The 144,179-nt window shown below is 38.2% G+C and overlaps 1 protein-coding gene across 4 annotated transcripts; it reads left to right on the forward strand.

Annotated features, from left to right (window-relative positions):
* The first annotated feature begins 18,250 nt into the window (after positions 1 to 18,250).
* On the forward strand, positions 18,251 to 117,535 carry ZDHHC15 (zinc finger DHHC-type palmitoyltransferase 15). 4 transcript variants are annotated; one of them, XR_011565409.1, is made up of 13 exons: positions 18,257 to 18,783; positions 40,198 to 40,224; positions 59,446 to 59,540; positions 65,794 to 65,914; positions 75,361 to 75,430; positions 77,156 to 77,188; positions 77,901 to 78,021; positions 82,807 to 82,939; positions 84,761 to 84,887; positions 87,053 to 87,156; positions 94,239 to 94,317; positions 99,126 to 99,176; positions 113,163 to 117,535. XR_011565409.1 is itself a non-coding variant. In XM_070784973.1 (12 exons), exons 1-11 carry the CDS (start codon positions 18,648 to 18,650, stop codon positions 94,283 to 94,285), a joined length of 1,014 nt encoding a protein of 337 aa, XP_070641074.1. In that variant the 5' UTR covers positions 18,259 to 18,647; the 3' UTR covers positions 94,286 to 94,317; positions 113,163 to 117,535. The 4 variants fall into 4 exon arrangements, 3 of the variants coding, with proteins under 3 accessions (XP_070641072.1, XP_070641074.1, XP_070641075.1); XM_070784973.1 differs by lacking the exon at positions 99,126 to 99,176 and having other exon boundaries at positions 18,259 to 18,783; XM_070784971.1 differs by lacking the exons at positions 94,239 to 94,317; positions 99,126 to 99,176 and having other exon boundaries at positions 18,251 to 18,783.
* The last annotated feature ends 26,644 nt before the right edge of the window (positions 117,536 to 144,179 follow it).

The raw sequence follows: 144,179 nt of genomic DNA on the forward strand, positions 1-144,179 counted from the left end.
GATAGTAAAGACTCTGGCTGCAATGCACTAAACCTGGGTTCAATCCCTGAGGCAGGAAGATCACCTGAAGAAGGAGATGGCAGCCCACTATAGTCTTCTTTCTGGGAGAATTCCAGGAACAGAGGCACTTCACAGGCTACAGTCCATGGGGTCACAAAGAGTCAGACATGACTGCACCACTAAATCAGAGAAAAACAAATATATGATATTGCTTATATGTGGAATATAAAAAGGGTAGAAATGAACTCATCTACAAATCAGATATAGATTTATAGATACAGAAAACAAACATATGGTTATCAGGGTATCAGTGGGGGAGGAATAAATTAGGAGATTGGAACTGACATACACACATTACTATTAATATATATAAAATAGATAACTAATGAGGATCTGCTCTACAGCACAGGGAACTCTACTCAGTACTCGGTATTGTCCTATATGGGAAAATATCTAAAAACAAGTAGATATATGTATATGTATAACTGATTCACTTTGCTGTATCCCTGAAACACAACATTATAAATCAACTGTACTCCAATAAAAATTTTTAAAAGAGAAATTGTGGTATGTGTGTGCACACAATGGAATTCTACTCAGCCATAAAAAGAACGAAATTTTGCCATTTGCAACAATATGGATAGACTTGGAGGGCAGAATGCTAAATGAATAAGTCCGACAGAGGCAAATACTATATGTTGTAACTTACATGTATAACCTTAAAAATAAGTGAATAAATATAACCAAAGAGAAACAGATTTACAGGTATAGAGAACAAACTAGTGGTTACCAGAGGGCAATGGAAGAAGTGTGGCGAGATATAGGTAGGGGGTTAAGAGGTACAAACTACTATGTATATGATAAATAAACTACAAGAATATATTGTATGGCACAGGGAATATAGTCGATATTTTATTTAAAAAAACAAATGAACCAAGCAGAAATCCTGAAGCTGAGTAATACAATGACAAAATCTGGAAAATTCAATACACAGCTTTAACAACAAACTCAGTTATGCAGAAGTAATAACCAGGGAGGGATTTCCAGGTGGCTCAGTGGTAATGGAACTGCCTGTATATATGTAATTTGGAAAGATAGTAACAATGATCCTATATGCAAAGCAGCAAAAGAGACACAGATGTAAAGAACAGACTATTGGACTATGTAGGAGAAGGCAAGGGTGGGATGATTTGAGAGAATAGCATTGAAACATGTATATTACCATATGTAAAATAGAAGACCAGGGTAAGTTCGATGCATGAAGCAGGGCACTCAAAGTCAGTGCTCTGAGACAACCCAGAGGGATGGGGTGGGGAAGGAAGTGGGAGGGGGTTCAGGATGGGGGACATATGTGCACCCATGGCTGATTCATGTCAATGTATGGCTAAAACCATCACAATATTATAAAGTAATTATCCTCCAATTAAAATAAACTAATTAACTAAAAATGTTACTGCCAATTTATATGCCATTTATGATTACATTATAGTCAGCATTAATACATATATTAAAAATGAGAAAGGTAGGCCTCATTTCTGCCCCAGTCTAGTGTCTGAAATGTAAGGCTACTTTCTAATTCTCAAATTTATACTATACTGTTGTGCAGAAAAGGAAATGTTCATCAATTATTTATGTAAAGGCCAGATGTGGAGCTTTCCTGCATGCTTTAGACACAACAGAAAACTCCTTTTAGAAAATAACTGAGAGTCAGTCTTGCTTGGCTTGAAAATCCTTGTTTTTAATGGTAAATCATAAATGGCATATAAACAAGCAGTGGTATTTTATTTTAAGCTAAATACAAAAGGCGATTTGACAGTCATTTAATACAAGACTTATTTGCTACTGTCTTTTTTTACTAAATTGCCATCTACACTACTTTTTCAATGCATTGTGTACAATTTTTAGTTTCAATTTTCTTTGTGAGCCATAGGAATGTAAAGCACTAGATATTACATCTTCAGCCACCCACATTCTGACTTTGGCCATAGCTCCATGGTTAATAGGAAAATGTTGTTGTTGTCTTTGTCATTCTTTATGAAACTACTTGCCTCATTCATCAGCTCCCAATTGAACACATTTTCTTTTTCATAAAAGCAATAAAAGTGAGCACTCAACGTGACACCTTATGGGATTCAAAGAAGAAGGAGAGAATGAGAAAGGGACAGATAACTCAGTCAAAGAAATAATGGCTGAATATTTCCAAAATCTTGGGATGGATATGTATATCCAGACTCATGTGATCAAATATTCCCAAGCAACATCCAACTAAAGATTTCCCAAAGGCACATGATAATCATAAAAATCTAAGACAAAGAGTATTTTGAAGCAGCAAGAGAAATACAGTGTGTGACATACAGAGCAACCCCATAAAACTATCAGTGGATTTCTCTGCAAAATTCTTGCAGGATAGGAAGAAGTCAAATGGTATTTTCAAAATACTAAAAGGAAAATATGCTAACTAGGAATACTATTCCATGAAAAGCTTTCATTTAAAAATGAAGTAAAGATAACTGCACTCCCATAAAAACTAGAGCTGAGGGAGACCATTACTATTAGATTTCACTCATGAGAAATGATAAAGGGAGTTCTTTAACTTGAAAGGAACCTAAGAAACAATATGCAAACATATGAAAATGCCAAACAGTAGTAAAGGTAAATATATAGTCAGTTCAGAACACTCTAATATAGTAATGGTGGTATATAAATCACTGAACTCTAGAGTAAAATTTAACAGGCAAAAGTAATAAAGATAACTGCAGCTATAATAATTTGTTAATGGATACATAATATAAGAAGAAGTGAAAGGTCATATCAGTAGCATAAAATATGGGAGAAGTATAAATATATCATATTTTTTCAAATGACTGACATTAAGTTCTTATTAGTTTAAAGCAGAAACTTCAACTATGTCTTTTGTAAGCTTCACAGTAAAAAAATAAAAACCTCTACTGCATGCACAAATGATAAAGAAACCAATGTATACATGGGAATAATTAATGAATAAAAATGGAAGATAATAAGTGAGGAAAAAAGAACAAACTAAAAAAAATTCATAAAATAATGAACAAATTGGCAATAATAAATACTTAATCTGTCAATAATTACTTTAAATGTAATGTATTAAGTTCTTCAATCAGAAGTCATAGAACGGCTGAATGGATTTAAAAAAACAAACAAACAAACAAACAAGATCTAACAACATCTGTTGGATCATTGAAAAAGCAAAAGAGTTCCAAAAAGACATCTACTTCTGCTTTATTGAGTACACCTAAGCCTTTGACTGTGTAGATCACAACAAACTGTGGAAAATTCTTCAAGAGATGGGAATACCAGACCACCTTACCTGCCTCCCTGGCAAACCGAATGCAGGTCAAGAAGCAACAGCTAGAACTGGACATGGAACAATAGACTGATTCCAAATCAGGAAAGGAGTACATCAAGGCTGTATATTCTCACCCTGCTTATTTAACTTACATGCAGAGTACATCCTGCAAAATGCCAGGCTGGATAAAGCACAAACTGGAGTCAAGATTCCCAGGAGAAATACCAATAACATCAGATAGGCAGATGATATCACCCTTATGGCAGAAAGTGAAGAGGAACTAAAGAGCCTCTTGATGAAAGTGAAAGAGGAGAGTGAAAAAGTTGGTTTAAAACTCAACATTCGGAAAACAAAGATCATGGATAGCCTCTGGTCCCATCACTTCATGGCAAATAGATGGGGAAATAATGGAAACAGTGACAGACTTTATTTTTGGGGGCTCCAAAATCACTGCTGCCATGATTTTGCTGCCATAATTTCATGGTGACTGCAGCCATGAAATTAAAAGACACTTTCTCCTTGGAAGAAAACCTATTAACAACCCAGACAACATATTAAAAAGCAGAAACATTACTTTGCCAACAAAGGTCCATCTAGTCAAAGCTATGGTTTTTCCAGTAGTCATGTATGGATGTGAGAGTTGGACTATAAAGAAAGCTGAGTACCAAAGAATTGATGCTTTTGAATTGTGGTGTTGGAGAAGACTCTTGAGAGTCCCTTGGACTACAAGGATATCAAACCAGTCAATCCTAAAGGAAATCAGTCCTGAATATTCATTGGAAGTACTGATGATGAAGCTGAAGCTCCAATACTTTGGCCACTTGATGTGAAGAACTGATTTACTGGAAAAGACCCTGATGCTGGGAAGATTGAAGGCAGGAGGAGAAGGAGATGACAGAAGATACGATGGTTGGATGGCATCACTGACTCGATGGACATGAGTTTGAGCAAGCTCTGGGAGTTGGTGATGGACAGGGAAGCCTGGCGTGCTGCAGTCCATCGAATCACAAAGAATTGAACACAATAGAGCGACTGAACTGAACTGAACTGAACTGAACAATATAGAGCCTATAAGAAATTCACATAAGATTTAAGGGCACCCACTGACTGCAAATGAAGGGATAGAAAAAGATATTATGTGTAAATAGTAACCAAAAGGAAGTAGTAGTGGGTATCCTTAAAAGAGAGAAAATAGACTTTCATTCAACATCTGTCACAATAGACAAAGAAGGTCACTATATAATGATAATGTAGTCCATTCATCAAGAGGATATAGCAATTATAAATATAAATACAGTCAACATTGGAGCACTTAATATATATAGGAATTATTAAGCAAACTGGATGAGAAATAGAAAACAATATAATAATGGCAAGGACTTCAATAATCCACCTCAGGAAATTTGAACAAACTAAGACCACAGTTAGCAAAAGGAAGAAATTAATGAAAATTAGAACAGAGGCATCCCTGATGGCTCAGTGGTAAAGAAATCTGCCTGCAATGCAGGAGACACAGAGGACGTGGGTTTGATCCCTGGGTGAGGAAGATCCCCTAGAGGAGGAAATGGCAATCCACTTCAGTATTCTTCCCTGAAAAACCCCACAAACAGAGGAGCCTGGTGGCCTACAGTCTAAAGAATTGCAAAGAGTTGGGCGTGACTGAGCTAGCCTGTAATGCCAATGCAGAACAGAAATAGAGACCTAGAACACAAAAATCACAATTAGCTGTTGAACAACCATGAGCAGAGGATGCTGGAACCTATCAAAAAAAAAAAAAAAAGGATAACCTATGTCCAAAGACAAAGAAGATGCTGCAATGAGATGGGAGGAGGGCCATTAACAATAAAATCAATAAAATCAAATTCCATACCCACTGGGTGGGCAACCCACAAATTGGAGAACAATAATATCAGAGGAGTTCTCCCACTATTGTGAAGGTTTTGAGCCCCATGTCAGGTTTCCCAGCCTGGGGATCTGCCAAAGGGACTGGGAATCCCCAGGGAATCTGACTTTGAAGGTCAGTGGGATTTAATAACATGACTTCCACAGGACTGGGGAAACAGAGACTACACCTTTGGAGGGCACAAACAAAATCTTATGTGTTCCAAGCCCAGGGGAAAGGAGCAGTGACCCCATAGAAGACTGAATGAGACCTACCTGCTAGTGTTGGAGGGTCTCCCATGGAGGTGTCGGTCAGTAGAGGCTTGTCATGGGGAAGGGGGCACTGGCAGTAGCAGTCCTGGAAGGGGCTCCTTGGCATAAGTCCTGTTAGAGTCACCATTAACCCTACCATAGAGCCCGTAGACCCCAGGACTGGGTAGCCTCAGGTCAAACAACTAACAGAGAGGGAGTGCAACCCCAACCATCAGCATATAATTAAATTATATCTTTACTTACCAAGACCCTGTCCATAAGAGCAAGACCCAGTTTTTCCCACCACCAGTACTTCCTATCAGGAAGCTTATACAAGCCTCTTAGTCTCATCCACCAGTGTGCAGACAGAAGCAGCAAGAAAAACCAGAATTCCACATTGGCTAAAAGAAAACCACATAAAAAGTTAATCAGGATGAAAAAGAGAGGATTATGTCCTAGATGAAGGGACAAGATAAAACTCCAGGAAAACAACTAAATGAAGTGGAGATATGCACCCTTCCAGAAAAAGAATTCAGAATAATTAGTGAAGATGATCCAGGATCTGGGAAACAGAATGAAGATGCAAGAGATGTTTACCAAAGATGTAGAAGAATTAAAGAATAAGCAGAGATGAACAGTACACTAGAAAGATTCAATAGCAGAATAACCGAGGAAGAACAGATAAGTGACCTGGAGGACAGACCAGTGGGAATCACTGCTGCAGAATAGAATATAGAAAGAAGAATGAAAAAAATGAAGACAGCCTAAGAGACTTCTGGGAAAACACACCAACATTCACATTACAGGGGTCCCAGAAGAAGAGAAAGAGAAAGGACCCAAGAAAATATTAGAAGAGATAATAGCTGAAACTTCCCTAGCATAGGAAAGGAAATAGTTAACCAGTTCAGGAAGTGCAGAGAATTCCTAGCAGGATAAACCCGAGGAACACACCGAGACACATAGTAATCAAAATGATGAAAATTAGAAACAAAGATTAAATATTAAAAGCAACAAGAAAAAAATGACAAATAACATACAAGGGAACTCCCATCAGGTTATCAACTGATTTCTCAAACAGAAGCTCTACAAGTCAGAAGGGAATTGAACCATATATTTAAAGTGATGAAAGGGAAGAAACTACAACCAGGAATACTCTACCCAGCAAGATTCTCATTCAGATTTGATGGAGAAATCAAAAGCTTTCTAAACAAGCAAAAGTTAAGAGAATTCATCATCACCAAACCAGTTTTACAACAAATGCTAACGGAACTTCTCTAGGCAGGAAACAGAAGACAAGGAAAAGACCTACACAAAATAAACCCAAAACAATTAGAAAATGGTATTGCAGGCAGACGCTTTACCGTCTGAGCCACCAGGGAAGCCCAATAGGATCATACATATTGCTAAGTACCTTAAATGTAAATGAATTAAAAGCATCAACCAAAAGACATAGACTGGCTGGGCAGATGAAAACTTGTGCATGTATGCACTTCCAGTTACCATGTCACTCTATTTAACCCCCCAGAATGTATGCAATTCTTTTATATTGTTAGATTAATCATGCTTCCATTTACTTGTCTGGTTATTGATTGTGAAAACTGATAAACATATTTTATTACTGTGATTATGTAACTATTTCTCACTTAATACCATAGCATCATGATGGGTCAACAGAAAAATAATAGAATTCTGTACTGCCAAAACATTTAAGAGAAAAACCTATAATCATTTTTTATTTATTTTTTTGTATATGAGCTCATTTTATTTTTTTTACACCTCCTCCTCTTTTATTTTTTTTAATTTAATTTAATTTTATTTTTTAACTTTACAATATTGTATTGGTTTTGCCATATATCAAAATGAATCCGCCACAGGTACACATGTGTTCCCCACCCTGAACCCTCCTCCCACCTCCCTCCCCCTACCATCCCTCTGGGTCATCCCAGTGCACCAGCCCCAAGCATCCAGTATCGTGCATCGAACCTAGACTGGTGACTCGTTTCATATATGATATTATACATGTTTCAATGCCATTCTCCCAAATCATCCCACCCTCTCCCTCTCCCACAGAGTCCAAAAGACTGTTCTATATATCAGTGTCTCTTTTGCTGTCTCATATACAGGGTTATTGTTACTATCTTTCTAAATTCCATATATATGCGTTAGTATACTATATTGGTGTTTTTCTTTCTGGCTTACTTCACTCTGTATAGTAGGCTCCAGTTTCATCCACCTCATTAGAACTGACTCAAATGCATTCTTTTTAATGGCTGAGTAATGCTCCATTGTATATATGTACCACAGCTTTCTTATCCATTCATCTGCTGATGGACATCTAGGTTGCTTCCATGTCCTGGCTATTATAAACAGTGCTGCGATGAACATTGGGGTACATGTGTCTCTTTCAATTCTGGTTTCCTCAGTGTGTATGCCCAGCAGTGGGATTGACAAATGGGACCTAATTAAACTTAAAAGCTCTGCACAACAAAGGAAACTATAAGCAAGGTGAAAAGACAGCTTTCAGAATGGGAGAAAATAATAGCAAATGAAGCAACTGACAAACAGCTAATCTCAAAAATATACAAGCAACTCCTGCAGCTCAATTCCAGAAAAATAAATGACCCAATCAAAAAATGGGCCAAAGAACTAAATAGACATTTCTCCAAAGAAGACATACAGATGGCTAACAAACACATGAAAAGATGCTCAACATCACTCATTATCAGAGAAATGCACATCAAAACCACTATGAGGTACCATTTCACGCCAGTCAGAATGGCTGCAATCCAAAAGTCTACAAGCAATAAATGCTGGAGAGGGTGTAGAGAAAAGGGAACCCTCTTACACTGTTGGCGGGAATGCAAACTAGTACAGCCACTATGGATAACAGTGTGGAGATTCCTTAAAAAACTGGGAATAGAACTGCCTTATGATCCAGTAATCATTTTTTATATCCAGATGCATATCAGAATTACCATTGAATATTTTGAAAAATATAAACACCTACGTATTGCTTTTTTTCCTCCAAAGCTCCAGATGTATTTATAATGAACAGTGATGTATAAAAACAACTGGACTATATGATGATCATTTATTTATATCTAGTTTATCTCACATTTACTGTTTCATATTCAGTTCTCCCATTTCATTTAATGTTTTCCAAGTTCTCTCTTTTTCTTCTGATATTCTTTCTCAAACTTTGATCAAGTGTCAGTCAGTTCAGTTCAGTCTCTCAGTTGTGTCCGACTCTTTGTGACGCCACAGACTGCAGCAGGTCAGGCCTCCCTGTCCATCACCAACTCCTGGAGTCCACCCAAACTCATGTCCATTGAGTCGGTGATGCCATCCAACCATCTCACCCTCTGTCGTCCCCTTCTCCTCCTGCCCTCAATCTTTCCCAGCATCAGGGTCTTTTCAAATGAGTGAGCTCTTTGCATCAGGTGGCCAAAGTATTAGAATTTCAGCTTCAACATCAGTCCTTCCAATGAACACCCAGGACTGATCTCCTTTAGGATGGACTGGTTGAATCTCCTTGCAGTCCAAGGGACTCTCAAGAGTCTTCTCCAACACCACAGTTCAAAAGCATCAATTCTTCGGTGCTCAGCTTTCTTTATAGTCCAACTCTCACATCCATACATGACTACTGGAAAAACTATAGCCTTGACTAGACGGACCTCTGCTGGCAAAGTAATGTCTCTGTTTTTTAATGTGCTGTCTAGGTTGGTCATAACTTTCCTTCCAAAGTGTAAGCATCTTTTAATTTCATGGCTGCAATCACCATCCACAGTGATTTTGGAGCCCAGAAAAATAAAGTCTGACACTGTTTCCACTGTTTCCCCATCTATTTGCCATGAAGTGATGGGACTGGAGGCCATGATCTTTGTTTTCTGAATGTTGAGCTTTAAGCCAACTTTTTCACTCTCCTCTTTCATCAAGAGGCTCTTTAGTTCGTCTTCACTTTCTGCCATAAGGGTGGTGTCATCTGCATATCTGAGGTTATTGATATTTCTCCCGGCAATCTTGATTCCAGTTTGTGCTTCCTCCAGCCCAGCATTTCTCATGATGTACTCTGCATATAAGTTAAATAAGCAGGGTGACAATATACAGTCTTGACTTACTCCTTTTCCTATTTGGAACCAGTCTGTTGTTCCATGTCCAGTTCTAACTGTTGCTTCCTGATCTGCATATAGGTTTCTCAAGAGGCAGGTCAGGTGGTCTGGTATTCCCATCTCTTTCAGAAGTTTCCACAGTGAAAACTTTTGTATATGTATATACAGTATGTATAAAATAATATACATTTTAGAAAACTTATGACTTCTTGCCCAGCTAAAAAGTATGACATTTTGAATCCATTTGTTTGACTTAGTATGAATAGAATGCTAGATTTCTAATTTATATTCACTCAAAATTTTGATACAGTTCCATGTATTTTGGCATCTAGTATTACTGTTGAGAGTCTAGAAAGTTTATTAAATTAGTGCTTTAAAAATTTTTGAATGAGACTTAAAAACTTCTAATCCAATTCTGAGACTTAAAAACCTCTAATCCAATTCTAATCCTATAAATACTATGCTTTAAAAAAAAAACAGGAAATTAACATGTGATACAATATTATTAAAAATGACAGAATGATTTCAGTTGGTTTCCAAGGCAAGCCACACAACATCACAGTAATCCAAGTCTATGCCGCAACCAATGATGCCAAAGAAGCTAAAAATGACTGCTTCTTTGAAGACCTATAAGACGTTCTAGAACTAACACCAAAAATGTGTTTTTTATCAAAGAGGATTGGGATGCAAAAGTAGGAAGTCAAGAGATATTTGAAGTAACAAGTTTGGCCTTGGAGAAAAAAATGAAGCAGAGTAAAAGCTAACAGTTTTGTCAAGAGAACACACTGGTCATAGCAAACACCCTCTTCCAACAACCCAAGAGACAACTCTACATATGGATATCACCAGATTGTCAATACCAAAATCAGATTGATTATATTCTTTGCAGCCGCATATGGAGAAGCTCTACACAGTCAGCAAAAACAAGATATGGAGCTGACTGTGGCTCACATCATGAGCTCCTTATTTCAAAATTCTGACTTAAATGGAAGAAAGAAGGGAAAACAACTAAGTATGACCTAAATCAAATCCCTTATGATTATACAGTGGAGGTGATGAATGTTAAAAAATTCAAGGGATAGATCTGGTAGACAGAGAGCATGGAGAACTATGGGCGAAAGTTCATAACATTGTATAGGAGGCAGTGAACAAAATCATCCCAAAGAAAAAGAAATGCAAGAAGGCAATGTAGTTTTCTGAGGAGATTTTACAAACAGCTGAGGAAAGAAGAGAAGTGAAAAGCAAGGGAGAAAGGGAAAGATATATCCAACTGAATGCAGAGTTCCAGAGAATAGCAAGGAGAGATAAGAAGGCCTTGTTAAATGAACAATGCAAATAAACAGAGGAAAATAAAAAATGGGAAAGACAAGAGATCTCTTCAAGAAAACTGGAGATATCAAGGGAACATGTCATGCAAAGATGGGCATGATAAAGTACAAAAATAGTAAGGACCTAACAAAAGCAGAAAAGGTTAAGAAGAGGTGGCAAGAATACACAGAAGAACTACACAAAAAGGTCTTAATGACCTGAACAACCATGATGGTGTGATCACTCACCTAGAGCCAGACATCCTGGAGTGTGAAGTCAAGTGGGCCTTAGGAAGCATTACTATGAACAAAGCTAGTGAAAGTGATAGAATGCCAGCTGAGCTATTTCAAATCCTAAAAGATGCTGCTGCTAAAGTGCTGCACTCAGTATGTCAGAAAATTTGGAAAACTCAGCACTGGTCACAGGACTGGAAAAGGTCAGTTTTCATTCCAATCTCAAAGAAGGGCAATGCCAAAGAATGTTCAAACTACTATTAAATTGCACTCATTTCACATGCTATTTATAGTAAGGTTATGCTCTAAATTCTTCAAGCTAGGCTTCAGACAGTATATGAGGCTGTATACTGTCACCCTGTTTATTTAACTTATATGCAGAGTATATCATGTAAAATGCCAGACTGGATGAAGCACAAGCAGAATCAAAATTTCTAGAAGAAAAATCAACAACCTCAGATATGCAGATGATACCACTCTAATGGCACAAAGTGAAGAGGAATGAAAGAGCCTCTTGACGAAGGCAAAGAGGAAAGTGAAAAGGCTGATTTGAAACTCAACCTTCAAAAAACTAAGATCATGGCATCTGGTCCCATCAATTCATGGCAAACAGAATGAGAGAAAAGTAGAAGTGACAGATTTTATTTTCTTAGGCTCCAAAATCACTGCAGATGGTGACTGCAGTCCTGAAATTAAATGACACTTGCTCCTTGGAAGGAAAGCAATGACAAACCTAGACAGCATACTAAAAACCAGAGATATCACTTTACTGACAAAAGTCCGTATAGTCAAATCTATGGTTTTTCCAGTAGTCGTGTTCAGATGTGACAGTTGAACTATAAGGAAAGTTGAGCATTGAAGAATTGATGCTTTCAAATTGTGGTGCTGGAGAAGACTCTTGAGAGTCCCTTGGACTGCAAGGAGATCATACCAGTCATTCCTAAAGAAAATCAACCCCAAGTATTCATTGGAAGGACTGATGCTGAAGCTGAAGCTCCAATACTTTGGCCACATGATGGGAAGAACCAACTCATTGGAAAAGACCCTGATGCTGGGGAAGATTGAAGGCAGGAGGAGAAGGGGATGACAGAGAATGAGATGGTTGGATGGCATCACCGACTCAATGGACATGAATTTGAAAACTCTGGGGGATGGTGAAGGACAGAGAAGCCTAGCATGCTGCAGTCCATGGGGTTGCAAAGAATTGGACATGACTTAGCAGCTGAACAACAACAGTATTATTAACTAAAATAGAGGTTTCATTCAAATTTCACAACATTTTATGATAGTGTCCACTATTTGTTTTCATACCTTATTCAAGACTCCACATTGTATTTAATTTAATTGCACTGAGCAGCTTTGGCTACATGCAAGAAATTCTGGTAAATTCTCTTTTCATTTTTCTTCTGTTACAAATATCTTCTAATGTTCCTTGTTGTGGCTTCTTTGATAAACCCATCATTTAAAAGTGGACATTTAATTTCCACATACATAGGATTTTTAAAGTAAAAAGAAAAGTCACAGCCCAAACCAGTGTTTTAAAGAAAAGAAATAGAGACTGGAAAGACAATAGAAAAGATCAAGGAAACTAAGTGTTGTGTTTTTGAAATGACAAAGAAAATTGAAAACTTTTGCTATGCTGACTATGAAAGAAAGACAAATAAAATTTTAAATAGAAGACATTTCAACTGATTTGTTGTTGTTCAGTCACTAAGTTGTGTCTGACTCTTTGCAATACCAAGAAATAAAAAGTTCATAAAAGACTTTAATAAACAATGAAATGCCAACAAATTGAATTATCTAGAAAAATAGATAAATTCCTAGAAATATATAACCTACTCAGACTAAACCATGAAGAAATAGACAATCTGACCTGACCAATAATGAGTTAGAATTTTGATTCAGTAATCAAAAATCTCCCAAAAATAAAAGTCCAGGGCCAGGTGGTTTCACTGGTGAATTCCAACAGACATTTTAAAAAGAATTATTTCTACTCCTTCTCAAACTCTTTCAAAAAATTGAACAGAAGGAAACACCTCCAAACCATTTTACAAAACCAACATTACCCTGAAACCATAGCCAAACAAGGATACTTAAATAAGGAAAACAATAGGACTACATCCCTGATGAACAAAAGTCCTTAACAGATTACTAGCAAACCAAATTCAATAGCACATGAAAAGGATCTTATACCATGATCAAATGAAATTTATCCCTGGGATGCAAGAATGGTTCAACATATGCAATTAATAAATGTGACACATCATATTAACAGAATGAAGAATAAAAATCATATGGCCATCTCAATAGAAACAGAAAAAGTATTTGACAAAATTCACCATACTTTCATTATTAAAAACTCAACAAATTAGGTATAGAAAAATGTCCCTCAACTTAATAAAGGTCATTATATATGACAAGCCCACACCTAACATCATACTCAATGGTGAAAATCTGAAAGCATTTTCTTTAAGATAAGAAACAAGACAATCATGCCCACTCTCACCACTTCTACTCAACATAGACTGAAGTCCTATCTATAGAGAGTAAAATAAATAAAGAATAAATGAATAAATAAAAGCATCCAAGCCAGAAAGTAAGAAGTAAAATTGTCTGTTGGCAGATGACGAGTTGATCTTATATTTAGAAAACCCTAAAGACTCCACCAAAAACCTGCAAGATCTAATAAATGATTTTGGTGAAACTTCAGGATGCAAACTTATAAAAAATCAGTTCTATCTTTATATTCTTACAGCAAACTACCTGAAAGAGAAACTAAGAAAACAATTCCTTTCACAGCAGCCTGAAAAAAAAAACCTAGGAATTAATTTAACTGAAGAGATGAAAAAAAGTTTGCATACAAAACTTTAGGACATTGGTGAAAGAAACTAAAGAAGATACAATTAAATAGAAAGATATCCTATGGTCATGGATTAGAAAAATTAATATTGTTAAAATGTGCATACTACCCAATGTGATCGGCAGAGTCAATGCAATCTCTGTCAAAATGAGTGATATTTTTCATAAAAATAGAAAAAACTATTGCAACATATATGCTGGTGGTGGTGGTTTAGTCACATCCAACTCTTAGCAACCCCATGGGCTGTAGTTGCCAGGCTCCTCTGTTCATGCGATTTCCCAGGCAAGAATACTGGAGGGGATTGCCATTTCCTTCTCCAGGGGATCTTGCTGGCCCAGGGATTGAACCTGAGTCTCCTGATTGGTAGGCAGATTTTTAACCACTGAGTCACCTGGGAATCCCTGCAAAATGTATATGGAACCACAAAGGATTGAATAGCCAAAGCAATCCTGAGCAAGAAGAACAAAGCTGGAGGCATCATGTTTCTTGATTTTAAACTCTATTAAAAACTATTGCAGTCAAAACAGTGTGGTACTGGCATAAGAGGAGATATATAGTCCAATGGAACTGATGAGAGTCTAGAAATAAAGCCACATATAAGCCGTCTATTAATTTTTAACAAGAGTGAATATACAATGGGGAAATGATAGTCTCTTTAATCAATAGTTCTGGAAAATTTGGACATCTACATGCAAAAGAAACTGAACAATTATCTTACATCATACACAAAAATCAATTCAAAATGCATTGAAGACTTAAACCCAAAACTGTAAAACTCCTAGAAGAAAACAGAGGGAAAACACTCCTTGACATTAGTCTTTGCAATTATCTTCTGGATATGACACCAAAAGCAAATACAACAAAAGCAAAAACAAATGTGTGGAATTATATCAGACTAAAAAGCTTTTGCACAGCACACAATCCACAAAATTAAACAGCAACCCACAGAATGGGGAAAATATTTGCAAATCAAATTTCTGATAAGAAGTTCTCCATAATATATAAGGAACTTATACAGTTAAATAGCATAAAATAAACAATTTGATTTGAAAATGGACAAAGTACTACCTAAATAGTCATTTTTCTGAGGATGACATACAGATGCCAAAAGGTATGTGAAAGGTGCTCAATATAACTAATTATTGGGGAAATGCAAGTCCAAACCACAACGACATATCACCTGTTAAATGATTATCATCAAAGAGACAAGAGGTAACCACTGTTTGTGCACTGTTGGTGGAACTGTAAACTGGCTCAGCCACTATGGAGAACCCTATGGAGGTTACTCAAAAAATTAAACATAGAACAACCACATGTTCCAGCAATCCCACTTCTGGGTATATATCCACAGGAAGTGAAAAAGGTTACTGAGAAAACATATATTTTCCCATGTTTATTTCAGCATTATTCACAATTGCTGCTGCTAAGTCACTTCAGTTGTGTCCGACTCTGTGCGACCCCATAGATGGCAGCCCACCAGGCTCCCCCGTCCCTGAGATTCTCCAGGCAAGAACACTGGAGTGGGTTGCCATTTCCTACTCCAATACATGAAAGTGAAAAAATAAAGTGAAGTCGCTCAGTCATGTCCGACTCCTAGCGACCCCATGGACTGCAGCCCACCTGGCCGCTCCGTCCATGGGATTTTCCAGGCAAGAGTACTGGAGTGGGTTGCCATTGCCTTCTCCATCAAAATTGCTAGTATACATATAAAATACTATTGAGTCATGAGAAAAAAGAAAATTCTGCCATTTTCAAAAATATGGATGCACTTTGAGGACATTATGCTAAATGAGATGTCATAAAGAGAAAGACATATACTGTATATTTCTTACATGTGAAATTTAAAAAAACATACTGTTACCAGGAGCTGTGGGGATTGGGGTGGGAAAATGAGGCAGAAGTTGTTTAAATGTACATATTTGCATTATGTGGTGTGGTACAGATGTTAGCTAAGGGTACAATAGCAATAGTACTGCCAATCAACATGATGTACACCTTAAATTACACAATGTTTATTGTATGTCAAATATACTCAATAAAAAATAATTGTCAAAAATGGTAACTGTGTGAGGTGATGGATGTGTTAATTAGCTTGATTATGGCAATCATTTCACAATGTATATGTATATCAAATCATCATATATATATGTGTGTGTGTGTGTGTATGTGTGTGTGTGTGCAGTCAACATATGTGATCTTAGCTCCCCAACCAGGATCAAACCTGTAGTGGAAGCAGCATGTCTTAACCACTGGACCACCAGGGAAGTTCCTATACTTTTATCTGTCAGTTTTATCTCAAAAAGATGGAAAAATATTTGAAAATCTACGTCAGAACCTTAGGGCACAAGTCTTATCAGGCTATTAAAAAATAAATATTTTAATTGAAATGAGCTGCATTTCATTACATCATTTATTTAGTAGTATTAACTATGAATGTAACAATCTGAAAAGAAACAACAAAGTTCTTATCAGTTCAGGAAATTTGCTGCACATGTAACTATGAATAAGAACAGAGAGCAACATGAGTCTTAGCAAAATTATTAATTTCTTCATGTCACAGATCTTCATAAATCTTTGAACCTGCCTGGGTGCTCAGTTGTGTCTAACTCTTTGCGAGCTCATGGACTGCAGTCCACCAGGTTCCTCTGTTCATGGGATTTTTCAGGCAAGAAAACTGGATTGGGTTGCCATTTCTTCCTCTAGGGGATCTTCCCAACCCAGGGATGGAACCCGGGTCTCCTACGTCTCCTGCATTGGCAGGTGGGTTCTATACCATTGAATTACTTGGGAATCTTTGAACAGCAGGTATTTATCAAATTTATCATATCTATAAATGTACAAAAGCTTGCTATACTTCTTATTGTACTTATGTCATTGAACACCTATTGCTGTGATGAGAACATGAGCTTCTTGGAGACAGGCCCCCTTTTGTCATTCTTTTTATCACCCCACTCCAGTACTCTTGCCTGGAAAATCCCATGGATGGAGGAGCCTGGTGGGCTGCAGTCCATGGGGTCGTGAAGAGTCGGACATGACTGAGCGACTTGACTTTCACTTTTCACTTTCATGCATTGGAGAAGGAAATGGCAACCCACTCCAGTGCTCTTGCCTGGAGAATCCAAGGGATGGGGGGAGCCTGGTGGGCTGCCATCTATGGGGTCGCACAGAGTCGGACAGGACTGAAGTGACTTAGCAGTAGCAGCAACCTAACACAAAGCAACCACTCTGCAAACACTTGTTGAAATAATTGATGTGTATTTCCAGGCTGTTCCCCTCTACAAAATTCTGCCGGTTGTTTTACAAAAATACACTTTTGATAATGTCATTTTCATTGTCCCAAAACTTTTAATGATTATTCAATTCATTGTCCCCAAACCTTTAATGGTTGTTCATAACCTGCTTTACAGGATTATGTCCACATACCCTGGCAGGGTGTACTCTACTCACGACTTGTATTCCCAGTCTCATTCCTGACCTCTCCTCTTCACATACTCTCTCCTCAAGCTGTGCTGACTGTTTCTTGAACACGTTTGTATTTTCATTACTCTCCAGTGTCCAGTGTCTAGTGTTAATCGCTCAGTCCTGTTCAACTCTTTGTGACCCCATGGACTGTGGCCTCCCAGGCTCCTCTGTCCATGGAATTCTCCAGGCAAGAATACTTGATTAGGTTTCCATTTTCTTCTCCAGGTGATCTTCCTGACCCAGGGATCGAACACGTGTCTCCCCCACTGCAGGCAGAGGCTTTAAGATCTGAGCTACCAGGGAAGCCCGGGACTCTCTGCCTTTACAAATGCTGTTTCCTCTGTCTGAAAAGTCCTTCCCCTCCCTTTTGTTAGGCAAACTCTTATTTATTACTGAAGCCCAGCTTAAATATCACTACCTTGTAGTTTTCTCTCACCTCTCACAGAATTGACATCTCTCCCATTTTTTTTCTGTACCAATATGTTTATTTATTCTTAAAATAAATGGACTAAGTTGACTCGGGGGGGAGGGAACTAGAGAAAGAAGGAGGGAGCTTCCTGTTAATGGACTTACCCAAGCAGCAACTGCGGCGCTACGTGTTAAGCATATTGTTCAAGCAGCAGTGGGAGTATGGGGCTGGATGATCTTTAAGTCATTAGATGCTACCGTTCGTATATTTCACACTGCGTGTCTTTGTGCTCGAGTGTGTCAGACAATAGTGTGTGTGTGTGTGTGTGTGTGTGTGTGTGCGTGTGCGTGTGTGTGGCGTTGGGAGGGAGGGGACAAAGAAACAGAAAAAGATCAGAGCGGAGATGAGATGAGGGGAACGCAGTGCAGTAAGAGCAGATGGGCGGACCTAAATTTCTTCTGCTTAAGAGTTTTGCAGAGGTCTAGCCCTGCATCAAGTGCTGTGGCAAGGGGTGGGAGAGGGGGAAAGAGGAGGGACTGCACTCTCCACTCCCTCTGAGCGTGCCCAGCCTCGCCAGCCTGACGGATCATCTTCCGCTCCAACACCGCCTGTTCCTCCTCGCCGTGACTCATGCCTATTGTGTGTGGTGCACTCTGGCCTGCAGCCCCACAGGTGGTATCGACTAGGGGAGATTGTTCCCGCCAGGCTAGGCAGTGGAGCGCCGCACAGCGCGTCTTCCCGCCTCTCAGCCGCTGCCCAGCAATTCCGACCCAGCGCCAGCAGGCCTGCTCGGTCGATCTTCGAGCCTAAGATGCGGCGGGGCTGGAAGATGGCTCTGTCCGGGGGGCTACGGTGCTGCCGCCGTGTACTTTCCTGGGTGCCAGTGCTCGTTATCGTCCTCGTCGTGCTCTGGTCCTACTATGCCTACGTCTTTGAACTCTGCCTGGGTAAGTCGAGCTGGCACCTAAGGTGGGGAAATTATGCTTCAGCATAACCGTCTGCCCTACCCTTCACACTGGTGTCCCCTGTGTTCTTAGCCCTCACACTGCGGTTTTCCTTAAGCTCCCTGGAGATCTCTTGATCTCCAACCTATGGCTTCCCATAGTATTTCTTGCACCCTCCCACGAGTGTCCCACCATGTCGCTATCGTCTCCTAGCCAGGGTTTCTTACATTACTTCCTGGCCATACCCACAAGAATTTCCTCCCCACCCCCCCACTGGGGTCCCCTTTTCTCAAACAGGACAACCACTTGTGCCTTGTGCTCTGGTTCTAGGGGCTGTCATCCTACCGAGTTGAGTAAACAACGTACCCTGTATACTTAAACTGGCCATTTACACTATGAGTCCCTCCAATTCACCCAACTAAGAGCCCCATATTTTCCAATTTCTTCCTATTAGGAACCCCCAAATATTTCCTGTACTCCCTTACTAGCTCTCCCTTATCTAACACTGGGATTCCTCCTTTTCCAGTGATCCTCTCAAGCCAGCTGAAGTGCATTTTCTGCCACTTGGGACCCCACAGTACACCTTGTTCTATCCCACTGTAGTCTCCCCTTTTCACAAAGTAATGTGCCTTCCATTCCTCTTTCCCTGTGGGACTAAACTAAAAGTTCGATTAGTTTCCCTTCCATTCCCCATTTTCTGATCTTCTCTAATGGAATGGGAATCCTACAATACATCCCATCCTTTCTGCTCATACAAGAAGCCCTGATTTTGTCACACTGGAGCTCCCCTTAGTCTCCTGCCTGCCTGCTTTGAGGTACATTCACTCCTTCCCATTCATGGCCCCACATTATTTTCTGACACCTCATACTAGTCACCCTGCTTTTTATCACACTATGGTACTGCTTTGTCCACTCTCTTCTCACACTAGGGTATCCTGTTTACCCTCCTACAAGGGTTTCCCTGGTGGCTCAGACAGTAAAGAATATGCCTGCAATGCAGGAGGGTAGGGTTCGATCCCTGGGTGGGAAAGATCCCCTGGAGAAGGGAATAGCTACCCACTCCAATATATTTGCCTGGAGGATCCCATGTACAGAGAAGCCTGGTGGGCTACAGTCCATGGGGTTGCAAAAAGTCAGACACAACTGAGCGACTAACATTTTCAATTTCAAGGGTTCCCACAATATCCCCTGTACACCTTCCAAAGGCCATTAGTTTTCTATATGATGATCTCCTCTTGCTATCTTTTCTGAAATATACCCCCCACCTCCTGCAGTCTTCTTCCACTGTTAGCCCCACATTTTGCCATCCTCTTCCTCTGGGGTTTCTTATTATTTTCACTTACTTTCTTCTAGGATTACACTTGTCCCTTGTCTTCTCAAACTAGGGAAACACCATACTTTCCTTCAGGGGTTTCTAATATTTCCTCTCCTAACAATGGGGGGCTCATTTCTTGTCCCCTCTCATTAGACCATACTTTTATAAATCTAGGGTCTCCTGTTACACCCAGTCCTATAACACCAGGGAACATTTCATCCCCTCCAGTCTATAAAACAGTTCCCACAGTATATCTCACGCTCTCAAACTCAGAATTCCACAGTATTTACAGATGCAAATCCCAAGACTCTATCCCACTTGGATTAACCTCAGTCCCCTATAGTGTTATCAATTCACAATGGAGTCTTCATAGTATATCCTCGCAAAAGAACCTCTGCTTTTCTCATGGTGAGATTTCTCTTTGCCTCTCACATTGAAGAATCCCCATCTCTTCTCAAAGGAAGTTCCACTAATCTTGTCACTTCAGTATAGAATCCCACTTCTAACATTCTTAAAATTGTGTCCTATAATGTTCCCTATTCATTCAATGTGAGGTCCCAGTATATTTCCGTTCCCTCACATTAGGACTCCTATTTGTCTCTTTGGACATCCCCTCACTTTCAAATCCTTCCAAGACTCCTATATTTCTTTATATCAGATTCTTCTCCTCTTAAAAATTATGGTTGAGGTCCTGCTTTTTCTAACCCTAGGACCTGACTCCACTTATAATTTCTGTTTCTTACATATTTGACAAAGCAATAGTCTACTCCAGGTAGACTGGGATTAACTAGGGAGACAGAAGATAGCTATATTTTCTAATATAGAAGTTTCTTATAGATTCTGTGCATCAGAGTTTGAATTTTCCTGGTCCATTTCTTAGATTTACTAAGGAAAATACAGAAAGGTTATTACAAATTCAATTAGTTGCCTTCATAAATACAAATTTAGGCTGTATTTCTTTTTTTAATCACATTCTGATATGCAGGTGTATTAAATGGGCTGTACAATGACTGGGAAGTTTTTCTATTCCCAGAGCTCACCACTTTCTTCTTTTGAATGATTGATTGAAGGGTTAAAAGTTCAGCTCTGTTATTGTTGCTCCTAGGATCAATGCCATATTGTAAATATATCAGACATATTTTGGAGTTTTTCAGTACTGACCTACATGAGCTTTGCCAAGCAATTATTTTAAAAATTAATAATGGCTAACACTTACATAGTGCTTGATCTGTGCCAGGCAATGTTCTAAGTACTGTAGATATATGAACATTTTAATATATTAACTTATTTAATACTAACACTAACCATACAAAGCAGATATCATTACTATCCCCATTGTGCAGATGTGCAAAATGATGTAAAGACCAAATTAATAATTAGCTTTCTACAAGTTCTTATTAAGTTATATAATAGTAAAAGCTGAAAAGAAGCTTATTTATTTTGTTTATTTAACATATTTGCAGGGCATTTACTACATTCTAGGCACTGTTTGCAATGGCACTCCACTCCAGTACTCTTGCCTGGAAAATCCCATGGGTGGAGGAGCCTGGTGGGCTGCAGTCCATGGGGTCGCTAAGAGTTGGACACGACTAAGCGACTTCACTTTCACTTTTCACTTTCATGTATTGGAGAAGGAAATGGCAACTCACTCCCGTGTTCTTGCCTGGAGAATCCCAGGGATGGGGGAGCCTGGTGGGCTGCTGTCTATGGGGTCACACAGAGTCGGACACGACTGAAGTGACTTAGCAGCAGCAGCAGGCACTGTTTTAAGTGACTACACACACACAAACATACACAGACACACAAACTTAATCCTTATAACAACCTTATGAGGCAAGCATTATCATTATATCCGTTTTGAAGATAAGAAAACTGAGGCACAGACACATTGTGAAACTTGTCTAAAGTCATGGACCTAGTAAATGTCCAAGCTTGGATGGCAACCCAGGCAGTATAGCTCCTCAGTCCATGCTTTAACCTCCACAGTATCTTATTTAACTCCATCTACTTTCAACCAATACAGAGGTCTAAACTTGTGACTCACAGGCCATATGTAGCCTACAGATGTGTTTCATTTGGCCTGCACAGTATTTTCCTAACATTTTGCGTCAGATACCATTATTTAAAAACTAGAAAGGTAAGATAGCTTTTATTTCCAATTCTGGCTCCACCAATCCATCCTGTCATTCCCCCCTCCCTTTAATAAGTCTTTTATTTTTTAATTTAATTTTTAATTGGAGGAAAATTGCTTTACAATGTTGTGATGGTTTCTGCTGTACAAAAATGCAAATCAGCCATAATTATACATATATCATCTCCCTCTTGAGTCTCCCTTCCTTACCCCATCCTACCCCTCTAGATCACTACAGAGCACCAGGCTGGGCTCCCTGTGTTATGTAGAAACTTCCCACTAGCTATCTGTTTTACACATTATAGTGTATGTATACCAGTGCTACTTTCTCCGTTCTTCCCACTTTCCTTCCCCCACTGTGTTCACAAGTTCTTTCTCTATGTCTGCGTCTCCATTCCTTCCCTGCAAGTAGGTTCATCAATACCATTTTTCTAGGTTCCATATATATGCTTGAATATATGATACTTATTTTTCTGTTTCAGACTTACACTCTGTATAACAGGCTCTAGATTCATCCACCTTACTAGGACTGACTCAAATTCATTCTTATTTATGGCTGAGTAATATTCCACATCCTCACCAAAACTTATTTTCCTTTTTAAATTATAGCCATCAGAGTGGCTATGAAGTAGTATCTTATGTGATTTTGGTTTGCATATCCCTGATGACTAATGAAATAGATTATCTTTTCATGTATTTGTTGGCCATCTGTACATCTTCTTTAAAGAAATATCTATTTAAGTCCTTTGCACATTTTTAACTGGGTTATTTATCTTTTTGTTTTTGAATTATAAGATTTCCTTATGTATTTTGAATATTCAACCCTTATCAGAAAATGATTTGCAGATACTTTCTCCCATTCAGTGTGTTATCTTTTCACTTTCTTGATAGTATAATTTGATATCTGCTCAGTTGCTCAGTCGTATCTGACTCTGCGACCTCATGGACTGTAGCCCACCAGGTTCCTCTGTCCATGGCATTGTCCCAGCAAGAAACCTGGAGTGGGTTGCCATTTCCTCCTCCAGGGGATCTTCCTGACCCAGGGATCAAACCCACGTCTCCAGCGTCTCCTACATTGGCAGGTGGATTCTTTACCACTGAGCTACCTGGGAAGCCTGTCATTTGATACATAAAATCTTTAATTTTGATAAAGTTCAACTTACCTATATTTTTACTTGTTGCCTGCTTTTTGGTATCATATCTAAGCACCCATTGATAAATGCAAGGCCATAAAGATTTACCAATGTATTTTCTTCTAAAAGATTTTTATAGTTTTTACTTTTTATTAAATATGATTAGATCTTTGGCCAATTTTGAGTTAATTTTTGTACATGGAGTGAGGGAGGAATCCAGATTCATTCTTTTTCATGTGGCTATGAAGATGTCCCAGCATCATTTATAGAAGAGACTATTCTTATGCCATTGAATAGCCTTGACATGATTGTCAAAAACCAATTGATCATAGAGGTATGGATTTATTTCTGTACTCTTAATTCTGTCCCACTGATTTGTTTGTCGATTCCTCTGTCAGTACCACATTTGCTTTGATGACTGCATCTTTGTTTTAAATTTTGATGTCAAGAGTGTGAGTCCTCCAAATTTCTTTTTTTGGGCATTTTATTTTTTTTTAATTTATTTATTTTAATTGGAGGCTAATTACTTTACAGTATTGTGGTGGTTTTGTCATACAATGACATGAATCAGCCATGAGTGTACATGTGTTCCCCATCCTGAACCCTCCTCCTACCTTCATCCCCATCACATCCCTCTGGGTCATCCCAGTGCACCAGCCCTGAGCACCCTGTCTCATGCATCAAACCTGGACTGTTTCATGATATGATATGTTTCACATATGATAATATACATGTTTCAGTGCTATTTTCTCAAATCATCCCACCCTCACCTTCTCTCACAGAGTCCAAAAGACTGTTCTATATACCTGTGTCCCTTTTGCTGGGTCGCATATAGGGTTATCATTACCATCTTTCTAAATTCCATGTATCAGTTCAGTTCAGTCACTCAGTCGTGCCTGACTCTTTGCGACCCCATGAATCACAGCATGCCAGGCCTCCCTGTCCATTACCAACTCCCGGAGTTCACTCAAATTCATGTCCATCGAGTCGGTGATGCCATCCAGCCATCTCATCCTCTGTCGTCTCCTTCTCCTCTGGCCCCCAGTCCTTCCCAGCATCAGGGTCTTTTCCAATGAGTCAATTCTTCCAATGAGGTGGCCAAAGTATTGGAGTTTCAGAATCAGCATCAGTCCTTCCAATGAACACCTGGGACTGATCTCCTTTAGGATGGACTGGTTGGATCTCCTTGCAGTCCTAGGGACTCTCAAGAGTCTTCTCCAACACCACAATTCAAAAGCATCAATTCTTTGGCACTCAGCTTTCTTCACAGTCCAACTCTCATATCCATACATGACCACTGGAAAAATCATAGCCTTGACTAGATGGACCTTTGTTGGCAAAGTAATATCTCTGCTTTTCAATATGCTATCTAGGTTGGTCATAACTTTCCTTCCAAGGAGTAAGCATCTTTTGATTTCATGGCTGCAATCACCATCTGCAGTGATTTTGGAGCCCCCCAAAATAAAGTCTGACACTATTTCCACTGTTTCCCCATCTATTTCCCATGAAGTGATGGGACCGGAGGCCATGATCTTAGTTTTCTGAATGTTGAGCTGTAAGCCAACTTTTTTACTCTCCTCTTTCACTTTCATCGAGAGGCTTTTTAGTTCCTCTTCACTTTCTGCCATAAGGGTGGTGTCATCTGCATATCTGAGGTTATTGATGTTTCTCCCGGCAATCTTGATTCTAGCTGGTGCTTCTTCCAGCCCAGTGTTTCTTATGATGTACTCCACATAGAAGTTAAAGAAGCAGGGTGACAATATACAGCCTTGATGTACTCCTTTTCCTATTTTGAACCAGTCTGTTGTTCCATGTCCAGTTCTAACTGTTGCTTCCTGACCTGCATATAGGTTTCTCAAGAGGCAGGTCAGGTGGTCTGGTATTCCCATCTCTTTCAGAAATTTCCACAGGTTCTTGTGATCCACACAGTCAAAGGCTTTGGCATAGTCAATAAAACAGAAATAGATGTTTTTCTGGAACTCTCTTGCTTTTTCCATGATCCAGCAGATATTGGCAATTTGATCTCTGGTTCCTTTGCTGTTTTTCTTTCTGGCTTACTTCACTCTGTATAGTAGGCTCCAGTTTCATCCACCTCATTAGAACTGATTCAAATGTATTCTTTTTAATGGCTGAGTAATATTTCACTGTGTATATGTACCACAGCTTTCTTATCCATTCATCTGCTGATAGACATCTAGGTTGCTTCCATGTCCTGGATATTATAAACAGTGCTGCGATGAACATTGGGGTACATGTGTCTCTTTCAATTCTGGTTTCCTCAGTGTGTATGCCCAGCAGTGGGATTGCTGGGTCATATGGCAGTTCTATTTTAATTCTTTTACACATAGGTGACTGATTTTCCCAAAACCACTAATTGAAGAGACTGTTCTCCATTGTATATTTTTGCCTCCTTTGTCAAAGATAAGGTGCCCATAGGTGTGTGAATTTATTTTCAGGCTTTCTATCTTATTCCATTGGTCTATATTTCTTTTTTCTGCCAGTATCATACTGTCTTTTTTTATTTTAAATTTATTTTTTTAATTGAAGGATAATTGTTGTACAGAATTGTGTTGGTTTTTGCCAAACATCAACATGAATCAGCCATAGTTCAAGACCCCTCCGTCTTGAACTTGCCTCATATCTCCCTCCCCATCCCACCCCTAGGCTGTTGCAGAGCCCTGGTTTGAGTTTCCTGAGTCATACAGCAAATTCCCATTTGCTATCTATTTTACATATGTTAATGTAAGTTTCCATGTTACTCTCTCCATACATCCTACCCTCTCCTTCCACCCCCAACTCCCACCATGCCCATAAGTCTGTTGTCTATGTTGGGTTCTCCATTGATGCCCTGCAAATAATTTCATCAGTATTTTCTTTCTAGATTCCGTATATATGCATTACTATATGACATTTGTTTTTCTCTATCTGACATACTTCACTCTGTGTAATAGGCTCTAGGTTCATCCACCTCAAGAACTGACTCAAATACATTCCTTCTTATGGCTGAGTAATATTCCATTGTATATAAGTACCTGAACTTCTTTTCCATTCATCTGTTGATGGACTTCTAGGTTGCTTCCATGTTCCAGCTATTGTAAATAGTGCTGCAAAGGTACATGTGTCTTTTCCCATTTTGATTTCCTCAGGGTATATGCCTAGTAGTGGGACTGCTGGGTCTTATGGTGGTTTTATTCCTAGTTTTTTTTTTAAGGAGTCTCCATACTGTCGTCCATAGTGGCTGTATCAATTTACATTCCCACCAACAGTGCAAGAGGGTTCCCTTTTCTCCACATCCTTTCCAACATTTACTGATTGTAGACTTTTTGATGATGGTCATTCTGAACAATGTGAGGTGATACCTCATTGTATTTTTCATTTGCATTTCTCTAATAATTAACAATGTTGAGTATCTTTTCATGTGTTTGTTAGTCACCTGTACTTCTTCTTTGCAGAAATGTCTATTTAGGTCTTTTCTCCACTTTGATTCGGTGGTTTGTTTTCCTTATATTGACTTGTATAGCTGCTTGTGTATTTTGGAAATTAATGCTTTGTCAGTTGTTTCATTTCCTATTATTTTCTCTGATTGTGAAGGTTGTCTTTTCATGTTTATAGTTTCTTTTCCTGTGCAAAAGCTTTTAAGTTTAATTAGGTCTTACTTGTTTATTTTTATTTTTATTTCTATTACTCTAGGGGGTGAATCATAGAGGATCTTGCTGTGGTTTATGTCTTATTTTGTTCTGTCTATGTTTTCCTCTAGAGTTTTATAGTTTCTGGTCTTACATTTAGGTCTTTAATCCATTTTGAGTTTATCATTGTGTGTGGTGTTAGGAAGTCTTCTAATTTCATTCTTTTACATGTAGCTGTCCAGTTTTGCCAGCACCACTTATTAAAGAGACTCTTTTTGCCCCATTGTATATTCTAACCTCCTTTGACAAAAATAAGGTACCCATAAGTACATGGGTTTATCTCTGGTTTCTCTATCTTGTTCCATTGGTCTATATTTCTGTTTTTTGTATTTGTACCATACTATCTTGATGACTGTAGATTTGTAGTATAGTCTGAAGTCAGGAAGGGTGATTCCTCCATTTCCATTCTTCTTTCTCAAGATTGCTTTCACTATTCAAATTTTTTTGTGTTTCCATGCAAATTTTGAAATTATTTATTTTAGATATGTGAAGAACACCATTGGTAGTTTGATAGGAAATGCATTGAATCTATAGATTGCTTTGAATAGTATAATCATTTTCATAATATTGATTCTTCCAATCAAAGAACATGCTATATCTCTCTATATGTTGGTGTTGTCCTTAATCTCTTTCATCAATATCTTATAGTTTTGTGCATACAGGTCTTTTGTCTATTTCGGTAAAATTATTCCTAAGTATTTTCTTGTTTTTGTTGCAATGGTGAATGGGATTGTTTCTTTAATTTCTCTTTCTGATTTTTCTTTTTTAGTGTATATGAATGCAAAGGATTTCTGTGTATTAATTTTATATCCTGTGACTTTACTATATTCATTGATTAGCACTAGTAATCTTCTGGTGGCATCTTTAGGGGTTTCTATGTAAAGAATCATGTAATCTTCAAATAGAGTTTTATTTCTTCTTTTGCAATATGGATTCCTTTTATTTCCTTTTCTGATTGTTGTGGCTAGGACTTCCAAAACTATGGTCAATAATAGTGGTGAGAGTGGGCTCCCTTATTTTGTTCCTGATTTTTAGAGGAAATGCTTTCTTTTTTTCACCATCGTGAATAATGTTTACTGTGGGTTTATTGTATATGGCCTTTATTATGTTGAGGTATGTTCCTTCTATGCTTACTTTCTGGAGAGTTTTTTTTTTTTTTTATCATAAATGGGTGTTGAATTTTGTCAAAAGCTTCCTCTGCATCTATTGAGTTGATCATATCTTTCAATTTGTTAATATGGTATATCACATTGATTATTTGTGTATAATAAAGAATGTTTGCACCACTGGGATAAAGCCCATTTGATCATGATGTATGATCTTTTTAATGTGTTACTAGATTGTATTTGCTAAGATTTTGTTGAGGATTTTTACGTCTGTATTCATCAGTGATTGTTTTTGCTCAGTCATGTCTGACTCGTTGTGACCCCATGGACTGCAGCATGCCAGGCATCCCTGTCCTTCAGCGTCTCCCAGGGCTTGCTCAAACTCATGTCCATTGAGATGGTGATGCCATCCAACCATCACATCCTCTGTCGTCCCCTTCTCCTCCTGCCTTCAATCTCTCCCAGCATCTGGGTCTTTTCCAAGAGTCAGATCTTTGCATCAGGTGGCCAGGTCCTGGAGCTTCAGCTTCAGCATCAGTCCTTGCAATGAATATTCAGGACTGATTTCCTTTAGGATTGACTGGTTTGATCTTGTAGTCCAAGGGACTCTCAAGAGTCTTCTCTAACACCACAGTTCAAAAGCATCAGTTCTTCAGCACTCAGCCTTCTTTATGGTCCAAATCTCAGATCCATACATGACTAATGAAAAAACCATATCTTTGAATATGTGGACCTTTGTTGACCAAGTAATGTCTCTTTTTATATATGCTATCTATGTTTGTCATAGCTTTTCCATGGAGCAAGCGTCTTTTAATTTCATGGCTGCTGTCAACATATGCACTGATTTTGGAACCCAAGAAAACAAAGTCTATAACTGTTTCCATTGTTTCCCCTCTATTTTCCATGAAGTAATGGGATCGGATGCCATGATCTTCATTTTTTGCATGTTGAGTTTTAAGCAAGCTTTTTTACTCTCCTCTTTCACTTTCATCAAGAGGCTCTTTAGTTCTTCTTCACTTTCTGCCATAAAGGCAGTGTCCTCCTTATATCTGAGGTTATTGATATTTCTCCTAGCAATCTTGATTCCAACTTGTGCTTCATCCAGCCTGGCATTTCACATGATGTATTCTGCATATAAGTTAAATAAGCAGGGTGACAATATACAGCCTTGATGTACTCATTTTCAAATTTGGAACTAATCCTTTGTTCTATGTTCGGTTCTGTTGCTTCTTGACTTGCATACAGGTTTTTCAGGTAGGTAAGATGCTCTGGTATTCCCATCTCTTTAAGAATTTTCCACAGTTTATTTTGATCTGCATGGTCAGAGTCTTTAGCGTTGTCAATGAAGCAGAAGTAGATGTTTTTCTGGAATTCTCTTGCTTTTTCTGTGATCCAACGAATATTGGCAATGTGATCTCTGGTTCCTCTGCCTTTTCTAAATCCAGCTTGAACATCTGGAAGTTCTTGGTTCCCATACTATTGAAGCCTAACTTTGAGAATTTTGAGCATTACTTTGCTAGTGTGTGAAATGAGTGCAACTGTGTGGTAGTTTGAACATTCTTTGGCATTGCTTTTCTTTGAGATTGGAACAAAACTGATCTTTTCCAGTTCTGGCCCACTGCTGAATTTTCCAATTTTGTTAGTATATTGACTGCAGCACTTTAACAGCATCATCTTTTAGAATTTGAAATAGCTCAGCTGGAATTCTGTCACCTCCACTAGCTTTCATCATAGTGATACTTCCTAAAGCCTACTTGACTTCGCACACTAGGATGTCTGGCTGTTGGTAAGTGATCACATCATCATTTTTATATGGGTCATTAACATCTTTTTTGTATGGTTCTTTTTATTCTTTGAGGTTCCCTTGTGGGTCAGCCAGTAAAGAATCTGCCTGCAATGCTGGAGACCTGGGTTCGATCCCTGGGTTGGGAAAATACCCTGGAGAAGGGAAAGGCTACCCACTAGAGTTTCTGGCCTGGAGAATTCCATGGACTGTCTAGTCCATGGGATCGCAAAGAGTTCGACATGACTGAGCAACTTTCACTTTTTTCTTTGTATTCTTGCCACGTCTTCTTAATATCTTCTGCTTCTGTTAGGTCCATACCATTTGTGTCCTTTATTGTGCCCATCTTTGCATGAAATGTTCCCTTGGTATCTCTAATTTTCTTCAAGTGATCTCTAGTCTTTCCCATTCTATTGTTTTCCTCTATTTCTTTGCATTTTTTACTTAGGAAGGCCTTCTCATCTCTCCCTGCTGTTCTTTGGAACTCTCCATTCAGATGGGTATATCTTTCCTTATCTCCTTTGCCTTTCACTTCTTTTCTCAGCTATTTGTAAGGCCTCCTCAGACAACCATTTTGCCTTTTTGCATTTCTTTTTCTTGGAAATGGTTCTGATCACTGTCTCCTGTACAGTGTTTTGAACCTCCATCCATATTTCTTCAGAAACTGTCTATCAGTTCTAGTCCCTTGAATCTAGCTGTCCCTTTATTGTATGTGTGTGTGTGTGTTAGTCACTTATTCGTGTCCTAGTCTTTGCAACGCTATGGACTGTAGCCCTCTAGCCTCCTCTGTCCATGGGATTCTCCAGGCAATAATACTGGAGTGGGTTGCCATTTCCTTCTCCAGGTGATCTTCCTGATCCAGGGATCAAACCTGGATCTCTTGAATTTCAGGCAGATTCTTTACCATCTGAGCTATAGGGAAGTCCCCTTTACTGTATATCATAAGGAATTTGATTTAGGTGATACCTGAATGGCCTAGTGGTTTTCCCTAGTTTTTTCAATTCAAGTCTGAATTTTGCAATAAGAAGTTCATGATCTGAGCCACAGTCAGCTCTCAATCTTGTTTTTGCTGACTGTATCGAACTACTCCATCTCGGGCTGCAAAGAATATAATCAGTCTGATTTTGGTATTGACCATCTGATGATGCCCATGTGTAGAGTCTTCTCTTGTGTTGTTGGAAGAGGGTGTTTGCTATGACCAGTGCATTCTTTTGGCAAAACGCTATTAGCCTTTTCCTTCCTTCATTTTGTACTCAAAGGCCAAAGCTGCCTGTTACTCCAGTTATCTCTTGACTTTGTACTTTTGCATTCCAGTCCCCTATGATGAAAATGACAGTCTTTTTGGGTGTTAATTCTAGAAGGTCTTGTAGGTCTTCATATAACCATTTAACTTCAGCTTCTTTGGCATTAGTGGTTGGGGCATAGACTTGGATTACTGTGATATTGAATGGTTTGCCTTGGAAACTAACTAAGATCATTCTGTTGTTTTTGATATTGCACCCAAGTTATGCATTTTGGACTCCTGTTTACTATGAGAGCTACTCCATTTCTTCTAAAGCATTCTTTCCCCAAAGTAGTAGGTATAATGGTCATGAATTAAATTTGCTCATTCCAGTCCATTTTAGTTCACTGATTCCTAAAATGTCGATGTTCGCTCTTGCCATCTCCTGTTTGACCACTTCCAACTTACTTTGATTCATGGACCTAACATTCCAGATTCCTATGCAGTATTATTCTTACAGCATCAGACGTTACTTTCACCACCAGACACATCCACACCTGGACATTTTTACCACTTTGGCTCAGCCTCTTCATTCCTTCTGAAGCTATTTCTTCACTCTTCTCTAGTAGCATATTGGGTACCTACTGACCTGGGAGTTCATCTTTCAGTGTCATACTTTTTTGCATTTTCATACTGTTCATAGAGTTCTCAAGGGAAAAACACTGAAGTGGTTTGTCATAAAGATGTTAAGATGGTGGAGTAGAAGGACATGTGTTCAGCTTCTCCTGTGAAAACTCCAAAATTGAAACTAGCTGGTGAACAACCATCGATAGAAGAATGTTGGATCCCAGCTAAAAAGGATACCCCGCATCCAAGGGCAAAGGAGAAGCCACATCATCTATGATATTGACATGTAATTTTCTTTTTTGTGGTATCTTTGTCTGGTTTTTGTATCAGGGTAATGGTGGCCTCATATAATGAATTTGGGTGTTTTTCTTCCTCTGTAGTTTGCTGGAAGAATTTGAGTAAAGTAGATGTTAGCTTTCCTATAAGCTTTTGGTAGAATTCACCTGTGAAGCCATTTGGCACTGGGTTTTTATTTGTTCAGAGATGTTTTATTACAGTTTCACTTCTGTGTTTGTGATTGGTCTGGTTATATTTTCTGTTTCTTCCTGGTTCAGGTTTGGAAGGTTATAGTTTTCTAAGAAATTGTCCATTTATTCCAGGTTGTCCATTTTCAGATCAGATCAGATCTGATCAGTCGCTTAGTCGTGTCTGACTCTTTGCAACCCCATGAATCGCAGCACACCAGGCCTCCCTGTCCATCACCAACTCCCGGAGTTCACCGAGACTCACGTCCATCGAGTCAGTGATGCCATCCAGCCATCTCATCCTCTGTCGTCCCCTTCTCCTGCTGCCCCCAGGCCCTCCCAGCATCAGAGTCTTTTCCAACAAGTCAACTCTTCGCATGAGGTGGCCAAAGTACTGGAGTTTCAGCTTTAGCATCATTCCCTCCAAAGAAATCCCAGGGCTAATCTCCTTCAGAATGGACTGGTTGGATCTCCTTGCAGTCCAAGGGACTCTCAAGAGTCTTCTCCAACACCACAGTTCAAAAGCATCAATTCTTTGGTGCTCAGCCTTCTTCACAGTCCAACTCTCACATCCATACATGACCACAGGAAAAACCATAGCCTTGACTAGACGAACCTTTGTTGGCAAAGTAATGTCTCTGCTTTTGAATATGCTATCTAGGTTGGTCATAACTTTCCTTCCAAGGAGTAAGTGGCTTTTAATTTCATGGCTGCAGTCACCATCTGCAGTGATTTTGGAACCCAGAAAAATAAAGTCTGACACTGTTTCCCCATCTATTTCCCATGAAATGGTGGGACCGGATGCCATGATCTTCATTTTCTGAATGTTGAGCTTCAAGCCAACTTTTTCACTCTCCACTTTCACTTTCATCAAGAGGCTTTTGAGTTCCTTTTCACTTTCTGCCATAAGGGTGGTGTCATCTGCATATCTGAGGTTACTGATATTTCTCCTGGCAATCTTGATTCCAGTTTGTGTTTCTTCCAGTCCAGTGTTTCTCATGATGTACTCTGCATATAAGTTAAATAAGCAGGGTGACAATATACAGCCTTGACGAACTCCTTTTCCTATTTGGAACCAGTCTGTTGTTCCATGTCCAGTTCTAACTGTTGCTTCCTGACCTGCATATAGGTTTCTCAAGAGGCAGATCAGGTGGTCTGGTATTCCCATCTCTTTCAGAATTTTCCCCAGTTTCTTGTGATCCACACAGTCAAAGGCTTTGGCATAGTCAAAAAAGCAGAAATAGATGTTTTTCTGGAACTCTCTTGCTTTTTCCATGATCCAGCGGATGTTGGCAGTTTGATCTCTGGTTCCTCTGCCTTTTCTAAAACCAGCTTGAACATCAGGAAGTTCACGGTTCACATATTGCTGAAGCCTGGCTTGGAGAATTTTGAGCATTACTTTACTAGCGTGTGAGATGAGTGCAGTTGTACGGTAGTTTGAGCATTCTTTGGCATTGCCTTTCTTCTGGATTGGAATGAAAACTGACCTTTTCCAGTCCTGTGGCCACTGCTGAGTTTTCCAAATTTGCTGGCATATTGAGTGCAGCACTTTCACAGCATCATCTTTCAGGATTTGCAATAGCTCAACTGGAATTCCATCATTTTATTTACTTATAATTGTTCATAGTGGTGTCTTATAATCCTTTGTGTATCTGTGTTGTCCATTGTAACTTCTCCTTTGGCATTTCTAATTTTATTGGTTTAAGTCTTCTCCCTTTTTTCTTGATAAGTCTTAGCTAATGGTTTGTCAGTTTTGTTTTAGTTTTATTAATCTTTGCTATTATCTCCTTTGATTCTTTTTCATTTATTTTTTTCTAAGATTTTTATAATTTCTTTTCACTTACTAACTTTGGGATGATTTTTTTTTTCTGTTTGTAGTTGCTTTAGGTGTAAAGTTAGGTTGTTTTTTTGGTTTTTTTTTTTGATGCCTCTCTTGTTTCTCGAGGTAGGCTTGCATTGCTATAAGCTTCCAACTTAGCATTGATTTACTACATTCCATTGGTCTTGAGTTGTCATTTGTTTCTAGGGATATTTTTCTTCAGTGATCTGTTGGTTATTCAGAAGCTTGTTGTTTAGCCTCCATGTGTTTGTGTTTCTGTAGTCATTTTCTCAGTAGTTCATATCTAATCTTACAGTGCTGTGGTCAGAGAAGATACTTGAAGTAATTTCAATTTTTAAAAATTTAAAGTTTGGTTTTTGGCCCAAGATATAATCTATCCTGGAGAATATTCCATATGCACTGTTTTCAGATGAAATACCATGTAGGTATCAATTAGGTCCAACTGGTCCAATGTATCATTTAAAGCCTGTGTTTCCTTATTAATTTTTTGCCTGAATGATCTGTCCATTGGTGTGAGTGAGGTATTAAAGTCCTGCAATATTACTGTGTTACTGTCAGCATCCCCTTTAATAGTTATTAGTATTTGCCTTATGTATTGAGGTGCTCCTATTTTGGGTTTTTAATTTGGTCTCTCAGTTGTGTCCAACTCTTTGTGACACCATGGACTACAGCAAATTTGCCATGAAGTGATAGGACTGGATGCCATGATCTTAGTTGTCTGAATGTTGAGTTTTAAGCCAGCTTTTTTACTCTCCTCTTTCATCTTCATCAAGAGGCTCTTTAGTTCCTCTTCACTTTCTGCCATAAGGGTAGTGTCATTTGCATATCTGAGGTTATTGATATTTCTCCTGGCAATCTTGATTCCAGCTTATGCCTCATCCAGCCTGGCATTTCACATGATGTACCCTGCATATAAGTTAAATAAGCAGGGTGACAATATACAGCCTTGACGTACTCCTTTCCCAATTTGGAGCCAGTCTGTTGTTCCATGTCCAGTTCTGAATGTTGCTTCTTGACCTGCATACAGGTTTCACAGGAGGCAATACAAATATTTATAGTTGTTATATCTTCTTGAGCTGATCCCTTGATCATTATGCAGTGTCCTTCTTTGTGTCTTACAAATATCTTTTTTTTAAAGTCTATTTAATCTAAGATAAGTATTGCTACTCCCGCTTTATTTTGATTTCTACTTGTAGCAGTTCCTTTTTCCAGGCTCTCATTTTCGGTCTGCATTTATTCCTAGGTCTGAGGTGGGTTTCTTGGAGACAGTATGTATAGGGGAGGGGTCTTCTTTTTGTATGCATTCATTCAATCTGTATCTTTTGGTTGGAGAATTTATCCCATTTACGTTTAAGGTAAATTTTGGTATATATGATCCTGTTACCATTTACTTTACTTTTTTGGGTTTGTTTTTGTAGGCCTTTCCTTTTTGTGTTTCCTGTCTATAGAAGTTCCTTCAGTATTTGTTGAGGAGCTCAATTTGTTGTGGTGCTGAATTCAGTTCACTTTTGCTTGTCTGTAAAACTTTTGATTTCATCTTCAAATCTGAATGAGATCCCTGCTGGATAGAGTAATCTTGGTTGTAGCTTTTTCCCTTTCATTACTTTAAGTATATCCTACCATTCCCTTCTGGAGAAGGCAATGGCAACCCACTCCAGTACTCTTGGCTGAAAATCCCATGGACAGAGGAGCCTGGTAGGCTGCAGTCCATGGGGTCTCGAAGAGTCGGACACCACTGAGTGACTTCACTTTCACTCTTGACTTTCATGCATTGGAGAAGGAAATGGCAACCCACTCCAGTGTTCTTGCCTGGAGAATCCCAGGGATGGCGGAGCCTGGCGGGCTGCCATCTGTGGGGTCGCACAGAGTCGGACATGACTGAAGCGACTTAGTAGTAGTAGTAATAGTAGTAGTAGTACCATTCCCTTCTGGCCTGTAGGGTTTCTGTTGAAAGATTTGCTATTTGCCTTCTAGGTATCTCCCTGTATGCCTGTATGTTATTTGTTGCTTTTCCCTTTCTACTTTTAATATTTGTTCTTTCTGTTTGATTTTTGTTGGTTTGATTAATATCTGTTGTGTTTCTCTGTGTGTTTATCCTTTTTGGGAGGCTCTGGGCTTCCTGGACTTGGGTGGCTATTTCTTTTCCTATTTTAGGGAAATTTTCAACTATAATCTCCTCAAATATTTTCTCATGGACTTTATTTTGTCTTCTTCTAGGAACCCTATGATTTGAATGTTATATTTAATGTTGTCCCATAGGTCTCTGAGACTGTCCTCATTACTTTTTATTCTTTTTTCATCATTCAAATTTTCATATTCATGTTCTGTTTCAGTTATTTCAGTCATTCTCTCTTACAGCTTACTTATCCGTTTTCTGCCTCAGTTACTCTACTGTTGGTTCCTTCTAGTGCACTTTTAATCTTAGTTATTGCACTGTTCATTGTTGATTGTATGTTCTTTAATTCTTCGGTGTCTTTGATGAACATTTCTTACGTCTTCTCGATCTGTGCCTATAGTCTATTTATCCATACCTCCATGTTGTTTTCAAGATTTTGAATCATCTTTATTATCATTACTCTGAATTCTTTTTCAGGTAGATTGCCTATTTCATCTTCATTTGTTCCATCTTATAAGTTTTTACTATGTTCTTTCTGCTGGATATTTCTCTGTCTTTTCCTTTTTTATAAATTTACTGGGTTTGGAGTCTCCTTTCTTCAAGCTGGAAGGTTGTAGTTCCTCTTAATTGTGGATTCTGCCTCCCCTGGATGGGGATGGACCAGTGCCTTGTGACAGTTTCCTGGTTGGGGGGATTTGTGCCTGTGTTCTGCTGGATGGAGCCAGACCTTGTCTCTCTGAAGGGCAGTGCCAGGTCCAGTAGTGAGATTTGGGGTGCCTATGTGTTTGGTGATGGACAGGGAGGCCTGGCGTGCTGCAGTCCCTGGGGTTGCAAAGAGTCGGACACAACTGAGCAACTGAACTAAACTGATGTGTTTGGTATGGCTTTGGTCAGACTATCTACTAATGTGCAGGTTGTGCACCTATGTAGCTGAAGGACTGGAATGTGGCATTTGGCACTGGATCTTGCTGGCTTTTTGGTGGGGCTTGCCCTTAGTGTTGAGATGGAGGCCTTTGAGAGGGCTCTCACCTATTAATCTTCCATGGAGTTAGTAGTTTCTGGTGGTCCACAGTTTTTAAGTTGAGTCTCCCACCTCTGGGATTCGGGCCTGAACCTTGACTGTAGCATCAATATTTCACAGGCCACACAGCACAGAAGACAAAAAATCCCTAGAATAATGGTGAAATAACTCTCAAAAGCCGAGATTCACACAGTTATATAGAGAAGGAGAGAAAGATAAAGGAGAAAGAAAAGTTAAAAAGAAGAGTCAAAAAAGAGAACAATCAAGCCAATAATCAAACCCCAAATGAAAATAGATATTAAAAATTATTAACAGACTTTCAAAGATACAAAATCAAAAACAAAAGATAAAAAAACTAAAAATCAAAAGCATGGGAAAAATTAGACTCAAAAAATACAATATCAAAAAGAAATATCTAAAACAAAAATTGAAAATTTGGAATTTGTTTTAAAAATAAGATATTTTAATAAAAATAAAAAGTAGGTAATAAGAAATAAAAATTAAAGGAGTAATAAAGAACCACATTAGGACAGTATGAGAGAAGAAAAAAAGAAAAAGGGGAAAAGAGGAGGGGAAATATATAGAGAGTGGTAGTCATGGCAAATAAAATGGGGGAGAGTGGAAACAATGAAAGGTTTTATTTTGTTGGCTCCAAAATCACTGCAGGTGATTATTGCAGCCATGAAATTAAAAGACTCTTGCTCCTTGGAAGAAAAGCTATACAAACCTACACAGCATATTTAAAAAAGAAAGACATCACTTGCCAACAAAGTTGCATCTAGTCAAAGCTATGGTTTTTCCAGTAGTTACGTACAGATGTGAGAGTTGGACCATAAAGAAGGCTGAGTGCCAAAGAATTGTGGTGCTGGAGTATACTCTTGAGAATCCCTTGGACTATAAGATCAAACCATTCAATGCTAAAGGAAATCAGCCCTGAATATCCATTGGAAGGACTGATGCTGAAGCTGAAGCTCCAATACTTTGGCCACCTGATATGAGGAACCTTTTCAGCGGCAAAGACCCTGATGCTGGAAAAGATTGAAGGCAAAAGGAGAAGAGAGCAGCAGAGGATGAGATGATTAGATAGCATCAGTGACTCAATGGACATGAATTTGATCAAACTCCAGGAGACGATGAAGGACTGGGGAACCTGGTGTGCTGCAGTCCAGGGGGTTGTGGAGAATCAGACACGACTTAGCGACAGAATGACAACAAAAGTGAGAAGAATGTCCAAGTAGTTTCTCCATTTTCCGGCTCCAGGTGATTTGCCTACTCAGAGAGTTCTCCAGTATATCAAGAAAGTATCTCTCTGGACATGTTGTGGGCAGTGCAGGGTCTGCTCATACTCAGGTCTTATCTTGCTCCCATTTGTACTTACTCTCAAAGCAGACAATTGACCCTAAATTCCAGTCTCAGGCTAAATGCTGGAATTTAAACTGCTGCAGCTGTCACTTCTGAAATGCTTTTGGCTTCTTTCCTTTGCTCATGCAGCCCCTGGTGTTCTGCTTTGGTTTTGGTCCCACCTTTGTTTTTAAGTCTCTCTCCCATGTTTGTTCACTGCCCAGGTGTGAGGGTGTGAAAGTAGCCCCTTATTCGGGGTCACTTGCTCAGTTGTGCTGAGGAGAGGGGTGTGTGGGGAGTGCTCATTGTGGCTGGGCAATGTGGAGGGTTGAAATAGTCTGAGGTGGGCTATGCTTTTCCCCAGGGGAGTTAGTCCAGGTTTGTGGAACACTTGGCAGAGCTGAGTCGCTCAGGCTTCCAAGAAGACATGGGTGGCAACCTGCAGCTGCTCATTGCTTGGCAGTAGTTGTGATCTCTGGGACTGAGATTATAGTGGTCCCTTGCCTTCCACCACTGGCACCATGCCTGCCTCTCTGCCTCTGGGGCCACAGACCACAGCTGGATCACACCTCTTCAGAATTCGCTTGGATGGGGTCCCTTGTTCTGTGAGCGTGTGGAATCAGAGGGCGGTGTTAGAGTCTACCTGTGGGAATGATCCTTTTTTCCTCTGGCAGACCCAAAGTTTTTCTGGTCTACCTCTACTGTGTGGCCTCAGCCCTCTCAGAGTATCTTCATGGCAGTCAGCTCTGGCCCTGTCTCTGAGGCCTCATCCCCAAAGCCTAGGCCTCTGCACCTAGCCCCGATTCACGGCAAGTGGACACAACTGTGTGAGCCACTTCTCAGTTGGGAAGTGCTGTTGGGCTTAATCTCTGTGGTGAATTTTCTCTGTTTTTGCCTCAGAGCACCTGTCTTCCTGTGATGCACTCTCCTCTGAGTTCTGAAGCTTCCCCTTGACCCCACATGTGAGGCGATTTCTTAGTGTGTGGAAACCTCCCCTCCTTTAGAACTCCCCCGGGGTGCAGGTCCCTGTCCCAAAATCCTCTGTCTCCCTTTTAGTCTCTATCTTTTGCCCTACCTCACTGCAGTGAGATTTGTTTTCCTTTCTGGATGTCTGGGATCCTCTGCCAGCATTCAGAAGGTGTTCTATGGGATTTGTTCTACATGCAAGTGATTTTTTTATATATTTGTGGGAGAGGGGTTCTCCCTGTCCTATTCCTCCACCATCTTGAAGGTCCCCTCTGTGACTGACTTTTTGCGACCCCATGGACTCTAGCCCACCATGCTCCTCTGTCCATGGGATTTTCCAGGCAAGCATACTGGAGTGGATTGCCATTTCCTTCTCCAGGGGATCTTCCTGACCCAAGGATTGAACCCGTGTCTCCTGCATTGGCAGGCAGATTCTTTACCACTGAGTCACCAGGGAAGCCCATAGAAATTCTCACTCAAGGTTTAAGATGAAGGAAGATAGCAAAGGATAGAATTTAATCACCCTTGCCTTCCTTTATGTTAGCAGGCTGATGGTTTCCTAAAGTATCATTGACTAAATTACTAAAACTGATGCTATGGAAAAACAGATAAGAAAAATAATGTTTCTAAATATCACTAATCTTGATCTTCTCTCTCTTTTCACAGTGACTGTTTTGAGCCCAGCAGAAAAAGGTAAGTGGGTATTATAAGTTGTTTTTGTCAGGACTATATCCCTCTTTCTGTCTAAAAGTGAATTACATTAAGCCTATAAATTGAGCAACTTTCCCAGGAATACACTGAAGTTAGTGGAAAGTTTAAGATGATGTCTTTTAGGAAGATTGCCCAGAGATAAAGCAGAACATATTTTCAGTAGCTCCTCTGGAAAAAATATATGGAGTTTGTTTAAATAAGGTTTTTTTTTTTAGAAAGGTAATAGTATACTATAAAAATAAAAGTTTATAAAGGACTAAATTTTTTTAATTTAAAAATAATAATAAAAATATGTCTAGGTATTTCTCTGGAGCTTTTGTGGGCAGTGTTGATGGGGTCAGTTCACTGTCAGATAGTCCTTTGTTCCAGCTTATACTTGCTCTCGAAGTCTACAGTTGCCCCTCAAATGCAGTCTCAGCTTAACTGCAGAGTTTTAATCTGTTGCAACTGTCACTTCTGGGGGAGTTCCCCCTTCTTTCCTTTGCTTCATTTGGTCTCCTCTGTTTGCAAGTCTCTTCAGTGTCTAATTTCCACCCTGACATGAGGAGGCGAAAGTGGCCACTTACTCGAGCTCACTTGCTCAGCTGTGCTTTGGAGAGGGAAAGACACTGAAAAAAAAAAAAAAATACTGCTGGCATGTGTGGGGAGTGCTCACAGTGGATAGATCACACTGGGTTGCCACAGCCCAAGGTGGCATGTACTTCCCAGGTCCAAGCTTCTCACGCTCTCAGGTGTGCCATGAGGACACAGTCCCAGATGAGCCATGCATCTTGTGCACTTCCCAGATCCAAGCCTCTCAGGCTCCAGGTGCACCACAAGGGCACAGTCTCAGGTATGCCGTGTGTCTTGTGCACCTCCCAAGTCTAAGCTGCTCAGGCTCTCAGTTGCGCTGCGAACACACGGTCCCAGGTGGGCCATTCATCTCATCAGGGGAGCTGGTCCCAAGATCTAACACTCCTAGCCAATATAAACCATCCAGGATTCCAGGAAGATGTGATTAGTGACTGGCAGCCAGCTCACAGCTTGGCAGGAGATGCAGTCTCTGGGGCCCAGATTGCAGTGGCCCATTGCCTTCTACCTCTCTGCCTTCAAGGAGAGAGGGCATAAATGGCAGCCAACTTGCTCACTAGAGTGTGATCCTTTGCTCTGTGAGCATGCCAGGGGTCACAGTGCTGTGTTAGAGCCTTCCCATGGGAAAGGTCCTTTTTTTCTTTTTTCTCCTTTGTTTCTCTGACGTTCCCATGGTTTAGGTTGCTATGTCACATTAGTCTCCTCAGAGTGTCCTCAGGGCATTCACCCCAGTCTTTACCCTAAGGACTGACAATCTGGCTCATGCCTCTGCACCAGCCCCCACTGGCTTTGGCCAAAGGCAAGCATGTGAGCCACTTCTTGGCTAATAATTGCTGTTCATTGTGAAATCTGTGGTGATTTTCAGTTATGCTGCCCTCTGAGATTCCAAAGCTCCCCACTGACCCCACCTCTGAGAGGGTTTTCTATTGTGTGGAAACTTCTCCTCCTTCATGACTCCCTCCCCAGGATGGGTCTCCATCCCTAAATCTTTTGTCTCTCTTTTCATCTTTATCTTTTTTCCTACCTCATTTTGAAGAGATTGTCTTTCTGGGGTATCTGGGTTCAGAAGTTGTTTTGTGGAAGTTACTCCATAGGCAGATGATCTTTTGATGTATTGGTTGGGGAGAGAGTGTTCTCCCCATCCTATTCCTCCACCATCTTGGGACTACCCGCGAATAGTTCTTAAGGTCAGAGATTTTCTATATACATATATGAAATATTTATAAATAAATGTCATTTTCCACAATAGCCTTTCAAGAGAAGTGGGTGGGGGCTTAGTTGATGCTCTACCATAATAGTAATAATGACAATAATATTGTTATTATAACTGGAAACTACAATTTATTGTGCAGGGTACCTTGCTAAGTATTGTATGTGTGTATAGTCTTTCAATATTTACATCAACACAATGATATAGACATTCTTATGACATTTTATTGAGAAGAAAACTGAAGTTTAGAGAAGTTAAGTAACTTATCCCAGGTCATCTAGCTAGTAAGTGGTAAGATTCAAACCCAGAACTGCCTGACATTAAAGTCCATGCTATTAAGCAAATCTATACCTGTTCTTTTACTTCTCAATCTACAACTTTCTGATTTGCTTAGTTGACCTCCTTACTCAGAAACTTGATGCTCAAATGGTCATTTTTCTAGTGTCCAAAGTAGTATACTTTCATTTTTTGTATGTTATCAATGAACTCAGCTACACCCGTGTAGTCATTTGTAAGCCCAACTCAGTTCAAAACCTTTCTGGTATCATCAATCCAGTCGCCAGAATTTGAATTCTTTAGGAAACTGTTACCACAATTTATGATTGTTAATGTCCCTCTTACTCTAGAATTTTGTAATTCTCAAGCACTTCTCCACTGGTAGCTCTTATATTCATCAATACACCAAAGAATAAGATTAGATTTTGCTTCTTTATTCTGCAGTGGGGCATAATGGGACAAAGCACAGGATTTAGAGACAGAGGATCTGGGTTGAAGTTCCAGTTCTATCATTTACTAGCTCTATGACTTTTGGTAAGTAACTCAACTTCTCTGACCGCAATTTCTTTAAAATAAGTCTAGTTTAATAACATCTTACAGATTTATTATTTTAAGCTAGCAAGAGCAAAAGTATACGGACATAAAATATGCAGTATTAAACTGCTTTGTAAATGTGAAGTATTAACAATTTGAGTTCTAACATTTTTTATATGTCAGGATTCTGAAGACAGTAGAACCCATAAACTAAAATTAGATTCAATTGTAACCAGAAGTTTGAAAATTAGACTTGAAGATAACTTTCTGAACATTAGGGCAGTTTAATAAGAGATGCCATAAAACGTATTCAGAAAGTATTAAACACCAAACTATCTGGCATGAATCAGTGAGCCTTCCCTAGAAGCAGACCAATAGGTCTAATAACTATCTGAGATTATTTCTAACCCTGTAACTCTGTGACTTGTTTAGTGCAAAGAAATGGAAACAATAGAGTGGGAAAGACTAGAGACCTCACCGAGAAAATTAGAGATACCAAGGGAAAATTTCATGGAAAGATGAGCACAATAAAGGACAGATATGGTATGGACCTAACAGAAGCAGAAGATTTTTTTTTTTTTTTTTTTTAGGTTTTTGAATGTTGAGTTGTTTTTTTTTTTTTTTTTAACTTTACAATATTGTATTAGTTTTGCCAGATATCAAAATGAATCCACCACAGGTATACCTGTGTTCCCCATCCTGAACCCTCCTCCCTCCTCCCTCCCCATACCCTCCCTCTGGGTCGTCCCAGTGCACCAGCCCCAAGCATCCAGCATCATGCATCAAACCTGGACTGGCGACTCGTTTCATACATGATATTATACATGTTTCAATGCCATTCTCCCAAATCTCCCCACCCTCTCCCTCTCCCACAGAGTCCAAAAGACTGATCTATACATCAGTGTCTCTTTTGCTGTCTCGTACACAGGGTTATTGTTACCATCTTTCTAAATTCCATATATATGTGTTAGTATACTATATTGGTGTTTTTCTTTCTGGCTTACTTCACTCTGTATAATAGGTTCCAGTTTCATCCATCTCATTAGAACTGATTCAAATGTATTCTTTTTAATGGCTGAGTAATACTCCATTGTGTATATGTACCACAGCTTTCTTATCCATTCATCTGCTGATGGGCATCTAGGTTGCTTCCATGTCCTGGCTATTATAAACAGTGCTGCGATGAACATTGGGGTACACGTGTCTCTTTCCCTTCTGGTTTCCTCAGTGTGTATGCCCAGCAGTGGGATTGCTGGATCATAAGGCAGTTCTATTTCCAGTTTTTTAAGGAATCTCCACACTGTTCTCCATAGTGGCTGTACTAGTTTGCATTCCCACCAACAGTGTAAGAGTGTTCCCTTTTCTCCACACCCTCTCCAGCATTTATTGCTTGTAGACTTTTGGATTGCAGCCATTCTGACTGGCGTGAAATGGTACCTCACTGTGGTTTTGATTTGCATTTCTCTGATAATGAGTGATGTTGAGCATCTTTTCATGTGTTTGTTAGCCATCTGTATGTCTTCTTTGGAGAAATGTCTATTTAGTTCTTTGGCCCATTTTTTGATTGGGTCATTTATTTTTCTGGAGTTGAGCTGTAGGAGTTGCTTGTATATTTTTGAGATTAGTTGTTTGTCAGTTGCTTCATTTGCTATTATTTTCTCCCATTCTGAAGGCTGCCTTTTCACCTTGCTAATAGTTTCCTTTGTTGTGCAGAAGCTTTTAAATTTAATTAGGTCCCATTTGTTTATTTTTGCTTTTATTTCCAATATTCTGGGAGGTGGGTCATAGGGGATCCTGCTGTGATGTATGTCGGAGAGTGTTTTGCCTATGTTCTCCTCTAGGACTTTTATAGTTTCTGGTCTTACGTTGAGATCTTTAATCCATTTTGAGTTTATTTTTGTGTATGGTGTTAGAAAGTGTTCTTTGAAAGGATAAATAAAATTGACAAACCATTAGCCAGACTCATCAAGAAACAAAGGGAGAAAAATCAAATCAATAAAATTAGAAATGAAAATGGAGAGATCACAACAGACAACACAGAAATACAAAGGATCATAAGAGACTACTATGAACAATTATATGCCAATAAAATGGACAATGTGGAAGAAATGGACAAATTCTTAGAAAAGTAAAACCTTCCAAAACTGGACCAGGAAGAAATAGAAAATCTTAACAGACCCATCACAAGCACGGAAATTGAAACTGTAATCAAAAATCTTCCAGAAAACAAAAGCCCAGGTCCAGATGGCTTCACAGCTGAATTCTACCAAAAATTTAGAGAAGAGCTGACACCTATCCTGCTCAAACTCAGAGGAAGGTAAACTTCCAAACTCATTCTATGAGGCCACCATCACCCTAATACCAAAACCTGACAAAGATGCCACAAAAAAAAAGAAAACTACAGGCCAATATCACTGATGAACATAGATGCAAAAATCCTTAACAAAATTCTAGCAATCAGAATCCAACAACACATTAAAAAGATCATACACCATGACCAAGTGGGCTTTATCCCAGGGATGCAAGGACTCTTCAATATCCGCAAATCAATCAATGTAATACACCACATTAACAAATTGAAAAATAAAAACCATATGATTATATCAATAGATGCAGAGAAAGCCTTTGACAAAATTCAACATCCATTTATGATAAGAACTCTCCAGAAAGCAGGAATAGAAGGAACATACCTCAACATAATAAAAGCTATATATGACAAACCCACAGCAAACATTATCCTCAATGGTGAAAAATTGAAAGCATTTCCTCTAAAGTCAGGAACAAGACAAGGGTGCCCACTTTCACCATTACTATTCAACATAGTTTTGGAAGTTTTGGCCACAACAATCAGAGCAGAAAAAGAAATAAAAGGAATCCAAATTGGAAAAGAAGAAGTAAAACTCTCACTATTTGCAGATGACATGATCCTCTACATAGAAAATCCTAAAGACTCCACCAGAAAATTACTAGAACTAATCAATGATTATAGTAAAGTTTCAGGATATAAAATCAACACACAGAAATCCCTTGCATTCCTATACACTAATAATGAGAAAACAGAAAGAGAAATTAAGGAAACAATTCCATTCACCATTGCAACGGAAAGAATAAAATACTTAGGAATATATCTACCTAAAGAAACTAAAGACCTATGTATAGAAAAACTATAAAACACTGGTGAAAGAAATCAAAGAGGACACTAATAGATGGAGAAATATACCATGTTCATGGATTGGAAGAATCAATATAGTGAAAATGAGTATACTACCCAAAGCAATTTATAGATTCAATGCAATCCCTATCAAGCTACACACGGTATTCTTCACAGAGCTAGAACAAATAATTTCACAATTTGTATGGAAATACAAAAAACCTCGAATAGCCAAAGCTATCTTGAGAAAGAAGAATGGAACTGGAGGAATCAACCTACCTGACTTCAGGCTCTATTACAAAGCCACAGTTATCAAGACAGTATGGTACTGGCACAAAGACAGAAATATTGATCAATGGAACAAAATAGAAAGCCCAGAGATAAATCCACGCACATATGGACACCTTATCTTTGACAAAGGAGGCAAGACTATACAATGGATTAAAGACAATCTCTTCAACAAGTGGTGCTGGGAAAACTGGTCAACCACTTGTAAAAGAATGAAACTAGAACACTTTCTAACACCATACAGAAGCAGAAGATATTAAGAAGAAGTGGGAAGAATACACAGAAGAACTATGCAAAAAAGATCTTCATGACCCAGATAATCACAATGGTGTAATCACTCACCTAGAGCCAGACATCCTGGAATGTGAAGTCAAGTGGGCCTTAGGAAGCATCACCACGAACAAAGCTAATGGAAGTGATGGAATTCCAGTTGAGCTATTTCAAATCCTGAAAGATGATGCTGTGAAAGTGCTGCACTCAATATGCCAGCAAATTTGGAAAACTCAGCATTGGCCACAGGACTGGAAAAGGTCAGTTTTCATTCCAATCCCAAAGAAAGACAATGCCAAAGAATGCTCACACTACCACACAATTGCACTCATCTCACACGCTAGTAAAGTAATGCTCAAAATTCTCCAAGCCAGGCTTCAGCAATACGTGAACCAGGAATTTCCAGATGTCAAGCTGGATTTAGAAAATAGAGGAACCAGAGATCAAATTGCCAATATCTGCTGGATCATCGAAAAAGCAAGAGAATTCCAGAAAACATCTATTTCTGCTTTATTGACTATGCCAAAGCCTTTGACTGTGTGGATCACAAGAAACTGGGGAAAATTCTGAGAGATGGGAATACCAGACCACCTGACCTGCCTCTTGAGAAACCTGTATGCAGGTCAGGAAGCAACAGTTAGAACTGGACATGGAACAACAGACTGGTTCCAAATAGGAAAAGGAGTACGTCAAGGCTGTATATTGTCACCCTGCTTATGTAACTTATATGCAGAGTACATCATGAGAAATGCCAGGCTGGAGGAAGCACAGCTGGAATCAAGATTGCTGGGAGAAATATCAATAACCTCAGATATGCAGATGACATCACCCTTGTGGCAGAAAGTGAAGAGGAACTAAAGAGCCTCTTGATGAAAGTGAAAGAGGACAGTGAAAAAGTTGGCTTAAAGCTCAACATTCAGAAAACTAAGATCATGGCATCCAGTCCTATCGCTTCATGGCATATAGATGGGGAAACAGTAGAAACAATGTGAGACTTTATTTTGGGGGACTCCAAAATCACTGTGGATGGTGATTGTAGCCATGAAATTAAAAGGCACTTACTCCTTGGAAGGAAAGTTATGACCAACCTAAACAGCATGTTAAAAGCAGAGACATTACTTTGCTGACAAAGGTCCATCTGGTCAAGGCTATGGTTTTTCCAGTAGTCCTGTATGAATGTGAGAGTTGGACTATAAAGAAAGCTGAGCTCTGAAGAATTGATGCTTTTAAACTGTAGTGATGGAGGACTCTTGAGAGTCCCTTGGACTGCAAGGAGATTCAACCAGTCCATCTTAAAGGAGATCTGTCCTGGGTGTTCATTGGAAAGACTGATGCTGAAGCTGAAACTCCAATACATTGGCCACGTGATTGAAGAACTGACTCATTTGAAAAGACCCTGATGCTGGGACAGATTGAAGGTGGGAGGAGAAGGGGATGACAGAGGATGAGATGGTTGGATGACATCACCAACTCAATGGACATGAGTTTGAGTAGACTCCAGGAGTTGGTGATGGACAGGGAGGCCTGGCGTGCTGCATTCCATGAGTTCTCAAAGAGTCAGGCACGACTGAGCAACTCAACTGAACTGATTAAATTAGAATACAGAATAACATACGACTGCCAGTAGGAACATTATTTAGCATAAACAAAACATATATAAGCAGCAAAGATATGAAAGCCTCAAATCATGTAACCTTTTATTCATTATTCAGAACTTAAGAAAACCTAGTCAGACATAGTACAAGTTTTTCCATTTCTTATCTGCTTAATGGTGCCCCTACTGGGTGAAGAGTGTCCCTCCAGAATTCATGTCCACCCAAAGTCTGTGGATGTGAATTTATTTTAAAATAGTGTCTTTGCAGGTGAAATCAAGATGAGGTCACAGTGGTTTAGGGTGGACCCTATGGCTGGTGTCCTTATAAGAAGAGAAAATTTTGAATACACAGACACAGAAGGAAGATGACCATGTGAAAACAGAAGCAGAGATTAGAGTTGTGTCACCACAAAGGAACACCAAAGACTGCCAGGAGTGGCCAGAAGCTGGGAAGAGGCAAGGAAGGATCCTCCCCAGGAGCCTTCAGAGGGAACTAGACCTTAATGTCAGACTTCTTGTCTCCTGAACTATAAGAAAATAAATTTCTGTTGTTTCAAGTCACCCAGTTTGTGATAATTTGTTATGATAGCCCTAGGAAACTAATATAGTTTCTGATAAAATTTCAATCTCTAATGTACTATTAAGTAGCAAACTAGCAGACTTTGGTGTCAGATGTACCAGGGATCAAATCTTGACTTTGCCACTTACTATATATATGACCTTGGGGAACTTAACCTAAATTTCACTTTCTTCTTCCATAAAATGAGAATAACAATACCTACCTTTCATGGTTATTTGGAGCACCAAAGGAGATGTTGTATATAAGTCTCTTGGCATAGTGCATGGCATATGTTAAGTACAAAATAAGTAACAGTAGATACTATTGTTATTAACATTGGAAAAAACCTAAAAGATCTTTCTTCTGAGAAAAATAGTATATTTCAGTACTATTATTCCTACTACTGCCCTTATAAATATTTTATCAAATGATTCTAGTGCACAGAAAGGACTAAAGCTCAGATCATCTGAACCACAGTCCAGATACTATACATTATGTCATCCTTGATTATACAGAACTCCAAAATTCTTTTAAGACATGAGTCCATATGTTCTTTCATACACTGTACTAGAAAGAAGAATAATAATGTATTTTGCTTTCATAAGAGTATTTTGCATGGATAATCTCATTCAGCATCATGCTATCTATATTTTGAAAATCTAGAGTAGAAAGTCGTGCTCCTCTACCACTGAAGTGAGGCTATGGGATGAGCCTCAGGTTAAAAATTTGGTAGACTCCAAGGATTAGTGAGGCTAAGGGATGAATTTAGGAATGAGATTAGGCACAATCTATAAGGCAATCCATATGTAATCAAGAGTAATGTGTTGACCACAGTGGTGCATCTCCAAAAAGGGCTATCAATCAGTTTAAGCAAACATTTAACTCATTATGTGAGAATTAATTTGTATTTTGAATGTTTTGCATGCTAAATTCTCTAGTTTCTCATTTAAAGTTAAAAATGATTATAATTATTTACATTTTTAGAAATAGATGCAATTCTAAATAATAGAACTGTTATGGGCTTAATTGTGTTCCTTCAAAATTCATATGCTGAAATCCTAACCCCGAGTAACTTAGAATGTGACTGTATTTCAAGGTAGAATCTTTAAAGAAGTAATTAAGTAAAAATGAGGTAGCTAGGGTGGGCTTTAACCAATATGACTGCTGTCCTTATAAAAACAAAGGAGATTAGGAGAAAGACACACACAGTGGGAAGACCATGTGAAGAGACAGGAAGATCACCATTTACTAACCAGGAGAAGAGGCCTCAGAAGAAACCAACCTTGTTTCCTTTTTTTAAAAAAAATTACATTGTAGTTGGTTCATAATATTATATTAGTGTCAGATACAATAGTGATTCAAAATTTTTATAGATTATACTCAATCTCTGTCTTGTACAATACATCCTTGTTGCTTATTTATTTCATACATAGTAGTTTGTACCTCTTTATCCCCTACCCCTCCTTGCTCCTCCCCACTTCTCTCTCCCACTGGTAATCACTAGACTGTTCTCTACACCTGTGAGTTTGTTTCTTTTTTACTATAATCACTAGTTTGTTTTATTTCCTAGATTCTACATGTAAGTGATAACATACAGTATTTGTCTTCCTCTGTCTGACTTACTTCACTAAGCATGATACCCTCCAAGCCCATCCCTGTTGTTGCAAAAGGCAAAATTTCATTCTTTTTATGGCTGAGTAGTATACCATTGTATATATATATATATATATATGTATATATGTATATTGTGTGTGTGTGTGTGTGTATTTGTTCTTCTGTTGATGGATACTTAGGTTGTTCCCATATGAACATTGGAGTGCATGTATCTTTTCAAATTAGTGATTTTGTTTTCTGTCGATATATACCCAGGAAGTAAAATTGCTAGGTCATGTGATAGTTCTAGTTTTAGTTTCTTTGAGAAACCTCCATTCTGTTTTCCATAGTAGATGCACCAATTCACATTCCTACAAACAGTGTATGAAGGTTCCCTTTTTCCCACATCCTTGCCAACATTTATTATTTGTGTTCGTTTTGATGATAGCCATTCTGATAGTTGTGAAGTGACATCTCATTGTGGTTTTGATTTTCATTTCTCTAATGATTAGCAATGTTGAACAGCTTTTCATGTACCTGTTGACCACCTGTATGTCTTCTTTGGAAAAAATGAATATTTAAGTCTTCTGCCCATTTTTTTTACTTGGCTGTTTTTTTTTTTTTTTTTAATGTTGAATTGTATTAGCTATTTACATATTTTGGATATTAACCCTTTATCATTTGCAAATATGTTCTCCCATTTGGTAGGTTGTCTTTTCATTTAGTTAGTGATTTCATTTGCTCTGCAGAAGCTTATAATTTAAATTAGTTCCCATTTGTTTGTTTTTGCTTTTGTTTTCTTTGCCTTAGGAGACAGATCCAAAAAATATTACTATGATTTATGTCAGAGTGTTCTGCCTACATTCTCTTCTAGGATTTTTATGGTTTCTAGTCTTACATTTAGGTCTTTAATCCATTTTGAGTTTATTTTTGTATATGATGTGAGAAAATGATCTAATTTCATTCTTTTAGATGTTTTTGCCTCCTTTGTTATAAATTAATTGATTGTAACTGCATGGGTATAACACACTGTTTTATATTTATTATTGTAAAATTACTTTATAAGGAGGATTTGGGGACCAGACAAAAGCTCTCTTTATGCACTAACCCACTTCTAAAAGAATATTATGTTGATTTTAATATTAATGTAATTATGATAATTACATATAATATAATAATATCAATATACTGACTTACATTAATATAATTTTGTTACAAAAATAATGTTTATTGAAAATTCAAGCTATAAAAAATATATAAGAAAAAGGTCTTCCTCACATTGACTCCACCCCATCAATGTCTATTCACAGTTAACTAGTATATTTGATTGGATTTATATCTTCTAGATCTTTCTCTGTGTATTTACATACAAACAAATGATTATGGATTTCTATAATTTATATAGGATTGGTTGATTTTTAATCTGGATGATACTGTGCATATTGTCCTATGATTTAGTTTTTTTCACTTAATAATATATCATAGGTGTCCTTCAATATTAGTATATACAAACATATTTAATTTTTTAATGACCTCAAGGTATTCCGTGGTGTTGATATGCTATAATTTATTTAATAATTTCTCAAGGATGAACTTAACAAAACTTTATTTTCTCAATTATAAAAGTAATAGAATCTCATAAAATGAAAACAGTGTAGAAGGGAATAAAGAAGTGGAAGTCCTTTAGTCACTGCAGAGGTTAAGGATGAAACAAAATCTGATAATTTTTTTTAATTAACTTATTTTTTGTTAAAGGATAATTGCTTTATAGAATTCTGTTGTTTTCTGTCAAACATCAACATGAATCAGCCATAGGTATACATATATCCCCTCCCTTTTGAACCTCCCTCCTATCTCCCTCCCCACCCCACCCCTCCAGGCTGACACAGAGCCACTGTTTCAGTTCCTGAGCCATACAGCACATTCTCATTGGCTATCTATTTTACATATGGTAATTTAAGTTTCCACGTTACTCTTTCCATACATTTCACCCTCTCCTCCCCTCTCCCCGTGCCCATAAGTCTATTCTCTATGTCTATTTCTCCATTGTTTCCCTGTAAATAAATTCTTCAGTACCATTTTTATAGATTTCATATGTATGCATTAGAATATGATATTTATCTTTCTCTTTCTGACTCACATCACTCTGTATAATAGGTTCTAGGTTCATCCACCTCATTAGAACTGGCTCAACTGTGTTCCTTTTTATGGCTGAGTAATATTCCATTGTGTATATATGTACCACAACTTTATCCATTCATCTGTCGATGGACATCTAGGTTGCTTCCAGGTTCTAGCTATTGTAAATAGTGCTGCAGTGAACAATGGGATACATGTGTCTTTTTCAATTTTGGTTTCCTCAGGGTAAATGCCTAGGAGTGGGATTGCTGGGTCATATAGTACTTTTCTTCCTAGTTTTTTAAGAAATCTCCATACCATCTTCCATAGTGGCTGTATCAATTTACATTCCCACCAACAGTGCAAGAGTGTTCCCTTTTCTCCACACTCTCTCCAACATTTATTGTTTGTAGATTTTTTGATGATGGCCATTCTGACTGGTGTGAGGTATATCTCATTGTAGCTTTGATTTCCCTTTCTTGAATAATGAGCAATGTTGAGTATCTTTTCATGTGTTTGTTAGCCATATGTTTGTTTTCTTTGGACAAATGTCTGTTTAGGTCTTTTTCCCATGTTTTGATTAGGTTGTCTTTTTCTGGTATTGAATTGTATGAGCTCCTTGTATATTTTGGAAATTAATCCTTTGTCAGTAGTTTCATTTGCTATTATTTTCTCCCATTCTGAGGGTTGTCTTTTCACCTTGCTTACAGTTTCCTTTGCTGTGCAAAAGCTTTTAAGTTTAATCAGGTCTTACTTGTTTACTTTTGTTTTTATTTCCATTACTCTAGGAGGTGGGTCATAGAGGATCTTGCTTTGATTTATGTCATCGAGTGTTCTGCCTATGTTTTCCTCTAAGAGTTTTATAGTTTCTGGTCTTACATTTAGGTCTTTAATCCATTTTGAGTTTATCTTTATGTAAAGTGTTAGGAAGTCTTCTAATTTCATTCTCTTACATGTAGCTGTCCAGTTTTCCCAGCACCATTTATTGAAGAGGCTGTCTTTGCCCCATTGTATATTCTTGCCTTCTTTGTCAAAACTAAGGTACCCATAGGTGCACAGGTTTATTTCTGGGCTTTCTATCTTGTTCCATTGGTCTATATTTCTGTTGGTGTGCCCATACCATACTGTCTTGATGGCCGTAGCTTTGTAGTATAATCTTAAGTCAGGAAGGTTTGTTCCTCCAGCTCCATTCTTTATCAAGACTGCTTTGGCTATTTGGAGTCTTCTGTGTTTCCATATGAATTGTGAATTTTTTTTCTAGTTCTGTGAAAAATGCCATTGGTAATTTGATAGGGATTGCATTGAATCTGTAGATTGCATTTGGTAGTATAGTCATTTTCACAATATTGATTCTTCCTATCCAGGAACATGGAATATCTCTCCCATCTGTTTATGACATCCTTGATTTCTTTCATTAGTGTCTTGTAATTTTCTGTGTACAGTTCTTCTGTCTCCTTAGGTAGGACCCTTGTCTTTTTCCTCATCTTAGGAGGAATGCTTTCAGTTTTTCACCACAGAGAATAATGTTTGCTGTAGGCTTATCATATATGGCATTTACTATGTTGAGGTAGATTCCTTTCATGCACATTTTCTCAAGAGTTTTCATTGTGAATAGGTGCTGAATTTTGTCAAAGGATTTTTTCAGCATCTATTGAGATTATCATATGGTATTTATCTTTCAATTTGTTCATGCAGTGTATCACATTGATTGATTTTCATATATGGAAGAATCCTTGCATCCCTGGAATAAACCCAACTTGATCATGGTTTTATGAGCTTTTTGATGTGTTGCTGGCTTCTGTTTGCTAAAATTTTGTTAAGGATTTTTGCATCTATGTTCATCAGTGATATTGACCTGTAGTTTTCTTTTTTTGTTTTGTCTTTGTCTGGTTTTGGTATCAGGGTGATGGTGGCCTCGTAGAATGAGTTTGGAAGTGTTCCTTCCTCTGCAAGTTTTTGAAAGAGTTTTAGAAGGATAGGCATTAGCTCTTCTCTAAATGCTTGATAGAATTCTCCCGTGAAGCCACCTAGTCTTGGGCTTGTTTTTCGGAAGATTTTTTTTTTTTATCACAGCTTCAATTTCAGTGCTTGTAATTGGGTCACTCATAATTTCTATTTCTTCCTGTTTCAGTCTTGGAAGATTGAACTTTGCTAAGAATCTGTCCATTTCTTCCAGGTGAATCTGGAAGAAATTGAACTTTTCTAAGAATCTGTCCATTTTATTGCCATATAGGTGTTCATAATAGTCTCTTATAATCCTTTGTATTTCTGCATTGTATGTTGTAACTTCTCCTTTATCATTTATAATTTTGTTGATTTGATTTTTCTCTCTTTTTCTTGATGAGTCTGGCTAAAGGTTTATCAATTTTGTTTATCTTCTCAAAGAACCAGCTTTTGGTTTTATTAATCTTTACTATTGTTTCTTTCTTTTTCATTTATTTCTGCTTGGATCTTTATGATTTCTTTCATTCTACTAATTTTTGTGGGTTTTTTGGTTCTTCTTTTTCCAGTTGTTTTAGGAGTAAAGTTAGGTTGTCTATTTGATGTTTTTCTTGTTTCTTGAGGTAGGATTGTATTGCTATAAACTTCCCTCTTAGAACTGCTTTCACGGCATCCCATAGGTTTTGAGTTGTTGGGTTTTCATTGTCATTTGTGTCTAGAAATTTTTTGATTTCCATTTTGATTTCTTTAGTAGCCTGTTGGTTATTTAGAAATGTGTTGTATAATCTCCATATGTTTGTGTTTCTTACAGTTTTTTTCTTGCAATTGATATCTAATCTTATAGCATTGTGGTTGGAGAAGATGCTTAATACGATTTCAATTTTCTTAAATTTACTGAGGTTTGATTTGTGACCCAGGATGTGGTCTATCCTGGAGAATGTTCCATGTGCACTTGAGAAGAAGGTGTATTCTTCTGCATTTGGATGGAATGTCCTGAAGATATCAATGAGATCCATCTCATCTAATGTACCATTTAATACTTGTGTTTCCTTATTAATGTTCTGTTTTGATGATTTGTCCTTTGGTGTGAGTGGGGCGTTAAAGTCTCCTACTATTATTGTGTTACTGTCAGTTTCTCCTTTTATGTCTGTTAGTGTTTGTCTTATGTATTGAGGTGCTCCTATGTTGGGTGCATAGGTATTTACAATTGTTATGTCTTCCTCTTGGATTGATCTGTTGATCGTTATGTAGTAGCCTTCCTTATCTTGTAATCTTCTTTATTTTAAGCTCTATTTTGTCTGATATGAGGATTGCTATTCCAGCTTTCTCTTGCTTCCCATTTGCATGGAATATATTTTTCCATCCTCTCACTTTCAGTCTATATGTGTCCTGAGGTCTGAAGTGGGTTTCTTGTAAACAGGATATTTATGGGTCTTATTTTTGTATCCCTTCAGCTAGTCTGTGTCTTTTGGTTGGAGCATTTAATCCATTTCTATTTAAAGTAATTATTGATATATGTGTTCCTATTGTCATTTTCTTAATTGTTTGGGGTTGATTTTGTAGATCTTTTTTCTTCCTTTGTATTTCTGGGCTATATAAGTCCCTTTAACATTTGTTGTAAAGCTGGTTTTGTGGTACTGAATCCTCTTAACTTTTGCTTGTCTGAAAAGCTGTTTATTTCTCCATCAATGTTGAATGAAATCCTTGCCAGGTACAGTAACCTTGGTTGTAGATTTTTCCCTTTCAGTACTTTAAATATATCCTGCCATTCCCCTGTGGCCTGCAGAGTTTCTGCTGAAAGATCAGCTGTTAAACGTATGGGGTTTCCCTTATATGTCACTTGTTTCTCCCTTGCTGCTTTTAATATTCTTTCTTTGTGTTTAGTCTTCATAGTTTGATTAGTATGTGTCTTGGCATTGTTTCTCCTTGGATTTATCCTGTATGGGACTCTTTGTGCCTCTTGGACTTGATTATTTCCTTTTCCATGTTGGGGAAATTATCAACTATAGTATCTTCAAAAATTTTCTCATACCCTTTCTTTTTCTCTTCTTTTTCTGGGACCCCTGTTATTCAAATGTTGATGCATTTGATATTGTCCCAGAGGTCTCTGAGACCGTCCTCAGTTCTTTTCATTCTTTTTACTCTATTCTGCTCTTCAGTAGTTATTTCCACCATTTTATCTTCCAGCTCACTGATTCATTCTTTTGCTTTAGGTATTCTGCTGTTGATTCCTTCTAGAGTATTTTTAATTTCAGTGATTGTGTTGTTTGTTTCTGTATGTTTATTCTTTAATTCTTCTAGGTCTTTGTTAATTGATTCTTGCATTTTCTCCATTTTGTTTTCAGGATTTTTGATCATCTTTACTGTCATTATTTCTGAATTATTTTTCAGGGAGTTTGCCTATTTCCTCTTCATTTATTTGGACTTCTATGTTTCTAGTTTGTTCCTTCATTTGTGTAGTTTCTCTGACTTTAAATTTTTTTTTTCTTTTTTTTTTTTAGCATAGTGTGTTTGAGGTCTCCTTTTCCCAGGTTTCAAGGTTGAATTCTTTCTTCCTTTTGGTTTCTGCCCTCCTAAGTTTGGTCCAGTGGTTTGTGTAAGCTTCAATTAGGGTGATATTTGTGCTGAGCTTTTGTTTGTTTTTCCTCTCATGGGCAAACTGAGTGAGGTGGTTATCCTGTCTGCTGATGATTACGTTTGTATTTTTGTTTTGTTTGTTGTTTAGATGAGGCGTCCTGCACAGGGTGCTACTGGTGGTTGGGTGATGCCAGATCTTGTATTCAGTGGTTTCCTTTGTGTGAGTTCTCACTATTTGACATTCCTCTGCAATGGCAACCCACTCCAGTACTCTTGCCTGGAAAATCCCATGGACGGAGGAGCCTGGTAGGCTGCAGTCCATGGGGTCGTGAAGAGTCGGATACGACTGAGCGACTTCACTTTCACTTTTCACTTTCATGCATTGGAGAAGGAAATGGCAACCCACTCCAGTGTTCTTGCCTGGAGAATCCCAGGGACGGGGGAGCCTGGTGGGCTGCCATCTATGGGGTCGCACAGAGTCGGACACAACTGAAGCAACTTAGCAGCAGCAGCAGCAGCAGCAGGGTTAGTTCTCTGGTTGTCTAGTGTCTAGGAGTCAGTGCTCCCTTTCCAGCGACTCAGGGCTTGATCTCTCTCCAAAGACCAGCCTAGGTTGAATCTACCAAGAGGAATTTCACCAGAAATGAAAGGGCCTTAACTTGAGTTCCAAATTTCAGTGCACAAGAACACAATGGAGGTCTCTGATTCAGTGGAAACTGTTTCTTGAGGGATTCCCTCCTTTTCTGTATGGAGGCTTTTTTTGCGAAGAGGTGTCTTTCAGGAAAGTTCTGTTAAATCTTAATCCATGTCGCTTTTTAAAAGGAAAATAAGGAAGCTCACTCTCTCAAGTTGTACTAAGTGGAATGCTCTCCAACTCATAGCAAGTGAAATAGAAGTAGAATGCAAAACAGTGCTATTTGTTTTAAAAAGCCCATAGTTTTGGTGCCTTTATGTTCATAAAACCTGATAGGATGAAGAATAAAGTCATGACAGTATGACATTTGTTGCTTCCAGGGAGGGAATCTGGATGGCTAAAGGACAAGGATAGAAGGGAGACTTTTCACTGTGTACTATTTTCAACCTTTTGAATGTATTACCTTTCAAAATACAATGAAAAAATTTTATTATAACAAAAATTACATATGTGTATTGTATTTGTACATATATATATATATAGACATGAAAATAGAGGATCTGGAAAGATACACATCAAACACAAAATAAGTATTTTACTTTAGGAGGGAGAGGGAGGAGGTTATATATGTGTGTGTGGTGGACATTTGCTTTCTATTGCTTGAATTTGAAATGATATTTCATAATTACACAAAACAAGCCATTAAAAAGATCCTACCACAGGGCTGAGAGCACTGTGCCAGCTTTTTTCCATTCTATTATAAATATGTGAGAGAATCGGCCCTATTAACTTGGTCTCGAGTCACATCATTCCCTTGAGTCTTCCTCATAGATTGAAGTAATAAAACTTTATCATACAAGGATTCACAATGAAACAGTAAAATGACATTTAGTCTCAAAATGGCTCTGGAGAATACTGAATGTTCCTGTATCAGAAAAGCTATCTAGGAGACAAAGAGTATAAAAAGAGATGGGGAGCCACAGATGTCTCAAAACTACATCTCACATTTCAAAAGTGTGTAGTCGCTGGGGCAACTGAAGAGAAAAACTTGTGATTTAGAGTCAGAAGCCCTGTGTTTAAGACCTGGCTACTCTGTATAGTGGAGGCCACCCAGGTGGCACTCCTGGTAAGAACCCACCTGCCAATGCAAGAGACGTAAGAGACGCTGGTTCGATCCTTGGATCTGGAAGATCCCCTGGAGGAGGGCATGGGAACCCACTCCAGTATTATCGCCTGGAGAATCCCATGAACTGAGGAGCCTAGAGGGCTACAGTCCATAGGGTCGCAAAGAGTCAGACATGACTGAAATGACTTAGCACACATGCACATTGTATAGTAGCTGTGTGACTTTGGATAATCGACTACCCTGATAGTTGATCAACTGTCCTTATTGCTTATCTACTTATTACTTATCTCATTGCTTATCTACTTATTACTTATCTCATTGCTTATCTACTTATTACTTATCTCACAAATGTGTTGAAAAAATAAAATTAGATAACATTATGAAAGCACATTGTAAACTCTATAGCACTGTGTGAATACTATCATTATTATCTTTTAGTATGCTTAGTGGCAGAGAGAATGACAATCGGCAACAGTAGCTCCCCCTCACATTATCATAAGGGACATTTCCCCTTTATTCCCAGGATCATGTGGCAACTTTTAAAATATGCAACTCCCAGAAAGTCTCTGATTCCAAATTTGGCATTATAAATTGTTTCTGTCACTGTGTGGGGAAAAGGTAAAAATTAACCTTTCATAATAATACTAGAAAATACTTGGTAATAGGAAAACAGAGATTTTTTGTTGAGCTTTACATCTTTCTGAACTCAGAAATGGGTGAAAATATAACATAAATGCTGATTTTTTTTCCCTTAAATTTCAGTTATCTACCTCATATTCTACCATGCTATCTTTGTGTTCTTTACCTGGACCTACTGGAAGTCTATTTTTACACTCCCACAACAGCCAAACCAAAAGGTAAGAATACTGGTTACTTCATAAAAACTGAAGACAAAGGAAAGTAGAAATGCCAATAAGGCAAGAAGAGGGCAAAAAGAGGAGCAAATAACCTTCCATTACAAAAGAAAGATTCAAGGTAATCTTTAAAAAGGACTTGGAGTGATAAATGTAAGTTAAAATTAACATAGTCTATTGAAGGAGGAAACTACTACCTGCATTGTTGAGATAATGAGCGAAACAAGGAATCACTTGGATTCTGAGGACTCATCTAGTTGAATTCTATGAAACTGTAATAATTTAGAACTCAGTGAGACAATGAGAAAAATTACAATAGTTAAATTGATCATTTTCAAACTGTGTTCCCTTGAATGAAAGTGTTTCATGCAATATTTGGGAGGGTACATGAAAAATTACTAATCATATCAGGTACTTATAACATGTGATTACTGTAACATGGATTAGTTTCCAAAGTAGGAAATCAAACAACGGAAGAAATTTCAACAGCCTCCTAACATTAGGAAAAGTACTGATTTTAGTTTTCCCACTTAAAATTGTACACATACAAAATAAAATTAAACACAGAGAAAGACAAATATCATATGATATCTCGTATGTGGAATCTTAAGTTTTTTAAATGATACCAAAGAACTTATTTATAAAACAGAAACAAACTTACAGATATCAAAAACAAACTTATGGTTGCCAAAGGGGAAACATTGTGGAGATGGATAAATCAGGAGCTTGGGATGAACATACACACGTGACTACACACAAGATAGATAACCAGCAAGGACCTACTGTATAGCACAGGGAACTATACTCAATATTCTATGATAACCTGTTCGCCTGTATGAGAAAAGAATCCAAAAAAATGTAAATATATATATATATATATGTGTGTGTGTGTGTGTGTGTGTATATATATATATATATGCATAACCAAGCCTTCCCTGATGGCTCAGATGGTAAAGCATCTGCCTGCAATGTGGGAGACCTGGGTTCAATCCCTGGGTCGGGAAGATCCCCTGGAGAAGGAAATGGCAACCCAATCCAGTATTCTTGCCTGGAAAATCCCATGGATGGAGAAGCCTGGTAGGCCACAGTCCATGGGGTCGCCAAGAGTCAGACACGACTGAGCAACTTCACATGCATAACCAAATCACGTTGCTGTATGCCAGAAATTAATACAACATTGTAAATGAATTCTGTTCCAATAAATTTTTATAAAACACAAAGTAAGGTAGTAATGCAAGAATTGAGGAACATGAGACATTACACATATAGAAAGTAGAAAATGGCAAAAGTTTTTTATGAGTAATGATTTGAAATATGTTTACTTAAATATAAATATTTCATTAAAAGGCAGATATTTGCATAATAGATAAATATTATTATCTATCTGGATTTCTTTGGAAGGAATGATGCTAAAGGTGAAACTCCAGTACTTTGGCCACCTCATGCGAAGAGTTGACTCATTGGAAAAGACTCTGATGCTGGGAGGGATTGGGGGCAGGAGGAGAAGGGGACGGCAGAGGATGAGATGGCTGGATGGCATCACTGACTCTATGGACGTGAGTCTGGGTGAACTCCAGGAGTTGGTGATGGACAGGGAGGCCTGGCATGCTGCAATTCATGGGGTCGTAAAGAGTTGGACAGGACTGAGCGACTGAACTGAACTGAACTGAACTGATGCTGTCTATAAGTGGCTCACTTTAGAACCAAAGACGTAAATAGGTTGAAAATGAAAGGAAGAAAAAAGAAGAAAAAGATTTGACTGAGTGATGTCAGAAAGATGGCAGAGTAGAAGATACCAGCCTCTATCCACTCCCCACAAAAAAACAGCTGACAGCTATACATAAATGAAAATATCCCTTGGAGGGCTCAAGTGTCTAATTTTAGAACCTGAAGCAACACAGTGGAACAAAAAAATGGAGAATAACCACACATAAAAGATTGCTGGGGAAATCAGCATGGATGATGATAATCAGCATGGATTTAGCTAATCACTGCAAATGTCTAACATTTAAGGCCACATGTTCATCATTTTTCGGAGAAGGCAAAAAGAAGACCCCCCCCCCCCAATACATAACCCCTGGAGAAGGAAATGGTAACCCACTCAATACTCTTGCCTGGAAAATCCCATGGATGGAGGAGCCTGGTAGGCTGCAGTCCATGGGGTCGCTAAGAGTCGGTTACAACTGAGCGACTTCACTTTCACTTTTCACTTTCATGCACTGGAGAAGGAAATAGCAACCCACTCCAGTGTTCTTGCCTGGAGAATCTCAGGGACAGGGGAGCCTGGTGGGCTGCCGTCTATGGGGTCACACAGAGTCGGACATAACTGAAATGACTTAGCAGTAACAGTTCATCATTTTTAATTGGAAAAAATAAAAAGTGAATATTTTGGCATATGTTTTGCTTAGGTCAGTCAGTTCAGTCGCTCATCGTGTCTGACTCTTTGCGACCCCATGAATTGCAGCACGCCAGGCCTCCCTGTCCATGACCATCTCCTGGAGTTCACTCAAACTCACGTCCATCGAGTCAGTGATGCCATCCAGCCATCTCATCCTCTGTCGTCCCCTTCTCCTCCTGCCCCCAATTCCTCCCAGCATCAGAGTCTTTTCCAATGAGTCAACTCTTCACATGAGGTAGCCAAAGTACTGGAGTTTCAGCTTTAGCATCATTCCTTCCAAAGAACATCCAGGACTGATCTCCTTTAGAATGGACTGGCTGGATCTCCTTGCAGTCTAAGGGATTCTCAAGAGTCTTCTCCAACACCACAGAGATAATGCCAAAGTTTCCCAAAGTGGTTGCATAATCTACACTCCCATATAAAAAAGGTGAATCATTTGGGCCTATTTGATAGCCATAATATTAATTTCTCTAATACCAAATACAGAGGATGAGATGTCTGGATAGCATCACCAACTCGATGGACATGAGTTTGGGTGAACTCCGGAAGTTGGTGATGGACAGGGAGGCCTGGCGTGCTACAATTCATGGGGTTGCAAAGAGTCGGATGTGACTGAGAGACTGAACTGAACTGAATACCAAATACATCCTGATTTATCACCAGTTGTCCTACTTAAAACACATTTGCTGGCTCATTGCATTCTAATCATTAAAAACATTTGCTTAGTGCCAGAAATAGGACATCCAGGCATGACATCTTATTCTAAACCAAAGCCTACTTGTTGTACAACCACAAGGTTTCATCACATACAAGCTGTAACAATATTGTCTCTGCTTTTCAAGCTGGAACAGTATAAGACGACAAAGTTACAGTCCCAAGAACATCCCTCAAGGTGTTACTTTTAATTATCCACATTAGCAAGAATTGTTTAAAACTTTATACTTTTAAATCAGCTATACTTCAATAAAAAGATAAAAATAAATTAAAAAATAAAACTTTACACTTTCCAATTAATATAATTTTTTCTTATAAGAAAACAAAATTGCCATTTGTTTTTATATTAAATTTGCGTTATTTAGTTAACATTTTATAATATTGATCTACAGACTTCTGGCTGCAAAATGTCTTAATGTGTGTGTCTGTAAGGTTCATCGCAGAATCCTTGGCTACCTGGGCCTCCACCTGTTAAATGCCTGTAGTGCACTATGTTTATTGTGATAGCCAAAAATTCCCCTACGCATTTCCACATACTCACAGGCAGCCAGTCTACTTTAGAATAACATGATACCATAAAAATGTACCACAGGTATGGTTCTTAAAATAGTGTTTGACTTTATACCTTTGTAGTTTTTAAAGTTAGATACATTAAGTTATCTTAAATATTTTATTAATTTATTTGTTTTACTATTTTATTGATGTATAAATACATACTCTTTCCAAGAACTAAGCTGTAAAATGTATGGTTTCATAAATTTTACCTACATTTACACCCATATAATCACTATCCATGTTAAGATTTTGAATGTTTCTAACACCTCAGAAATCTCCTTCATATCCTTTCCAAATCAATTTCCTCTCAGAGATAACCACCATGGATTAATTTTGCCTATTCTTGAACCTCACACAAAAAAAGAATCATAGTATATACTGTTGTGTGTAAGCCTTTCACTCAGGGTAATGTTTTCCAGATTCATTCATACTGATGCATGTTTCAGTTGTTCATTCCCTTTTACTGTTATTAGTTATTCTCTTTTATCACAATTTATTTATCAATTCACCAATTAAGGGACACTTGTTTCCATTTTTTCTGTTATGAATAAAGCTGCTATGAATGATCTTATACCTGTCTTTTGGAATACACACAAACATAAACACGCACACACACTCATTTCTCTTAGGTATATAACTGGGAATGGAATTCCTGAGTCATAGAGCTGGCATATATTTAGCCTACATAGATAATGTTAAACAGTTTTCCAAAGTGGTTGCATAACTCTACATTCCCACCAGGATTTTCTGATCCTCAAAATGCACCATAAAGGAAGTAAAGGGGAAAGCCACAGAATTTTACAAAACGTTCAACAAAGGACTAGTATCCAAAATATATAAATTACTCAAATCATTACAATACAAATCAATAATTTAAAAAGACATGTAACCCAATTACTTCTAATGGACAAAAGGTTTGAATAGGCATTTCACAGGTAGATACCCAAATGGGCGATAAACTCAAAACGGTGCTGAATGTCATTAGTAGTCAAAGGAGTGCAAATTAAGATCACAGTAACATTATTACATGCTGTCTAGGATAGTTAAAAGTTTAAAGATTGGCAATATCAAATATTTGAATGATTTAAGAAATTTTACTTGTAAAAGAGACATTTAGTTACTGGTTATTTATTACCCAGCAATCTTACACCAATCTTGTGAAGTAAGTATTATTTCATGTATCTTACAGACGAAGAAACTTAGGTTGAAACTGTCTGATTTTCCAAAGTGATTTTTGAACTATTAAATGGCAGAGATGAAGTTAAAACCCAGAAAATCTGATCACAGGTCTTTTTCTTTTTCACCTCTGCTATAGTTTGGCCCAAACAGAAGAAAACTTACAGGTCTGTATTACTTTGGAAAATCATTGCCCTTTTTTTTTGGCAAGATTAGCAAAGTGTGGGACAAACATGGCAACAAGCTCCATACCAGACTAAAAACTTCTGAAATAGTGAAAATATCCAATTATCTATTCATTTGCAAAATTAGAATACACAACGTTGCAAGTAGTCTCATCCAACTTCTCCAAGAGGACACCTATGAAGAATACTCACAACTTAATAAAAAGCATAGTTTATCATCAACAGGATCCTGGCAGCAAGGTTCAGTTTGGTTCAGTTCAGTCGCTCAGTCATGTCTGACTCTGTGACCCCATGAATCGCAGCATGCCAGGCCTCCCTGTCCATCACCAACTCCCGAAGTTCACTCAAACTCACGTCCATCGAGTTGGTGATGCCATCCAGCCATCGTCGTCCCCTTTTCCTCCTGCCCCCAATCCCTCCCAGCATCAGGGTCTTTTCCAAAGAGTTAACCCTTCGCATGAGGTGGCCAAAGTACTGGAGTTTCAGCTTTAGCATCATTCCTTCCAAAGAACACCCGGGGCTGATCTTCTTTAGAATGGACTGGTTGAATCTCCTTGCAGTCCAAGGGACTCTCAAGAGTCTTCTCCAACACCACAGTTCAAAAGCATCAATTCTTCGGCGCTCAGCCTTCTTCACAGTCCAACTCTCACATCCATACATGACCACTGGAAAAACCATAGCCTTGACTAGACGGACCTTTGTTGACAAAGTAATGTCTCTGCTTTTGAACATGCTCTCTAGGTTGGTCATAACTTTCCTTCCAAGGAGTAAGCGTCTTTTAATTTCATGGCTGCAGTCACCATCTGCAGTGATTTTGGAGCCCAAAAAATAAAGTCTGACACTGTTGGCAGCAAGGTATCACTTATTAACATGCAACATCATATTATGGTATAGTGGAGTGGAAATGGCATAAGTCTTGGTGAATTGGTTTGGGTCTTAGTTTTGCTGCTTTTACTAGTTGTGTTGAGTATGACCATAGACAAGATACTTAGATTTTATTTTCTTAGGTTATAAAACAGTATTACCTATCACATAGAGTTATGAATATTGAGATAAAAGCCAGATAAGATAAATGAGATAATTATCCAGAGAAAGTTATAAGCCAAATTGGTACCTGAATATCAAAGGGTAGGTAACAAATATTTTCATCTAAATAGATGTTGTTGTTGTCTTTAATCTTTTCTGTGAACCTTGGAAAGTAAGTCTTGCCTCTCACTTTTCCTTGCAGTTCCACTTGTCCTATACAGACAAGGAGCGCTATGAAAATGAAGAGAGACCTGAGGTCCAGAAGCAGATGCTTGTTGATATGGCCAAGAAGCTACCAGTTTACACAAGAACTGGGAGTGGAGGTCAGTTCATCCAAAGTCATTTAGGGAGGCAGATCTACAAGGATCTCAGAAAGAGATCCTCAGTCTAGCCCACTTTTCCCTTCTTTCTTCTGAGAAACACCATGGAGTTTTTTTTCTCAACACAGTATAAAAAATGTCAAATATTTATGGAATAATTATCTTATAAACATCTGTATACCCACCACTGGAGTCTACCACTAACATTTAACTATATCGCTTTATTGTGTATCTGTCTACAAATCCATTCCTCTATCCATCATCCATCAGGCAATCTTTGTAAAAAAAATTTTATTGAAGTATAGTTGATTTACAATTTTGTGTTAGTTTCTGATGTATAGCAAAGTGATTCAGTTAAACATATACAAATGTATATATTTTCTTTTTCATATTCTTTTCCATTACAGTTTATTACAGGACACTAAATACAGTTATCTATGCTATACAGTAGGTCCTTATTGTTTATTTTATATATAGTAGTTTGTATCTGCTAATCCCAAACCTCTAATTTATCTATTCCCCACAACGTTTCCCTTTGGTAATCATAAATTTGTTTTCTATGACTGTGAGTCTGTTTCTGTTTGTAAACAAATTATTTGTATTTTATTTCAGATTCCACACGTGTGATATCATATGGTATTTGTCTTTGTCTGACTTCATTTAGTATGATCATCTCTAGGTCCATCCATGTTGCTGCAAATGGCATTATTTCATTCCTTTTTATGTCTGACTAGTATTACATTGTGTGCCACAACTTCTTTGATCGTTTGTCTATTGATGGACATTTAGGGTGCTTCCATGTCTTGGCTATTGTAAATAGTATTGCAATGAACATTGGGGTATATGTATCTTTTTGAGGTATGGTTTTCTCCAGATATGTGCCCAGGAGTGGGATTGCTGGGTCATACGGTAGTTCTATTTTTAGTTTCTTAAGGAACCTCCAACTGCTCTTCATAGTGGCCATATGAATTTACATTCCCACAGACAGAGTAGGAGGGCTCCCTTTTCTCCATATGCATCCTCTCCAGCATTTGTTATTTGTAGACTTTTAAATGATGGCAAGCCATCTTATTTTTTAAATATTTATTTATGGCTATTCTGGGTCTTCATTCCTGAATGCAGGCTTTCTCTAGTTGCAGGGAGTGGGGGCCACTCTTCCTGGTATTGCATGGGCTGCTTATTGCAGTGCCTTCTCTTGTTGAGGAGTGCAAGCTTCAGTAGTAGTGACGCATGGGCTTAGTTGCTCTTCAGCATGTGGGATCTTCCTGGACTAGGGATCAAATCCATGTCGCCTGCATTGGCAGGTGTATTCTTAACCACTGGACCACAACAGAAATCCCATCTTATTTTTTGATGCATTCCAAAGTACCCAGTTCAGTTCAGTGGCTCAGTCGTGTCCGACTCTTTGTGACCCCATGAGTTGCAGCACGCCAGGCCTCCCTGTCCATCACCATCTCCTGGAGTTCACTCAAACTCACATCCATTGAGTCGGTGATGCCATCCAGCCATCTCATCCTCTGTCGTCCCCTTCTCCTCTGGCCCCCAATCCCTCCCAGCATCAGAGTCTTTTCCAATGAGTCAACTCTTCCCATGAGGTGGCCAAAGTACTGGAGTTTCAGCTTTAGCATCATTCCTTCCAAAGAATACCCAGGGCTGATCTTTAGAATGGACAGGTTGGATCTCTTTGCAGTCCAAGGGACTCTCAAGAGTCTTCTCCAACACCACAGTTGAAAAGCAAAAGCATCAATTCTTTGGTGCACAGCTTTCTTCACAGTCCAACTCTCACATCCATATACATGACCACTGGAAAAACCATAGCCTTGACTACACGGACCTTTGTTGACAAGGTAATGTCTCTGCTTTTGACTATGTTACCTAGGTTCGTCACAACTTCCTTCCAAGGAGTAAGCGTCTTTTAATTTCATGGCTGCAGTCACCATCTGCAGTGACTTTGGAGCCCAAACAAAGTCTGACACTGTTTCCACTGTTTCCCCATCTATTTCCCATGAAGTGATGGGACCAGATGCCATGATCTTCATCTTCTGAATGTTGAGCTTTAAGCCAACTTTTTCACTCTCCTCTTTCACTTTCATCAAGAGGCTTTTTAGTTCCTCTTCACTTTCTGCCATAAGGGTGGTGTCATCTGCATATCTGAGGTTATTGATATTTCTCCTGGCAATCTTGATTCCAGCCTGTGCTTCTTCCAGCCCAGTGTCTCTCATGATGTACTCTGCATATAAGTTAAATAAGCAGGGTGACAATATACAGCCTTGACGTACTCCTTTTCCTATTTGGGACCAGTCTGTTGTTTCATGTCCAGTTCTAACTGTTGCTTCCTGACATGCATATAGGTTTCTCAAGAGGCAGGTCAGGTGGTCTGGTATTCCCATCTCTTGAAGAATTTTCCACAGTTTTTTGTGATCCACACAGTCAAAGGCTTTGGCAAAGTCAAAGCAGAAATAGATATTTTTCTGGAATTCTCTTGCTTTTCTGATGATCCATCGGATGTTGGCAATTTGATCTCTGCTTCCTCTGCCTTTTCTAAAACCAGCTTGAACATCTGGAAGTTCACGATTCACGTATTGCTAAAGCCTGGCTTGGAGAATTTTGAGCATTACTAGCGTGTGAGATGAGTGCAATTGTGCGGTAGTTTGAGCATTCTTTGGCATTGCCTTTCTTTGGGATTGGAATGAAAACTGACCTTTTCCAGTCCTGTGGCCACTGCTGAGTTTTCCAAATTTGCTGGCATATTGAGTGCAGCAATTTCACAGCATCATCTTTCAGGATTTGAAATAGTTCAACTGGAATTCCATCACCTCCACTAGCTTTGTTCGTGATGCTTTCTAAGGCCTACTTGACTTCACATTCCAGGATGTCTGGCTCTAGGTGAGTAATCATACCATCATGATTTTCTTGGTCATAAAGATCTTTTTTGTACAGTTCTTCTGTGTATTCTTGCCACTTCTTCTTAATATCTTCTGCTTCTGTTAGGTCCATACCATTTGTGTCCTTTATCAAGCCCATCTTTGCATGAAATGTTCCCTTGGTATCTCTAATTTTCTTGAAGAGATCTCTAGTCTTTCCCATTCTGTTGTTTTCCTCTATTTCTTTGCATTAATCACTGAGGAAGGCTTTCTTATCTCTTCTTGGTATTCTTTGGAACTCTGCATTCAGATACTTAGATCTTTCCTTTCTCCTTTGCTTTTTGCTTCTCTTCTTTTCACAGCTATTTGTAAGGCCTCCTGAGACAGCCATTTTGCTTTTTTGCATTTCATGGTGGAGAGGTCTCTGACAGAATGTGGTCCACTGGAGAAGGGAATGGCAGACCCCTACAGTATTCTTGCCTTGAGATCCACGTGAGCAACATGAAAAGGCAAAATGATAGGATACTGAAAGAGGAACTCCCCAGGTCAGTAGGTGCCCAATATGCTACTGGAGATAAGTGGATAAACAATTCCAGAAAGAATGAAGGGATGGAGCCAAAGCAAAAACAATACCCTGTTGTGGATGTGACTGGTGACAGAAGCAAGGTCTGATGCTGTAAAGAGCAATATTGCATAGGAACCTGGAATGTCAGGTCCATGAATCAAGGCAAATTGGAAGTGGTCAAACAGGAGATGACAAGAGTAAACGTCGACATTCTAGGAATCAGTGAACTAAAATGGACTGGAATGGGTGAATTTAACTCAGATGACCATTATATCTACTACTGCGGGCAGGAAGCCCTCAGACGAAATGGAGTATCCATCATGGTCAACAAAAGAGTCTGAAATACAGTACTTGGATGCAATCTCAAAAACGACAGTGATCTCTGTTCATTTCCAAGGCAAACCATTCAATATCACAGTAATTCAAGTCTATGCCCCAACCAGTAATGCTGAAGTTGAATGGTTCTATGAAGACCTACAAGACCTTTTAGAACTAACACCCAAAAAAGATGTCCTTTTCATTATAGGGGACTTGAATGCAAAAGTAAGAAGTCAAGAAACACCTGGAGTAACAGGCAAATTTGGCCTTGGAATACAGAATGAAGCACTGCAAGGGCTAATAGAGTTTTGCCAAGAGAACGCACTGGTCATAGCAAACACCCTCTTCCAACAACACAAGAGAAGACTCTACACATGGATATCACCAGATGGTCAACACTGAAATCATATTGATTATATTCTTTGCAGCCAAAGATGGAGAAGCTCTATACAGTCAGCAAAAACAAGACCGGTCGCTGACTGTGGCTCAGATCATGAGCTCCTTATTGACAAATTCAGACTGAAATTGAAGAAAGTAGGGAAAACCACTAGACCATTCAGATATGACCTAAGTCAAATCCCTTATGATTATACAGTGGAAGTGAGAAATAGATTTAAGGGACTAGATCTGATAGATAGAATGCCTGATGAACTATGGACAGAGGTTCATGACATTGTACAGGAGACAGGGATCAAGACCATCCCCATGGAAAAGTACCCAAGATCCACCTAAATATTTTATTATTCTTTTTTGGGTGAAATTTACATACAAAAAACATGCACAGATCTTAAGTGTTTTGACAATTAACAGATTCAGTGTGTTGACAAATGTATACACCTGTGTAACCAAAACTTCTGTAAACATTACCACACCACAGAAAGTTCTCTCATGCTCCTTCCCAATCATTCCCACCACCACCACGAAAGACAACCACTATTTTAAGAGTTTTCTACTGTTAATTAGTTCTACCTACTCTAGAATTTTGTATAAATGGAATCACAGTATGTACTGTTGTATCTGGCTTCTTTTATTCGGCATAATATTCTTGAGATTCATTCACATTCTTGTGTATTTCATTCCTTTTATTGCTGAGTAGTATTTCATTGTATGAATATCATAATTTGTTTATCATTTACCAGTTGATGCTCATTTGGATTGTTTCCAGTAGTCAGCTATTATGAGTAAATCTGCTATGAAAATTCTTGTACAAGTGTTTGTGCAGAGATATGTCTTCATTTTTCTTTGGTGATATTCACTATGGAGTCTTATTGTTAGTTTTCTTCTGCATGAGTGGAACAATACTAGCTGATTAATTCACCTTATAAAATTTGAAAACTAAGGCTTTTTTCTCTCTGTCTGTAATGCTATTACTACTTTACAAATATCATCTATAGTATTTTTCAAGATTCCAAATATGTAAAATAACTAGTGAGAACATGAAAAAGTCTTATTTATTCCTCCCTATGTGACATTCAGCAATTGACCTTTCTCAGTCCCCAGTTTCTTCCCCTATTAAATGGGGTTAATACTGCCTGTATCAAAAAGTTACATTGATGATTAAATGACAAGAATAAATAAATGGATAAAGGTCCTTAAAAGGGAAAAGAAAACCAAGGGGTTTTTTGGCAAGTAATTCTAATGTTTCTAAAAAGGAAGATCATGTTTCATAGTTTGGGAAGTATACTGTTAGACATTTATGTTCATCTATTTATCATTTACTTGTTCAACAAATATTTATTAAGATCCCATATGGCAATTGGGGATGTTTCAATATAATCTAGATATTCAGTTCAGTTCAATCTCTCAGTCGTGTCCGACTCTTGGCGACCCCATGAATTGCAGCACGCTAGGCCTCCCTGTCTCTCACCAACTCCTGGAGTTCACTCAAACTCACGTGATGCCATCCAGCCATCTCCTCCTTTGTCATCCCCTTCTCCTCCTGCCCCCAATCCCTCCCAGCATCAGAGTCTTTTCCAATGAGTCAACCCTTCGCATGAGGTGGCCAAAGTACTGGAGTTTCAGCTTTAGCATCATTCCTTCCAAAGAATACCCAGGGCTTATCTGCTTTAGAATGGACTGGTTGGATCTCCTTGCAGTCCAAGGGACGCTCAAGAGTCTTCTCCAACACCACAGTTGAAAAGCAAAAGCATCAATTCTTTGGCGCTCAGCTTTCTTCACAGTCCAATTCTCACATGCATACATGACCACTGGAAAAACCATAGCCTTGACTAGATGGACCTTTGTTGACAAAGTAATGTCTCTGCTTTTGAACATGCTCTCTAGGTTGGTCATAACTTTCCTTCCAAGGAGTAAGCATCTTTTAATTTCATGGCTGCAGTCACCATCTGCAGTGACTTTGGAGCCCAAGCAAATAAAGTCTGACACTGTTTCCACTGTTTCCCCATCTATTTCCCATGAAGTGATGGGACCAGATGCCATGATCTTCATTTTCTGAATGTTGAGCTTTAAGCCAACTTTTTCACTCTCCTCTTTCACTTTCATCAAGAGGCTTTTTAGTTCCTCTTCACTTTCTGCCATAAGGGTGGTGTCATCTGCATATCTGAGGTTATTGATATGTTAAGCCAACTTTTTCACTCTCCTCTTTCACTTTCATCAAGAGGCTTTTTAGTTCCTCTTCACTTTCTGCCATAAGGGTGGTGTCATCTGCATATCTGAGGTTATTGATACAAGCACCCAGCTTATGCTTCTTCCAGCCCAGTGTCTCTCATGATGTACTCTGCATATAAGTTAAATAAGCAGGGTGACAATATACAACCTTGACGTACTCCTTTTCCTATTTGGGACCAGTCTGTTGTTTCATGTCCAGTTCTAACTGTTGCTTCCTGACATGCATATAGGTTTCTCGAGAGGCAGGTCAGGTGGTCTGGTATTCCCATCTCTTGAAGAATTTTCCACAGTTTTTTGTGATTCACACAGTCAAAGGCTTTGGCAAAGTCAAAGCAGAAATAGATATTTTTCTGGAATTCTCTTGCTTTTCCGATGATCCATCGGATGTTGGCAATTTGATCTCTGCTTCCTCTGCCTTTTCTAAAACCAGCTTGAACATCTGGAAGTTCACGATTCACGTATTGCTAAAGCCTGGCTTGGAGAATTTTGAGCATTACCAGCGTGTGAGATGAGTGCAATTGTGCGGTAGTTTGAGCATTCTTTGGCGTTGCCTTTCTTTGGGATTGGAATGAAAACTGACCTTTTCCAGTCCTGTGGCCACTGCTGAGTTTTCCAAATTTGCTGGCATATTGAGTGCAGCACTTTCACAGCATCATCTTTCAGGATTTGAAATAGTTCAACTGGAATTCCATCACCTCCACTAGCTTTGTTCATAGTGATGATTTCTAAGGCCCACTTGACTTCACATTCCAGGATGTCTGGCTCTAGGTGAGTGATCATACCATCATGATTTTCTTGGTCATGAAGATCTTTTTTGTACAGTTCTTCTGTGTATTCTTGCCACCTCTTCTTAATATCTTCTGCTTCTGTTAGGTCCATACCATTTGTGTCCTTTATCAAGCCCATCTTTGCATGAAATGTTCCCTTGGCATCTCTAATTTTCTTGAAAAGATCTCTAGTCTTTCCCATTCTGTTGTTTTCCTCTATTTCTTTGCATTGACCACTGAGGAAGGCTTTCTTATCTCTTCTTGGTATTCTTTGGAACTCTACATTCAGATGCTTATATCTTTCCTTTTCTCCCTTGCTTTTCACTTCTCTTCACAGCTATTTGTAAGGCCTCCCTAGACAGCCATTTTGCTTTTTTGCATTTCTTTTCCATGGGGATGGTCTTGATCCCTGTCTCCTGTACAGTGTAACGAACCTTCATCCATAGTTCATCAGGCACTCTGTCTATCAGGTCTAGGCCCTTAAATCTATTTCTCACTTCCACTGTATTTAAATATTTATTGTTTATTTTGTTAGAGGATTAGTGCATGCTGGTTTTTAAAAAGTCTTCATGCATACTGAAATATGGTGAAAAGGAAATAGTCAGGAAATTATCTATATAATTCCAAACAGTAGTAAGCAGAATGGTGTGGCAGAGAATAGATTACAAACTAGAGTTATATGGGATGAATTGGACTCAGAGATGTATTCTTTCTGATCTCTTATATGTCTTTTAAAACTGCATTTTTTACTAATTTTTAACAATTCAAATATTTCTTCATGAAAATCCACATTTCTGACTTCTTTTGAAAACTCAGACACTGGCAACATTTGATCTGTATTTCCCAATGGCAAAAATTAGCTAGAGCCAAGTGGGTAGTGCCTCTTTAAACAAGGCATGAATCCTGAGGTTCTTCACTAATCACTGTTCCCTCAAACGTTGAAGCATTTGTTCACATCCTTGATACACAGTTATAGAGAGGGCTTCTCTGAGGCAATGTCATATGATCTGGGACTCAAATAAGAAAAAATTACTTGTAAAAATTCTCTGGTGGTCCAGTGGTTAGGACTCAGCGCTTTCAATTGCTGGGGCCAGGTGCAGTCCCTGGTTGGGGAACTAAGATCCTGCAAGCCACGCAGCTTGGACAAAAAATGAGGACTTGCCATGCTAAGAGTGTTGGAAATCCATTGAAGGTTTTTAGTAGAGAGTGATAAGATCTCATTTAGATTTTGACAAATCATTTGGCTATTCTGTAAAGAATGTATTGTGAAGGGGCAAGAATGAAAGCAAAGTGAATAATTAGGAATTATTGCAGTCTTCTAAATTAGAAGTGATAGTGGCTTAAACTTGATAGTGGCATTTGACCATATTTTTAAAAACATGCTGAAGGACCTAAACATGCATGTCCCTTGTAGAATGAACACAGAAACTCTGCTGAACTAATAGTTCATTATGTTGAATCAGTTATGTGTGCTTAAGGTACACTTTAGATGGAATTTTTATATTAGCTCAAATTATTCATAATTTTGTTAAACTTAATAATCACATTAAATAGGCATACTCTATCAATGAACACAGAGAAAATTAGAAGGAAAGGAAACTGTCTTTTATCTAAGGAAATAAAGAAAAGAAGGAAGAAGGTAGAGAGGGAAGGAGAAATATTATTTATATCATATTTACAAAGTGAAGAGAATCCTGAACTAAAGAGTCATGAAAACTCTACAAGTCACAGCCCTGCCACTGTCACTTGCTTACTATGTGACTTTGTTTAAGTCACTTGATATGGCTCAGGTCTTTATTTTCTTTATCTGCAGAATGGTCAATTGAACTAATTGTTCTAGAATGTCTCTTCTATTATTCAAATTCTTATTCTAAGAACCACCCTCTTTACCATACCTTAGGAGTTTTATCCTCCTGATACAGCCCAACCTCTGGAGACAGGAGATAGATGATGAATTCTGTTTTCAGATAGGAAATTTGGATTAAACAGAGGGTAAATGATTTCCCCAAAATAACTCAAGTAATTGACAGTATAGTTTGTTTCATAATACAGAATTTTATGATCAAATATCCAGATATGAAAACTTTTCCCCTTACACTCATCCTCCAAAAGGTGCTTTTAAGATTTATCCAACAGGGAAAAAATACATACCACAATTGTCTTATGTGATCTTTTGCTTGTTTACTTGAACTGAGGTGAGTTTGGGTATCTGTAATCAGTGTATAACAAGTCATCTAGATAGGCTAGTAAGATATTTGGTGTCTTATTGATCCCTAACCAATGCTAACTACCTTATTTTTCCTGTAGCTGTAAGATTCTGTGACCGGTGCCATTTGATAAAGCCAGATCGCTGCCACCACTGTTCTGTCTGTGCCATGTAAGTGACAGCAATAATTCCCCTGGGCTGAGCTTGGCCACTGATGATTGCCTTGACAATCAAGTGACTTATCCTAATATGTTGATCCCAAAGAGCATTTCCTTTCAGTCATGTTGAGTACATGCCAAATACCCTAATAGAGATGATGATGGTTCAAATTATTCTAAAGATAAGAGAAATCAAACCACATTTTTAAAAATAAACATTTTATTTGAGAACAGTTTTAGCTTTATAGAATTATTGTAAACATAGTTTTCATATGTCCTGCACCATTTCCCCTATTATTATCTTGTGTTAATATGGTGCATTTGTGAAAATTAATGAACCAACATTAATTTTTTAAAAATTTTTAACCAAAGTCCATACACTATTTAGATTTCCTCAGTTTTTCTCTAACACCCGTCTTCTGTTCCAGGTTACCATTTAGTTGTCATGTCTTCATAGGCTTCTCTTAGCTGTGACAGTTTCTCAGACTTTACTTATTTTTGATAACCTTGGCAGTTTTTAGAATTGTCAGATATTTTGTAGAATACTCTCAGGATTTGTCTGATATTTTTCTCATGATTAGATTTGGGTAATGTCTTTTGGGAGAGGAAGACTAGAGAGGTTAAGAGTCATATTCATTGAGTCATATCAAGGGTAAGTACTATAGACATAACTTATCACTGCAGTGCTAATCATCTGACTGAGGAGTGTTTGTGGATTTCTTCACTGTAAAGCTACTCTTCCTCCACCCTATCTTCCATAATGTACTCTGTAGAAGGAAGTTTCGGTGTGCTGCCAACACTAAAGGAATGTTATCCTCCCCCCACCCCACCCTGAAGGCACAATATCTACAAAAATTATGTGGAATTCCTCTACATGGGAGATTTGTCTCTTCTCCCTCATTTATTTATTCAATCATTTACTTATATCAATATGTGAAAGTTCCTGAGTCATGTTCGACTCTTTGTGACCCCATGGACTGTACAATCCATGGAATTTTCCAGGGCAGAATACTGGAGTGGGTAGCCTTTCCCTTCTCCAGGGGATCTTCCCAACCCAGGGATCGAACTCAGGTCTCCCGCATTGCAGGCAGATTCTTTACCAGCTGAGCCACAAGGGAAGCCAAGAATATTGGAGTGGGTAGCCTATCCCTTCTCCAGCAGATCTTCCCAACCCAGAAATTGAACCGGGGTCTCCTGCATTACAGGCGGATTCTTTACCAACTGAGCCATCAGGGAAGCACATGTGGGCATGGATAATAATTTTATCTTGTGGGGTTCTAAGTCAATGCTACTTAATTTTATTACTCAAATTCCTCCAGCTTTGTAAAATCCCAGTTTTATGCTAATAAATATAATCTTCATGTCCTTCTTAAGTGCTTGTTTCATCCATGTTTCTCTTAACCTTGATTCAAGCACAGGCTGTAGTCATGTTTTATTTTTTACTTTTATTCAACTAAGTAAGTAAAGTGAGGGGAGATATCTTGCACCTATTCTCTGTGTCAATATCCTATAGTTCCCAATGGCTTTTAAAGTTTGAATTTTAGGCATGTAACTTGCTGCCAACAAGATCCTAAAGTTTAGTGATTGGCTTATCCTAGGAACAACTGAGGACACAATAGTTTTGGAGAAGCTATAGTGGAAATCTAGAAATGAGTGTACTGGTACCATGTAAAAGTACTGCTGGACACCTTGAATTCAATTCTGAAATTTATCACACTGTATTTTGTTCCTTTTGTAGGTGTGTTTTAAAAATGGACCATCATTGCCCATGGTATGTCCTTTTCATTCATTTCTCTCATCTAATAGGGTCAAAGTTACTCAATATGCCTACTTTCCTAAGCATAGTTGTAAAATGCCTGTTTCTGCTACCATAATTCTTTGAACTTTGTATTTGTGTAGGTAACAGGGAAGGCATAACATTTTAAAGGAAGAATAAATATACGACCAATGGTGTGACAATGAATTCCTGGTGTCACAGAATTAATGGTGTCTTGTCCATTAGCTATAATAATGAAAGAGAGCACAGATAGTTCTCTTTGACATTACACAGTTCAGTTCTGTTTTTAGCATTTTGATGTTTGAAATACTCTAGATTGTTAATTTAAGCAATTCTTTTCCAAATTTTGTATGTCTGACCCCGAGAACCAGTATGAAACCACGATAAAGAGAATATACCATACTATAGTAAGTATAGTTGCTGAGATTCTAGTAGGTTTTCAGAATCCAAGATCCAGGTTTGCTTGGGTGTGTCAGGAACCTATTATATAGGTCAGGTGTTTCTGTGTCTATAAATAAAAGGAAAAACAAGTGAGACATGAACTTATTTTTCCAATCTGTTCCTATTAAGGGACTTCAATTTCTGTTTTCTGTACAGCAGAAAATGAAGCAGCAGGGGTAACATATTTCACTGTCTCTCAGTGTGTTCTAAATCAATGGATCCTGATTTCAAATGTTTTTCTTTTTTTTTTTTTTCCCTTTTTTAGGGTTAATAACTGCATTGGATTTTCCAACTATAAATTCTTCCTTCAGTTCTTAGCTTATTCTGTTCTCTATTGCCTGTACATTGCTACAACGGTCTTCAGCTATTTCATCAAATACTGGAGAGTAAGTTAAATAATCCCAAAGGGTCTCCCCTTCTGGTCCCCACCCCCAGAATAAATACACCTGCTCCAATCTGTCACCTTGTTCAAATTACTTTTTTTTTTTTTTAACATTTTTTAGTAGTTAGTACTGAATTAATCAGAAAGGAAGAAACAGTAAATGAGTCTCCCATGTTAAATATTCTGAGATTTAGGAGACTATTATTTAGATGTCAGTTAAACAATTTACTATTACATATGAGAACCTTGTTGGGCCTCCAGGAACCTAATCTCTTTACTCTTACTGATTCTTTACAATGTATTTATCTAATCAAGTTTTAAAAATCTACTTCTTACCAATTTTAGGTTTGAAAAATGTTGAAACTAATTCTAAGTCCCTAGTTTCCTGAGACAAAGGCTGACAAAGTACTCCTTCATTCCCAGAAAATACTTTCTAATTCCCTGTTCAAAGGAGATTTAATTCCTATTGGATTCCTATTCCTATAGGAAAGGAAAAGGAAAGGAAAGGAAAGTCGCTCAGTTGTGTCCGACTCTTTGTGACCCTATGGACTGTAGCCTACCAGGCTCTTCCCTCCATGAGATTCTCCAGGCAAGAGTACTGGAGTGGGTTGCCATTTCCTTCTCCAGGGGATCTTCCCAACCCAGGGATCGAACCTGGGTCCCCCACATTCCAGGCAGATGCTTTAACATCTGAGCCACCAGGGAAGCCCTATTCCTTTTGGAAAGATTCATTAACTCATCTTCACAAAAGACCAAATGAAAAGGAAGAAATAAGTGAGACATGAACTTATTTTTCCAGTTTCTCCCTATTAAGGAACTTATTTGAACTTTGACAAACTCTGGGTTGGCTTTTAGGATAACTGAGTTCTCATACTGGCTCTGCTACCTGCTTCACTGGCTCTTTGTCAAGATCAAATGAAACAGATGTTGAAAGTACTTTACCTTTCAAAACATTATTCCAATAATTATAATGAAATATTTTTTAAAAAATCCTTTCACCTTTCTTCTGCTTGAAGATATCAGTTATATTGCATCTATTCCCAAAAGAATTGAAGGCAAATTTTCAGTTCATATATGTTTACAGGATCTGGCAGCAGTATAGTAAAATATATATTTTTTTAATTTCATGCCAAAGAACCCCAGAATATATGTATTTCCCACAACTACAATTATTAAGAAATAACCTTACATGATGAGGGCTTTCCAGAATGAACTGGTATAGCAAAAAAAGTTGTGGGCAGAGCTACTAGTTATTACTTTAGGAGTTGAACAAGAGCCTGTATAACAGGAATATCTCACCTCAAGCAGAACCTCAAGCAGAGAGGTAAAGCAAGTGACTAGAATCTAGGTTATTAAAAACTGGAGAAAAAAGGAGAAAGACAAGGCAGTAAGAACCTAAATAGCTGAGAATATATAAATTATTAATTAGTACTTTCATCTGTACTAGTGTAGAAAATTACAGAGGTATGGACTTTCCATTCTCCCCTCAGCTTGCTTAATCAATTCCCATATCTAATAACTTTAAGAATCAATAATTATATAATGCATATCAAAATCTTCAACTCAGGGATACAAAAGTATAAGCAGAAGTGAAGTTTTCTCACAAATTTTCCCAAAATACAAAATGCTTCATCATCCTTGTGTCTCTTTGGCTACTTTCCACATCACAGGATCTCTTATCTATTGCCCAGGTTTCCATTGCCTGTTTGGCATTCTCTTCACATACTGAACTACTACCTTGACCATAAAGAAAATCTCCTGCATCCAATTCAGCAGGGAAAGTATCAGCCTTGGTCTTCACTACAGACTTTACTTGGTCCTTGATACAGTAAGCTACTGTTAAAGAACTAGTTGTATTTCATACATTTGCCTTGGGCCCTCCTACCTAGCCAGTAATCAAATACCATAATGCTAGCCCAGTGCAGTATGCTTCTTTTACTCTTAAAAGATAATATCTGGATATGAATTAATCTTCAGAAATGTACCAGTATTCACAAGCACTATCAGAGGTAAACATAGCCTTCTCCTTTTCCTATTCCTTCATTTTCTCTCTCTGCAATAGACTAGTTCATACTGACAGATGAGAGGCAAGGAAACATGCCCTGGTTTGCCTTCATCATGTAAAGGGCATTGACAGTTCAGAGAAATGCTTCTTTGCAGCCTCTCTAGCCAGAGAGCACTTTGGTGTGGTTTAAAGATGGCTTTCTCAGTTTAAATTGAGTCTTCCCCTAAAATGAAAAGTAAATGGTGCCATGTATTTTAAAAACCATGTATCAAGGAGATTAGCTGTGTTCCTAAGAACAGCAACCTCCATTTGTATGGTACTTTACCATTTTCAAAGCACTTTCATATCTATTATCTCATCTTATCCTCACCACAACCTTGTGAAGTAGGTAGAAGGAAGTATTAGTCTCATTTAAATATTATAAACTGAGGGTCATAGTAGCTAAGTGACTTGTTCAGGATCACCCAGCTTCTAAGTTTCAAAGTGAGAACTTGAACTGACTCTCAGCCCAGTAATCTTAAACACTGTACCATGTCTTATTGCCCATTGCGGTCCTGCTATAAAGAAGTTCTACCTCCTTTGGAATACATAATTCAGAAAACCATCAGATTGTGGTTCTCCTCTCAATGATAACTTAAAGAGTAGCTACTTTGATAGGAAATTGATATTTGCTTTATGAAAAAGTAATAATATACACCTCTCACATGGGGCCAAGAATCTCCTCATAGAGACTAAGAATTCTTTTAGAACTGAGATGATACTATTATTCTACCTGTATTCCCCTGAACTGCTTCTAGTGGTTACTGCTTTGAGTAATTTAGCTTGGTTATCTCCTGAGAAGGTAATTTTGAATATAGGGTCACTTTCTTCTAACAAAAAAACTAAATATCTAAGGAGTTTATCAAAGGACAACACAATAGATATGCTTTGGCGGACAGAAGAGATTTCTGTAGGAGCAATTCAGGGAGGAAAGACTTTCAGCTCAGCTACTCAGAGTGTAAACTGACTTTATATCAGTCCCTGCTACCCAGCCATTTGCTATTGTCCATTTAAACATGAAAGATAAGTAAAATAAATGTGAGCTTTAAAATATAAAAAAGTAGACATTTTGAAAACAAAAGTCCAGCCAGTCAAAAACCACTGCAGATTCTTTCCTATAAATTTGAAATGAATGAAAGAAAAATCGATTGAACTCAATTTGAGTGGTTAAGCCAAATTTTTTAGAGGGATCATTTCAAAAGGGAGCTTCACATAAAAGTTCCTGAAGGTCAAAGTCCTTGGTGTTGCTATATCCTGGAGTACTCTTCCCCCAGGCAAATTTCACCTAGACCACCCCTCAGCTGAAAGCATCTGACTAGTTTACTTCCTCTTATCTTCATCCTTCAAACACATAATCTCTAGAAGACTCCTAATATTTCCTTACACCAAAATAAATATATGTATGTGTATATATATATATCTTCATATCTTCAAAAAGAAGAAAAAAACTGTAATATCTGAATTTGCCAACTGTTTCTAAGCCTTAATTTTCTCTTTCCAAACTGTAGTAGAACTAGATCCTAATATCAACATCGACTTTAACCAAGAATCACCTTTATTACTCAAGAGCATTTGGAAGTATTTCAAAGCAATTCATCATACCAAAACAATGATCAGCACAGGAAAGGGGGAAATAATGAAAAGTCATTCTCCCAATTGCTTACTCCAAAATTGAAAATGTTTTCTAAGGTTCTCTTTAGAAGACAAAATGTTACATTCTGTGCATGCTATAGAACTTTAGAACATTCATTCTAGTACGCTGCTGCTGCTAAGTCACTTCAGTTGTGTCTGACTCTGTGAGACCCCACCCAGGCTCCCCCATCCCTGGGATTCTCCAGGCAAGAGAATCCACGGAGAACCCAATCCACGGAGTGGGTTGCCATTTCCTTCTCCAATGCATGAAAGTGAAAAGTGAAAATGAAGTCTCTCAGTCGTGTCCAACAACCCTCAGCGACCCCATGGACTAAAGCCTTCCAGGCTCCTCCATCCGTGGGATTTTCCAGGCAAGAGGGGCTACATTAAAAAAAAAAAAAAAACTGTTGCCATATGGAAAATAAGATGTCTCAACTAACTATGAAAATCTTTAGCTACCTACTTCTACAATTGCCTGTCAAATCTTGCTTGATTTTACTGTCTAAACAGCTGTTTCATAGGATGTAACATACCAGCACATTCAGCTATTAAGAAAACACATAAAATTTGCAGTAGTTTTAACATCAGGTCATGACTTACAGGTAGAACATTTAAAAATACTACCTATGTATTTTAACTTCATACATATATCACTATGACATTTTCAACATACATACATCCAAAGAAACATGACATATAAAGTATTCCAGAGTAAGCCACCTTGAGGCAAGAGGATGAACCATATGATATAACCTCAAGATCACCTCTAGCCAATCACTCATAATTTACAAAATAAATGGAGTACAAGCTTTAAGAAACTGCATACTAATTATGTCCTGAGCATACTCTTTTATAACATTACTCTTTTCTAACTGACACATTATATACTCTATTTTACACTGAACTGCACTTAAGCAAAGATCCATTTAGGCTGTATAGGCCAAAAGCATATCCATAATGTGGAATGGTCATCCACAGAAAGAACTGTTTTGTAAAAATTATACAAAATATATTTTTAATTATATATATATGGAAAAGTACTAACCAATACAGGAAAACTACTGAAACCTTACAACTTTAATCTTTTGTTTCTGTTTACTATTTCTTTTCTAGGGGGAATTGCCTGGTGTTCGCTCTAAGTTCCATGTCCTTTTTCTCCTCTTTGTGGCCTGCATGTTTTTTGTCAGCCTTGTGATTCTCTTTGGTTACCATTGTTGGCTTGTCAGCAGAAACAAAACCACCTTAGGTAAGATTGGATATTAAGACTAGAAAAAAAAAAATGAATATATATCCCTGTGACCAGTGGATTGTTCCCAAGAAAGAGAAAAACTTTGAATGAAGCATTTCAGCTGCAATGACATTTCTTTGCCTCCAAACAGAGACAGATGTAAACACAGAAAGCCGTAGTAAATGAAACTTACAGACTAAAGAGAGCATTAGTGAATAAAACCTCACATAAAAAGTGACCATTGATTTTTATAGTTCATACTGGGTAATAGCTGGAGAAGGAAATGGCAACCTACTCCAGTATTCTTGCCTTGAGAATCCTATGAACAGAGAAGCCTGGCAGGCTACAATCCATGGGGTCACAAAGAGTCAGACACGACTGAGCGACTAACACACACACACTGGCTAATAAAGTGTAGTCGCTCAGTACTGTCGGATCTTTGCGACCCTATGGACTGTAGCCTATCAGGCTCCTCCGTCCATGGGATTTTCCAGGCCAAGAGTACTGGAGTGAGTTGCCATTTCCTTCCCCAGGTAGCTCCCTAGATTTGCAGCATAAAAATTTCTGAAAGGTGTTCACATAAGGGAGTGCAGGAAAGAATCAGCACAGAAGGGAACATCAGAAGGCAGAGGTCAAAGTCAACAAAGATAGAAAAATCTTATTGAGCACTTCTAAAAATGTTCTCCTGAGATAGAATCCAAACCAACAAATCATTGAATATCTACAGTTATCAAGGACCTGTGTAGGGACTGTGGGAATGAGATAAACACATTGAACAAGTAAGTCTATAGAAAATGAGCACAAGAAATGAAAAATTTTCCATTACACTATACTCTGGGCTGTTATTTGTAGAACTGTATTTCTGATGGATCCAGTACAACAGTTGTTTTCATGGTGAAACAAATATTTATACTGTATACAAATCAGTGCATGAGAGTTAAGGAGAAATTGTCTATATGTTGAATGTTTAGCCAAGGTAAATTTGAGGAAAATATAGTGTGAAAGCCACTATGTTTTTGGAATTTATTTGCTAATAATTATGACAGCTAAGAAGTATTTGCACTTATTTTCTAAACCAAATATATATGAAGCACTTAGTTGCTAGGGTGGTAGATTAGCACATTTGGTTTAAAGATTAGGCACAATATAGAAAAGTACTAAAAGCTTCATGATAACAGAATCTGAAAAAAGAACAAAAAGGAAATGGCTAGATGCAGCCAGAATCCAACAGTGAAAATGTTTGCTTAATGGGATAAATGTGTATCTAAAAATAATGTGGACTAACATGGTCCAATTTCTATAGTCATTGAGGTGATTATAGTTCACTCATTGATTTTTTTTCTGGAGTAAAACTCAGTTTCTTACATTGCACGCTTCAGTGTGAACATCTTCATTTCTGAAATGTTTCAAAACCAAATCAATGTCATTACTGTCTCTTTATGTGTCATTATTTTGGCACCAGCTCTAAATATAGAGACCATTTGGCTGTTATTACAATTTAGATTCAAATAAAGCACTCAGATTTGGTCTTTCACTCCTTACATGCAGTACAAAATACATACTATTTCCATTACCGTTCATTGATTTCTATCATCCTGTTTCTTCTGCCTTAAAAAAAAAAAGAGTGCCAATTCTTTGCATTTAATAAAAACTTGCTTTGTAGTAAAGCAATTATGCTAGTTTTTACTAAATTATTTAGCAATAACTAAGAATGAGGGGCCTGTGGTACCACAGCAGAAAGACACCATAGAAACAAGTCACGTTCATGGAGAGCTGTAAAATTATAATAGTCCTGATTATTGCTCTCTTCTTTTCTTCAATTTCTCTGCCCTTCCATAGAGGCCTTCTGTACTCCAGTGTTTATGAGCGGCCCAGAGAAAAATGGGTTCAACCTTGGCTTCGTCAAAAATATCCAGCAAGTGTTTGGAGATAATAAGAAGTTCTGGTTGATACCTATTGGGTCTAGGTAGGTAATTATTACCAGTGAAAGAAGTTGATGTGGGACCATGACTTGAAGTGGCAATCTAATTTTGACTGTATTATGCAGCAGATATCTGTTCAATTATGCAGCAGATATCTGTTCAATGTAAAACTCTATTTCCCGAGTTTTTTATTACTAGGTTAGTGAAAGTGAAAGTCGCTCAGTCATGTCTGACTCTTTGCAAGAGTCAATCCATGGAATTCTCCAGGCCAGAATACTGGAGTGGGTAGCCATTCCCTTCTCCAGGGGATCTTCCCAACCCAGAAATCGAACCCAGGTCTCCCACATTGCAGGTGGATTCTTTACCAGCTGAGCCACCGGGGAAGATAAATCAGGAGGTGAGGGTGTGATAAAATAAGCATTCTTATGCTTTGTTTGTGGCAGTGTAAGCTGGTACAAGTCATTTATAAGTGAATTTTGTAAACAACCGATTTTTTCTATATATATTTGTATGTATTTTTAATCACAGTATACATACTATTTTGAATTTTACATTTTTCACTTAAAATACAGTGAACATTTCCCCTTATTGTGACATAGTCTTTATAACCATTACCTTTGACTATATCATATTCCATCCAGTGGGAAAAATATATATGTGTATATAAATATATATATATATAGATATATATCCCATGGACAGAGGAGCCTGGTGGGGTACAGTCAATGGGATCGCAAAGAGTTGGACATAACTGAGTGACTAAAGACAGCAAACTATATACATATTTCCCATATTGTTAGATGTTTAGGTTGTTACCTAATTATTGGCTGGAAATAATAGCATAATGGACATTTTTGTGTCTAGTTTATCTCTAGCTTTAGCAAAATTCCCAGAAATGGAATTAGTAGAACAATAGACATGGAATTCTTATGTTTTTTTATATATACAAATATAAAGAGAAAAGAAACAACAGAGGGAAAATATACCCCCAAATGCTTTTAGTGCTATGTGTAATATAGTCTTAGAAATTATTTCTCTTGTCTTCACTTTTCATAGTTTTGGATTAAAATTTTTAATTTAAGTAAGAACAAACAAAGATTGATTTAGAGACTGTAGGTAATTCTTATAATTTCAGCAAGAATGAAGGGAAACCAATAAAGGAGAGATGAGCTTGTGTCCTCTGAGTGACTTCATGTACCAGATTAAACTACCATCAACAAACTAGCTCTGGTGCAAAGCTTATAGCCTTCTTTCAGTCCCCTTTTAGATCCATTCTTCAGACATCCATTTGTTAATTTATTTGAGGAAACTTTGCTGGCAAATGAGAAAAAATTCTCATGAAGAGAATTGCCCTAATAGTTCCTCTATACCAGTTAATATTTTACAGGTTCATTTATTTAAGAGCTGTGGTATATCCTACTGCCCTGGCTATAATCACAAGATAAAACTGTGTTACTGCATTATGTTGATTAATAACTATTACCAGCAATTATTTACACCCCACTCACACATATACATACACAAACACACACACAATCACTCCACCAAAGGGAAGTTTCAATGAGTCTCCTTTGAAATAAAGAACAAGAGCAAAAATCAAAGCCCACTCACCTATAATCAGTGTAGTTACATCCTCTGTAGGGAACTATCAGTTCTGAGGTAGGATAATAGGCCCCCAGAATCTGCACTCTAAGAAATGCCTCACTCTGGTGCTTTCTCCCCAGCCCTTAATAACTTTTCTGTCATACAAGTGAAATAACAGAGCATTCAGACATCATTATTATTTATCACCAATTAACAGCAGCTTATCTCCAGTGAATTCAGTGACTCTGAATCTGCTAATTTTTCTTGAAAATTTAGAGCCAAAGCAATAATATAATGGGGTATAAATTGGAATCATCATTAAATTATATTTATGAAACTTGCTATATGTGCATTTTGCTATACTGGGCATTGTGAGAAGCAAGTTAAAAAGCTGCTTAAAAACAAAAACAGTCAACATGATTCAGACAAACAAATGAGATATAGAAATTGAGAGCAATAGAGTAACTAAATGATGCTATTATAAGAGCCTATTCCAGTTTGACTTTAGCCAATAAGCTAAAGGGTTTAAATATTTCTAAGAACCTCCCTCCTACTTCTAATAGGGATATTACCTTCATAAAATAGTCTAGGCTGCAAGATCTCACTGCCTTCATTTTCCCACCAGCCCTGGTGATGGACACTCCTTCCCTATGAGGTCTATGAATGAATCGCAGAACCCATTGCTAGCAAATGAAGAGCCCTGGGAAGAAAATGAGGATGACAACCGAGGTAAGTAGGTTGAGAAGGAAGTCTTTTCTCCACTCAGCAGACTAATAAAGGCTATGTTAACACAACTAATGTAGTGTAGTGGGAATATAGTGTACAGAAAGATTATGCAAGCATGTCAACCTCATAAGTGCCGTTTGGATGGAGAAAGGCAAGTATAGCCAGATTTGTTTAGCAAATATAGGTGGCTTAGGTAAGATTAGATGAAAGCTTGAAAGGTTTCTTGCCAGTTTGTGATATTATAACTTATAACCAATCAGATAGATCAGGAAACATAATAAGCATGTTTGTGAACAATTCTGCCAGTATAACTTGTAGTGCTTTTCTTGAATTGATGCAATCATTGGGCAAAAACTCTACCCTGGTTCATGCACATTGGTTAAATTTTCTTTAAAATCTCATTCCCATTCTGCTTTAGAATTTTCTAATGCATGAAAAAATAAATGATAGTATATATGAGCAAGGCTACACATCCATGTAGTATACTTTTCTAAAAGGCAGCCCTTAAAGGAAAAATAAACAGAACTTTGCCCTCCACATTTCTCCCATCAGATTGCTGAGTCATCTTGAGATTTTTTGAAGAGCTAAAAGTTAAGTTCTCATGTCATGTATTCCATTGCCACCTGTTCTTTGTCTCCATGTGATATTATGCTTACTTCTGTGCCTCCAACATTTCTTTATATTGTTAGTACCAGGCTGGTCCCAATAATGTAGTAACTGACAGAAATTTTGAGTGGGAACTTGCAGTAGTTATCACAGACTGTACCTGGAATGAATACAGCTGAATAAGGACCTGAAAAGGCTTGAGGTGGGGAGAAGAGGTGGGAAACAAGCCTATCTAAATGTTTCCCCAGTTAGATATCTAGTTATTTCTCTACCAGAAGTCCAGTTTTAGAATAAGGCATTGTCACTAAGACTAAGTAAGACAAAATGGTGCCAAATCTATAGATAGAAAAGGAAGGAGCTCGTACCCAGTCCAAAGAACTTATTAACACAAGCAACTCCTTTTACCTCCCCCTGCTGACTCTGATTCTTTTCCCTTGTAGGTTATTACAAAATACTGAGTATAGTACCCTGTGCTGTACAGTAGGTAGATGCCAGCCTTATTTTGGAGATGGCAATGGCACCCCACTCCAGTACTCTTGCCTGGAAAATCCCATGGACGGAGGAGCCTGGTAGGCTGCAGTCCATGGGGTTGCTAAGAGTTGGACACGACTGAGCAATTTCACTTTCACTTTTCACTTTCATGCATTGGAGAAGGACATGGCAACCCACTCCAGTGTTCTTGCCTGGAGAATCCCAGGGACCAGGGATCCTGGTGGGCTGCCATCTATGGGGTCGCACAGACTTGGACACAACTGAAGCGACTTAGCAGCAGCAGCAGCAGCCTTATTTTAGTACAGCAACATATGAGGTAAAGAAACACCTTTATGAAGTCAAGAGATTAAAGAGATTTCTCTGATGAGATTAATGTATCTACATGCATAGAAAAAAATCTGCAAATGAAAAGTGACAGATCAATGTATTGTTCTGAGAAGATTTTCTGTGGTTCTTATGACTTTTTATTAATTTTAACAATATAAATAATTCATAAACATATGAATGATTGAAGTAATAAAACATATATAGAATAAAATCCCATTTGACTACCACAGCAAATTCTGACCATTTCATCACTTATTACCTTAATTTTTCATCTTTTGTAATTTAATTTTTATTTTATATTGGAGTATAGCTAATTTATGACTTCCCTCATAGCTCAGTCAGTAAAGAATCTGCCTGCAATGCAGGAGACCCAGGATCGATTCCTGGGTCAGGAAGATCCCCTGGAGAAGGAAATGGCAACCCACTCCAGTATTCTTGCCTGGAATATCCCATGGACAGAGGAGCCTGGTGGGCTACAGTCCATGGGGTCACAAGAATCAGACATGACTTAGCAACTAAACCACCACCACCATAGCTAATTTACAGTGTTGTGTTACTTTCAGGTATACAGCAAAGTGATTCAGTTATACAAATAGCATACATCAATTCTTTTTCAGATTCTTTTCCCATATGGGTTATTACAGAATATTGAATAGAGTTCCCTGTGCTATATAGTAGTTCCTCACTACTAATCTATTTTTTTTAACTGGTATGCTTATTTTATTTTTATTATTTTTTAATATAAATTTATTTATTTTAATTGGAGGTTAATTACTTTACAATATTGTATTGGTTTTGCCATACATCAACATGAATCCGCCACAGGTATACACGTGTTCCCAATCCTGAACCCCCCTCCCTCCTCCCTCCCCATACCATCCCTCTGGGTTGTCCCAGTGCACCAGCCCCAAGCATCCTGTATCATGCATCAAACCTGGACTGGCGATTCGTTTCATATATGATATTATACATGTTTCAGTGCCATTCTGGAATTCCATTGCCTCCACTAGCTTTGTTCTTAGTGATACTTCCTAAGGCCCACTACTTCACATTCCAGGATATCTGGCTCTAGGTGAGTGGTCACACCATCATGGTTATCTGGGTCATGAAAATCTTTTTAATGTAGTTCTTCTGTGTATTTTTACTTCTTCTTAATATCTTCTGCTTCTGTTAGGTCCATACCATTTCTGTACCTTTTTGTGCACATCTTTGCGTGAAATGTTCCCTTGGTATCTCTAATTTTCTAGAAGAGATCTCTAGTCTTTCCCATTCTATTGTTTTCCTCTATTTCTTTGCATTGATCACTTAGGAAGGCTTTCTTATCTCTCCTTGCTATTCTTTGGAATTCTGCATTCAAATGGGTATATCTTTCCTTTCCTGCTTTGCCTTTCACTTCTCTTCTTTTCTCAGCTATTTGTAAGGCCTTCTCAGACAACCATTTTGCCTTTTATCGTTTCTTTTTATTGGGGATGGTCTTGATCACTGCCTCCTGTACAATGTCATGAACCTCTGTCCAAAGTTCTTCAGGCACTCCGTCTATCAAATCAAATCCCTTGAATCTATTTGTCACTTCCACTGTATAATCATAAGGGATTTTATTTAGGTCATAACTGAATGGTCTAGTGGTTTTTCCTACTTTCTTCAATTTAAGTCTGAATTTTTCAATAAGGACTTCATGATCTGAGCCACAGTCAGCTCCCAGTCTTGTTTTTGCTGACTGTATAGAACTTCTCCATCTTTGGCTGCAAAGAATAAAATCAATCTGATTTTGCTATTGACCATCTGATTATGCCCATGTGTAGAGTCTTCTCTTGTGTTGTTGGAAGAGGGTGTTTGCTATGACCAGTGCATTCTCTTGGCAAAACTCTGTTAGCTTTTGCCCTCCTTCATTTTGTACTCTAAGGCCAAACTTGCCTGTTACTCCAGGTATCTCTTGACTTCCTACTTTTGCATTCCAGTCCCCTATGATGAAAAGGACATCTTTGGTGTTAATTTTAGAAGGTCTTGTAGGTCTTCATAGAACTGTTCAACTTCAGCTTTTTCAGCATTAGTGGTTGGGGCATAGACTTGGATTACCATGATATCGAATGGTTTGCCTTGGAAATGAACACAGATCATTCAGTTGTTTTTGAGACTGCATCCAAGTATTGCATTTCAGACTCTTTTATTGACTATGAGGATTACTCCATTTCTTCTAACGGATTCTTGCCCACAGTAGTAGATATAATGGTCATCTGAATTAAACTCACTCATTCCAGTACACTTTAGTTCATTGATTCCTAAAATGTCGATGTCACTCTTGCCATCTGCTATTTGACCACTTCCAATTTGCCTTGATTCATGGATCTAACATTCCAGGTTCCTATGCAATATTGCTCTTTATAGCATCAGACTTTACTTCCATCACCAGTCACATCCGCAACTGGGCATTGTTTTCGCTTTGGTTCTGTCTCTTCATTATTTCTGGAGTTATTTCTCCACTCTTCTCCAGTAGCGTATTGGGTGTCTACCGACCTGGGGAGTTCATCTTTCAGTGTCATATCTTTTTGCCTTTTCATACTGTTCATGGGGTTCTCAAGACAAGAATACTGAAGTGGCTTGCCATTCCCTTCTCCAGTGGACCACGTTTTGTCAGAACTCTCCACTATGACCCATCCATCTTGAGTGGCCCTACATGACATGGCTCATAGTTTCATTGAGTTAGACAAGGCTGTGGTCCATGTGATCAGTTTGATTAGTTTTCTTTGATTGTGATTTTTATCCTGTCTTCCCTCTGATAAGGATAAGAGTTTTATGGAAGCTTCCTGATGGGAGAGATTGACAGTGGAAGAAACTGGGGCTTTTTCATGGGTGGGTCCATTCTCAGTAAATCTTTAATCAAATTTTCTGTTGAAGGGTGGGACTGTCTTCCCTCCCTGTTGTTTGACCTGAGACCAAACTATTAGGGGTAATGAAGATAATGGTGACCTCCTTTAAAAGGTCCTGTTCATGCACTGTTTTATTCAGTGCCCCTGACCCTGCAGCAGCACACTTTTGACCCACACGTCTACCGGAGACTCCTGGACACTCATAGGCAAGTCTGGGCCAGTCTCTTGTGGGGGTCACTGCTCCTTTCTCCTGGGTCCTGGTATGCACAAGGTTTTGTTTGTGCCCTCCAAGAGTCTGTTTCCCCAGTCCTGTGTAAGTTCTGTAATCAAATCCCACTGGCCTACAAGGTCAAATTCCTGGGGGTTCTCATTCCCTTTGCCAGATCCCCAGGTTGGGAAATCTCTTGTGGATCCTAGAACTTTCTTAACAATACAAGAATTTCTTTGGTATCATTGTTCTGCAGTTTGTGGGTTGTCTGCTCAGTGGCTCTATGGTGGGGTTAATGGCGAACTCCTCCAAGATGGCTTATGCCACAGGCTGTGTGACTCAGGTCTACTGCACCCAGAGCCCGTGCCCCTGCAGCAGGCCACTGCTGACCCACGCCTCCACAGTAGACAGTCAAACACTCAAAGGCAGGTCTGGCTCAGTCTCTGTGGGGTCTCTGAGTCCTGGTGCACAAAAGGTTTTGTTTGAGCCTACTGAGCATCTCTGGAAGGTATTGAGTTTGATTCTAAACATGATTTCGCCCCTCCTACAGTCTTGCTTGGGTTTCTCCTTTGCCCTTGGATGTGGGGTTTCAGTTTTTGATGAGATCCAACATTCTCCTGTCAATGGTTGTTCAGCAGCAAGTTGCAACTTTGGAGTTCTCACAGGAGAAGATGAGTGCATGTCCTTCTATTCCACCATCTTGCTCCATAAGTTGGCTCCAGAGATCAAATTGCCAACATCAGTTGGATCATAGAAAAAGCAAGAGAATTCCAGAAAAACATCTACTTCTGCTTTATTGACTATGCCAAAGCCTTTGACTGTGTGGATCACAATGAACTGTGTAAAATTCTTAAAGAGATGGTGATACCAGACCACCTTACCTGCCTCCTGAGACATCTGTATGCAGGTCAAGAAGCAACAGTTAAAACTGGACAGGGAACAACAGACTGGTTCCAAATTGAGAAAGGAGTACTTCAGGGTTGTATATTGTCACCCTGCTTATTTAACTTATAAGCAGAGTACATCATGTGAAATTCTGGGCTGGATGAAGCACAAGTTGGAATCAAGATTGCCAGAAGAAATATCAATAACCTCAGATATGCAGATGATACCACCTGTATGGCACAAAGCAAAGAGCAACTAAAGAGATCTTGATGAAAATGAAAGAGGAGAGTGGAAAAGTTGGCTTAAAACTCAACATTCAGAAAACCAAGATCATGGCATCTGGTCTCATCACTTCACGTCAAATAGATGGGGAAACAATGGAAACAGTGACAGACTTTATTTTCTTAGGCTCAAAAATCACTGCAGATGGTGACTGCAGCCATGAAATTTAAAGATGCTTGCTCCTCTGAAGTAAAGTTATGACCAACCTAGGCAGCATATTAAAAAGCAGAGACATTACTTTGCTGACAAAGGTCTGTTTATCAAAGTTATAGTTCTTCCAGTAGTCATGTATGGATGTGAGAGTTGGACTACAAAGAAAGCTGAGTGCTGAAGAATTGCTGCTTTTGAACAGTGGTGTTGGAGAAGACTCTTGAGAGTCCCTTGGACTGCAAGGAAATCCAACCGGTCAATCCTAAAGGAAATCAGTCCTGAATATTCATTGGATGCTGAAGCAAAGCTCCAATACTCTGGCCACCTGACACGAAGAACTGACTCATTGGAAAAGACCCTGATGCTGGGAAAGATTGAGGGTAGGAGGAGAAGGGGACGACGGAGGATGAAATGGTTGGATGGCATCACCAACTCGATGAACATGAGTTTGAGCAAGCTCTGGGAGTTGGTGATGGACAGGGAAGCCTGGCGTGCTGCAGTCCATGGGGTGGCGAAGAGTCAGACAGAACTGAGTGACTGAACTGAACTTGCTCCTCAATAGGCTGGGGATTGGAAACAAGAAATCTCTACTGTAAATAATGTTGCTTGTTGATTCCAAAGCTTCTTATGTTCGAGATATATCATTCCTTTTTAAAAACACACCAACACCTAAAGTGCTATAACAGCTATCTCAATTATGTCCAGTGGAATAACAAAACAGAGTAATTTTGTTAGTGAAAGTAAAGTGAAAGTGAAGTTGCTCAGTCGTGTCCGACTCTGTGCGAACTCCTGGACCATAGCCTACCAGGCTCCGCGGTCCATGGGATTTTCCAGGCAAGAATACTGGAGTGGGCTGCCATTTCCTTCTCCAGGGGATCTTCACAACCCAGGGATTGAACCCAGGTCTCCTGCATTGCAGACAGATGCTTTACCATCTGAGCCACCAGGGAAGCCTAAATATTCCATTAAAGCCAAATGATGTTAAGCTGTCATCACAGCTAGTTAAGTCAAATACTAGCCACTATTATAGATCAGATAATGCTGACAAATAAAATAATCTTAGTGCATAGTACAGCAGGCTTACTACTCTTTAAATGTGAATGCTTGGACTGGTTGCAAGCGCTTCAGTAGATAACACACCAGTCTTTAGATATTTGTAGATGTCTGCTGCCTCCAGGGATTGCCTGAGAAGGAAGTATGCCAATGAATGAATACCCAGCCGTACAAGAGAAAGGACATTTGTTTACCTTCACTTTTCAACCTTACAGATTATCCAGAAGGATCATCATCTCTTGCCGTGGAAACAGAAACATAGCAGCTTTTACATCTCCTGCATCTCTCAAACAGGTCAGTGTTCTGAGAAAAGCACATAGAGAAATAACTGGACTGCTAAGAAGCAGTCTGGGGAGCTGAACTAGAAAAGGAGTAAATTCTCACCAGGCAAACAAGATGTTAAATTATTCTATCTTTTATTATTAACATAAGCAGAAGTTCTATACATAAGTTCCCTGTGTAGTGTACTGAAAAAGATGCCCTTACTCCCTGCAAACTCACACTATTAACTTTGCCTAAAAGACCCCAGGGTATTCAGAAACAGTCAAACATCTCGTTTAGGTTTTTGCCTTCTTGTCCTGCTGCATTTCAGGTCTCTGAAATGAAAAAGATTACACATAGGTGTTTTTTTTTGCCTGACTCCATTATGTCAGTTAAAAACCTACTCTTACCCATAAACAAGCAAAAAGCACAATCCCTACGCTCCCACTCTCCCAAAATGCTATTAATTTGTTCATCAGTGGTAGGCAGCCTTACACATGGGATTCTCTTTGACCTAATGAAAAGCTAAACAGCCTTCCCTTTGCAACATTCACAGGTAAGTAAACTCAATGTAATTTAGTATCAAAGGAAAATTTTTAGTAAAAAAAAATACCGTGGAGCTTGAAACTGATCTGATAAGCCTCCAGTTCCATTCCCATGAAAAATCTGGCAATTATTCAGAGGCCGTCAATCTGTTGGCTCTCAGGTCTTCACTTCTTTACCTTACAGAACCCTACTATGAACCAGTATAGACGCTATATAAGATTTTCTATATGCCAGTCACTTTACTGTGTACTTGACATATGTTATCTCACTTAATGCTCACATCAACTCTTCGAGGTGAATGTTACTATCCCCATTTTAATGAGAAACCTGAAGTCCAAAGAAGTTAAACCACCTATCTAGCTACTATGTAAATAACCTAACACTGCAACTGAGGTCTGTCTGACTTCAGATTATGCCCTTTCTACTATAGTACTACATTTAAAAACCTGATTTGCTATATTTACTGTGCACCTTCACTTATAATTAAAGGTTTAAAAGAGGAAAGAATTAAATCTGTCTTCTTATCCAAAGTCCTAATGAAATGTTTGACACTTTTGTGGTACTCGTACTTAGATTTAAGTTATCCATGGTGTTTATCTTCCTAATTTTCTTATTTTAGCATTTTACTATGGGTATTCTTTGACATATTAGTAGATGTTAACAGGGAAAAGTTATTTGGTGAAATAAATTTAGGAAACCCTTCATCCATATTATAGAGTTATCTTTACCATAGGAACTATGCAAATAAGTTTTGTCACTCTCCAAGAGGGGATTGTAGTAGCCCCCTGAAGTTACATGACTGAAGTTATTTTCTTATATGCAGATCATGGAACTTTGTCTTTAGTGCAGTACTTGTCAAGACTGATAATATGCTAAGCAGTTTTGTGAATCCCCAAAAGTGGAATAAGTTTTTTCAAAATTTATTTGACCATGCCCTTTTTTCATAATATCTTGGGTAAATATGAAGCCATAAAATACATTTTTATATGATTCTGTAGGTAAGCAAAATTGCCTTTAAGCAATGCTTTTCCCATTGTACCCTGTTCAAATAAATTAACTAATCAATTTTGTGGGAACAACATAGTCATGTTCTAATAATAGAAAAGTGGGAACATGAGAAGGCAGAATAGTACAATCATTTCAAAGTTTATCAACATATTAAGAATTATACATAATCACTACAGTGATGTTTGTGAAAGCTCCAAATGGAAAACAACTTGAATGTCTATCAATAGGAGAATGGTTGAATAAGTTATGTATTTCTAAATTATTAGATATTTTATACATGTTTTTCTTTTTTTCTTTTGAAAAGTTTAAAAATTAAAATATAAAGGATAAAGTGAATACCTCTCTATTTACAACTTATGATTAACAAAGGCTAGCATATTTTTTCATTTTTTCTCAAATTTTTATGTATAAAAAAAATTATTGCCATAATTTTTTACACACAAAAACACTGATTCTCAATGATATTTTCTTTGAAATGAAAAGTCAAATTTGTAGAAACATTTGCAAAATATGTAACACAAAAATTTTTTTGTAACACACAATTTAGCATCCTCAATTTACAAAGATCTTACAAATCAGTAAAAGAAGGAACAACACAACAGTTGGAAATTCTACAAAGGTTGGGAATAATCAACAAAATAAAAGTTAAAAAAAACATGAAAATTACTCAACTTCAGTAGAAAGAAATGCAAATTAAAATAACCCTAGATATTAATTTTTGTCTACTAAAGAAGCCAATTTTTATAATGTTGGCAAGAACAGGTGCTGATGATGTAAGGTTAAATTCACAGATAATTTTTTGAGGGCAAAATATATAACATATATAAAAACCTTAAATATTTCATGTAATTTTATCTGATAACTACATTTTAGAAATGTATTTTAATTTTAATGAAGTCATCAGAGATCTGCATGACTATTCATCATCAATTTATTATAATACCAGAAAATTGAAAACAAAATTAAATATCTAACAATATAGGAATGGTGAAATAAATTACCAAATCATTATGGTGAACTATTATGTACTGTTAAAAGTAATTATTTTGAAGAATAATTCATAAGATTATGTGGAAAAGCTGTATGAGTGCAGTTTAATTCTGAAAAGTTTACTGAGATATAGTTCACATACCATGTAATTTGACCACAACAGTGTACAATTCAGTGGTTTTTTGGATATTCACAGTCATATAACCATTACCACAATCAATTTTAGAACATTTTCATTGCCTACAAAAGAAACCCCATACTCATTACTAGTTACTCCCCATGCCTCCACTCCCACCTATAGGAAACCACTAATCTACTTTCTATCTCTATAGATTTGCCTACTCTGGACATTCCATATAATCCATGATTCCATGGAATCATACAATATGTGATCTTTTGGAAGAAAACATGTGTAAATCAAATATTTGATAGGAGATTTGTATGTAGAATACATCAATGTAAAGAGCTCTTACAATTCTATGGTAAAAAGATGATACATATTTTAATGAGCAAGGGATTTGAATAGATATTTCTCCACATACAAGTGACCAATAAGCACATGAAAAGATGCTTAACATCATTACCTATTAAGGAATGCAAGTCAAAATAACAAGATACCATTTAATAACCACTAGAATGGCTATTGTCATTGTTGTTCAGTCACTAAGTCATATCTGACTCTTTTGCAACTCCATGGACCATGCCCCACCAGGTTCCTTCATCCATGGGATTTCCTGGTGGCTCAGTGGTAAAAAATCCACTTGCCAATGCAGGAGATACAGGTTCAATTTCTGGGTCAGGAAGCCCCCTGGAGAAGGAAGTGGCAACCTAGTCCAGTATTCTTGCCTGGGAAATCCCATGGACAGAGAAGCCTGGTGGGCCACAGTCCATGGGGTTGCTAAAGATTTAGTGACTAAACAACAACAGATGATGGCTATAATCCAGAAGACAGATAATAACAAGTGTTGGTGAGGATTCAGAGAAATTAGAACCTTCATACACTTCTGGTGGCAGTACAGAATGGAGCAGTCACTTTGGAAAACAGCTTAGAAGCCCTTTAGTATGTTAAACATAAAATTACCATTATTGTCATTCAGTTGCCAAGTCCTGTCCAACTCTTTGTGACCCCATGGACCACAGCATGCCAGGCCTCTCTGTCCCTCACCATCTCCCAGAGTTTGCCCAAGTTCATGTCCATTGTTCATGTCTAAAATTACCATACGCCCCAGCAATTCCACTTCTTTGTATATAACCAAGAAAAATGAAAATCATATGCCCAAAAACTCCTGCATGAATGCTCACAGCAGCACTATTCATAATACCCAAAAAACAGAAACACTAATATCCATCTACTGATGAATAGATAAACAAAATGCAGTATATCTGTACAATGGAATGCCATTTGGCAACCAAAGAAATGCATGCTACAACATGGGATGGACCTTGAAAACATTATAGAATAGTATTTTTAATTTTAATATAAAAGTTTTAAGTATTAAAATATATCTATGTATGTAGGGAAACACTGAAAGGAATTATATCAAAATATAAGTAAAAACAAACTTTTTACATGGATTACTTCCTTCTCTGTCAAGCCTTAACACTTCAACCTCTCTCTCGGCAATATTCTTTTCTCCCTAACTTCATTGCTTTAGCCAGCAAAAATCCAAACTCCAGATCAAATCCAGCCATCTGCCTTCTCCATTTCTATACTCAGGCTGCTGAGAACTACTACAAAAATAATACAACTGGTTATAAATACTCACTGCAACTGATTAGAAATAACACAGCTGAGACTACACATTTGTGACCTTCAACTTAAACTGATCTGATAAGTTTTCACTGTTTACCAGTAGTTCTTTCCTTTGTTAACCACAACTTCATATAGTCTCTCTTATCACTGTCATTCCATATCATAGGAAAGTCCTAACATATGCTGCTGCTGCTGCTGCTGCTAAGTCGCTTCTGTCATGTCCGACTCTGTGCGACCCCATAGATGGCAGCCCACTAGGCTCCTCTGTCCCTGGGATTCTCCAGGCAAGAATACTGGAGTAGGTTGACATTTCCTTCTCCAGTGCATGAAAGTGAAAAGTAAAAGTGAAGTCGCTCAGTCGTGCCCGACTCTTAGCGACCCCATGGACTGCAGCCTACAAGGCTCTTCCATCCATGGGATTTTCCAGGCAAGAATACTGGAGTGGGTTGCCATTGCCTTCTCCACCTAACACATGAAATAGGGCTAAGAAAGGAAATAAAAGTCACTATAATTGGAAAAGAAGTAAAATTATCTCTCTTTGCAGATGTCATGATTGTCTGCATTAAGAATCTACAAAAACTCCTAGAACTAATGAGTAAGTTATCAAGTTCACAGCACACAAGATCAATGGACAAACATCTATTTATATTCCTATATACTAGCATTGCACAATTGGGAAACCAAAATCAAAAATACAATACCATTCACAATAACTTCAAAAAAAGTAAATAACTAGATATATATTTAACAAATCACACATAATATCTATATGCTGAAACTTATAAAACATTGATGAAAAAGGCATGGAAGACCTAAATAAACAGACATATATACTATGCTTATGGGTCAGAAGATTCCATATAATTAAGATGTCAATACTCCCAAAATTTATAGACATTTAATATAATCCTAATTCAGATTTTAATTTTAGTTAAAGTTTTTTGTATAGATAGACAAGCTGACACTAAAATTTATATGTAAACGTAAGGAAACTAGAATAGTCAAAACAATTCTGAAAAAAAAATACAAAATTGAAGGACTCAAACTTCCAATTTTAAGACATACTATAATGCTATAGTAGTCAAGACAGTGTGATATTAACCAAAGGAACAGACCTATGAACCAATGGAACAGAATAAAAAATAAACTACATAGACACATAAAGATGTTCAGCTGATTTTTACACAAAGATACAAGGGTAATTCAGTGGAGAACATACAGTCTTCAACAAACAGTGATAGAATAATTGGACATACCTACACCTACAGCTCACAACATGTACAAAATTTAATTCAAAATGATCATACACCTAAATGCAAAACTGTAAAAATCTCAGAAGAAAATTTAGGAGAAAATCTTTATTACTTTGAGTTAAGCAAATAGTTCTTAGATATGACATCAAAAGTACTATACATGAAAGAAAAAAATTACAAGTTGAGATATGATATCAAAAGTACTATACATGAAAGAAAAAAATTAGAAGTTGGACTTCAACAAAATTAAAAATGTATTCTCTGAGAAAATCATTGTTAAGAAAATAAAGACAGGCCACTGACTGAGGGAAAATATTTGCAAAACACATGTCTGATAAAGGACTTGTATCTAGATTATGTTAAATGCTCTAAAATCTCAAAAGTAAGAAAGCAAACAATAAAATAATGAGCAAAAGGTTTGAATGGATATTTCACCAAAAGTGGAAATAAGCATAAGAAAAAATGCTTAATGGGGTGGCCAAAATGACAGAGTAGGAACACCCTGATCTCATCTCCTCTGATGGACACAGGAAAATTACAACTACTACAATTCTCTGAGAATGACCTGAAGACTAGCAGAAAATTTTCCCACAACTAAAGACATAAAGAAGGAACCACAATAAGACAGGTGGGAGGGGCAGAGGCAGTACAGCCAGGACCTACACCTTCAGGTGAGTGACCCACAAATGGGAGAAATATAACAATCATAGAAATTCTCCCCAAGGAGCAAGGGATCTGATTCCCAAATCAGTCTCCCCAGCCTGGGGATCCTACACTGGCAAGATGAGCTCACAGAACATCTAATATTGAAAACTACCAGGACTTAGGGTGAAAGAGCTGGAAAGCTATAGGAAACAGACTTTGCTCTTAAAAGGCACACAAAAAGTCCCACATACCCAATGTCCCAGGATAGAAGCAGTAGTTTGAAAGGAGCCTGGGTCAGACCCACTTGTTGATCTTGGAGAGACTCCTAGAGAGACAGAAGGCAACTGCTACTTACCCTGGGGAATGGAGACAGTGGTGGCAGCCATTTAGAGTACCTCATTCTGATAAAACCAGCACTGGGAAGCATCATTTTGGAATCCTCCTACCAGCCTGTTTGTACTGGGGACTCAGCCTCACCCAATAACAGGTTGGCACCAGCACCAAGTCCCCTCAAGCCACGCAAACAATCACAGGGATTTCTAACTCCACCTACCAGTAGGCTGGCAGCAACTCCAACCCGCCCTGGGCCACAGAGCCAACTGTGTGGGAAGCCTATCCCACATTTCAGTAGGCCCACAGCCACTGCAAAAGGCATGGCCTCATAGCTAACTATACTGGGATCAAGACCTACCCACGCACACACCCACAGTATTTAGCCCTACCACAAGAGAAGGGCACATGCAGCCCACATAGGAGGCACCCCTAGAACATATAGCACTGGTGATCTGAGGGAAGCACGCTGCTGGGCTCCATAGGACGTCTCCTATATAAGGTCACTTCAAGATTAAGAAACATAACCAACCTACCAAATACATAGAAATAAAAATAGCAAATTAGGCAAAATGAACTGACAGAAGGATTTGTTCCAAACAAAGGAACAAGATGAAACCCCAGAAGAAGAGCTAAATGAAATGAAGATAAGCAAACTACCTGATAAAGAGTTCAAAGTAATCATCATAAAGATGTTCAACAAACTCGTGAGATGAATGGGTTAACACAGTGAAAATTTCAACAAAGGGTTAGAAAATACAAAGAAGAAACAAATACATTTGAAGAATATAACAACTTAAATAAAAAAACACTAGAAGGAGTCAACAATATATTAGATGACACAGCAGAATGGATCAGCAATCTGGATGACACATAGTAGAAATCACACAAGCTGAAGAGGAAAAAGAAAAAAGAGCTTTAAAAAAGGGGGAAAATTGTTTAAGAGACCTCTGAGACAACATCAGCATACTACATTTTCATTATATGGGTCACAGAAAGAAGAGATAAAGGGTTAGAGAACTTATTTGAAGAAATAATACTTGAAAACTTCCCTAACCTGGGAAAGGAAACAGACAACCAGATCCAGAAAGCACAGAGCATCCCAAATGAGATGAATGCAAAGAGGTACACACCAAGACACATTATATTTAAAGGGAAAAATTAAAACAAGAATCTTAAAAGCAGCAAGGGAAAGCAATGTGCTATATACAAGGGAACTCACATAAAGCGATCTGACTTTTCAGAAGATACTCTGCAGGCCAAAAGGGATTGGCACAATATATTCAAAATGATGAAAGGAAAAAAGTTACAACCAATACTGCTCTACCGTCCAGAGTTCTCATTCAGATTTAAACAAGTGATAAATAATTTTTCAGACAAGCAGAAGTAGAAAGAGTTCAGCACCACTAAACCAGGTTAAGAAGAAATGTTAAAGGCACTCCTCTAAGCAAAAAAAGGAGTGAGGGGACACACACATGCCTATAACCGATTCGTGTTGATGTATGGCAAAAACGATCACAATATTCTGCAATATGTAAGGCAAATGCTAACAAGTATGAAAGGGGAAATTAACAGTAACACAATAATAGTGGGAGACTTTAATACCCCCACTCACACCTATGGATAGATCAACTAAACAGAAAATTAGCAAGGAAACACAAACTTTAAATGATACAATGGACCAGTTAGACCTAATTGATATCTATAAGACTTTCACCCAAAAAAAATGTATTTCACCTTTTTCTCAAGAGCACATGGAAGCTTCTCCAGGATAGATCACATCCTGGGCCATAAGTCTCGCCTTGGTAAATTAAAAAAAAAAAAAAAATGGAATCATTCCAAGCATCTTTTCTGATCACAATGTGGTAAGATTAGATGTCAACTACAGGGAAAAAAAAACTATTAAACATATGGAGGCTAAACAACACTCTTCTGAATAACCAACAATCCACAGAAGAAATCAAAAAAGAAATCAAAATATACATAGAAACAAATGAAAATGAAAACACAATAACCCAAAACCTGTGGGATTCAGTAAAAGCAGTGCTAAGGGGAAGGTTCATAGCAATACAGACTTACCTCAAGAAACAAGAGAAAATCAAATAAATAACCTAACTCTACACCTAAAGCAACTAGAAAAAGAAGAAATGAAGTACCCCAGGGTTAGTAGAAGGAAAAAAATCATAAAAATTAGGGCAGAAATAAATGCAAAAGAAACAAAGGAGACCATAGCAAAAATCAACAAACCTAGAGGCTGGTTCTTTGAGAAGATAAATAAAATAGACAAACCATTAGCCAGACTCACAAGAAAACAAGGGAGAAGAATCAAATCCACAAAATTAGAAATGAAAATGGAGAAATCACAACAGACAACACAGAAATACAAAGGATCATAAGAGACTACTATCAGCAACTATATGCCAATAAAATGGACAACTTGGAAGAAATAGACAAATTCCTGGAAAAGTATAACTTTCCAAAACTGAACCAGGAAGAAATAGAAAATCTTAACAGACCCATCACAAGCACAGAAATCGAAACTGTAATCAGAAATCTTCCAACAACAACAACAACAACAAAACCCAGGACCAGAAGGCTTCACAGCTGAATTTTACCAAAAATTTAGAGAAGAGCTAACACCTATCCTATTCAAACTCTTCCAGAAAATAGCAGAGGAAGGTAAACTTCCAAACTCATTCTATGAGGCCACCATCGCCATAATACCAAAACCAGACAAAGATGCCACAAAAAAAGAAAACCACAGGCCAGTATCACTGATGAACATAGATGCAAAAATCCTTAACAAAATTCTAGCAAACAGAATCCAACCACATATTAAAAAGATCATACATCATGACCAAGAGGGCTTTATCCCAGGGATGCAAGAATTCTTCAATATTCACAAATCAATCAATGTGATATGCCACATTAACAAATTGAAAGATAAAAACCATATGATTATCTCAATGCTGCTGCTGCTGCTGCTAAGTCGCTTCAGTCGTTTCCAACTCATGTGCGACCCCATAGACGGCAGCCCACACAGGCTCCTCTGCCCCTGGGATTCTCCAGGCAAGAACACTGGAGTGGATTGCCATTTCCTTCTCCAATGCATGCATGCATGCTAAATTGCTTCAGTTGTGTCCAACTCTGTGTGACCTTATGGACAGCAGTCCACCAGGCTCCTCTGTCCACGGGACTTGCCAGGAAAGAATAGGGGAGTTGGTTGTCATTTCCTTCTCCAGATTATCTCAACAGATGCAGAGAAAGCCTTTGACAAAATTCAACATCCACTTATGATAAAACCCCTCCAGAATGCAGGAATAGAAGGAACATACCTCAACATAATAAAAGCCATATATGATAAACCCACAGCAAACACTATCCTCAGTGGTGAAAAAAATGAAAGCATTTCCCCTAAAGTCAGGAACAAGACAAAGGTGCCCACTCTCACCACTACTATTCAACATAGTTTTGGACGATTTAGCCACAGCAATCAGAGAAGAAAAATAAATAAAAGGAATCCAGGTTGGAAAAGAAGAAGTAAAACTCTCACTGTTTGCAGATGACATGATCCTCTACATAGAAAACCCTAAAGATTCCACCAGAAAATTAACTAGAACTAATCAGTGAATATAGTAAAGTTGCAGGATATGAAATCAACACACAGAAATCCCTTGCATTCCTATACACTAACAATGAGAGAACAGAAAGTGAAATTAAGGAAACAATTCCATTCACCATTGCAACAAAAAGAATAAAATACTTAGGAATAAATTGACCTAAAGAAACAAAAGACCTATATATGGAAAACTATAAAACACTGATGAAATAAATCAAGGATGACAGAAATAGATGGAGAAATATACCATGTTCATGGATAGGAAGAATCAATATAATGAAAATGAGTATACTACCCAAAGCCATCTATAGATTCAATGCAATCCCTATCAAGCTACCAACGGTATTTTTCACAGAACTAGAGCAAATAATTTCACAATCTGTATGGAAATACAAAAAACCTTGAATAGCCAAAGCGATCTTGAGAAAGAAGAATGGAACTGGAGGAATCAACCTGCCTGAATTCAGACTATACTACTAAGCTACAGTCATCAAGATAGTATGGTACTGGCACACAGACAGAAATATAGATCAGTGGAACAAAATAGAAAGCCCAGAGATAAATCCAAGCACCTATGGACACCTTAACTTTGACAAAGGGGGCAAGAATATACAATGGAGAAAAGACAAACTCTTTAAACAAGTGGTGCTGGGAAAACTGGTCAACCACTGGTAAAAGAATGAAACTAGAATACTTTCTAAAACCATACATAAAAATAAACTCAAAATGGATTAACGATCTAAACATAAGACCAGAAACTACATAAAACTCCTAGAGGAAAACATAGGCAAAACACTCTCCGACCAATATCACAGCAGGATCCTCTATGACCCACCTCTCAGATTATTGGAAATAAAAGCAAAAATAAACAAATGGGATCTAATTAAACTTAAAAGCTTCTTCACAACAAAGGAAACTATAAGCACGGTGAAAAGACAGCCTTCAGAATGGGAGAAAATAATAGCAAATGAAGCAACTGACAAAGAATTAATCTCAAAAATATACAAGCAACTCCTATAGCTCAATTCCAGAAAAATAAACAACCCAATCAAAATATGGGCCAAAGAACTAAACAGATATTTCTCCAAAGAAGACATACAGATGGCTAACAAACAACAGAAAAAATGCTCAACATCACTCATTATCAGAGAAATGCAAATCAAAACCACAATGAGGTACCATCTCATGCCTGTCAGAATGGTTGCTATCAAAAAGTCTGCAAACAATAAATGCTGGAGAGGGTATGGAACAAAGGGAACCCTCTTACACTGTTGGTGGGAATGCAAACTAGTACAGCCACTATGGAGAACAGTGTGGAGATTCCTTAAAAAACTGGAAATAGAACTGGCATATGACCCAGGAATCCTACTGCTGGGCATACACACCGAGGAAACCAGAACTGAAAGAGACACGTGTACCCCAGTGTTCATCACAGCACTGTTTACAATAGTCAGGACATGGAAGCAACCTAGATGTCTATCGGCAGATGAATGAATAAGAAAGCTGTGGTACATATACACAATGGAATATTACTCAGCCATTAAAAAGAATGCCTTTGAATCAGTTCTAATAAGGTGGATGAAACTGGAGCCTATTATACAGAATGAAGTAAGCCAGAAAGAAAAACAGCAATACAGTATACTAACGCATATATATGGAATTTAGAAAGATGGTAATGATGACCCTATATGTGAGACAGCAAGAGACACAGATGTAAAGAACAGACTTTTGGAGTCTGTGAGAGAAGGTGAGGGTGGGATAATTTGAGAGAATAGCACTGAAACGTGTATATTATCATATGTGAAACAGACCATCAGCCCAGTTTCGATGCATGATACAGGGTGTTCAGGGCTGGTGCACTGGGATGACCCTGAGGGATGGGATGGGGAGGAAGGTGGGAGGGGGGTACAAGATGGGGAACACATGTACACCAATGGCTGATTCATGTCAATGTATGGCAAAACCAATATAATATTTTAAAGTAATTAGCCTCCAATTAAAATAAATAAACTTTTAAGAAACTATCATAATATTGTAAGGTAATTATCCTCCAATTATATAAATAAATAGATTTTTTAAGGCCACAACTAGAAATATGAAAGAAAAATATCTTGTTGGTAAAGGCAAAGGTGCAGTAAAGATAGCAGAATAACCAGTTGTAAAGCTAGTAGGAAGGTTAAAAGACAAAAGTAATAAAATCATCCATATCCACAAAATGTAGTTGTGGAATACACAAAACAAAAAAGATGTAAAATATGATGCCATAAACATTAACAATGGGGTAGGGAGGAATAAAAATATATGATGGTTATAATGTATTTTAACTTAAAAGGTTGTCAACTTAATCATATATATATATATATAGAGAGAGAGAGAGAGGAGACAGAGAGAGAGTGTGTTATCTATGAACCTCATGGTAATTACAAACCAAAACCATATAATAGATACATACACAAAAAAGAGAAACATTAAAGATAGCTATTAAATCATAGGGAATACAACAAAAGAAGAAGGAAACAACAAGAACAACAAAAGAACTACAAAACAACCCCAAAAACAGTTAACAAAATGGCATTATGTATGTACCTATCAATAGTGACTTTAAATGTAGATGGATTAAATGCTATACTCTAAAGACATACAGTGGCTGAATGGATTAAAAAAAAAAACAAGACCCATATATATGCTGCCTAAAGGAGATTCAACTTCAGACTGAAATTAAGGAGATGAAAAAATGTATTCCATGCATATAGAAACTTAAAGCTGGGGTAGCAGTACTTACATCAGACAAAACAGACTTTTAAAACAACGTGTGTAACAAGAGACAAAGGAGGACATCACATAATGATAAATGGATCGATCCAACAATGAGATATACCAATCATAAATATATATGTACTCAACATAGTAGCATCTAAATACATAAAGCAAATATTAACAAACATAAAGGAGCAGTAACACAAAAATTTTAGGGAAGTTTACCACCCCACTTACACCAACAGGTAGACCATCCACACACAAAATCAATAAAGAAACACTGGCCATAAATATGAATATTTTAATAATATTGTAATAACTTTGTAGGGCAATAGATGGTTACTAGACTTATCATACTGATAGTTTCATAATATATGCAAATATCAAATCACCAGGTAGTACATTGAAGCTAACATAATATTGTACATCAATAATATTTTAATTAAATTAAAATTGACTGTGAATATTCTAAGAAATTAATGCCAAAAGTCTTTCTTAAAATATAAATAGTCATTCACATTTGAAAATTGGTAATATGGCAATGGAGTTACTTTTAAAAGACAGCTATTCATTAGGGGCAGGGGGCAGAAAAATTGCTCAGTATCACTAGCCATTAGGAAAATTCAAATTAAAACCACAAGGAGATTCCTTTATACCCATACTCGAATGGGCTTTTTTTTTTTTTTTTTTTTTAATGTAGTGATAATTCCAAGTGCTGTCAAAGATGCAGAAGAATTGGAATTATCCTACTAGTGGGAATTCTCATTTCTAGTGGGAATGCAAAACAGCACAGGCACTCTGCAAAATAGTTTGTCAGGTCTTTATAAAATTTCTTACAATGTTAAACACACACATACCATATGACCCTGTAATGCTACTCCTGAATATTTCCCCTAGAAAATGAAAACCTGTGTTCACCCAATAATGTATATATGGATGGTTATAGCAGCTTTATTGATACCAAACCAAACCCATAAAACAACACAAATGTCCTTCAATGGATAAAAGAGTAAACAAAGTATACTTCTCAGAAATCAAATGTAATGAACAATTGATACTTACAGCAACATAGTGAACAATGCAAAGAAATAGAAGAAAACAATACAATGGGAAAGACTAGAAAACTCTTCAAGAAAATTTAAGCTATCAAGGGAATATTTTATGCAAGGATGGTCATAATAAAGGACAGAAACAGTAAGGACCTAACAGAAGCAAAGAGATTAAGAAGAGATGGCAAGAATACACAGAAGAACTACACCAAAAAAGGTCTTAATGATACCGATGACCACGATGGTATGATCACTCACCTACAGCCAGACATCCCAGAGTGTGAAGTCAAGTGGACCTAAGGAAGCACTCCTATGAACAAAGCTAGTGGAGGTGATGGAATTCCAACTGAGCTATTTCAAATCCTATAAGATGATGCTGTTACAGTGCTGCACTCAATATGCAAGCAAATTTGGAAAACTCAGCAGTGGCCACAAAATTGGAAAAGGTCAGTTTTCATTCTAATCCCAAAGAGCAATGCCAAAGAATGTTCAAACTACTGCACAATTTCATTTCACATGCTTGCAAGGTAATGCTCAAAATGCTTCAAGCTAAGCTTCAGCAGAACATGAACTGAGAACTTCCAGATATGTATAAGCTGGGTTTAGAAAAGTCAAAGGAACCACAGATCAAATTGCCAACATCTGTTGGATCATAGAGAAGCAAGAGAGTTACAGAAAAATATCTACTTCTGCTTCATTAACTATGCTAATACGTTTGACTGTGTGGATCACAACAAACTATGGAAAATTCTTAAAGAGATGGGAATACCAGACCACCTTACCTGTTTCCTGAGAAACCTGTATGCAGGTCGAGAAGCAATAGTTAGAACCGGACATAGAACAATGGACTGGTTCAAAATTGGGAAAAGAGTACGACAAGGCTGTATATTGTTACCTTGCTTGTTTAACATATGCAGAATGTATCATCCAAATACCAGGCTGGATGAATCACAATCTGGAATTAAGTTTGCTGGGAGAAATAACAACCTCAGATATGCAGATGATACCACTCTAATGGCAGAAAGTGAAGAGGAACTAAAGAGCCTCTTGATGAGGATGAAAGAGGAGAGTGAAAAGGCTGGCTTAAAACTCAACATTCAAAAAACTAAGATCATGGTGTCTGGTCCCATCATTTAATGGCAAATAGATGGGGGAAAAGTGGAAACAGTGACAGATTGTATTTTCTTGGGCTCCAGGATCACTACAGATGGTGACTGCAGCGGTTAAAATAAAAGATGCTTGCTCCTTGGAAGAAAAGCTATTACAAACTTGGACAGCATATTAAAAAGCAGAGACATCAATTTGCCAACAAAGGTCCTGATAGCCAAAGCTATGGTTTTCCCAGTAGTTACGTACAGATGAGAGAGTTGAACCATAAAGAAGGTTGAGCGCTGAAGAATTGATGCTTTTGAATTGTGGTGCTGGAGAAGACTCTTGAGAGTCCCTTGGACTGCAAGGAGATCCAACCAGTCCATCTTAAAGGAAATCAGTCCTGAATATTCATTGGAAGGACTGATGCTGAAGCTGAAACTTCATTACTTTGGCCACCTTATGTGAAGAGTTGACTCACTGGAAAGACCCTGATGCTGGGAAAGATTGATAGCAAAAGGAGAAGGTGGCAGAGGATGAGATGGCTAGATAGCATCACTGAATCAATGGACATGAATATGGGCAAACTCCAGGAGATAATGAAGGACAGGGAAGCCTGGTATGCTGCAGTCCATGGATTTGCAGAGGGTCGGACAGGACTTAGCAACTGAACAACAACAACAGAAATAATGCTGTTACTCTTTAGTTGCTAAGTCGTGTCCAACTCTTTGTGACCCAATGGATTGTTGCCCGCCAGGCCCCTCTGTTCATGGGATTTTCCAAGCAAGAATACTGGAGTGGGTTGCCATTTCCTTCTCCAGGAGATCTTCCGACCTAGGGACCAAACCTGTGTCTCCTGCTTGGCAGGCAGATTCTTTACCTATCGAACTCATGTCTCCTGCTTAGTAGGAGGATTCTTTACCTCTGAGCCACCATTTGTGAACCTAAAACTTCATTATTCTAAGTGAAAAAACCCAGTTCCTAGCACAAGGAATGTAGTCAATAATATTGCAGTATCCTTTGTATCATGTATAATCTATAAAGATTTCAAATTGCTATGTTGTATACCTGAAACTAAGAAGTCAACTATACTGCAATTTAAAAACAAAAATATTTCTGAAGTCTTTGTGCTGTATGATTCCATTTGTATGAAATTTTGGAAAAGGCAAAAATACATAGAGAGAAAATAGATTAGTGGTTGCCAGGTTTAGGGATCAGAGGAAGTTCTGCATTCTATCTGAGACTGTTTACAAGATTCTATGCATGTATAAAATTTCACAGAACTGTAAACCCACAAAAGTTAATTTGACTCTATTTAAATTTAAAAGTTAAAAACAATCCTTCTCTCATGCTTCTCTACAGCTTTCTACACCCTTCTTCCCCCCATCCCTACCATCAGACATCTGAAGATGGTGTCTTCCCAAACTTTGCTAGGTTATCTCCCGTGCATCACATAAATCTACTCATTCCTTAGGGAATCTGTCCATTTCTTAGCTAAAGGGCATATATATGGTGATAACTACTGAATATGTATCTCCAGCCCAGAACTCTTTCCTGAGTTCCAGACATGAATAACCAAGTGCCTTTCAACTTCACCTACCCCAAAACTCATTTCCTGTTTTGTTCCTTCTTCATCTGCCATTCACATCTAATTATCCACTGAAGTATATTAATTTTACTTCTTAAAGTAAAGCTCTGGAAGCTTTACTTTACTCTGGAAGCTATGTACTTTTTCTAGTTAGATTACCATGACTCCAGAGCATGTGTTTGTAACCTGTATTACTGCAATAGCTTTTTAACTGATTTTCCTGCTTCCAGTTTTGCCCCTTCCAGTCCATTCTCCACATTGCAACTAGAATGATGAAAAATTTAAGTCTGTATAATGGCTGTTTTATTGGCTTCAACAGAGTCTGAATTCCTTAACATGGTTTACAAGCCCTTTTATGATCCGGCCCCTGCTCATCTCTCCAGATTCTCAACTCTGAAGCTTCCTCTCCACTAGTTTTATCCCCATACTCTGCACTTGAACCACATCTCAACTTCCTTCAGCCCCTCAAACATCCCCCTACTGCCTCTCATGATTGGGATGCTTCTTCAGCAACCTCCATCTCCTCCATTCCAGTCTACCTCAGCTGGATATATAGTACTTATTCTCTAGATTTCAGCTTCCACATCATTTACATGGGTTTATCATTGACTTATGTCCCTTTTGGGAGAATTCTGTGGACAGAGGAGCCTGACAGGCTTCAGTCCGTGGGGTCACAAAGAGTTGGACGTGACTGAGCAACTAAAGAGAGAGAGAGAATGACTTTATGAGAGCCCTTTTATCCCATTCTATAATAGCCTACTTACTTGTTGTCTCTAAAACTAAATTATAAGTTCCTTGAGGGCAGTCACTATGTCTTGTGCACATTTTAGTGCCAGCCTCTAGCATAATGCCTGGAACATGGTAAGTATTCAATAAATATATGTCAAATAAATGAAGGAGAAGGAGAGGGTGTAGAAGACAGTTTCTGAAATTACAGGTCATTTTTTCTTTATGCCTTTCTACATTTTCCAGTTATTCTATGATGAGCATAGATTGTTTTTATAATATGAACAATATATTAAGGGATTCCCTGGCATTTCAGTGGTTAGGAGTAGGTGCTTTCACTGCAGTTGGCCCAGGTTCAATCCTTAGTAGGGAAACTAAGATCCTGGAAGCCATATGGTACAGCAAAAAAAAAAAAAAAAAATATATATATATATATATACACACACACATATATATGTGTGTGTGAGAGAGAGAGAAATAGTTTTGAAAGTATATTAAACATAACAGAAAGGAGAGAAAACTATTAAGAAAGTTTAAATCACATATAATCCCACCACCTAAAGATAACTATGTTGACATTTTGTTGTATGCCATCCAATATTTTCTATGAATATATTTTTTAAACATTGAGACCATGTTGTGTTCAGTTTTGAATTCTGCTTTTTTCACTAATGCTGCAAGTAATTTTCCATTATATTAAGGTACTTTTGTTTATTTAACCAATTCTCTGCCGTACAACCTTAAGATTTTATTCCAATTTTCACTATTATGAGTAAGGTTGCCAATAATATCTTTAAACATAAATCTTTTCCTTCATTTATAATCATTTTCTTTTTGTGTGTTGATTATACATTTTTATATTTTAAATTAATTTATTAATTTTAACTGGAGGCTAACTACTTTACAATATTGTGGTGGTATGATAGGATCCTAGAAGCAAAATTACTGGTGTGAACTTTTTAAAAGACTGTTAATATATGTGGCTAAATTGTTTTCCAGAGGGCTTATACTAATAATAGCTGCTTGAGTACCTTCTATATGCCAGACGTTGTTTTTGGTAGATTTTGTTATGCTTGTTTTACAGATGAAGAAATTAATTTGTCCAGAATTATAGAGATAGTAAATGGCAAAGTTAGAATTCAAATTTCAGATTGTGCAATTTCAAAGCTTATGTTATTTCTTGAGAATTTCAAAAATAAATATTTTTACATTATCAAATTATGTATATGTACTAGAGAAAATGTGGGAAATATTAGAGAAAATGAACATAAATTACTCATGAATTCACCACTTTCAACAGCTTAGTGTATTTCATCTGTCTTTTGTTCCAGATAAAAATTCTGGGTTAAAATAACATTGTATATATAATTTTACACCCTGCTTTTTTCACTTAACATTTTTCAATGCTGACTCATACTCTTCAACAACATAATTTTAACAGTTGCATATTATTGTCAGTGAATGTTACCATGTGAATATTTACACTAGTTCAAGCTCACTTGTGCATTTTTTTTTTCATCCCCAGGACCCTCCATCTCCAATGAAGTTTACAGAGTTCAGTGTTGGAAACCATTCTGATCTTCAAAATAAGTCACCACGGCAGATTGAAACTTTTCAATTTGAAAGCATCCCATCAAATACTTGCTGTGCAGATAGATGTTTCAGAACTTATAAGTTATCTAATTTACTAGCTGAACTCATCAATCTGGTAGCAATTAATTCAAGCCAGTCTTCCTCTACTTCTTTCTTCATTTCCTCTCCTCCCCTCAGTGAAAGCCTAAAAGTACATATTTATCTTTCCAGAGGCTCTTTTTATTCCTCTTGTCAGGTAAAGGGGAACTCAAAAGACTCCCTTGGAGTCTTTAACTCCCCTAGAAAGACCGTTAATCATATCTATAGGTCTTTGTTTTGTTGAGGGGAATCAGACAAGTTTGCTGCTTGTGCACATGTGCATTTATAAGCATACATATGTGCAACATATTTACACAAAATTCTGCTGCTGTGTTGTGAAAATTGAGGTTTAAAAAAACTGAAGTTTTTTATTCAATCATATCTTTTTCCTAAATAGCAATCTAAATATTTGCTGAGCTGTGAACACCTTTTCCTATATCAGGTACCTAAAATTTAAGAGGGAGATTCAACACTGTGATCAAGGTCTGTGAATTGGGAATTGAACAATGTAAAACCTGTTCTCTGTCATAGATGTGTGGTGTTCCTGAAAGCACCACAGCTAATAGAGACCAGATCAGATTTCCATTTTATTTAACATAACGATTAGAGTTTTCAAGACTTTTAATGCCAGAGTGTGGGAAAATTCTCCAATAACTTTTATTCTTTTCTCTGCTACCTAGCTTTATTTTAACCTTCACAAATTACTCTTACGATGAAAGAAAAACTATAAGCTCAAGTTATGGACCATTGGTTTTGTTAAGGGGTTTAAGGATGATTTTCTGGTTTAATTACAATACTGTTAACAAGGACAAAATTTCATATTTGAAATTAGCTTAAGGATTAGCACTAAAGATTTTCTTTCACAACAGGAATTAGTGTACAAATAGTGAAAAATCCAATAGTAATATATCAATTCTTTCTCTTTTTTTCTTTCCTTCTTTTTTTTGTTTAGTTTCAATAGTAGTGCAGCCATTAAGATAGTTTACAACCATTTCCCAGCTTATTTATAATAAGCCTTTCTTTTAGTTCTAGTTCCTGAATCAGTAAGTATGGACAGTAATGCTGCTTCTCTATGATAATAATAATATCTAAGAGTATTGATGGTTTCCATTTCTCAGTCAGTGCCATAGTGCACAGCTGCTAACAATAGAAGTTCCAACTCTTACAGAGATCAGTGAGTTAGAGGCACCTTACTGATATCAAGTTGTTGAAATCCTAGAGGGGTTAGGTTTCCTAAAGTATTCTCTGAAACCTTTTTGAGTAAAAAAGAGTTGCCTGCCACAAACAATTCAGCGTTCAGGCTCCAGTGGAGCTGTGAATGTGCATAGTCCAGCTACTTAAAGCAATGAAAAACCCGTTCATTTGAATTCTCTAGGTAATTCTGGTCAAGAGAAGACTTTCAGCATAAATTAAATGGATTGTGGCCATCATTTCACCTGAGAGAATACTATACATGACTAAATCTATTAGTGCCAGGGGCTGTTTTTCAAACTCCAATGGCAAGAACCAGCCTAGAAGACTCTACACACTGGGTTTCGTGATAAAATCATATATGTTCAGATGAGAAGATTTTTTCCCCTTCCTCTTTCCCTTCAAAACACTCTCTTGTTTGGGTTTATCTTGAAAACGTATTGATCATCCACATGGCATTGTGTTTGACAAGCCTTGCCTTATATTCATATAGAAATGCACCTTTCCTAAAAGTAGGACTGTTGCTTACTCCAAAGCCAGTAGGCCTCAAAGCAATCTATCTAGTCCATCATCTTCTGCCAAGAGCTTAGGCAGAACAGCTGCTATCTATGATTCAAATCCAGGAAGGAATCAATAACTTATTTAATGAATAGAGTGTATCAGCACTCATAGAAATCAGGTCATAAAAGACAATGTCAGGGAACTACAAAAAAGCACTGGAGGGTAAAGCTCAGGAAAGCTGTAATGCAAAGATTATTGTTTAATGTCTTACAGACACACTGTCTTCAAAAGGCCAAATAAAGCAGGGTTTTACCTGGGGACTTAGGGAAATAAAGAAACCCTATTCCTATCTCTGAACCTTTATTCCATTAGTTTATAGACTCTGATACTGTCCTCATTATAGGTCATTGTGTATTGATTTCTGTACCTAAACAACGCCCCCCCCCCCAGTTGGTTGATTATTTATAAAGAAAGCAAAGAGGTTTGTTTGATAATTAGCATACCCTGATCTGGCTCCTTTGCTTGCTTTTCCTTGGGGCCATTTCCAATAACTTCTGTGGGATCTCATCCTCCAGTCTTTAGTAGCCATCTTCCCCATTTGCAAAACAAAGATGCTCATTGTTAGGCATACAGGTGAAAGGTGCTATGTAATTCCCCAGTGCTCTTATATATCCTTCATTGCAGGGGTAGAATTAAAAGTTTAACCAGAACAGTATTTCTAAACAAATCAGTGTGCTCGATTCTTTCTTCCTTGCTCTCGTTGATGATTTGTTCTTGCAGAGCTTACTATTCATTCTAACAATGTCCTTGGAAAGAGGCAGAATAGAAATTATTTTCCCCATGGTACAAACCTGAAAAATTAAGGGCAAAAGAAATGAAGCACCCTCCAAAAGCACATAGCTGTCTGGGACAGAACTCACAGTTGCTGCGTCCAGTGCACTGTTAAAGTGACTTGGCTTCCCAGTACTGGAATAAACATGGAGTAGCTTAGAACATTGAGAGCAACTAAAGCAGGACCATTTCTGAAGAGTCTTTCAAAAATCTGAAAGTATGCAGTTTATACAATTCTTATTTTCTATATGATATAAATGTATTTTGTGCCTCTTTCCCCTTCTGGCCCCATATGACACATTTATTTCACACTACGTGGCATCAGCCCAGGTCATTTTGCCCTCTGGCACTCATAGAGCCCATTTTCAGGCCTGTCTTTTCCAGAGAAAAGAAAGTGCTATGTGCTTCCTCATGTTTATGCCAAATTACACAAAGTGTAGATATTGAGATTAATGAAGATTTAAGCACAATCCAAGTAAGTATAAGAATATTGACTATACATTATTTAAATGTGCATCTGAAATTTAATGTGGCCCAAATTCATAAGAATAACAGTCATGCAAAGCCTATCCCTTTCACATATCATCACATACATATATATCTATACATATTTGCACACTCACAGTGCCCCCAAAGCAGGCTGCCTGGTCATTAGGAGCAGATACTTTAAAGGAATGAGTCTCTGTCCTCTTTCTTTACAAAAAAGTCCAACAGTCACTGCAAGTGAAGAATATTCCATTCATACATTCTAGAACTTCTGCTCCTGGAGTAATTAAGGTACTCAGTTGGCACCAAAGACCTGTTCTGTGCCTCTATCAATCACCAAAGGCACATGACAAGATTGTTAGACCTTTCCACAAGTCTCATGTTCTTAGAAAATTCATGAATTCCATCCAATCAGTAGAAAATTGTTTATGAGTTATAGTACATCTGCATTTTTTTAACCAGAGCTGTAATGTACCATATTAAATTGTAGTCTTTTGCATGCAGGTATTATGTAATATAATAATGAATGGATGGCTCCTAATAGCATGCAACCCATGACTGTTTACTTCCCTAAAAGGGCTAGGGCTGTGTCCCACACAGTGTCCAAAACTATTAAATGCATTCTATGTAACAGCCTGATATATGGGCCATCAGCAGATTGAGTTAGACATGTAATGTATTAGGAAATAGACTCTTAGTAGGGTATGGTGTTAAAGGGAAAAAAAAAAAAAACAGTAAGATAAGATGCATTTAAGAAATAATGACTGTCATCCTGCTGGCTAAATCAACAAAGGGATACAACAGGAAAGCTGGTCCTGGGTCTTGGTAATATATGAAATGGATTGGAGAGCCAGAAAAAGAAAAGCACTGGGGACTTCAGCAGTTAAGCTCAAGTTGCCAATTTGCTACAAATCCTTTTTTCCACCAATCTGCTCAAGGTAATTATATATAATATTCTTTAAACTATGTGTCTTGCTACAGAAATACCCAGAAATACTGACCAGCTTTATCTTCCTAAGTCCTTTATTAAAAGCATATACATAAAATTATCACTTCTTTTGTATATTATGGTGTTGTTAAAGTGGTGGCAAAACTGAAAATTTCAAACCACTTTGATGGAAGTTTCTGTACTTCTCATTTCATGGATGTAATAGATTTTATTCACTCCCAAGTTGATTGGTATGTGTGTGTCGACTTTAAAAAAAATGCACAATGTGAGAGTCATGAGTTAAGTTTTATTTGGGGGTAAAATGAGGATTGCATCCCGGGAGACAGTACTTCAGTACTACAGTACTGCCCCAGAGGCAGCAGGGAGGTCAGTATGTGTGTGATTTTGGTAATGGGGGAATATATGCAATCAAGCACATATTTTTCCAAAAGGTTTCTGCTAGTCTGGTGAAGTTTTCTACTAGTCACGAGAAACAGTCATCATCATGCAGGATTTTAGTGCTTTGAAGAAATAAAAGAAATGGGCTCATAAAATTGGCTCCTGAAAATATCTATCTGAAGACCTGTCCTGCCAGTTTTCCCCAAGCACAGAGTGGCTCATTTCTGTGGTCCACCATGTACTCCTTTTAGGGTGTGTTGAAGGTCAGCAGCTGCAACAACACATGATTTAATCCTTGTAGAGAAAGTGCCCATGGCAAGTACCAATTTGAAGTTGACAGGGCCCCCTCATGGTAATAAATTTGATACTTTGGGAGGCATTTCATGACCATTTCAACCCCATTGTACTAGGCAGTCTCATTCTAGGTGTGGTGAAGATTTCGCTGATAGGCCAGTAAATGTGCTGTTATTGGACTAGGTCTATCAACAGTAATCAAAGGGCTCCTGACCAGCTGTCTAACTCAATCTATTATGGTCCAGAAAAACTTCCCTCTTGTATCTTCCCATAGCTAGATTTACACTATTACAATCATTGATTGCATGCAGGACTATATATGTGATCAACTGCTTCAAGTCGTCTAGTCATCATTATTTTCATCGGAGGTTCAGTCACACATTTGGTAATGCAAGAAACAATAATCTTGTAAAATAGGCAAAGTCCAAATAACATAGCTAGCAATATTATCAAAGTCATGAATAAGAATTAACCCAAGAAATTCCATTAGGTGTAGCCCTATATATTCTCAGGTCACCTGAGAGTCTGCCCTGTAAGAATATTTATCTTTCTGGGAAATTATATATTGCCAATTTATCCATGCAAAAATGGGCACAATAATGAACAGAAAAGGTATGGGCCTAACAGAAGCAGAAGATACTAAGAAGAGGTGGCAGGATTACACAAAAGAACTATACAAAAGAGATTTTAATGTCCCAGATAACCACAGTGGTGTGATCACTCACCTGCAGTGAGACATCCTGGAGTACAAAGTGGGCCTTAGGAAGCACTATGACAAACAAAGCTAGTGGAGGTGATGGAATTCCAGCTGAGCTATTTCAAATCCTAAAAGATGATGCTGTTACAGTGCTGCACTCAATATACCAGCAAATTTGAAAAACTCAGCAGTGGCCACAGGACTGGAAAAGGTCAGTTTTCATTCCAATCCCAAAGAAGGGCAATGCCAAAGAATGTTCAAATTACTGCACAATTGCACTCTTCACATGCTAGCAAGGTAATGCTCAAAATCCTACAAGCTAGGCTTCAACAGTACACGAGCCAAGAAATTCCAGATGTACAAGCTGGATTTAGAAAAGGCAGAGGAATCAGAGATCAAATTGTCAACATCCACTGGATCATAGAAAATGCAAGAGAATTTAAGAAAAACATCTACTTCTGCTTCATTGACTATACTAAAGCCTTTGACTGTGTGGATCACAACAAACTGTGGAAAACTCTTAAGGAGATGGGAATACCAGGCCACCTTACCTGTTTCCTGAGAAATCTGTATGAAAATCAAGAAGAAATGTTAGAACCAGACATGTAACAATGGATTTCAAACCAGACATGGAACAATGGTTCCAAATTGGGAAAGGAGTATGTCAAGGCTGTACACTGTCACCCTGCTTATGTAACTTATATGCAAGTACACCATGTGAAATATTGGGCTGGATGAAGCACAAGCTGGAATCAAGATTACCCAGAGAAACATCAGTAACCTCAGATATGTAGATGACACTACCCTTATGGCAGAAAGTTAAGAGGAACTAAAGAACCTCTTCATGAAGGTGAAAGACGAGAGTGAAAAAGCTGGCTTAAAACTCAACATTCAAAAAATGGAGATCATGGTATCTGATCCCATCACTTTATGGCAAATAGATGGGGAAACAATGTAAACAATGACAGACTTTATTTCCTAGGGCTCCAAAATCACTGTGGATAGTGACTGCGGCCATGAAATTAAAGACGCTTGCTCCTTGGAAGAAAAGCTATGACAAACCTAGACAGTGTATTAAAAAAGCAGAGACATTACTTGGCCGACAAAGTTCTGTCTAGTCAAAGCTATGATTTTTCCAGTAGTCATGTACGAATGTGAGAGTTGGACCATAAAGAAGGCTGTGTGCCAAAAATTGATGCTTTTGAACTGTGGTGTTGGAGAAGACTCTTTTTTTTTTTTTTAAACTTTACAATATTGTATTGGTTTTGCCAAACATAGAAATGAATCCGCCACAGGTATAGACTCTTAAGAGTCCCTTGGACAGCTAGGAGATCCAACCAGTCAATCCTAAAGGAAATCAGTCCTGAATATTCATTGGAAGGACTGATGCTGAAACTGAAGCTCCAGTACTTTGGCCACCATTTGTGAAGAGCCGACTCATTGGAAAAGACCCTGATGATGGAAAAGATTGAAGGCAGGAGAAGGGGACAATAGAGGCTGAGATGGTTGGATGGCATCACCAACTCAGTAACATGAGTTTGAGCAAGCCTTGGGAGATGGTGAAGGACAGGGAAGCCTGGTGTGCTGCAATCCATAGGGTTGCAAAGAGTAGGACACGACTGACTGAACAACAACTGTCCATATGGCTCTCAGTCCAACTTCTTAGGGTTACTACACTGGCTATCCTTAGTATGATTTCATTGGTCCCAAGATAAAACAGGGGCTTAAAACTTAAATGACCATAGCCTAGTGTTAAGCATGTAAATCCATCCCATAACTGGGAAGTTTTATTCCTTGGCTGAGTTTTTGTGTGCTTCTCTGTCTTAGCTTTGAGTAACTTTAAAGGAAAATTCATATTTATGGCCAGGGTCAGATCAGGCATTATCAATTGGCCAGGTGTGATGATCCTACCTGCTAATATCAAGAGTAGCTTGACCAAGACTGAATTTTTTTCTTTTAAAATAAATTTTCTACAGGTCATCCAATTAGAGCCTTGTAGTGGAGAAATTCACCAAGGTAATCTAGAAGTATGAGACACCTAGCATAGGATCATGTCCATGAAAGAAAACATTTGATTTATATTCAAAAATCCAATAATTCAAGAAAACATTATAAATGAGCATGCAAATCAGGTCCAATATCATGGGTAAGTTGTCTACTTCTCATCCTTGTCTCGTCTTCTTCTCATCTCGTCCTTGTCTAAGTGTAGTTTTCCCTATTGCAGTGTCATTTTAAGGTGAGTTTGAGGTCAGCAGTCCTCTCTATAGACCAATCTGGGGCCTTTGGAAGTTGAAATTAATCCAAGAGTCAATTTTCCTTCAGTTTCACTGTATGTGAGCTAGTTAAGAATACCTGATAAAGGTTCTTCCATCTAGGTTGGACAGAGTCCTTTAAATTATGTCTTTTCCAGTATACATAATCCGCTGGTTGCAGGTCATGGGGCATCTGATCTTCATCTAAAGATTACTGAGATAAGCTTCAGAAACAAAACTTAAAATATGTTTTAATAATTCAATAAACTTTACATTAATATAGCGTAACAGCAAGGAACTCTCTGGGAAGTGAGTCAGTATATTCCAAATTCCATTAACAAAACTGAAATTTAACACTCATTGATAAATAATATTTTTCCCTCTAAAATTACCCTCATTTCTACTAAATATATCCAAGTGGACTAATTTGTTTTCAAAATAAGTCTGATCTCAAAGAACTTGAGATCCTAAGTAATCATGGCAAAGAAACAGGAAAATGATAGAATGGAAAAAACTAGAGAGCTCTTCAAGAAAATTACAGATACCAAAGGAACATTTCATGCAAAGATGGGCACAATAAAGGATAGAAAATGGTATGGACCTAACAGAAGCAGAAGATATTAAGAAGAGGTGATGAGAATGCACAGAAGAACTATACAATGACCCAGATAATCACGATGGTGTGATCACTCACCTAGAGACAGACATCCTGGAATGCTAAGTCAAGTAGGCCTTAAGAAGCATCACTACGAACAAAGCTAGTGCAGATGATGGAATTCCAGCGGAACTATTTCAAATCCTAAAAGATGATGCTGTGAAAGTGCTACAATCAATATGCCAGCAAATTTGGAAAACTCAGCAGTGGCCACTGGACTGGAAAAGGTCAGTTTTCATTCCAATCCCAAAGAAAGACAATGCCAAAGAATGCTCAAACTACCACACAATTGCACTCATCTCACACGCTAGCAAAGTAATGCTCAAAATTCTCTAAGCCAGGCTTCAACAGTACATGAACCGTAAACTTCCAGATGTTCAAGCTGGATTTAGAAAAGGCAAAGGAACCAGAGATCAAATTGCCAACATCCATTGGATCACTGAAAAAGCAAGAGAGTTCCAGAAAAGCATCTACTTCCGCTTTATTGACTATGCCAAAGCCTTTGACTGTGTGGATCACAACAAACTACGGAACATTCTGAAAGAGATGGGAATACCAGACCACCTGACCTGCCTCCTGAGAAATCTGTATGCAGGTCAAGAAGCATCAGTTAGAACTGGACATGGAATGAGAGACTGGTTCCAAATTGGGAAAGGATTTGGATATTGTCAAGTTTGTATATTGTCACCCTGCTTATTTAGCAAATATGCAGATTACATCATGAGAAATGCTGGGCTGGATGAAGCACAAGCTGGAATCAAGATTTCCAGGAGAAATATCAATAACCTCAGATATGCAGATGACACCACCCTTATGGCAGAAAGTGAGGAGGAACTAAAGAGCCTCTTGATGAAAGTGAAAGAGGAGAGTGAATAAGTTGCCTTAAAACCCAACCTTCAGAACGCTGAGATCATGGCATCTGGTCCCATCACTTCATGGCAAATAGATGGGGAAATAATGGGAACAGTGAGAGACTTTATTTTTTTCGTCTCCAAAATCACTGCAGATGGTGACAGCAGCCATGAAATTAAAAGATGCTTGCTCCTTGGCAGAAAAGTTATGACCAACCTAGACAGCATATTAAAAAGCAGAGACATTACTTTGCAATCCACTCCAGTACTATTGCCTGGAAAATCCCATGGACAGAGGAGCCTGGTAGGCTACAGTCCGTGGGGTCGCAAAGAGTCAGACACGACTGAGCGACTTCACTTACTTTGCCAACAAAGTTCGGTCTAGTCAAAGCTATGATTTTTCCAGTAGTCATTTATGGACGTTAGACTTGGACTGTAAAGAAAGCTGGGCATCGAAGAATTGATACTTTTGAACTGTGGTGTTGGAGAAGACTCTTGAGAGTCCCTTGGACAGCTAGGAGGTCAAAGCTGTCAGTCCTAAAGGAAATCAGTCCTGAATATTCATTGGAAGGACTGATGCTGAAGCTGAAACTCCAATACTTTGGCCACCTGATGATGCGAAGAGCTGATTCATTGGGAAAGACCCTGATGCTGGGAAAGATTGAAAGCTGGAGGAGAAGGGGATGACAGAGGATAAGATGACTGGATGGCATCACTGACTCAATGGACATGAGTTTGAGTAAACTCCAGGAGTTGGTAATGGACAGGGAGCCTGGCGTGCTGCAGTCCATGGGGTCACAAAGAGTCAGACACGACTGAACAACTGGACTGAACTAAAGAACACCATCAGTGAACTCAAGCCTGGCTTCCCTGGCTTGGGTCGTTCTCTGTTGCTCAGCATGTCAAGTGCCATGTCAAGCGCCATGTCAAGGGCCAACCTCTCTGGAGTCTTTCTGTGTTTTTCAGCTGCTGGTGTTGGCATGTGGGGAAAAAGCGGTTACACTGATAACTCAGCAGTATCCCCTTTCTTTCATGGCTGCCTGGTTTTTCTCCACAAGCATTTCCCACCATGATTTCCTCCCTCACATTCCCTCAGGCTGTATCCCCACAGTCAACAGTAGACTTTGCCCTCGGGTTGATCTCAAATCCCTACGCCTCACCTCCCAGCCGCTGCACTTTCTAGGGGATTTGTGTCCCTGTCTGGAGTGCTTAGGGCTGAGGCAAGGATTGTCTCTGTGATTCTCATTCCATTCAGACTGTCACACATCAGCTGTTTCACTCCCCAACAGCCTCAAGTGCTTCTCCGTCCCAAACAATTGCCCTGTTGTGGGGATCTGATCCCTGCTTCAGTTTCCCCACCCCCTGGATACAGGTCCAGTCCTCCTCACTCTCCTCTTTATTCCACTCCTTTCTCATCCTACTGAGTTTTGCATGGATCTATATGTTCTTTTCCAGTGGTCATGTATTCCTGCCCACTGTTAACTGGTGTTCTGCAAGACCTTCTGTGTCTGAAGGTGTATTTCTGATATATCTGTGGAGAGAAATGTACTCCATGTCTACTCACTCCTCTACCATCTTCAGCCCGAAAAATTGGTTTATTTTTGAATATTAAAATATTCATTTCACACAGTAGCATAATTTTTAAGAAGGAAGGGTTCCTTTTCTTTTTTTAAATTTTATTTTTATTTGGAGGATAATTGCTTTACATGTTGTGTTGGTTTCTGCCATACAACAACATGAATCAGCCGTAAGTATAGATATATCCTCTCCATCTTAAGCCTCCCTAGAACAATGGTTTAATGTTTAGACTTCCAAATCTACAGGGGTAGAAAATTTATGATAGTAAAAAGTACATTTTAAACAAACTTTTTTTTTTTTTTTTTTTTGCTATACTGGGTCTTTGCTGTTGTGTACGGACTTTCTCTAGTTGCAGTGAATGGGGATATTCTTCATTGTGGTGTGTGGGTGTGTCATTGTGGTGGCTTCTCTTGTTGCAGAGCATGGGTTCTAGAGTATATGGGCTTCAATAGCTGCAGCATGTGGGCTCAAGTGTCCTAGAGCACAGGCTCAGTAGCTGCCTAGTTGCCACATGGCATATGGAATTTTCCCCAACCTGGGATTGAATTTGTGTCCCCTGTATTGGAAGGAGGATTCGAACCACTCGACCCCAGGGAATTCTGTAATCAAACTTTTATTAAATGTATATGAATATGTTAATGGTTTTAAAAGAAATTTTCCTCATAAAACTTAATTGAAATATTTGTATCAATTTTTCAAATTAGCACAATATTAGACCCACATCCACATCCTGACAGTGCTGGTGTTGAGCAAAAAAATAAAAGCACAATGTGAGAGTGATTAGTTCAGTTTTATTGGGGGTTATGGACTGTAGCCCCTCATGGGTCACAGCCTTGTTGTGACGAAGAGGCTTCTGTAACTCAGTAAAACTATGAGCCATGCTGTGCAAGGCCATTCAAGATGGATGGGCTATAGAGTTCTGACGAAGCATGGTCCTCTGGACGAGGGAATGGCTAACCACTCCAGTATTGTTGCTGCAAGAACTCCATGAACAGTATGAAAAGACAAAAAGATATGACATTGAAAGACAAGCCCCTGTAGGTTGAAAGGTTTCCAATATGCTACTGGGGAAGAGTGGAGGGCAATTACTAATAGATCCAAAAGAATAAAATGGCTTGGCCAAAGTAGAAATGATGCTCAGTTGTTGATATGTGTGGTGGTGAAAGTAAAGTCTGATGCTGCAAAGAACAATATTGCATAGGAATCTGGAATGTTAAGTCAACTAATCACAGTAAATTGGATGTGGTCAAGCAGGAGACAACAAGAGTAAACATTGACATCTTAGGAATCAGTGAACTAAAATGGATGGGAATGGGCAAATTTAAGACCATTATATCTACTTCCTTAGAAGAAATGGAATAGCCCTCATAGTCAACAACAGAGTCTAAAATGAAGTACCTAGGTACAATCTTAAAAACAACAAAATGATCTTGGTTCATTTCTAAGGCAAACCATTCAACACCACAAAGATCAAGACAATGCTCCAACCACTGATGCCAAAGAAGCTGAAGTTGACCCTTTCTATGAAGACATACAGCACCTACTATAACTAACACCAAAGAAGATGTCCTTTTCATCATAGAGTGCAAAAGTTGGAAGTCAAAGATACCTGGAGTAACAGTAAAGTTTGGCCTTGGAGTACAAAATGAAGTAGGGCAAAGTCTGAGCTTTTTCAAAAGAACACATTGGTCATACCAAACAGCTTTTTCCAACAACACAAGAGATGATTTTACATATCAGTTCAGTTCAGTCACTCAGTCGTGTCCGACTCTTTGTGACCCCATGAATCTCAGCACGCCAGGCCTCCCTGTCCATCACCAACTCCCGGAGTTCACTCAAACTCACGTCCATCGAGTCGGTGACACCACCCAGCTATCTCATCCTCTGTCGTCCCCTTTTCCTCCTGCCCCCAATCCCTCCTAGCATCAGAGTCTTCTCCAATGAGTCAACTCTTCGCAAGAGGTGGCCAAAGTACTGGAGCTTCAGCTTTAGCATCATTCCCTGAACATCACCAAATGGTCAATACTGAAATCAGATTGATTATATTCTTTGCAGCTGAAGATGGAGAAGCTCTTATCAGTCACCAAAATCAAGACCAGGAGCTGACTGTGGCTTAGACCACAAACTCCTTATTAAAAAATTCAGAGGAACACAAATTAAAAAGTAGGGAAAACCACTAGGCCATTCTGGTATGACCTAAATCAAATCCCTTCTGACTATACAGTAGAGGCGAATAGATTTACGGGATTACATATGGTAGACAGAGTGACTGAAGAACTATGGACCAGGGTTTATAACACTGTACAGGAGACAGTGACCAAAACCATCTGCAAGAAAAAGAAATTCAAGAAGGCAAAGTGGCAAAGTTGTCTGAGGAGCCTTTACATGTAGCTGAGGAAAGAAGAGTAGCAAAAAGCAAGGGAGAAAGGGAAAGATATATCCAACTGAGTGCAGAGTTCCAGAGAACAGCAAGGATAAGAAGGCCCTCTGCAATGAACAAAGCAAAGAAATAAAGGAGAACAATAGAATGGGAGACTAGAGAGCTCTTCAAGGAAATTGGAGAGAGCAAGGGAATATTTCATGCATGGATGGGCACGATAAAGGACAAAAATAATAAAGACCTAACAAAGGCAGAAGAGATTAAAAAGGGGTGGGAAAAATAGAAAGAAGAACTATACAAAAGAGGTCTTACTGATCAGGATAACCAAGATGGTTTGATTACTCACCTAGAGCCACACATCCTGGAGTGTGAAGTCAAGTGGGCCTTAGAAAGCATTATTACAAACAAAGCTGGTAGAGATGATGGAATGCCTGCTGAGCCATTTCAAATCCTAAAAGATGATGCTGTTAAAGTGCTGCACTCAATATGTCAGCAAATTTGGAAAACTCAGCAGTGGCCACAGGACAAGAAAATACCGGTTTTTATTCCAAACCCAAAAAGGGCAGTGTCAAAGAATGTTCAGACTACTGTATAATTGCTTTCATTTTTCATGCTGGTAAAGTTATGCCCCAAATCCTTCAAGCTAGGCTTCAATAATACATGAACCAAAAACTTCCAGATAGATGTACAAGCTGGATTTAGAAAAGGCAGAAGAGCCAGAAATCAAATTGCTGACATTCGTTGGATCATAGAGAAAGCAAGTGAAGTACAGAAAAACATCTACTTCTGCTTCATTGATTATGTGAAAGCTTTTGACTGTGTAGATCACAACAAATGTGGGAAATCCTTTTTTTAATTTATTTTTTATTAAAGGATAATTGCTTTACAGATTTTTGCTGTTTTCTGTCAAACCTCAACATGAATAAGCCATAGGTAAACATATATCCCCTCCCTTTTGAACCTCCCTCCCATCTCCCTCCTCATCCCACCCCTCCAGGCTGACACAGAGCCACTGTTTCAGTTTCCTGGGGCATACAGCAAATTTCCGTTGGCTATCTATTTTACGTATGGTAGTGTAAGTTTCCTTGTTACTCTTTCCATACATCTCACCCTCTCCTCCCCTCTCCCCATGTCCATAAGTCTATTCTCTATGTCTGTTTCTCTACTGTTGCCCTATAAATAAATTCCTCAGTACCATTTTTCTAGATTCTGTATATATTTATTAGAATAAGGTATTTATCTATCTCTTTCTGACTCACTTCACTCTATAATAGGTTCTAGGTTCATCCACCTCATTAGAACTGACTCAAATGCATTCCTTTTCATGGCTGAGTAATATTCCATTGTGTAGATGCACCACAACTTATCCATCCATTCATCTCTCGATGGACATCTAGGCTGCTTCCATGTTCTAGCTATTGTAAACAGTACTGCAACGAACAATGGAATACATGTGTCTCTTTCAATTTTGGTTTCCTCAGGGTATATGCCTAGGAGTGGGATTGCTGGGTCATATGGTGGTCCTATTCCTAGTTTTTAAAGGAATCTCCATAACATCCTCCATAGTGGCTGTATCAATTTACATTCCCACCAACAGTGCAAGAACGTTCCCCTCTCTCCACACCCCCTCCAGCATTCAACGTCTGTAGACCCTTTGATGAGGGCCACTCTGACCAGTGTGAGGTGATATCTCACCATAGTTTTGATTTGCATTTCTCCAATAATGAGTGATGTCGAGCATCCTTTCATGTGCTGGTTAGCCATCTGCATGTCTTCTCTGGAGAAATGTCCATCTAGATTTTTTTCTCACTTCTTGATTGGGTTGCCCATTTTTCTGGTATTGAGTTGTATGAGCTGCTTGTATATTTTGGAAATTAATCCTTTGTCAGTTGTTTCATTTGCTATTATTTTCTCCCATTCTGAGGGTTGTCTTTTCACCTTGCTTATAGTTTCCTTTGCTGTGCAGAAGCTTTTAAGTTTAATCAGGTCCCACTTGTTTACTTTTGTTTTTATTTCCATTACTCTAGGACGTTGGTCATAGAGGATCTTGCTTTGATTTATGTCATCAAGTGTTCTGACTATGCTTTCCTCTAAGAGTTTTATAGCTTCTGGTCTTACATTTAGGTCGTCAATCCATTTTGAGTTTATCTTTGTGTGTGGTGTTAGGAAGTCTTCTAATTTTATTCTTTTACATGTAGCGGCCCAGTTTTCCCAGCACCGTTTACTGAAGAGGCTGTCTTTGCCCCGTTGTATATTCTTGCCTCCTTTGTCAAAAATAAGGTACCCATAGGTGCATGGGTTTATTTCTGGGCTTTCTATTTTGTTCCATTGGTCTGTATTTCTGTTTTTGTGCCAGTACCATACTGTCTTGATGACTGTATCTTTGTAGTATAATCTGAAGTCAGGAAGCTTGATTCCTGTAGCTCCATTCTTCTTTCTCAAGACTGCTTAAGCTACTCGGGGTCTTTTGTGTTTCCATATGAATTGTGAATTTTTTCATTCTAGTTCTGTGAAAAATGCCATTGGTAGTTTGATGGGGCTCACATTAAATCTGTAGATTGCATTTGGTAGTATAGTCATTTTCACAATATTGATTCTTCCTACCCAGGAACATGAAATATTTTTCCATCTGTTTATGTCCTCTTTGATTTCTTTCATTAATGTCTTATAATTTCTATGAACAGTCCTTTTGTCTCCTTAGGTAAGTTTATTCCTAGATATTTAATTCTTTTTGTTGCATTGGTGAACGTGATTGATTCCTTAATTTCTCTTTCTGATTTTTCATTGTTAGTATATAGAAATGCAAGTGATTTCTGTGTATTGATTTTGTATCCTGCAACTTTGCTAAATTCACTGATTTGTTCTAGTTATTTTCTGATACTATCTCTAGGGTTTTCTATGTACAGTAGCATGTCATCTGCAAACATTGAGAGCTTAACTTCCTTTCCAATCTGGATTCCTTTTAGTTCTTTTTCTTCTCTGATTGCTGTAACTAGGACTTCCAGAACTATGTTGAATAGTAGTGGCAAAAGTGGATACCCTTGTTTTGTTCCTGTTCTTAGGGGGAATGCTTTCAGTTTTTTTCACCATTGAGAATAAAGTTTGCTGTAGGCTTATCATTTATGGCCTTTACTATGTTGAGGTAAGTTCCTTCTATGCCCATTTTTTATAGAGTTTTAATCATAAATGGGTGCTGGATTTTGTCAAAGGCTTTTTCTGCATCTATTGAGATGACCATATGGTTTTTATCTTTAAATTTGTTAATATGGTATATCACATTGATTGCTTTCCATATATTAAAGAATCCTTGCATCCCTGGAATGAGCCAAGGGATGATGGTTTGATCATGGTGTATGAGCTTTTTGATGTGTTGCTGAATTCTGTTTGATAAAATTTTCTTGAGGATTTTGCATCTATGTTCATCAGTGATATTGGCCTATAGTTTTCTTTTTTGTGTGTTGTCTTTGTCTTGTTTTGGTATCAGCATGATGGTGGCCTCGTAGAATGAATTTGGAAGTGTTCCTTCCTCTGCAATTTTTTGAAAGAGTTTTAGAAGGATAGGCATTAGCTCTTCTATAAATGTTTGGTAGAATTCTCCTGTGAAGCCATCTGGTCCTGGGCTTTTGTTTTTGGGGAGATTTTTGATAACAGCTTCAATTTCAGTGCTTATAATTGGGTTGTTCATAATTTCCATTTCTTCCTGGTTCAGTTTTGGAAGATTGAACTTTTCTAAGAATCTGTCCATTTCTTCCAGGTTATCCATTTTATTGCCATAAGGTTGTTCATAATGGTCTCTTATAATCTATGTTTCTGCATTGTCTGTTTTAACCTCTATTTTTTAATTTCTAATTTTGGTGATTTGATTCTTCTCTCTTTTTTTCTTAATGAGTCTGGCTAGAGGCTTATCAATTTTGTTTATCTTCTCAAAGAACCAGCTTTTAGTTTTATTAATCTTTACTATTGTTTCTTTCATTTCTTTTTCATTTATTTCTGCTTGGATCTTTATGATTTCCTTCCTTCTATGAATTTTGGGGGTTTTTTATTCTTCTTTTTTTTCAGTTGTTTTAGGTATAATGTTAGGCTGTCTATTCGAAGTTTTTCTTGTTTCTTGAGGTAGGATTCTATTGCTATAAACTTTCCTCTTAGGACTACTTTTGCTGCATCCCATAGGTTTTGAGTTTTTGCATTTTAATTGTCATGTGTTTCTATAAACTTTTTGATTTCTCTTTTGATTTCTTCAATAACCTGTTGGTTATTTAGAAATGTGTGGTTTAATCTCCATGTGTTTGTATTTCTTACAGTTCTTTTTTTTCTTTTAATTTATATCTAGTCTCATAGCATGGTTGGATAAGATGGTTGATATGATTTAAATTTTCTTAAATTTACTGAGGTTTGATTTGTGACTCAAGATGTGGTCTATCCTGGAGAATGTTCCATGTGCACTTGAGAAGAAGGTGTATTCTTCTGCATTTGGATGGAATGTCCTGAAGATATCAATGAGATCCATCTCATCTAATGTACCATTTAAGACTTGTGTTTCCTTATTAATTTTCTGTTTTGATGATCTGCCCTTTGGCGTGAGTGGGGTGTTAAAGTCTCCTACTATTATTGTGTTACTGTCAATTTCTCCTTTTAAGTCTGTTAGTGTTTGTCTTATGTATTGAGGTGCTCCTATATTGGGTGCATAGATATTTACAATTGTTATGTCTTCCTCTTGGATTGATCTCTTGATCATTATGTAGTGTCCTTCCTTATCACTTGTCATCTTTATTTGAAGGTATATTTTGTCTGACATGAGGATTGCTACTCCAGCTTTCTTTTGCTTCTCATTTGCATGGAATATATTTTTCCGTCCTCTCATTTTCAGTCTATATGTGTCTTGAGGTCTAAGGTGGGTTTCTTATAGACACTATATATATGGGTCTTGTTTTTGTATCCATTCAGCCAGTCTGTGTCTTTTGGTTGGAACATTTAATCCATTTCCATTTAAAGTAATTATTGATATATATGTTCCTATTGCCATTTTCTAATTGTTTGGGTTTGATTTTGTAGATCTTTTATTCTTCTGTTGTATTTCTTGACTACAGAAGTCTGTTTAACATTTATTGTGAAGCTTGTTTGGTGGTACTGAATTGTCTTAACTTTTGCTTGTATGAAGAGCTTTTAATTTCTCCATCAATTTTGAATGAGATTCTTGCTGGGTACAGTAATCTTGGCTGTAGATTTTTCCCTTTCCATACTTTAAATATATCTTGCCATTCCCTTCTGCCCTGCAGAGTTTCTGCTGAAAGATAAGCTGTTAAGTGCATGGAGTTTCCCTTATATGTTACTTGTTGCTTCTCCCTTGATTCTTTTAATATTCTTTCTTTGTGTTTAGTTTTGGTAGTTTGATTAGTATGTGTTTTGGTGTGTTTCTCCTTGGGTTTATCCTATATGGGACTCTTTGTGCCTCTTGGACCTGATTGGCTGTTTCCTTTTCCATGTTGGGAAAATTTTCAACTATAATCTCTTCAAAAATGTTCTCATACACTTTCTTTTTCTCTTCTTCTGCTGCTACTGCTGCTAAGTCACTTCAGTCATGTCTGACTCTGTGCGACCCCAGAAATGGCAGCCCACCAGGCTCCTCTGTCCCTGGGATTCTCCAGGCAAGAACACTGGAGTGGGTTGCCATTTCCTTCTCCAATGTATGAGAGTGAAAAGTGAAAGTGAAGTCGCTCAGTCGTGTCTGACTCTTCGCGACCCCATGGACTGCAGCCTACCAGGCGCCTCCATCCATGGGACTTTCCAGGCAAGAGTACTGGAGTGGATTGCCATTTCCTTCTCCAGCTTCTTCTTCTGAGACCCCTATAATTCGAATGTTGGTGCATTTGACATGGTCCCAGAGGTCTCTGAGACTGTCCTCAGCTCATTCTTTTTACTTTATTCTGCTCTTCAGAAGTTATTTCCACCCTTTTATCTCCCAGCTCATTGATTTGTTCTTCTGCTTTGGATATTCTGCTATTGATTCCTTCTAGAGTATTTTTACTTTCAGTAATTGTGTTGTTTGTCTCTGTATGTTTATTCTGAATTCTTCTAGGTCTTTGTTAACTGATTCTTGCCTTTTCTCCATTTTGTTTTCAAGGATTTTGATCATATTTACTATCATTATTCTGAATTCTTTTTCAGGTAATTTTCCCATTTCCTCTTTTTATTTGGATTTCTATGTTTCTAGTTTGTTCCTTCATTTGTGCAGTATTTCTCTGCCTTTTCTTTTTTTTTTTTTAAGTTATTGTGTTTGAGGTCTCCTTTTCCCAGGCTTCAAGGAAACTTGAATTCTATCCTTGGAGAAGATTTAACTCTTTCTTCCTTTTAGTTTCTGCCCTCCTAAGATTGGTCCAGTGGTTTGTGTGAGCTTCATATAGAGTGAGATTTGTGCTGAGTTTTTGTTTTTTTCCTCTGATGGGCAAGGCTGAGTGAGGTAGTAATTCTGTCTTCTGATGACTGGGTTTGTATTTTTGTTTTGTTTGTTGTTTAGATGAGGCATCCTGCACAGGGTGCTACTGGTGGTTGGGTGATACTGGGTCTTGTATTCCAGTGGTTTCCTTTGTATGAGTTCTCACTATTTGATATTCACTAGGGTTAGTTCTCTGGTAACCAAGGTTCTTAGAGTCAGTGCTCCCACTCCAAAGGCTCAGTGCTTGATCTCTGGTCAGGAACAAAGACTCCACCAGTGGTTTTTTTAATGGCATTAAATGAGATTTAAACCAATATCCAAAAACGAGTAAACAAATATAAACCCCAGACCAATGGCAGTTACAAAATCAGGCAAATAATAATTAAAATAATGGAATATACACATATACATATACACCCATGAACAAAGTGAAAACAGTCCAGCAAAAATAAAGTACAATAGATTGATCTGGTGAACGAAGGAAATTAAAAAGTATATTTACCAATTAAGAACAAAACTAACTTAAGCATAAATTGGAAGACAAAACTAAAGCAAGGTGCCAAGTAGGGAATAAAGCAATGAAAACAAAACTAAAAAATACGTTGAGAGGAAAGGAAAGAAAGGAAGAATAGATATGCAAAGTTAAATAGAGGTAGATGAAGAAGGTTTATATACATTAAAAATTAACTGCAAGGGGAAAAGAACAGTAGGAAAAGCAAATAAAGGAATAAATGTAGAAAAATATAGGTTTAAAAAATTAAAAATGTAAGAAAGAGAAAAGAGAAAAAAACAGAAAAAGAACAAAAAAAGGGGGGGGGGGGGAGGAAAACTCCACAGAGTTGCAAAAGCCTAATGTAGAGGCAGAGGTTTAAAACAATAGAAAATGTGACTGAATATACAGATATACATATACAACCATAAGCAAAATCAAAACAGTTCAACAAAAATAAAGTACAATAGATTGACCCAGTGAACAAAGGAAATCAAAAATTATTATCTACCAGAACAAAACTAATTAAAGCACAAACTGGAAAACAAAACTAAAGCAAGGTGCCAATTGGGGAATAATGCAATGAAAATAAAACTAACAAATATGTTCAGAGGAAAGGAAAGAAAGAAAGAATAGACATGCAAAGTTAAATAGAGGCAGATAAAGAAGATTTATATACATTAAAGATTAACCGCAAAGGGAAAAGAACAGTAGGGAAAGCAAACAAAGGAATAAATGTAGAAAAATAATAAGTTTAAAAAATTAAAATTAAAAAAAGAGGAAAACTTCACAGAACTGCAAAGGACCAGTGTAGAGGCAGAGGTTTATGACAGCAATAAAAAATGTGACTGAGGGAAAAAAAAGCTCAAAAGCTTAATTGGGTTTCTTAGTACCAATAAAATCGACAACTACAACAGAGGGTGGGGAAGGGGGAAAAAAATCCAAAAGAATCTACAGAACGAGTCAAAACATAAAAATAATAAATGTTTTTCTTGAGTCACAGCTGTCAGAGTCCTTTCCTATGCTGGAAATCCCCCTACCTCCCTAGGATGTCCTCCAACACTGTGCTGATCTCTGGACCGGCTGTGGGGACTGCTCAGATTCTAATCTGGCCCTACTCCTGTGTGTTCTTGCCTCCAGTGTCCACAGCTATCAGAGCTAGTGCATTTTATTTTGTGGGCACTCTCAATGCCTTTTATATATTCCATAGACATAGAGTCTGCTTAGTTGATCGTGTGGATTTAATCTACATCTTGTACAGCTGGTGGCAAGATTTTGGATCTTCTTCCTTAGCCACACTGCCCCTGGGTTTCAATTGTGGCTTTATTTCCATCTCTACATATGGGTCGACCACTGGGGTTTAGCTCCTGAGGCTGCCCTGGAGGGCTTGGTTTTGCCCCTGTGAGGGCCAGATGTGGAGGTGGTGCAGCTGCTTGGGTCACAGGGGTTCTGGCAGCACCAGGTACTCAGGAGGGTTGGCAGCTAGGATAGTTGGAAGTATAGTGCTCTAGAAGGGTATGGCAACCAGTCTTGGCCAATACGCTCCAATATTCTGGCTTGGAGAAGCCCTTCTCTGACAAAGAAGCCTGGCAGGCCACAGGGTTGCAGAGTCAGACATGACCGAAGTGACTCTGCATGCATAAATGCAAGACTTTTTTTGCCTGTGGCAGCTCTGCCCCAGTGAGTGTTGAGTGTGAAGGTGGTGCAGCTGCTTGGCTTGCAGGGACCCTGGCAGTGCCAACTGTGCCGGGACATAGACTGCCTCTGCCACAGGCCCTATCAGAGTCTTTTTTCAAGATTCTTATAGCTGGTGATCAAAAGGCCTCTTTGGCCAGTCTTTCTCCGTAGCTCCACCCATTCCTAACCTGTGGAAAATTCTTAAAGAGATGGAAATACCAAGACCACCTTACCTGTCTCCTGAGAAACCTGTATGCAGCTCAAAAAGCAACAGTCAGAATTGGACAAGGAACACTGGACTGGTTCAAAATTGGGAAGGGAGTACATCAAGGCTGTATATTGTCACTCTTTATTTAACTTATATGCAGACTACATCACATGAAATGCCAGGCTGGATGAATCACAAGCTGGAATCAAGATTGCCAGGAGAAATATCAATAACCTCAGATATGCAGATGACACCACCCTTATGGCAGAAAATGAAGAGGAACTAAAGAGCCTCTTGATGAAGGTGAAAGAGGAGAGTGAAAAAGCTGGCCTAAAACTCAACATTCAAAAAACTAAGATCATGGCATCCCAGTCCCATCACTTCATGGCAAATACAAGGGGAAAAAGTGGGAGCAGTGATAAATTTTATTTTCTTGGTGTCCAAAGTCACTGCAGACAGTGAATGCAGTCATGAAATTAAAAGATGTTTGCTCCTTGGAAGGAAAGCTATGACAAACTTTGATAGCACATTAAAAAGCAGAGACATCACTCTACTGATAAAGCTCCGTATATTCAAAGGTATGGTTTTTCCAGTAGTCATGTATGAATGTGAGAGTTGGACCATCAAGAATGTTGAGCACCAAATAATTGAATATTTCAAATTGTGGTGCTGGAGAAGACGCTTAAGAGTCCTTTGGACTGCAAAGAGATCAAACCAGTCAATTCTAAAGGAAATCAACCCTGAATATTCATTGGAAGGACAGATGAAGCTCCAATACTATGGCCACCTGATGGGAAGAGCAAACTCACTGGAAAAGACCCTGAGGGCTGGGAAAGATTGAAGGCTAAAGAAGAAGGGGGGCAACAGAGGATGAGATGGTTGGATGGCATCATTGACTCACTGGACATGAATTTGAGCAATCTCTGGAAGATAGTGAAGGACAGGGATAGCTGGCATGCTGCAGTCCATGTGGTTGCAAAGAATCCAACATGACTTAGCAACTGCACAACAATAAGCACTATAGCCCATGAGATTGCCTCTCAGATAGCTCAGAGGAACTGCTCTACAGAGGTGATGGGGAGGTCAGAATATATGTGATTTTGGTGAGGGAAGTATGTGCAATTAAGCATACATCTCAGTGCAAGTTTATTGCTGATCATGAGGAGCATATGTCTCTATTATTGATTTTAGTGCCTTTCTAGGTATGATAAGATGCATGAATTGGGGTTCATAAAACTTTCTACTGAAGATATCTATCTGAGGGTCTGTTCTGCCAGCTTTTCCCAGAGCACAGAGTGCCTCATTCCTGATCTCCACTCTGAACTCCTTTCTGGGTGTGTTAAAGGTCAGTGACTGCAGTTTCCAGTGACTTAATCCTTGTGGATTTGGATAGCATCAACATTCTCCAGTTGGAAAGGAATCTGGCTGTAAAGCATATAAGCATTTCAAGAAAAATAAAATGCAATTCATTGTACAAAGAAAGCAAAAGTTTTGCTATTGGAACATTAAAGAATGCAGGCTACCAATTAGTTAAAAATTGATTTTAAGTTATATTTACCAATCTGTTTTCATACTATACATAAATTGCCCTGGGCAGTTAGAAAGCTCTTATTATAGTAATATGGATCAGAGGGAACCAATACAAATGCAAATCTGAAGTGGATTCTGAATTGTAAGTGTGTGTATGGCAGGGCTACTGAGAGTTAAGTATTTTATGAGATGTAAAAAATTAGGAAGAATACTGGGAGAAATAAGCCAAGATGAGGAAATACTAACATTTTAACCCATTTTCCACTTGGTTATCATTTCCCCTAAACTTTGAAGCCTTCTATCTTCTACCTACATATTTTCAATCTCTTAAAATTGTAATTTTGTTGCAGGTAAAATTTACCTACCTCTCCTATGTCTATCCTATTAGCTGACTGATCCAGAGAACTTCAGATCTGCATTTCCATCGCTGCCTCTGTCTGATTATTGTAAAAGACCAGATCTTGGGTGGCCTTGGCTTGCAACAGCTGTTCCCAATCAGAGACTGAGGCCAGGTCACGGTGGTGAGAGCACCAGATCCTAGCTACTAGCCCAGGGGTTAGTGACAAGGGCCCTGGCCTTTTGGCTTTGCAGAAAAGAGTTCCTACAAAGACAGAAAGTAGTGAAACAAATAAAGTATTTATGAAGAGGGGGACAAAAGTACAGTATGTGTGGATAAACACACAGGTGGATTTGGAAAGAGTCGCTGAGCCACGCCCTCATGGCAGTTTGAATTACTTTTTTTTTTTTAATTTAATTTTATTTTTAAACTCTACATAATTGTATTAGTTTTGCCAAATATCAAAATGAATCTGCCACAGGTATACATGTGTTCCCCATCCTGAACCCTCCTCCCTCCTCCCTCCCCATACCATCCCTCTGGGTCGTCCCAGTGCACTAGCCCCAAGCATCCAGTATCGTGTATCGAACCTGGACTGGCAACTCGTTTCTTACATGATATTTTACATGTTTCAATGTCATTCTCCCAAATCTTCCCACCCTCTTCCTCTCCCACAGAGTCTGTAAGACTGTTCTATACATCAGTGTCTCTTTTGCTGTCTCATACACCGGGGTATTGTTACCATCTTTCTAAATTCCATATATATGCGTTAGTATACTGTATTTATGTTTTTCCTTCTGGCTTACTTCACTCTGTATAATAGGCTCCAGTTTCATCCACCTCATTAGAACTGATTCAAATGTATTCTTTTTAATGGCTGAGAATTACTTTTATGGGGCATTTCTTTTGACCAATCCTTTTGGCATCCTTGTACAATGAATTACATTTATTTTTCTTGAAATTTTTATATGATACAACCAGATTTACTTTAGAGTTTGCCAATGGCAGCTAAAGAATGTTGCTTGCCATCCATGTTTCCTTTGGTTAATCATTTTGATTTGCCTGGTTCACAGTCCATAGTTGGTATATCTCAGGATCCTCCCATATGTGTGCACGCATCTCTTAGCCAAGATGAATTTTACTGAAAAGACACGTGTAGCCTGGCATTAATTAGCATCACTGCCCTTTGGTCTCCAAGGAGCTTTTCTGGACATGTGTGATCAGGGAGGTCTCCTGACTTCAAGAAGGAGAAATATGTGGTTTGGGAAAGGCCTAGCCTCCTCCCTTAATTGTCCTAGTCTCATCTTGGAGTTTCAGTCCATAGGGATGAATCTCCAGTCAATATACCACTGGGGGGGCATCTATCTCCTGCCCCAGAAACACCTAGAGTATATAATTATAAACATTATTTTTTTTCCTAATTTTATTTTTTTTAAACTTTACATAATTGTATTAGTTTTGCCAAATATCAAAATGAATCCGCCACAGGTATACATGTGTTCCCCATCCTGAACCCTCCTTTTTAAATGCTTTCATTGATCCTGAACTTAGGAAGTTATGGGAGACATAGGTTTGATCCCTGGGTTGGGAAGATCCCCTGAAGAAGGGAATAGCTACCCATTCCAGTATTCTTGGGGCTTCCCTGGTAGCTCAGGTGGTAAAGAATCTGCCTGCAGTGCAGGAGACCTGGGTTCAGTCCCTGGGTCAGAAAGATTCCCTGAAGAAAAGAATGGCTACCCACTTCAATATTCTTGCCTGGAGAATTCCATGGACAGAGGACCCTTGCAGGCTAGTCCATGGGATCACAAAGAGTCAGACACAACTGAGAGACTAACATTTTCACTTTACCCTTAGGAAGTTTTCTACTTTTCATGCACCTGAAAGTTTTAGACAAATTCAAATCAACCATAGTAATCAGAAACAATTTTGCCTTATATGACTGTTTTCAAAGGGTATAGACACTAAAATCCTAGCTGACAAATAAAACAGTGTACTTTTTAATGCAGTCTTTCCAGTGCTATCAAATCTAGCTCTAAATCTGCTTCTTTGTAACAATTCTCACTGTTGTGAGCTACTAACTTTGTGAACATTATTGTCAAGAAAGAAAAGATGGGTAGTAGAAAGAGAAGGAGAGAGAAATTGAACTCTTTTGAGGTTGCGTTAAACTCCTAAACCTTATTTTAGTCATGCACTACTTTGAGAATCTAAAGAAAGCTATGGACACTCTCCACATAAAAGTCCATGCACACACACAGAGAATTTTATAATTTCAGAGGGCTTCCAGGGTCTCTGAAATGTGTTCATATATGCTAGTTATGAACTACCACACAATTGCACTCATCTCACACACTAGCAAAGTAATGCTCAAAACTCTCCAAGACAGGCTTCAACAGTACTTGAACCGTAACTTCCAGATGTTCAAGCTGGATTTAGAAAGGGCAGAGGAACCAGAGATCAAACTGTCAACATCCATTGATCATCAAAAAAGCAAGAGAGTTCCAGAAAAACATCTACTTCTGCATTATTGACTACAACAAAGCCTTTGACTGGGTGGATCACAATAAACTGTGGAAAATTCTTAAACAGATGGGAATACCAGACCACCTGACCTGCCTCCTGAGAAATCTGTATGCAGGTCAAGAAGCAACAGTTAGAACTGGACGTGGAACAATGGACTGGTGCCAAATTGGGAAAGCAGTACATCAAGGCTATATATTGTTAGCCTGTTTATTTAACTTATATACAGAGTACATCATGTGAAATGCCAGACTGGATGAAACACAAGACGAAATCAAGATCTCTGGGAGAAATATCAGTAACCTCAGATATGCAGATGACACCACCCTTATGGCAGAAACTGAAGAAGAACTAAAGAGCCTCTTGATGAAAGTGAAAGAGGAGAGTAAAAAAGTTGGCTTAAAACTCAACTTTCAAAAAATGAAGATCATAGCATCCGGTTCCATCACTTCATGAAAAATAGATGGGGAAACAATAGAAACATTGACAGATTTTATTTTGGGGGGCTCCAAAATCACTATGGATAGTGAATGCAGCCATGAAATTAAAAGACGCTTGCTCCTTGGAAGAAAAGCTATGACCAACCTAGACAGCATATTAAAAAGCAGTGACATTACTTTGCCAACAAAGTTCCGTCTAGTCAAGGCTATGGTTTCTCCAATAGTCATGTACGGATGTTAGAGTTGGACTGTAAAGAAAGCTGAACACTGAAGAATTGATACTTTTGAACTGTGGTGTTGGAGAAGACTCTTGAGAGTCCCTTGGACTGCAAGGAGATCCAACCAGTCTGTCCTAAAGAAAATCAGTCCTGAATATTCATTGGAAGGACTGATGCTGAAGCTGAAATTCCAATACTTTGGCCACCTGATGCGAAGAACTGACTCATTGGAAAAGATCCTGATGATGGGAAGGATTGAAGGCAGGAGGAGAAGGGGACAACAGAGGATGCGATGGTTGGATGGCATCACTGACTTGACGGGCTTGAGATTGTGCAAGCTCCAGGAGTTGGAGATGGACAGGGAAGCCTGGTGTTTTGCAGTCCATGGTGTCACAAAGAGTCAGACATGACTGAGTGACTGAACTGAACGCTAGTTAAGAATTCCTACCTTAAATCGGGTCGCATCTTCAAAAAAATCATCAAATCAAATAAGTGAACCTGTATGTGGTACTGTGTTATATTATCAAATGGAGCTACAGGTTACCAATTAAGGCAAAGTCTATGACTGAATTTATTCTATTTTCAGAATTTGCTATTTCTACAATCCCCCATCCCATTACCCAAAACTTTGGAGCAGTGGGATGAGCAGCAGAATGACTGTTGCTAAGGATATCAGAGAGATGGGCTGTGTACACAGCAGGTACTATATAAAGTCTTCTCTTCAAACAACAGGGAACCAAATGTTTCTCATCATATTCAAGGAGCTTTAATTAAGATGACAGCTGTTGGAATATTTAGCTCATGTCAGTGTTATTTTTAGTGAGACACTGGTTTTTAAATGTCAGAAATGGACTTTTAAGGAGACTTTTCTACTATAAGCTTTATGCCTTTTTTTTTTTTTTTACTGTCAATCCCCCTGTCATTTATTGGATCTTGCAAATTTCATACCTAAAGTTTAAATAACTCTTTTAATGCTATGTGAGTTTATACTACATGGCCATGGGTCTCAAAATGGAGACCCTCAAGAACTATCCAAAAAGAACATGGGATACAGTCTCTGGATCTCTGGGCCAGAAACAGCTCATTTTGCCTTCAGCCAGAGTGGAAGAAACTGGTAACTCGTGGACCAAGAGCTCTAGTGCTCATAAGGGTATAATGTAGTGAGTAATAGGGAAAAATATGCCTTGACTAAAGGGTGCTCTGGACTGACTGAGAAAAGCTTAAAAACAAGTGCTATGAAGATTGAATTGTTCATAAGTAACTTCACTGTGTCCCAGAACAAGACTCAAGAATATTAATGGTAATTAAACTATCTAGCACCCAACATGATGAAATTCACAGTATTTGGCATTCAATACATAATTACCAGGCATTCAATGAGAAGTATAATAAAACGAATAAAGGAAAGAAAAATTCATGGTAAAAACAGACCAAGGAGTGACTGAAATAATAGAATTAGTAGAAAACAAATTCTAAAAGTTACTATATTCCATATGCTCAAAAAGTAGAAGAAAACATAAGCATGTTAAGAAGAATCATGAAGAATATGAAAATTGAACTTTTATAATTAAAAGAATGACAGATGAAAACGTGCTATATGGTGTTAACAGATAATTAGAAACCAAAGAAAAATGACTAGTGAATTTGATTATGTAGCAAATTGTTTAGAAACTATCTAAAGTTAAATAGAAGAAAAAAGACTAAAACAAAAAGAACAATCATTGGGATGTGAGACAACTCCAAGCTGCTGAATACCTGTGGTGGATTCATTTTGATATTTGGCAAAACTAATACAATTATGTAAAGTTTAAAAATAAAATAAAATTAATTAAAAAAATTAAAAAAAAATGTAATTGTCCTAAGAGGAGGATGCAGAAAAACCCTTTTAAGAAATCATGACCAAAGGAGATAAATTTCACAACAGTGGTATGAAAAGGGCTTCGCTGATGGTTTAGATGGTAAAGAATCCACCTGCAATGCAGGAGACCTGGGTTCAATCTTTGGGTTTGGAAAATTCCCTGGATAAGGGAACGGCTATCCACTCCAGTATTCTTGTCTGGAAAATTCCATGGATAGAGGAGGCTGGCTGGTTACAGTCCGTGGGATTGCAAAGAGTTGGACATGACTGAATGACTTTCGGAAAACGAAGATCATGGCATCCGGTCCCATCACTTCATGGGAAATAGATGGGGAAACAGTGGAAACAGTGTCAGACTTTACTTTTTTGGGCTCCAAAATCACTGCAGATGGTGACTGCAGCCATGAAATTAAAAGACGCTTACTCCTTGGAAGGAAAGTTATGACCAACCTAGATAGCATATTGAAAAGCAGAGATATTACTTTGCCAACAAAGGTTCATCTAGTCAAGGCTATGGTTTTTCCTGTGGTCATGTATGGATATGAGAGTTGGACTGTGAAGAAGGCTGAGCACCGAAGAATTGATGCTTTTGAGCTGTGGTGTTGGAGAAGACTCTTGAGAGTCCCTTGGACTGCAAGGAGATCCAACCAGTCCATTCTGAAGGAGATCAGCCCTAAGATTTCTTTGGAAGGAATGATGATAAAGCTGAAACTCTAGTACTTTGGCCACCTCATGCAAAAAGACTCTGATGCTGGGAGGGATTGGGGGCAGGAGGAGAAGGGGACAACAGAGGATGAGATGGCTGGATGGCATCATTGACTCGATGGATGTGAGTCTGGGTGAACTCTGGGTGTTGGTGATGGACAGGGAGGCCTGGCGTGCTGCGATTCATGGGGTTGCAAAGAGTCAGACATGACTGAGCGACTGATCTGAATGACTTTCAACTCCACAGACACTTTTCCCATTAAAAATTATTCTTAAAACAGGCATTTTAAGTCTCTGGGAATCCTTCTAAGAGCATATAGCAAATGAAGAAATAATTATGTAAAAAAATCTACTAAAAGTCAGTACTAATGGCAAGTTTATAGCATTTGAAATACAACCTACTCCCTGCATTTGCACCCCTCACCAGCTCAGCATGTTTTAAGCTCTACCCCAAGTAGATGCAGCCCAACTCTCCCCACAATTTACCAGTGAAATCTATGGCATTTGCTCTGTAGTGGCAGACCACCCTCATCCCACCCTCCAGTTCGATGTGGCAGAAGCTCTCTCCTAGGCAAGAGTGATTTAGAACTTTAGGACTCTTCATCCACAATTGTGGGACAGACTATCCCCCTCAGGAAAGGCAGGCTGAGAATTTCAGTGGCTGATCATCATTACACAGGCTTGCTCAGGCAGCAATGAGAGGCTGCCAAGGAGAGAGCTCCAGGAAAGGTAAGCCAAGAAGACCAGAGGTTACTACCCTCAATTAGCACCTTGCTCATAAATCAGAAGTTTTAGTCTGAAAGAATTAGGCCACTTTTCCTGCCAGCTGTTCTGGGGCAGTGGTGTGGAGATTTTGCTCAAGGATGAGAGGCAGGAAATAAGAACAGATAGGTTAATGCTTTCCCTCAAGTAAACAATTTATTTAGAATACAATGTAGGGTAATTTAAGCCTAAGGGTGCTCTTAAAAGCAATGGAGATTTTAGTAGTAAGCAACGAAGGGGATACTATATAGCTCAGCAGTCCCCAATCTTCTTGGCACCACGGATCAGTTTCATGGAAGACAATTTTTCCATGGAGAGAGGTGAGGGTGGGATGAGGACTGGGGTGGGGGTGGCAATGGTTCAGGTGGTAATGCGAGCGATGGTTCAAGAGGTAATGCCAGTAATGCAAACAATGGGGAGTGATGGGGAGCAGTGGGCAATAATGGGGAGGGGCAAATGCAGCTTTGCTCACTCACCCTCCTCTCACCTCCTGCTGTGCAGCCAGGTTCCTAACAGGCCACAGACTGGTAATCGTCCATAGCCCAGGGCCTGGGGACCTCTGCTGTAACTCCATTAGAGAAATAAACTAAGCCATAGACCAGCTAGATGTTTAACAGAGGGAATCATGGAAAGAGACAACTGAAGGAGAGCAG

Source organism: Bos indicus, chromosome X, assembly GCF_029378745.1.
Source record: "Bos indicus isolate NIAB-ARS_2022 breed Sahiwal x Tharparkar chromosome X, NIAB-ARS_B.indTharparkar_mat_pri_1.0, whole genome shotgun sequence".
Classification (NCBI taxonomy): Eukaryota; Metazoa; Chordata; class Mammalia; order Artiodactyla; family Bovidae; genus Bos; species Bos indicus.

Excerpts from the sequence above, each read along its gene's own strand:
- ZDHHC15 (XM_070784971.1), top strand. The coding sequence starts at position 18,648 with ATGCGGCGGGGCTGGAAGATGGCTCTGTCCGGGGGGCTACGGTGCTGC. Across the intron at positions 75,431-77,155 it reads CACTGTTCTGTCTGTGCCAT|GTGTGTTTTAAAAATGGACC; the intron begins GTAAGTGACAGC and ends TTCCTTTTGTAG. Across the intron at positions 78,022-82,806 it reads ATTTCATCAAATACTGGAGA|GGGGAATTGCCTGGTGTTCG; the intron begins GTAAGTTAAATA and ends TTTCTTTTCTAG.